The sequence below is a fragment of the Pholis gunnellus genome, assembly GCF_910591455.1.
Source record: "Pholis gunnellus genome assembly, chromosome: 13".
Taxonomy (NCBI): domain Eukaryota; kingdom Metazoa; phylum Chordata; class Actinopteri; order Perciformes; family Pholidae; genus Pholis; species Pholis gunnellus.
Window position 1 is genome coordinate 8,644,693 of NC_136540.1, and position 123,164 is coordinate 8,767,856.

At 41.5% G+C, this 123,164-nt stretch overlaps 9 protein-coding genes across 14 annotated transcripts; 6 read left to right on the plus strand and 3 right to left on the minus strand.

Annotated features, from left to right (window-relative positions):
• Positions 1-252: 252 nt before the first annotated feature.
• dclk1a (doublecortin-like kinase 1a) lies at positions 253-41,143 on the plus strand (the record flags this gene model as incomplete). Of its 2 annotated transcripts, none has more annotated exons than XM_079171144.1 (16): positions 253-613; positions 1,422-1,771; positions 15,649-15,760; positions 19,798-19,905; positions 26,833-26,927; positions 34,654-34,735; positions 35,593-35,765; positions 36,346-36,465; positions 38,045-38,191; positions 38,868-39,001; positions 39,147-39,224; positions 39,398-39,494; positions 39,588-39,668; positions 39,768-39,881; positions 40,090-40,163; positions 41,086-41,143. In XM_079171144.1, 16 exons carry the CDS (start codon positions 253-255, stop codon positions 41,141-41,143), a joined length of 2,184 nt encoding a protein of 727 aa, XP_079027270.1. The 2 variants fall into 2 exon arrangements, with proteins under 2 accessions (XP_079027270.1, XP_079027271.1); XM_079171145.1 differs by having other exon boundaries at positions 15,649-15,748.
• Positions 41,144-45,489: 4,346 nt separating this feature from the next.
• On the plus strand, positions 45,490-48,195 carry rfxap (regulatory factor X-associated protein). The gene is made up of 3 exons (XM_079171511.1): positions 45,490-46,139; positions 46,367-46,477; positions 46,908-48,195. Exons 1-3 carry the CDS (start codon positions 45,711-45,713, stop codon positions 47,010-47,012), a joined length of 645 nt encoding a protein of 214 aa, XP_079027637.1. The 5' UTR covers positions 45,490-45,710; the 3' UTR covers positions 47,013-48,195.
• A 5-nt stretch (positions 48,196-48,200) lies between these two features.
• On the minus strand, positions 48,201-53,853 carry smad9 (SMAD family member 9). Its single transcript, XM_079171510.1, has 8 exons — positions 53,775-53,853; positions 51,507-52,011; positions 50,814-51,029; positions 50,294-50,551; positions 50,038-50,148; positions 49,526-49,747; positions 48,665-48,921; positions 48,201-48,371 (listed from the first exon to the last, which is right to left on the minus strand). Exons 2-8 carry the CDS (start codon positions 51,700-51,702, stop codon positions 48,228-48,230), a joined length of 1,404 nt encoding a protein of 467 aa, XP_079027636.1. The 5' UTR covers positions 51,703-52,011; positions 53,775-53,853; the 3' UTR covers positions 48,201-48,227.
• A 3,582-nt stretch (positions 53,854-57,435) lies between these two features.
• alg5 (ALG5 dolichyl-phosphate beta-glucosyltransferase) lies at positions 57,436-61,580 on the minus strand. Its single transcript, XM_079172373.1, has 10 exons — positions 61,419-61,580; positions 60,650-60,818; positions 60,211-60,257; positions 59,895-59,963; positions 59,683-59,775; positions 59,465-59,578; positions 59,317-59,376; positions 59,077-59,228; positions 58,227-58,312; positions 57,436-58,002 (listed from the first exon to the last, which is right to left on the minus strand). The coding sequence occupies exons 1-10, from the start codon at positions 61,479-61,481 to the stop codon at positions 57,887-57,889; spliced, it is 969 nt and encodes a 322-aa protein (XP_079028499.1). The 5' UTR covers positions 61,482-61,580; the 3' UTR covers positions 57,436-57,886.
• Positions 61,581-62,098: 518 nt separating this feature from the next.
• On the plus strand, positions 62,099-65,162 carry exosc8 (exosome component 8). The gene is made up of 11 exons (XM_079171986.1): positions 62,099-62,133; positions 62,583-62,619; positions 62,735-62,798; positions 62,899-62,972; positions 63,074-63,119; positions 63,218-63,323; positions 63,424-63,469; positions 63,555-63,651; positions 63,742-63,862; positions 63,951-64,057; positions 65,020-65,162. Exons 1-11 carry the CDS (start codon positions 62,117-62,119, stop codon positions 65,136-65,138), a joined length of 834 nt encoding a protein of 277 aa, XP_079028112.1. The 5' UTR covers positions 62,099-62,116; the 3' UTR covers positions 65,139-65,162.
• Positions 65,163-66,048: 886 nt separating this feature from the next.
• On the minus strand, positions 66,049-77,448 carry supt20 (SPT20 homolog, SAGA complex component). 5 transcript variants are annotated; one of them, XM_079171984.1, is made up of 24 exons: positions 77,349-77,448; positions 76,769-76,864; positions 76,565-76,600; positions 76,281-76,406; positions 75,606-75,732; positions 75,393-75,496; positions 75,042-75,158; positions 74,833-74,886; positions 74,514-74,653; positions 74,227-74,377; positions 73,655-73,711; positions 73,435-73,512; positions 72,618-72,712; positions 72,493-72,525; positions 72,266-72,377; positions 71,900-72,005; positions 71,077-71,232; positions 70,298-70,610; positions 70,098-70,213; positions 69,830-69,885; positions 69,238-69,348; positions 68,341-68,431; positions 67,505-67,593; positions 66,049-66,207 (listed from the first exon to the last, which is right to left on the minus strand). In XM_079171984.1, exons 2-24 carry the CDS (start codon positions 76,769-76,771, stop codon positions 66,058-66,060), a joined length of 2,421 nt encoding a protein of 806 aa, XP_079028110.1. In that variant the 5' UTR covers positions 76,772-76,864; positions 77,349-77,448; the 3' UTR covers positions 66,049-66,057. The 5 variants fall into 5 exon arrangements, with proteins under 5 accessions (XP_079028110.1, XP_079028108.1, XP_079028109.1 ...); XM_079171982.1 differs by having other exon boundaries at positions 70,098-70,210; positions 72,618-72,787; XM_079171983.1 differs by having other exon boundaries at positions 68,341-68,422; positions 72,618-72,787.
• Positions 77,449-103,479: 26,031 nt separating this feature from the next.
• LOC306705053 (UDP-glucuronosyltransferase 2C1-like) lies at positions 103,480-105,552 on the plus strand (the record flags this gene model as incomplete). Its single annotated transcript, XM_079171711.1, has 3 exons — positions 103,480-103,773; positions 103,877-104,590; positions 104,971-105,552. The coding sequence occupies 3 exons, from the start codon at positions 103,480-103,482 to the stop codon at positions 105,550-105,552; spliced, it is 1,590 nt and encodes a 529-aa protein (XP_079027837.1).
• A 5,170-nt stretch (positions 105,553-110,722) lies between these two features.
• On the plus strand, positions 110,723-112,798 carry LOC306705465 (UDP-glucuronosyltransferase 2C1-like; the record flags this gene model as incomplete). Its single annotated transcript, XM_079172230.1, has 3 exons — positions 110,723-111,016; positions 111,120-111,833; positions 112,214-112,798. The coding sequence occupies 3 exons, from the start codon at positions 110,723-110,725 to the stop codon at positions 112,796-112,798; spliced, it is 1,593 nt and encodes a 530-aa protein (XP_079028356.1).
• Positions 112,799-114,591: 1,793 nt separating this feature from the next.
• On the plus strand, positions 114,592-116,667 carry LOC306705464 (UDP-glucuronosyltransferase 2C1-like; the record flags this gene model as incomplete). The annotated part of the gene is made up of 3 exons (XM_079172229.1): positions 114,592-114,885; positions 114,989-115,702; positions 116,083-116,667. The coding sequence occupies 3 exons, from the start codon at positions 114,592-114,594 to the stop codon at positions 116,665-116,667; spliced, it is 1,593 nt and encodes a 530-aa protein (XP_079028355.1).
• Positions 116,668-123,164: the final 6,497 nt, after the last annotated feature.

A 123,164-nucleotide genomic window follows, 5' to 3' on the forward strand; every position in this document is an offset into this window, starting at 1 on the left:
TGTCCACTGCTCGGCTTAAGAGCACTTAATCTGTCATTAGGGGGTTATTTTCAGACAGTGCACCATTGACGGTCACCGGCTGGCTCCTTTACCAGCCGCCCGAACCTCTCCTCGGTTGGTTTTCTTCCTTGTTGGCGGCACCGCTTGTTATTGTTTACTTTGTTCGTTAGAGGAAAACTTTTCACCGCGGCCTGATCCTCCTGTTTGTCCCTGCCAGACAGTACGGCCGTACTTGTGAGCCTCGGCAACGCGATGGAGATGGAGCATTTCGACGAGCGGGACAAAGGTCAGCGACACGGACGGTCCAGTGCGAAGTTGAACGGCGTGCCGAGTCCAACACACAGCGCCCACTGCAGCCTGTACCGGACCCGGACCCTGAAGACTCTGACCACGGAGAAGCGAGCCAAGAAGGTGCGTTTCTACCGCAACGGAGACCGGTACTTCAACGGGATAGTATACGCCATCTCCATGGACAGGTTCCGGACCTTTGACGCCCTGTTGGCGGACCTGACCCGCTCTCTGTCCGACAACGTCAACCTGCCGCAAGGCGTCCGGACCATCTACACCCTGGATGGCTGCAAGAAGATCACCAGTATTGAGCAGCTGGTAGAAGGTGGGTAGCCTCAACGGCATTACAGCACACCTGGGGGACTACCCTTTAAATGTGCAGGTTCATCCGTTCCTCTCATGCACCTGGACTCGTGGCTTTATCAGCAGAGTAGTCCAATCTAAAATGTGTCGAAGCATCTCTTCCTCTAAAAGAACAAACACTGCCTTATCTGTCATCTGCCAAGTGGTCTTTCTTTACTCACCACCCTCTGGTATAGAATAAAAGTAACAAACCTAAGACTGTGGGAAATGTGAAGTGAGCAATGATTTACAGGTTTAAGGCTCACCAAGATCTTTATTGCCACTGCTCTATAATACTGGCTAAGCACACTTTAGATTATTATGAAGATTATAGGCCTATCACTGATTTGATGGCCATATGGTGATACTGACATAATGTTTTGGCTCAGATTATCTCTCTCCTGATCTGTTTTACTCTCTAAGAAGTGACATGGGAAGAACTACAAGTGGTTGACATCATCTTTGGCTGGTATGAAAATATATACAGGCCACTATTTAGCCTTTGGGAGGTATGAAGGAAATCAGGCAGCCAAATATCCTAAATCAGTATATTTAAAGTGTTCAATCTATTCATTAATGTATTATGCTGCTGGCTCCTAGAATAATAGAGCAGTTGCTTGATTACGAGATGTTACACAGAGCAATAGTAGCTAGCCTCTGTATGTGCCTTCTTCCTTTCTTTACCTTTCTTTCCTGTATTCTGTCATATTCTTCACAGCTCATCTCATTTCCTCCAATGTTTCTGTAAGTAACCCCTCCCTGCTTTCTTCTCCTCCCCTTTACCCCGACAGGTGACAGCTATGTGTGCAGCTCCATCGAAGCTTACAAAAAATTGGATTACACAAAAAACGTGAACCCCAACTGGTCTGTGAACGTCAAGGCTTCGGCTGCGTCCTCCCGCGGGCCTCCCTCCCTGGGCAGCGCCAAGGCCGGTGGCCCAGAGAGCCGCGAAATCAAGGAATTCATACGTCCAAAGCTTGTGACAGTGGTGCGGAGCGGAGTGAAGCCCCGCAAAGCTGTGAGGATCCTTCTGAACAAGAAGACGGCCCATTCCTACGAACAAGTCCTGACCGACATCACCGACGCCATCAAGCTTGACTCCGGAGTGGTGAAGAAGATCTACACACTGGAGGGCAAACTGGTGAGAAACAATCATCACCAAACAATCATCATCGTCAGCTATGAGTGAACTGAAGGTGTCACACAGCAAATAGAAATAGACCGGACACTGAGATAACAGTGAGTCTTTGCATGGCTGTTTTTGACATTGTTTTATGTGCATAGAAAGATTCAAAATCATAGCGACTCACAGCCGCACTTCTTTCATCAAGGTGGTGGTTTTGCATTGGTGTTTGCTAGAAGGGGGAAATACAGATCAACAGGCTGATAGGAGGATCACAATGGCTAAATATTTTATGACCACCACACTCTCATTTGTCTTTCGTGAGCCTGCTATGATAAGAGAACGTTTGTGTCCCCCTTCGCAGCCAGAGCTGTGACGAGAAAGAGTGACACATAGGCAGAAAGGGGTCGAAAGAAGGTAAAGATGAAAGAAATGTATGAATGGAGTCTGGGTTCTCAACTTACGCTGCAGCGAATGTGTGCCAGGGCTTTGCCTCCGAATCAGAGTCACGGCCCTCTCGATAGTCCGCCCACCATTTCAGCTCCCTCTCTCAGCTGCGGAGGGAGACGCTATAAAAAGAACACGCTTTAAAACAGGACTGTACACACATATGCATTGACCCATTCACGCATTCTCCACACACAACTAAAATCAATGTGGAAACAGTCAAATGAATGAAGTCAAACACACCACGTCTGTGCTGGCACACATCCATGTTTGTGTGTATTTGTCAAATAGGGCAAAGCACAGATAGTAAGACAGCGACTCTGCCAGCATGTCAGAGATTCTGGTTATATTTGTGACGTGTTTTAGGGCTCTCGTCTTTTCCTGTTTGCTGCCATGTCACCTTTCCCTCTCTCACGCCATCCCCCATCATCCTCGTTTATGTCTGTGTGCTCCAGTCTGTGCCTCTCTCTGTGTCATGTCGAAGCTCCAAGTTATTGAATGAAGCATTACAGAACCACTTTTCCCCTGGCAGCAGCATCAGAACGACACCATTATTTTGAAACAGATTGCGTTTGACGTTGAGGGCATCCTGCCATTTTGTGTTGCACAGTGGTAATCATCTCCTAAATGGCCAATTTGTGACTCATCCTCATGAATACGTTCTTTGCCCTATGGGTTTTTCATCCTTAATTGCCATTTAATACTCTGTGTTAGGATAAATCCCACTTCAAAACATTAATCTTCATGTGTTGGCACTGGCGTGTCGTCCTGTCTTTGAAGCCATGCGGTCTGTTTAATGATCCACTGTTAACCCAGTAGGAAGTCACTTCAGAGTTCCTGACCTGACCTGCTGTTAGATCCCAGCACCAGCCAATAAAATCCCAGAATCAGGCTTTCCTTGAGAAACCTGCTGTTGGGGATTAAACTCACGCTTTTGCACAATACCTGCTAACTCTGCGGTCGCCTTTGGTTCCGATTATCTTTGAGATTGCACAATAAACTCTGCTCTCACCCAGTTCACCCCTCTGCTAATAGAAGTAAGACTATTATAGTTATGCTATTTTTAGACACAATATTGATTGGACCTGTAGGCATGGTAACACGCTCACTGCCAAATTTGCTGGGTGGGGCTGAGTGAAAAACCAACTCCTTCTCATCTTTTTGTATGTACGCGTGCATGGGTTAATGCATGTGGGAGGGTTTGCGTTTGCGATTATGTTATTAAGAGAACAGAAAAGTGGAGAATTAAGGGACTGGAGTAGTTAATAGTAGTAGTTAATAGACTGGATCGGAGCACTTTGGGAGTGCCCATGTGTGTTTCGTGCATAAGAGGAAATCCTGGACAAGCCCTGAACAGCCTTCTGTTTCTGAAGAGGTGAAAGGTCTCCGAAAACACGATAGATAAGCAAAATTAAACTCCCTGTGAAATGTGGTTAATCCATGTTAACTTGAGCATTGCACAGAACGAGAGCGAGAGAATCAGTATAACAAAAAAACTCAATACAACCTTAATTACAAAAACTATGTCTATACATCTGAATGACAAAAAGCCTGACAATAACATATGTAGGAGTCAAGGCAGGAGGGATAGGATGACAAGTGTTAATGCCCCTTGAATATTGAATATGAGTGCGCTAAATGTAATTTACCCGAGTGCGCACCAGGATAAGGTTACTTTAAGGGTTAAGTAGGTGTGTGTCTGTCTGTGCACAGGTGCACGCATGTGTGCGTACATGTATTTTTGTGCGTGGGCTGCTGGCGTCAGCTGAGCTGTGTCAGTCATTGAGCCTACGGCAGAAGTAGGTTTCTCGGCCTGACTGCCAGTTACGTTGAGCCCCAGCAGAGCCACAGAGCCCGGAGAGAGAGAGCATCTGAGCATCTGAGCACCAGAGCTACGGCTCCTTGCTTTCATTAACCCCTGTAATGAGGCCAGAGACAGTGAGGCAGGATATGTATGTGCACATCCCCACAGCCATATTCTTCCTCTCTTTCTCTTTGTCTCCAATAGTTCTCAAGGATTGCGACAGCCTACGAGACATTTCATAACAAGCAGATCTGTCTGCTTGTTATGCCTTTTCCTTTATGTGGGTGTTTATTGTGTACACATCTGCACAGCTTTTCTATTCTATTGTCAATCACTGGGTTTCAATTTTAATACCAAAACATTACTGTTTGTGATACCTTGCTTTGAGGAGCGTGTTTCTGACAAATCCATCTTTTTCTTTTACAAAGGGACCCAAACTTCACAGACATTAAATGTTATCCAAACACAAGCAGCCTTACAACAACTTTGCCCAAATGAAATACAGAATATAATATTATGTCGTGTATATGAAAATGAGACTCCAAGTCTTATCATGCATTCAATTCCACCTTGCAGCACTTGATCATCGCTACGAACACATTTCAGTCAGGACCAAAAAAAATCCCCAGTTTATACGCCCATATGTTTGCTATAGAAAAAGGTTTTGATATTTGTCATCACTGTTAGAGCATCTCCTATCTGGCAATATCCTGGGAGAACTGCTAATGAGATGCGGATAGAGAGGAGACGACATATGACAAGCCGTGAACAAGTCTCTGTGAGCATCTGATACGCGCCCTATACTCTGCCCGCTTTCCCCGAGCTTACTCTACCGTGAGCGTTTTGGATATCGTGTTTCCATCTGTAATGTGACCGACTAAGTGAGGAAGTGTATATCAAGCCCCCCCCCCCCCCCCCCCCCCCACCGTTGATTCTGCCACTGTCTCAGGTCTCACTGTATATGATCGGTGATATTTCTTTGCTCAGTCCCCCCTCCTTTGAGGTTACCACAACCTCATCGTTTTCAGACAGCTCTTCACCTTGGCCGGTTTCTATGATGATTTCATCTAGTTGCTTAGGAACCGTCCGACCCGCTGTGATGTCATACAGTAGCATGGTGCGATGGTGTGGCGTGGATTGGTCCGACCAAGGAGAGGGACGACCCGTAAGTGGCTTAGAACGTGGACATTGCTGGCCTATTAATACATGTAAGCTCTGTTTACACAAACAAACACAGACATGCACACAGGCAGACAATGTCGGACCCCAGCTGACAGCCTTGAGTCTTGCAAGGCTCACGCACACTTAGGCACGGATAGTGACACACACACTGTCTTTAATGGACTCATCTAGATTTCTGCTCATGCATCACTAGCCGTTAACTGTAGGCGATTATCAACCAGTGCATGAAGCGATGCCACTTAGTCGTCTCTAAGGTTGGTTGCCTTCTGTTTTTGAGTATCTCATTAATGAGCCCCTTTGTATCTCAGTGGGTTTAGCAGTGGCAAGAGGTACCATTCCCACATTGACCACCCATGCCAAAAATACAGGGCTTACACAACACTTTCAATTGGTCCAAATGCCAAAAAATGTTTCCTGGTTAATACCATAGTGATATCTATATCGTCAGGGTTACCTTGTCAAACTTGTCCTGGGTGAAAAATCCAGAATTTATTCGGAGTATCCAGGACTTTGCTTTTGGAAAATAGACGTTACTGTTGTTTTTTGTGTTTTTGTAATTTGACAGAACTATTCAATTTAATGCAAATAAATCACCATTGCAATCAATGCTACAACGGTGGGACATACTGCTGTTATGCTAGCGGCGTGCCTTTAGGGATGACAATGTTGGTCTATCTGTCCAACCTGAGCACTGCAGAAGCTGTTAGTAGGTTGGTTCCTCAGTTGGTCAACCACTTAGGTTCAGACTCAAATATTTCAATAACTATTTCATGGATTGGCATTGAATTATGGACAGAATGAATCCCACAAACATTTGTGATCACCTGAATTTTCCTGTAGCGCCACCAGCATATTTACTTCTTTGGCTTTTAGTGAAATATTTCTAATAATAGTTAATACTCCTATCGGCCTCAGCTGCTTTTGTGTTCAGTGCTGTTTAGCAAATGGTGGCATTCTCACACAGTAAACTAAGTTGTTGAACATTCAACCCTCTTAACATCAGCACGTGAGTATTATCATTGTTAGCTTGTTACCATGCTGATGATAGCATTTAGCTCTAAGGCTCTATTAGGTTACAGCCTCACTGAGTAGCTTGCACGACTGTTGACGTGTATCCTTGTTATCTGGGGCATAATATCAGTGTGTGAAGTATGTTGACAGGAGTTTTGACACTTATCCTCTTGCCAAATGATTTACCTTTCTTTGGACTGTCACACCCCAAACTGGTGTTGATGAATCGACCTTGTTAGATCTGCTCTAAAGTGCTCTCTGCCGTTGCTTATGATGTTCCTCGCCATTCAACTTGATGAGATCCGTCCTTGAAGCAACATTCCTAAAGACTTAATACCCTTTTCCGACAAGCATTATTTTCTGTCCGTTCATTATATATGGCACCCATAATACCTTGGCATGTTTTCACACTAATTAAATGGTCCATGTTAAGTAGAGGCTTTGTGTAGGAGTAGAGTGTGGAAGAACCACTTGTTCACTATCTGCAGTGCAGCTCTCACTTCTCAAACTGCATTGTTGGCCTGTTCTCCTTGTTGGCAAGGCTTAAGAGCTTTTAATATCTTTTTATCTTCTTGTTTTCTCTGCAGCCTCCTTCTCTCTGAGCCTCCCATTTTCTTTTCATGTTCTCTCCGCCCGTTACTGTTTCTGCTTCTCTCTCCATCGGCATCATTATTTCTCCTCTTATGTAATGTTTACTTTTCCTCCTATTAACAGATTTTCACTCTTCACTTCCATCAGCCGTCCATACTTCCTCTGAACGTCTTTCTCTCACCTTCCTTTGATCCATTTTTCTATGCCTGTCTGTCTCTTGCTGTCAACATGCCATTGTGTTATGGCTATTTAGTTCTCATTTAATTAGCACACTCAGCATGCACCCCCAAATCCTAGAGCTGCAACATATGGCATCGTTCGCTCTCCCCCACTCTCTGTCTCTCCATCTCTCCTCCCCCCCCCTCTCTGTCTTCCACACGACCCTAGCTTTGTTTTTAATCCCCTTTTCATTTTTCTCAGTTTGTCTCACACTTTTTCCTAGTTTTGTTGCCCTCACCCCGTCGTCTTTTCTCCTAATTTGGACCGCATCCAGCTCTGCAGGGACTGTAGAGAGGGTGCTATGGCAACACCACTTGAAAACATTGCGTGTTATGTGAAGAGCAGGGATTGTGTTCTGCACATATTCCAAGCAATGTAGCTGTTTCTTCATCTTTATTTGTTGGATTGTGTGTTGATGATGTCACTTTTCCTTTCTGCAGAGGAGGATTGTGGGAAGCAAAGTCCATCTGCTCCTGCTGATCTGCTGAGTCACAGCTACTCAGCAGCAGCATGGTGTGTGTGTGTGTGTGTGTGTGTGTAGGGGGGAGTGTGTGAATGTGTGTCATGCACCTAGTATACCGTGCATTCGCTGCTATAAATTATATTTGCAGTGAATGACATTGATGATACATGGCTTGTAGAAATCTCACGATTAAAGTGTTGTTTTGGTGTGTAAACAGGACGTGTTGTTTCACATTGCTTTTCTCTCAGTCTGTCGGTCTGCCTCTGTTTCAGTCTGTCAGTTAGCTTGTGTGTCTCTGTTTACCAGCAGAGGGTGACTGTAGCAGATTGGAGGGCTGTCTGTAGTCAGAGGACCTGCTGCCAAATTAGGATCGATGGCAGACATTTCCAGCACTGGCAGACTGTTGAGAACCTAGTCACACCACAACTTCATCACACACACTGTCTGACTCATGCACTTCATGACTCACTCATTCTCTAATCTCTCTCAGCCGAATCTGCATTTGAAAGACTGTGTTCCAGCGCCGTGCTTTTAGTTGCTTAAAGAGCGGGACCCTAATATCTCGACCGTCAGAGCTTTTGTCTGATTGTGACTCGGGCAGGGAGGCACTTAGAAGGGTTGTATACATAGAACGAGTAATGCTCCTCCAAGCCAATTAGAAGGCAGAATTGTTTGCTAAGAAATACCTTAGAAGTTGGACACTCTTAAAATGTAATGTACTCTAATGTCCCACTTTGATACACTACATTGCAGAATTCTTGTATTTTACCATTTTAAAGTAAAGTGCATCTTATATATATATATATATATATATATATACACTAAACTATAAAAAACTAGCTACCTCAAAACTAAATTCTTACAGTAATAGCCAGTACTATATTTTTTGATGTATTTTGTTGTTTTCTGAGCTGCCATCAGAGCCTACTCACCACAGTCCACATCATTATTTTTTTCTTCTCGCCATGAATACCTATTTGTGTCTTTGTTAGTATCAATTCAAAGGTCAACTGACTTTAGTCTGCATGTTGGAATTTTTAAGGCTACCTTGTACTGTACTTACATTTTTCCCTTTTCAAATGTACAGTCAATGTACTGCATAATCAAAACTGTTTGATTTACAAACTACTTTACAAACAGGCTCATCATTTGAGTGATTAAATTCCCTCCTTCCTGTCTGTCAAACGTGAATATTTGTTGTTTTTATATATATCTTTAGGTCTTGGACTGTTGGTTAACCAAAACCAAACATCTGAAGGCTAATCAGCAGGATGTTGCCGCCCTAATTCTTATATTGAAGTCAATTAACTAAACTAAGAAACAAAGTCACTCACTCAACCACCTCCTGCTGACACCTCACTCAGTATTATGTATGTCTTCTTCTGTCAGTGCTCGCGCCATTAACCTGTGAACTTACAAGTTCAGCTCCTTAATCCAGCACACTCATAATATATCTGTATGCACACACAAGCTCACGCATGCACACTCATCCTTGAAAATGGATTAAAGCCAACAGACTGAAGGGGGGAGAGAGATCAATAAGGGGGCGATGAAAGACACCAGTGAAGGAATGAGGTTAGAGGAGAGAGAGACAGAGAGGGAGAGACAGAGAAACAGAGAGAGAGAGAGTTGGATAAAAGCAAGACAGCTAGACAAGACAAGAGAGATGGGAATAAGATGAGGATACCTTAAAAACACTGGAGGGAAAAGGCTGGGGAGAGGCAGGGAAGTTGAGGCTGATGTTGCATCCGATTTTTGTCCTTATTGGAACAGCGCTACATAATTCCTTTTCATGATTGGCTCCCTTCAGACACTGAGAGAAAAAAAGAAAGTTTGCTCTCACCCTGTGGAGAGCAGAAGCTGTTACATAAGTTGTTATGCAAGAGAGCATGCCAGTCTGCTGTGCTGGTTTGAGGTGAACGCAGTAACACCAGCATGCCAACTCGGTCGCTGCACAATCAGTTCAGCCTCATGTCACCGCTGCTCTCTTTACTTCTATTTGTATTTTTTTTTTTTTTTAGCTCTTCCTGACTTCCCTCGTTTCCCGGCCTTTCCTGTCGTTTTTCCTGTCAGTTGTCTCTGCGCAGTGCGCTGATTGACGCAGCGGGAGGTCATGCGGCGTGCGAATTGTCCCTCAGGGGTGCAGATGGTTTCATCCTTCCCTCTTGCCTCCTTCAGATTGATTTCTGTCTACCTCTTCTCTTGTCAGTCAGCATGGCTCTTTGCCTGCCTGTGACTCTGTGTCTCCCTTAGGCCTGAGAGGGGATTACTTAAATTCTCCCAGAGAAATAAGGAAATGCATTTTGTCAGTTTCATTTCAAGAGTGAGAATCTTCCTGCAGAGATATATGAATACGCTCTATATGTTCCTGACAGTGACAAAGGATTTGTTTGTGCTAAGTAACCCTACAGAGCCTCCCGGACCAGCTGACAGCATATTTGAAGTGCTGCACTGGGGTCAGATTGGACTATGGGCTCTATGGATGTCAGTGTACGTCTTTCCTCAAAAGCGGACATGTGCCATTCATTTTAATTATGCAATCATCACAATAATACAGTGCACACCAATATAATCATACTGTGAACGTGCAGTACTTCAATGACTTGTAAATGTTTTGACCTGTTTAAAACAAACAAAGCACTGCTCATTTCTAAAGGATGACTGCCATTTAAAGACAGTCATATTTAGCTTTTGCCACAACATAAAATGCCCTGTTCTTTGCAAATATATGTCAAACCCATGTAGTTATATTGATTATAGTCCCGCCCCTAGGCTACATACTGCACGCAACTCTGAAACACTGGTGGTGTCTGCTGCAGCCCCAACACAGTGGCATGTAAATATTAAAGTTTTCTCATATCTTTGCACCTTTTTAGTCCTTCACCTCAGATGCTCTGCATATTTGCAACAGCTTATTTTCCCTTTCTGTCCCCCTTTCTCTTGTATCAATACGGCCATCTGTTATTCTGTCCGTCTGCCTGTCTTCCCGTTCCCATCTGTCTGTCTCTTTCCGTGGTTGGTGTTTTCCGAGCAGCACGACGTGCCCTGCCGGCCAGCTGCAGTTGATTCAGCACCGCGGACAGCTCCTCTGAGCTTATCTCCACCGACAGAGTGCAGAAAACGGCTCGTCCCTCCAAAATGTGGTCTTTCTGTGGGCAGGATAATGTTGACCTCACCATGTCCTCTGTGTAACCACTGTGAATCTATTTTGGCACAGGAGATTAGCGGTTGAGTCTCCAATCTCCCTTTTTTCTTTTCTTTTTTTTCTGTCTCTCTAGTCTTCTGTTTATTTTAGTCTCAGAGAAATGCCTCTGCTTCTTATCAGTTAAACCAAGTTTAAAAAGAATAGTCGCACGCAAACACAGTTACATTAATCATCACTGAATTGTTTCAGTGTATTGTAGCCAGGGATGCAGTTAATGCTTTTTTCATTATCAATTCATATGAGTTTTTGATGAATGGATGAGTTGTTTAGTCTATAAAATGAGTGAAACGTGTTCCCAATACCAGTGGAAATGTCTTGTTTTATCCAACCAACAGTCCTTACTAAAATATCCTCAATCTAACACAGAGAAAAGTAGCAAATGCTCATATTTGAGAAGCTGGACCCAAGAAATATTTAGAATTATTCCTTGTGAATGACTTCAACCATTTTTTAAATTGTTGACGATTCATTTTTTGTTGATCAACTAACTAATCGATTCATCGTTTCAGCACTAGCTGTAACTTACTAACTAATTAAGGTAAACACACGCACGCGTGTGCCCCCACACAGTGGCTGTCTGAAACTCCCACTAAAAAGCGAGGAGCTGACAGATGAGACAGGTAGACAGAAATATTCAATCTAAATAAGCAGAGTGAGCAGAGTTGTCACTGATCATTGTTCCCAGCAGCTGATTCCCAGGAGCTGCTGGCGAGAACCAGACAAAATGCCTGAACACAAAAAGCTATGATCTTGCACCGTCGGGGGTGCTCAGTGTCTGTAGCTGAATAGTCATTTGTGTATGTCCGTACAAAATAACAGTTAGGATTGTGTATGGCCACGTGTTTGTGTGTTCTCACCAAAAGTGAGATGAGATAGTGTTCACCATACAGTATGTTCATTTTGTGTGTGTTTGTGTGTGTTTCTGAGCACCAAAACAAAAACTCTGCACAGCAGCTTCACCGCCATCAATCACACACCAAACTAAGAGCCGCTCAGATTTTATAGCATAGAACTGTCTATGCCTCTCTCTCTCTCTCTTCCTGTTTGATCCTCAATTTAAAGTCCAGGTGGTTAGTGTGTCTCGTGAGTCTACTCCATTATAACTTGTCCATCGCTCTGCTTTTCTGGTGGTACTGCAGTTGAATTTGTGTTGTGTTGAATGACACGTAAATCTCTCAACACCATGTGGTTATTTAACAGTGCCACCATGTGGCGGCAGTGATTGTCCACCTCAGTTTGCGATCCACCTTTGCACTAATGTTGTGCTAATGATATGACTTGCAGCACAGTATCTGCCCCAAATCAGCTGTTTAAAAAGATTATTATAAAAAGATTAAAGTATTTAATCTCAAAGAAACATAGAAAGAGAAGAAGAAACAACAAGGGACATTGAGAAAGACACTTCAGTAGGTGTTTGGTGATGCTCCACCAGGTGGCGTAGTGAGCGCATAAATGAGTTTGCTGAGAAGTAATCACACTGAACAATCATTTTGTTGTATAACATATTTTCAGGAGGAGATGGTGGTCATAAGAGGATACATCTCGCTGGTCATGAAGTAAAATATTTTTGTACAAACCTCTCTCTGTTGTAAAAGCTAAATAAGTAAAATAATAACCAGCTTAATAACAAATGCCCCTTTTGCCCTCCATGATACACTAGATAGTCAGTCATTGTGACAATAAGGGAAGATGATTGTTTGTCAGGCATGTGAGATGTGACACAATCTGTAAACCTGTCAAACTTCTGTCTTGCTCTTGCGGTCTTGATTCTGTAAATTGATTGTGGTTCCTTTTAATGTGGGCAAAAAGTGCTTTCTTAGAGCCCATTCCCTACGTTAATAAAGATGTGTGAGAGGGGATGGCAGAGTTATGAAATTGCCAATTTCCCCACTGCTCTGCTCTTTTCCCATCATCTTATTTTAGTCCCGTCTTTTCCTCAGTTTCTTTGTTTGTCTTTCCCTGTCCTTGTTTTAGCAGCGGTGGATGTTGTGTAACCGCGCTGGTTCTCTGTGAGAACGCAGCACCAGAGACATCAAAGCGGCTGGTTTTGTCATCAGGCTCAGAGAAGGGCTCTGAGCGGCAGTCAGGAATAGATCCCCTCCTCTGGTGCTCGTTTCCCTCTCTCTGTTTGTTTCCCCTCTAACTCCGGGGATTCGGCTAGTTGGTTTCATCGTTGACTGTTTTTGATGACCCCCCCCCTCTTTTCACCTTTACCAGCTCCATCTCCTCACCATCATTCATTGGTCCATCTGACTGCTCTTCTTCTTCCTCTGGACATACACTGCACGAGCATTTCAGTACAAACCAGGCCACGGGCCACTTGCATGTGTTTGTGTTTGTGTGTGGATTTATGTGAATGACACAGTTCTGCAGAGTATCGTGCACATAGTAGATCAAATATGAATGATGGAGCTCCATCACAGTGTGCCCGTTGTGCAGTCAGTGGCACGCACCAGCCATGCACCAATGCCTGGAGGGCGTTATCACCATGGCAACCATACTTTTTCACACCCCTCTCAATATACAGTATCTGTTTGTGTGATGCTCCATATTAGTTTACCCTCAGCTTAAAAGTGCTTTAGAAGCTGCCTTAAACAAAGACACTGTCCTCATCCTTCTGATTATATTCTGCATGTGTTCTCTCCTCCCTGTTCACCCGACATGGCCGGTGGGCTTCAGTTTCTATCTCGTGGTAAGCAGCTTCTAAGGACCTCATTTTGGGCGACCTCCTCTTGGTTGACTCCAGCAGCAGCAGCAGCAGCAGCCGAGGCCTGAGGACGTGGTCAGACTGACTCACAGCAGCATCCTGCTGTGAATAAAAGTCATGGGCCTTTCAAAAGACCACAAGCTTAAAATGGATGATTACACCCTTCCATTTAAACACATCGTATTTAAAACCAGTGTCCAACAGATAAAGTGAAAAAAAAACAACAGATACTATGCAACAGCAATCGATATAACATTGATATGAAAATGAAAATAATGTGAAAATACAGTAAAAGAAAACTAAATAAAACGGCACACTTGAAGTGTCCGTGGCTACCCATCAGTGCTGACACACTGGGGAAATGTTAACGGCACCAGCATCTGTATCACTGCCACCTTGTTAGGAAGTGGAGCCGCTCGCCCCTCAAATAAGCACCAGCACGCTGTCAGGGGATATCAGGGAACAAAGCAAGATGCACTCTGTTATGAGACTAGAGTAATATTGCTTCCACACACACACACACGTATCCATATGTGCCTGTGCAGAAACATATGTTGTCATGTGACGTGTGCTCAAATGTACGCAGACAGACACACAGACAAACACACGCACACACACACAAGCCTTGATTTGAAAAGTTAAATGAAATTGATCCCTTCTCCACAGAGAGTCTGTGTCTAAGATTAAACTTGTTTTTTGTGCCCCCGTCGGTCCATTTAGAGGCCGTGGGGGGTAAAGGAGTATGACTCCCATCTCCACACATGCACACACACACACACACACACACACACACACACACACACAGAACTGCCTCTGCGCTGTTTACTGGGTATTTCGTTGATGATGCTGTTATGTCAGCTGTGACTTTTTTTGGGCTGTTGATCTGTGGCTATTAGGAGTCTAAATGGATTCTTGGATGTTAATTGCCATGAAAATGCAATGAAGGTAGCTTTTTGTTTGTGTGTTAGCTCCAGGCGGTGCTAAACCTGCATGCAGCCTCAATTGTAATTGCTTCTAATAGGTTTTTGGTTGGAGATTTGTCATAGTACTATTGTCTTCCTTTAAATCCATTTCTGACTACCGTTGCCTATGGCGAAATATGATTTGGAATATTAATGGCTGGGGATTGAAATGTGATGGTAGCCTGTGGGGTGTAATTAAAGTTGTTTGAGAAAACCATGCAGAGTTTAGATCAGATATGGAATTAGCTGTTGAGTTAATCAAATAGAAAACAATGAAGAGCAGCGTGTTTCTTAGCCTATTTGTCATAATACACATCCTATTGCTGATTAAGGGTGAGTTTATAGATTCAAACAACATATGTCTTGTGTGGAAAGAATATTAAGAGCTTAGTTTGAAGATGTATGAATGATTGAATGAATCAGTGCCTGTCAGCTTGGCACTGTAGGTTTTGATATTAGCTTAAGAGTATGGAGTCTGTCAAAGAATGACAGTGACTCATGAAGACAGCGTTTTTCTTTCGTGTGAGTCAGCGCTGTACTTATTCAACAGTAATCTCTAAAATCTCCAATCTCTCTGCCTCATGCCCTTTCACTCATACCACTTTGTGTAGCTCACAAATGCTCCCTCCCTCCCTCCCTCCCTTGTCTTTTAGTTTCTTTTCTTTGTTACTCATTACCATTCATAAGATGCTCGTCCTCGGGGAACAGACCCCCCACTTGCTTGCTCTGGATGTCCGGTGCTGCAGCGAATCAGCAAATTAGTGAGTCAGCAAGGTCTCATTGTAGTCGCTGAAAGACTGATAAACTGCAGGAACAACACCGTGCTGGAGCTCAGGGACATGTGAGGCATGCACACAGATATTCACAGACTCACAAGAACAAGCATGCACAGACTCCTCTGGTGTTCCTTATCTGTGTCCTTGGACAACGTGCATGTCAAGGGAAAGTCAATTTTGCGAGCATGCTCAGAGCAGTGTGTTAGTGTGTGTCTCCTAGTATGCAGTGTATACTTGTGCAGAACATCAGTAGCTTTGAAGTAAGGAAGATAGATTCTAACTCAAGAATTGTCATTTATAAATCTGCCGACCAGCTGGGAAACTATTGCTGCATGAACCTCTTCTTTCCTTCAACAAAGTGAGCAGTTGAGGTGCCTTTGAACAAGACATTCAGCCCCTAAAAGCAGAACGATGCCACTGGAGGGAAAAAGAGCAAGTGTGCTCAATTGACTTGCATTATGACTTGGAATTACATTTATTTCTGAATAAAAAAATGATTGAACTCATCCGCGTGTCTTTGTTTCCCAGGTGTCATGTCTGCAAGACTTCTTTGGCGATGAGGACGTTTTTGTGGCGTGTGGACCGGAGAAGTTCCGCTACCAAGACGACTTGATGTTGGATGAGAGTGGTGAGGCTACTAGTAGGTGGTCTGACATTTCCATGCCGACATTTCACATCTGACTTCCATTTCTTCTTCCTGCCCCCCAGCTGTGTTTGCTTAATGTTGTTTTTCTTTTTGCATGCTGTTTTCTGGAGTTGAGCAATTGATCATTTATTGCGTTCACATTGTGATAAAATAGTTGACTTTTTGTGATACATTATTCTGTTGTTTCAATAATTCAAAAACAAATTAGAGAGTATTAGTTTCAAGAATATGGTTTTACCTTCTAGTTCAGTGCATTCGGCAACATTTTGATTATTAAAAGGTTGTCCATGCAGCTACACTTCTTCTATTTCCTGTTTCCAAGTTCAGACTATAATGTATTCATTAAGATGTTTGTGTGCAAGTTCTGTTTTTACAACCCTTATCAATCGAGAAACTTTATAACCCTACAACCCTTTTAATTTAGTATGATAGCAAATTGTACAACTGTATATGAAGGCCAAATCAATGTGCTACTTTCTGTTTATTAGCCAAAATATGAAAGATTTCAAATTCTTAAATGAAAACAAATCAAACTAAGATATAAAGTGAATACGATACACATTGCTATATGTATTTCCCTTATTTTGTGTGTATATTTTGTGTTATAATTAAATGAAAAACATTTTAATGCGACATGGAAACGTTACAATTTAAGACAATTCAGTTATTAAAGACAAAAGCATAATAAATATGTTTTTTTCCCTTTAGTTATAACACAGTCAATTAAATAAAAAGGAAATGCATGTAACAATGTGCACTAGTTTTTATTTTATTTCTATGTTTGTTGAATTTTTATTAAGTCAATTTGAATCTTCTATACTCTCCAAGGTGACTATCTTTTTTTCTGTCTCTCTGTTTATCCACATCCCTCACATCCTTTCAGTCTCACAGTATTCCTTGTCAACCTTTTACAGACACGTCTGTCTGGTTCAGGTGGCAGAGGTCTGTGTTGGCTGTCCAGTTTATTACGCTCTATTGTCTCTCTCCACTCCTCCTCTCCTCTCTTATCCTCTGCTGCACCTAAGCCATCGTCTAACCTCGTCGTTCCTCTTCCTCTTCTCTGCCAGTCTCCCCGCCGAGGTCTTCTGAGGATACGTTCTGTCCTCACTTTACCCATCTGTGTTTCTCTGTCTGTCTCCCCCTCCTCTGCGTCGCCGTCTGAATACTCCTGCCATTTAGTGCTCATTTGTATTCTCACCCTCTCATCTTGTTTCCTGTCTGCCACATGAGTTAGTGCGCTCTGGCTTTTGTTCAAAGGTTTATTCAATTCATTTGTTTCCCTTCTTTTTTTTTGTCATCCCTTCATCCGTTCAATAATATTCATCCCACCTGGGTCACCATCCTTCCCTTCTTTCCCCTTTATGTCTCTCTTTCTCATTTTTCCTCCCTCTCTTTCCCACTACTCTTTTTTTCCTTTGCAAAATATAATGGTTAGCTGCTTCCACCTTCTTCTCAGTACAGCAACCACGTCCTCTGTTTTCCCCGCTGTTTGTGTTTGTGTCTGCTTTGAAGGATATAAAGGCTATTTTCTTGAAAGTATACGTCTGCATTTCATGGCAGAATACTTCGTAATGGTTTGACAAGGTTGCATGGGCTCCACCAATTGTGGCTGGCATTCTGCTTTCTGCAGTGAGAGGAGACACCCTGTTTATCTTTCATGGCCTTCAGTTTTCCAAATATTACACAACTTATTTACTCCGTATTTGGCTTCAGGATACAAATTATACTTAAACTTACACCAAAGTAAATTTTAAGGCTCAAATTAGGCCGTGCAGTTTCTAAAACATTCTTTGTTCAAATCAGTAAAGCTACTACTTCAAATAGGGAGTTCAGGGGTTTCAAGATGTGGCGATTGAGCGACATCATCCAGGCTCAGACGTTTGTCAGCGGATGATTTAGATTTAAATCTGAATGGAAAAACGGAGATGTCTGGAAACAGATATACTAATCTACTTATTTTATTATTTTATTTTTATATTGCTTTATTTTATTAGTACAAAGAACATGAAAGCCTTAGGAAGCCTTGATTTAATCAAACTTGTCATTTTGGTGAAATGATCTTTTCTTAAACAGCATCAAATGTGTACATCAGAATCTGAATAAGCTAAATGCTGGTGTGAAACACACATTTTGGCCACGATCATCTTACTTAAAAAAATCCTGACAAAATAACTTTGGATTTATGACATTGATGACATTGTAAAGACTTATACTTCGTCAATTCACTGGAAGTTAGTCTTGCATAGCCAAAGCTATCTCCACAGCACTGTCCCGCTGCTAAAGAAAGGTCTCACTCCGCACATTATCATTCTGGTATCGGAGAGAAAAATACTCTGGTATGTTTGTATTCCGTTAAACCAATCACAATCTTCTTGAGCGGTGCAAAGCCCGGGATGCAACGCCGGTGCTCTTGCAAAAAAGGAGAATGCACCGTGAGATAAGCATACAATGGCAGACTTATACCCACATTCTACCCGCCTAACGTATTGTTAGCAGGGGAGCACAATTGTGATTGGTTTAAAGAAATATAAACATACAAGAGCATGTTTTCCCAACAATACCAGAATGATGTGTGTGAAGCAAGACTTTTCTTTAGCGGTGAGACGGGTCAGCAGGTCACGTTGGAGATAGGTTTGGCTATGCAAGACTAACTTCCAGTGAATTGAGAAAGTAATGTAAGTCTTTACAATGGCATCAATGTAATAAAACCAAAACTAAGAGTACATCTTTAAGGATTTTTAAAGAAGTATCGATCATAGCCAGAATTTGTGTAGCGATGAGTTAAATGCAGAGGTTGAATTTCATGTATGTACCTGTATGTATATGACTGTCACCAAAAGCAAAGTCTAAAGCTTAACCCGAAGGTAAATGCTTATTTTCTAATTTATCTTGTGGGACACACACAGTGTATAAATAGATTTTTGTCTCCAGATTATCATTGATACAAAATGCACTCACACGCACGCGCACACACACACACCTACACACACACACCTACACACGCACACACAAACATACTGTCCCAGAAGACAAGAGAGCACATTTTGACACCTTCTCTTGCTCTGGGCGACAGAGAGCAAGAGGCAGAGCCCAGGAGGCTCGAGGCAGAGAAATAGTGAGATGGGGAAGTAGAGCGACAAACGCAGCAGACAGTGAGACAGTCGGAGTCAGAGCTGCAGACAACTTCGCCTCCTCTCAGCATCACTATATAATTATCGCCTCTGCCTCAGCTCTGGCACACTGTCATCATGTTAACACTCCGCATTGTACATTAATCACAGGGCCACAACAACTGCCACACAAGCAAATAACACACACCCAAGCTCTCATTCACACAGACACACACACACACACACACACACACGCACACAATTTCCCCTTCCCGCTGGTCTAAAATGGGAATGAGCTATAATGGGGCTGGGGTAATGTACAGGCGAGGAGCAAAGTTTTGGGGTTGAGGGAGGCAGGGAGGGTGTGTGTACATGGCTCATTGATCAGGATGTGTGTGTCTGTAAAATATCAGACCTCCGTGAGTCAGAGCTGTCACTCCTGAAACACCACAATAATTGCGTTTGGAAAGCGAGCCCAGCGAAGGTCAGAACTCATTTTTGCAGGGGACCTGAAGGTAAAACCAATTACAGCTGTGTTGGTACATTAGTGGTTTGGTGTTCTCTTGCATGACAAAAGGTCAAAACCAATCAGAAATATTTAAACAATAGTTGGTTAGAAATCCATAAAATGTGCATTTTCATTCAGACGGCAGTGACACGTGTTTCAATTGTTGTTTTATGAAAGTTTTTCATTTAAGTCTGAGTCAAAACACAATGTTATGTCACAGTGCATCATTTTGTTTGTGCCAACAGCAAGCACAGCAGTTTTCTCTTCCTTCACTTGTCGCAGTTCAGTCTCTACCTTGTTTGGATTTTAGATTTAAACTCTAAAGATCCAGAATTTGTACGCTTTTCCAAAACGTATAGGCTTTTTTTGAGTCGATGAATAACACCTGTCACTCCTCTCTTTGTGCTTTTTAGAGTGTCGTATGATGAAGTCGGTGAACTATGGAAAGATGACTGCCTCTCTGAGCCGAGGCTCCCCCAGGACTGTCATCCAATCACAACGCAGCAAGTCCCCTGCATCCAGTAAGTTACTTTCTTCATCTTGTCTCCTCTTTCTCTCAAGGAACCCATTTGTTAATGGAATTTGGCATGGTGTCATTGTCCTTTAGGTAACCTTGCATCGTTGTGTGTGCGTGCATGAGGAGGAGTGTGTCCAGTCTCCCAGACCTGATGGACACAGTTGGAAGTTGTTTGTATACTTCCTCATGTGATTGCTTAGTATTTTCTAGCTTATTACTTAATCAACGTCGCAGCAAATGAAAACAGTATGAGTAAATACTGCAATGATATCACAGCTCTGCGGAGTGTCTGGCTGTGTTTACTGCGCGTGTGTGTGTGTGTGTGTGTGTGTGTGTGTGTGTGCGTGTGCTGTGTCTTCTGAATATGAATTCAAATGAAAATGATTTATCAAGGGAGTGGAGAAAAAGGCAAACACGGATGAGAGAGGTAAAAAAAAAGGGGGAGTTAAGATGAGAAGGGAAATAGAGTGAAAGGGGTTGGTGACTCAATCCTGCAGCTCCGCACAAGCTGTTCTTCACCTGCCAAACTAATGAAATGTAATAACACGGTGAGAGCTTGCACTGCTACCTGCCACATTGTTTGTGCGTGATAATGATGCTTTTATGAATGGCTCAAAAAAGCAACAGCAGAGCACAAAAACGGACCCAAATGAAACAGCATTGATTCTAACAATTGTATCTAGCTCGTGTGTGTGTGTGTGTGTGTGTGTGTGTGTGTGTGTGTGTGTGTGTGTGTGTGTGTGTGTGTGTGGCTCAAAGCTGGTGAGGACTTGGTGATTTTCCTGATTGCAAAGCTTGAGCTTTGGCTGTGTGTAAAACACCTAGTTATGCAAAGCACACTTGACTTTTCATCCTTCCTGCTATTATTTTGGGATTTGAGTGCACAGAGACCTTTTTTGGGGGGTTGGGGATGATTCGATTGGGTGATGCAACATACAGAAACTCCCTGAGAGGAAGTCATTCGACCTGCTGCTGCAGCTCACAAGCATGCACGGACACACACCATGCAGCATTGCAGAATGGAAACCAACAGTTGTTTATATGTTTTGTGTCGAGCTGTGGAGGAAAAGGTGAGGGGAGGAGATCATCAACAGCTGGGGTGAACAGAGAAAGTTCTGCATGGGGATGGCTTGAAAACTTTGGGGAAAAGGTTATGAGAGTGAGTCATACGCTATCTGATCTTGTTGGCTGGAACAAGTCTGGAATGAAGGTGTATACTGATGTGTGTGTGTGTGTGTGTGTGCGCGTGTGTGTGTGAGAGAGACACAGACAGACAGACGAAGAGAGAGATAGAGAGAGAGAGGGAGAGAGAGGGATAAAGAGAGGGATAGAGAGAGACAGAGAGAGGGATAAAGAGAGGGATAGAGAGAGAGAAATGGAGAAAGAGAGAGAGATAGAGAGAGGGATAGAGACAGATATATATATATAGAGAGAGAGAAGAAGAGACTGAGGAGGAAACAAAAGACTGACTCGTCTTGGTTGCCATGGAAACATAGCACAGTAGGATCATGTAGCTACAGACACAATAGTCTGTCACAGCCATATATGGTCGTGGCTTCCTGTGAAATAGCCTGCAGTGGAGAACGGAGCCGACTGACGCTCGATCCTAGCTGGTCCCTGAGTCAGACCGTCCCGACGTTATAGCTTCTGAGAAACGTTGCCCTTCTGGCGCCGCTTCCGCCACTTAACATCATCAGATGTTCCCAGATTGCTGTTGACTGTTGTTTACTGTATTCATCCCCTGACACATCATCCCGTATGTGTCGAGGTCACAGTGGAGCGACCGGAGGAAGTGAGAGATAATTGATTGATCTGCTGTTTGACCCTGATCGACACTGCCTGCTTTTATACTCTAATGTTCACAGTCAATATCATTTTAGGAGTTGTTGTTTATTCCACCTTAAAAACACACCATGCCCACTTCCCTTTAGGACAATTTATCCGGTGCTAATAGTCAACAACAGCTGATACTGTGTGCTGTATGGCTCTTAGAGGTGCCCATTCTGTTATTCCATATGTTCACAAGAAGGCCTCACTAGAGTCCTGTCTCACCACTGAAAAGACAGAAACGGGTAAGATATGAGAAAGACATGTCTGTTCATACAGATGAGAGAAATAACACAAAATGCATAGATCCACTGTGTTACGGTTGTATTCTGATTTGGTGTTTAACTTTACATTTAGACTTATTTGCTATTTATTATCACACAAAACTGTCATCTGCCAGAACTGTTGTTGGCATTTTCTTTGACTTGTGACTTAATATTAATTGAATTCATCAAAAAAGATCATCAATAGATTAATCGGTAATAAAACAGATTTTGTTGATGTCCTCTAGCTAAAACCTTGATGATCAAAGTTGAAATCCCCGAGAGGAAATGACAACTCTTAAGGTTGTCTAATGCACTTTACAGCACACTAACAACAGGTTAATCTTTTGCAGACAAGATAGATATTAACTTTAATTGATGACACTCCAATCTAATCTCCAGCTAAAACAGTTCAGTCTGGCTGGCATCGCTGTGTTCATTGTATTCAATATAATAATAATGATGTAGGGCATTAAGCCCATTATCTCTACAGAATAATGCACTTAGCTGAAAGATAATTAATTAATCAAAATGTGATCACTGCTTCTGTCAGTTATCTAACTTCAGCTACACTCAAAACCTTTTTATCTGAGATTTTGGCAACGAAATTAAAAGTCGGACGCCAGACAAGAAAGCTCTGTCTATTTATTGATTTTGATAGGATTTTGTTATTTCACAATAAAAAAACGCCATTCGTTTTAAAAGTTGCTGCAGGTATTCAGGTGTTTAAAAAAGAAAACAGCCTCGAAGTCCCACATGCAATTTCCATTCAGCTATATAATCACATTCTTTATCACATCTAATAATCTGGGTCGAAGGAGGCACTCAGAGAAGATGTGGAGCGAGAGAGATGAAGTTAAAGAGCATGTAACATAACACATGTGCTGTCAAACACCACCTGGTGTCCTTCTGCGTGTCTGGCTGCTCCTCGTGTTGTGTGTGTTTGAAGCTTTGACCGCGACACCACTGAGGAGCAGAAGAGTGTGTGCGGGACAGACGGACGGACAGACAGACAGTCACATACTCATAGGAACACACAAAGAAGACAGACAGAGGATCTTATACTGTAAAATTAGATGTAAAATAATGATGTATACAGTGCTTATAAAAGGTATTCACCCCCTCGCAAGTTAAATATATTATGTTTTCTCAGGTTTGTGTGTGTACGTGGGCAGGTTGCTGTGTGTCAGCCTGACATTGTCATCACTCGAGCTTCATTCTGCGATGATCTCACAACCTCGGCTGAGTGCCTATGCAGACCCGAAATAATGTGAGAAAACAATTTGCGCTCATACATACTTTCTCTCCCTGTATCGCCATCTGTCTCTGGCTCTGCTCTGATGCTTCATGTCAGCTCAAATTAACAGAGAAGTGCAGATGGTGTCAGCAAGATTCACTTCTGATACTTCGGGGTCTCACCTTTTTCCCTTTCTGTCACGAGCAACTCCGCATGACGGCTGAGACTCGGTGGGGAAGTGTGCAGGGCGGCCGAACCCACACATCAATCCAGAGTATCTCCAGGGGACCAGCTGCTGCTAGCTGTGACACTCTGAACTGCAATCCCATGATGGCTGCAGCCTTCACCCCCACTCATGTTCTGATCAGCACACACACAAATGTACTTTCTGGAAACAGATAAGCGTAACAAATAACCAACTAACAGGCTGCAAGAGAGACAAATTCTGGTATTGATATTTGCACTAAAGGCGAGATAATGACTTGCCTCCAGGCAGCTTTGTGTTTATGAAACATTGTAAAAAAGAAACAATCTCAGTACTTTCAGCCGTCATAAATGTGCGATGTTTGACTGTGTTTGGCCTATCTCATAGAAACAATTGCCCCTGTCAAGAGGCTAATTTCTCAGACTGTCTCGGGACAGCGATTATCGAGCGTGCACAAACTTCTATCTGTTATCATGTGTTAAGAACCACATGTGTTCGTCACTATGTCACATTTTTACAGGATGTGTATGATGAGGTGTGGTTCTTAAAATAATTGTGTGATAACATACACCTGTGATAAGGAGCACGATGATGATGATGATGATTCATTTATTGGGGTTATTATGTGTTAATTAAGATGGAAAAGAAGAAAAAATACCAGCTCATTTCTTTGGCATAAAAAAAAAATAGACCTCCTGTTTGGTCGCTAGTGGCCTAATTTAGCTGCATATCGATGTAATATATTCCACAAACAGTTTGAGGCCTTTTCTCTTCTTTTTTGAAATTCACTTCACAATATGAAGCCTATGTATCCTCCAGCACATCGCACAGCTGGAGGGCTGACATGAGGTCTGTTTCCATATTCATTGCAAGCACAGCTTCCTTGTGAAGCTTTATGCAGCCATACACGGCAGGTGGTAAAGAAGCCAAAATGGCTGCATTGCATTCTTGTCAAATTGTTGTAGTTTTGACTGTTGATCTAGAAATTAATCTAGAAAAAAAAGCATTACATTGGGGACAATTATATGTCCAACTGGCTCGACCACTGCAGCCTACAGCTCCTTCAAACTATTGATCGATCTTTTCTGAAGCATGTAGGCCACTGATGTTTCAGATGGTCTTTCTGCATTTAACCTTCAAGCTGCTTTGCTAAACTCTACGTCTTGGCCAGATAACTGCAGGGAAAGGAAAAGCCCCGAATTAAAGAGCCTGTCCCTCTATTGCTATTTCAGTTCAAATAGCGGCATTTGTTTCTTGAGGATGTTTCTTTGGGGAAGGAACAACAGAGCCTTCAGAATCCATGACCTTATCCCTCTCCACCATCCCTGTCTTCTTGATCGACTCTCTCTATAAAACAGTAGCATCTTCTCTCTTTCTGCACCAAACTCTCCGTCTACCAACACACATCTCAATGCATTTCTGTCCTCATGGTGGTAGAAAATCTAAAATATCTAAATCATAGATGCTATTTCTTTCTTTCTTTCTCTCCCTCTCTCTCTCTCTCTCTCTCTCTCTCTCTCTCTCCTCGCTCTCCGTCTCGCTCTCTCTCTGTCCCCGGTGCGCGTCAGAGTTTGCGCAAGCAGCCTCTTCGCCTCCCCGTGTAGTGATCAGCTCTGCTCCGTCTTTCCCATTCACCAGTTTACTATCACACTCGGACGAAGCGCGCGCAGAGGTGCTGTTCTTCTTGTCTTAACCCCCCTCTTGGATTATCACTGTGTTTTTCATCATGCTGGAAGTGGAAGGTAGGAACCGAAAACACCGTATTTCCATCGTTTTTTATTTTTTTTTACCGTAAACGGCGTCCTGACAGCGTGGACTTCATGTGTTCCTTCTCGGATCGTATGTCGTTATATGCTTTGTAGATGTATGTTTTCTCCACGGATGTGACTTTGGCTATCATTGACTTTTGTAGTAGCCTTTGAGGTTAATGCCTAGATGTCTTTAATCGTTAACACTAACCGTTGTGTAACCGGGAGGACCGTCTGTCCGTGTGCGTAACGCTGATGCTGAATTTCATCAATGAAGATGTCCAGGAATTGTTTGGGCAATAGCAGGTTTCTTTATTTCATTTGTCATGGCCCCGTTTAGAAATACACGAACAGCCTCCTAATGCAGTGGCAGCCGGTGCTATTTTGTGCTATCGGACTGCTGAGGGCTGTATCTCCTTTGTCTTGAATAATTCAGAAAGTTCTTTGATCTCGGCAGGGAATAAACATTATACAGTGCAGGTTGGACCACTTGTCCCCCGTAGGTTTCACTGCTGCATCAAGACGGATGGTCTCTGAAAATGTTATGTGGTGGGGACGGAAAATGAAATAGTGTTCGCCTCGAAAATGGCAGTAAATGATGAGAATATCTGAAAATAAATACAATGGATACGGTGATTTCTTTTTTTAACTCTACAGTGGATCTTTTTTTATTGAGATTTATTTTCTCTTAATACTATGGAGGAGTTGCATTATTTGCCCCACCTTAGTGAAATACCTTTCACCACCCAAGAAGTCACATCATGCATTTAACAAGTTGAAGTTCAATCATTCAGACCATCAAAGCTGATTTTCAGATCTCTTGTTAGGAGCTTTCCCCACACAAAAACCCCCCAAAACAAATACATTACATATACCTTCAGTTGGCCCCACTCTGTAGTTTCTGTTACCATTTTGTATTCTTCAATTACTGCAGTTTCATTGGCCCATATGTCAGTTAGGACAACCTTGAGTTGACTTGAGGTAAAGCAGTGTATTTTCGCAGAGAGACAATAATCCAGGTTTTCAGTTAGACCAAAAACCGGCTCATGTCCTGTGTGCAAGTTAATGATGCTGTTAGGCTTTTTTGGGAATTTGGCTTGTGCATGACCACACACTGGATTCGGGTGCAGCGTTGATTAATCTAATGTTCTTCATTAATGAGGTGATGCCGCTGGGTTGTTGTGCTGTGCTGCAGCTGGACAAATTAGACCAAGCTGAGGTCAGAAGTGTAAAGAATAAAGGATCTGGTTAAAAATGAGGACAGCCTGGTGTTGTGTGTTGACTTCCAGCCAAATCACTTGAAGCCTGGGACATGCTGTAATTATTCAAAGCACATATGTTTAAGGTTCAGGTTTAAGTGGCTTGTTTCAGGCAGATTTGGAGAAACAGGAACTGTATTCTGGCTGAAGTGGAAAAAAAAAGAGCAGTGTGGACTTCAGTGCTCTTTTCTCTCTTACTCCCCCTCTTCCTCCTCCACCTCATTCATGTGAATGGGGAGATGCTGAGGGTGGAAGTGTGGGCTGCTGCTAGACACTCAGAAATATAACTGTACTACATAACATGCATTCACATTAAAAGGATCACCTATTTCAATATGTCTCACCCATCTCACGCATCCTGCTCCATTTTCTCTCTCGTTTTCTCCTTCCAGTGAACGGGACGCCGGCCAGTCAGCTGTCCACTCCTCATTCGGAAAAATCTCCCAGCCCGTCTCCGACCAGCCCAGGCAGCCTCAGCCAACACCAGGTAAGACAAGCATACACACACACACACACACACAAGCAGTCACTCATAACATTTAGTGACATTAAATCTATAACACATTCCCTCTATGTTCTCAGGAAAAGGACAAATCTGTGACTGAGCATAGGCCGACTACATCTTAGAGTCGCTAGAAATACGAAGAAACCACAACATCCCAACATCTTTAGTGTCTCAGAAAGGGGGTTTGGCGTTGACCTTTGACCTCACACAGTGGTGCTCTGGGATTCCAAGAATGGCAGACTCATGTTAGGTTTCTCTAATGTTACAACTTTTATCCAGTGTTAATAGATTTTCAAGGGCAATTCCTAATTTTACGGTGATTTTCTGTCACGTTCCCACAAATGATGACCCATAGCCATGACCATTCCTCGTGGAGAACTCTATTTGCCTTTGGTAGCTAAACAATGATGGATGCTATCACTGACTTTTAGAGGTCTGTCAGTCAGTAAATTGTGCAATATCTGATCTAAAAAGGAGACTGATTGTTGGCTTTGTGAGCGGCCAGCTACAATCTTCACGTCTGTTTTTAATCTGAGAAAAATTGGTTTGCATTAGCCACCAAGCAAAAGAGAGAAAAAAAGACCCAATCAGTACCAACTGCTGATCTAGGATACATTTTTTTTCAAGTCCTGTCATTTTGTACAAGTCCTTTTGTGAAAACAATTTAGAAACACATTTTATACTAGTAAATCCGATTATTTCAGCCATCTTTTTATCATGTATTCTGTCATTGACCTGGGTCTAAAACAAATCCTTGTTAAAACATCTAATAATCATAATGTGTTTGCTCTAGCTAACAGGGGAGAAGGAGGATGTGAGATGCAAACACACAATGTACACTGTAAAGCTGGTAGTCACTATAGAGAGAATACTGCTGTGCAGAGAGGGAGCATGCAACTCAAACGGAAAAACCTTGAATCCCAACATTCCAATGGTTCACGTGCAGGGTGTGTGTGTGTGCGTGTGTTCAAGATCAAAGTATTTGTTAATCCAGTCTGTGACAGTGACGATGGTGAGCTTTTAATATCAGCTTCAAATCCTAATCACTCCCTGTTTTCTTGCAGCAGCTCTTTTAATTTGCAGGAACTCTAAGCCTGCTGCTGATTTAAGTTCCTTCTCCCGCTTACACAAACACTCGCACGCTCGGTTCACCTCACCCTCTTACATTCACATACAGACACAGCGCTGTATGTGAACCTGTCGCGTATTCATTTGGGCTACAGGATGCACGTGTCTTGTGTTTTCTCAACCATATACTTTGCAGCAGGGGTGCAGCTATGATTTATTGAGCTATTATTTAGCTATTTATTGGAGCTGGGACAAACCTTTTTTTAGGGAACAAAAGGCACGAATGTTGTTGGGAGTCAATATCTTTTTAATAGGACACAGAATATTGAGTGGTATATTTCTGTACGTAAATGAGTGTGTGTAGGCTAAAATCAGCATAGCATAAAGAATTAATCTCTTGGGCTCAGTAGCTTCTGTCTCGTGCTACATTTGCCAGGAAGAATGAATGAATGGTGGAGAGTCTGGCCCATCGGTGATGAGGTTACATTGATGTCATATGAAGGTCAGCCAGGGACAGATCAGGGACACATCAGATTTGGGTTGTAGCTACTGAGAACAGAACAAGGTGCACTGGAACTTCCACAGTCTTCTGTTTAATAGAAATGGGTCACCGTAGATTCCAGCGCTGAAAGGGAGATAAATTGGCAAGTGCACACATTTATGAACACTCTCTTTCTTTCTGTCTACTTCTCTCTGAATGGAGACATTTACAGCACCCAGTTTCTGCTGCTCTGTTATTACCTTATTTAACTCGGGGTTAGAGAGGTGAAGGAGGGCTAACCAGATGTAATGAGAAAAAGGAAACAAAATATTGCCCCATCCTCTCCACATTGAAGCACACTACATGTCCTTTTGCTTCTGTCCACTTTTCTCATCAGCCGTCACAAATTAGCCATGTAGCGCAATCCTGACCTCAGTGATACTGCCGTTCAATTCTAGTTTTATAGTTTCACAAGCGTGTATTTCTCAACGAGAGATTATTTGGGTCTTTGTACTTGCTGATACTCTGTGCTAAGCCTGCAATGGCTTGGCTGGAAGGAAGGGAGGAAGACTCGCAGCCCATTATCTCTCCTCCCCACACTGCAGCTTCACACTCTTCAGCTATATGGTGTAATTCTCTCTTGCCACTGCTTACTTTTTCTATCCGCCCTGTTAGAGATTCAGTTTCTGTGCCTTCTCTCCCAAACAGTTTCTAATTTCTATCTGTCACCGATTGTCACTTCCCCCCCAGCCACCCAGCTCTGCAACCCCCCCCCCCCCCTCTCATTTCCCCATATGAAAGGGTATTAACTTCACAGGGAGAAATAATATTCCATCATTTCCCTTGTAGATTAAGTCTAAGCTTCTTGGGGAAGTAGGCGCCAAGTTTCTGACACTATATTTGCACAGTTCCTCTCCCTCTATGTCACCTCTGTGTAAACAGGCATCAATCGTCACAAATATTGAATACACATACCCAAATCCTTTTATTGTTGTGCTAACAAAGGCTAGGAAGTACCTTTCTCACCATAACACCTAAAATGCATAACTCAATCTGACCGAACCATGACTCAGAAATGACCCCTTTCCTTCAAATACAACTTGAATTTTTAACATTCGGGTTCTTCAAACAACATTTGGGGCTCAAAAATGACTCAAATATTTTTGAAATGTCAGCCTACAACGCATTGAAAGCTACCATGAATCCATTTCCTCAGCAGCCACAGAGCCTCAGTGACCTACTATGAGTATAGCATTTGAATAGTTCACCTCGCTGGACCCTGCATTTAAACACTTAGAGGCACTCTGCTGCCTGATGTAGGTTGCTCGCACAGCTCAGGCCATCCTAACCCATTTCCCCGGGCAGAATACACAGACATTGCATTGCACTGTGGCTTTTCCATTTCCCTTGCACACATACAAGGGAAACACAAAATCACTTATACGCTCATGTATGCTTCAGGAAAAAACACTTTTGTACATGAAATCCCCATTTGTGCACAGGCAGTGGATAACAGTTTGATGCACATTTACACATGTTATGCGTTTTATACATTTGGTAAACGCTAGTGTGACCAATTTTAATGCATTTGCAACCGAAGCATGAAAGACCGGTCTGCATTCAGGATGCCGTCCATCTCCGGCTTCTCCCTTTGCTTCTTAGAGTCCTTTTAGGGCCACTTGCCTCACCATTTTCATATTGATTTTGCAGTAATATTTTAATTTAGACATACAGACACACACCCTGCATTTTGTTTACTGTCAATATCCGTTAAGCAGGTACAGATAAATCAAATGAGTTGCCGTGGTCACATCTCTTCCCTGTTGTCTGATTCCTCCATCAGATGTGAAAAACACAGACAGGGAAAGAAATCATAAAAAAAAAAAAGACAATACTCTGAGCACAGTGACCGACAGATTGAAAGCAGGACAAACAGACGGTCTGTGATGCCAATATAACAGCTGTGATACAGTCAGGTAGCTGTTTGTATTAGCGTATGAGAGAAAGAAAGTGATAATTATCAACCGTAGTATGTCACCTACATCCTCCTCTCACCGTTGAGTCATTCACTTCCATAATCCTTTGAATTGCATGCTCCATCTCTCATTATCGTCCATATTTTGTGTTGGGTGATTCATAATTAAATTATGTGTGAACGTGTGTGTGTGTGAGTGTGTGACAGAGAATGAGAGAGCAGACTGAAGGTGTGTTTTATGAAGTTGTTAATTATTGTCTCATCTCATCGTGTGTTGTTACTAAAGATTGTATTTGTTATTCGGTTGTATTATGTTTCTGATTTCCTGTCGTGTTGATGTCATTAGAAGGCTTGTCCAATTTCTGTTGCTACAGTGTATCTGCCAAAAAGACTGGCTGCAGCACATGAGGAAACTGTGGAAGATTTTGAAATCGCTGCAATTTTATAGCTTAAACATTGTTTCGTCAACATTTTATCCTATAAATTATTCACGAATAATTCAAATCTGGCTTTACATATCTTTAATCGGTAACATTGCTTTTTGCAGAGGACTTCAGGATCTTTTTTGCACTCCCATGTAAGATGTAAATGTGAAAATTGTCGGTGTGCTTCATCACAGGCAAATTATATTTGATAACCTCGTCCACATTTACACATTGTGATTTTGTCATGTAAGGCCGCCAACTCTTCTTGGCTCATTTGTTTCTGTTTGTACTTTATTTGCTCTTTCTTTAATGTATTAATTTCCATTTGTTGATGTCATCATTAAATTCATTGTCATTTCATTTTCACATTGTGTTTTTCTTCTCGTGCTCCTCGTGTGTGTTGATTAACAGTGATTATCATGTGTCTTGACATACAAAAACAAACAGAGATCATTTCCAGTAGATGTAGGATGATTATGATGATGAAGGTCGGTTCTCCTTTGTTAAACTCGTGTCTGTATTCAGCAGAGCAGAGAAGAGATTACAACACAAACTCAGTCCCAGTGGAGCATTCATCTCCCCTGTCTGTTCTGGATGGTTTTTTTCTGGCTTAGAGAGACCAAGTCTCCTGTTTTTTATTCCCCGTGAAGCATTTAATCACGTGTCTGTGATTCTGCAGGATTGCGGTCCGTGAGGATTGTGATTAGAAAACTTCTGTGTGTCCAACTGGCAGAGCAGAAAGACTGAATCCCCTAACGCCGGTGATCTCTTCAGATGAGAGTCAAATTGATTATGTTTCCTATCCGTCTAGACACCAAAATAAGAGCCAAGACATATTATCTCCTGTACCTTGTGTCCTTATGAGAGGTAGAGCGGGAACTTGGGACAAAACAAAGTACCCTATTTCTATCAAATCATATTAGACGTTTTTCCACCGACGCAAACAACAATAAATCCTGCTCCTGCTGGATATTGCGTGACAGTGAAAATGACAAGAAGTGCTGCTGTAGAGGAGGTTTGGCTCGCTCAGCCTGAGGCGCAGAGAGGAAGACAGCTTTAGGATTTGTGTTGTAATCAAATTCAAACAGGGTCATCGAGGATGAAGGTAGCATTACTCCTTAGTCGTTTTTTGTAAATGTTTGGTGCATTTTTAATGCTGAATTCTGCAGTTGACTGACTTCCTTTTAAATATTTCTGCTGTTTGACGTCTGAGATGATGCTCCATGTTTAAGGTCAATCATGGACATCCTGTTTAATTCACATTCATGCGCTGATCAGTATTCAGTCGCTGAGTGTTGCCCGTGCCGGTTTGAAGAGCAGTGGTTCCAGTCATGATGTAAAAGGTTCGTCAGTGTGTGTGTGTTTTTTTTTTGCTTTGTTTTTGTGGTGTGAGTCATAGCCGGAGCAAAAGTGAAGAGATGTCGAGCTAGGAATAGTGTGTGTTGTGTTGTGCAACAGGGAGAAAGCTGGAACAATAACAAGACAGTTCCTGCCATATATACATATATATATATATATATAATGATCAATATCAACCAGACCAGACTCCATACATCTTTCCCACAGCCTCTTCGTTTCCCCGTCTCTCTCTGCCTCACAGTCTCTTCTCACCCTGTCTGTCACTCCGTCTGTCTCGTAGTTTTTCACACAGGATGGAGAGACACAATGTTCATAGAAGGGCAAACCTACCTCCCAGACCGCAGACAGGAAATGGCCATATATAGCCTTCTGTCTCCACTCTGGAAGTCTCATAAGCTGCCTCTCTCTTCTCTGTGAGCAGTTTCCATAGCAACAGTATTTTGTTTCCCTCGGTGGCAGGAAGAGAGAGAGAGAGAGAGAGAGATAGGAGTTCAAAATGAGAAAGCGAGTAGAGGACAGGGCTGGATGCGGGATAAGGAGCACAAGAGAGGTAAATATTCGAGTCGGGATGAGAGAATACAGGAGCAGATGAAGGATGTTTTGTAGATAAAGCACAGGAGGGTCATTGGCTTTATGAGTATTAAGTGGGTTTCCTTGTTCCAGGACGAGTGCCCGAGCAAAAACAGCATTACATAAACCAAATCTAGCCTGACTCACAGCTACGTTCACCTGGGTGGCTTTCAGGTCACAGCAGTAGCGATGAGTAAACGAGCTGGCAGTTACTTGAGCTGAGATATAGGGCAGCTCGGCTTTGTGAATAGTTTTCAGTTCTAAGTCATAATGATGGACCGTCTCCTATTTCTGCCATGACAGCGAACTCTCCAGGCTGTATCACAGTCTGACTGGATAGCATAGATATAAGAGGGTATTTCTAGTTCTCAGCAAGCATTTTAATTGAATAAATGCTGATCTGCACTGTTGTTGAAAAAGCAGAAGCATGTTATCAGATTTAATTTGACACAGTTTGCCATGATAGCAAACATTGTTGATGCCAAATTTGGCACCCTTTTACATATCACCTTTTTCCTTGTTACTACTTTGTTCTAGGTTATTATTATTATAACAATAGGGAGCATCCATTAATTCAGCAACACTCTTTAGATCTCCTCTCTTCGAAGGATTTAGGACTGATTGATGTGTGAGTTATTGGGTATTCTTCACCACGAGAGAGCATCAGAAAAACTACACCTGCACTGAAATGAGAGATGAAAGTAAAATGCATCATCAGACAACATTATTCACCAAATAACTGCTAATGCACTGCTCTGTGATGCACATAGATTGGCTCAAACACCACCATTTACAGTGCAAACTGCACATGTTAATAATTCACATCGCTAAGCTTATATTTTAGAGGAATTACGATGCTGTCCAATTAAATCGCTGGCCAGGCCGCATGTGCCAGCTGCACCCGCAGGATTTATTCGAGCACTGGAAAGCTCCCAGACCACAAAGATTTTGCACATCTGTGTCCTCAGGACTGACTGTGAAGCCGGAGAGAGGAGACGAAGGAAAGTGAGAATTATCTTCATCTTCCAAGCGAAGCATTATCACATTCAAATGTAGTAAAACGATGTGAAGCCAAGTTTTGGAGTCGAGCAGAAGAGAAAGATGGACAGTAGAGGAGTGGAGGAAAGACAGGAATAAGAGAGGGGCAGATTCTCATTTACAGTCCCGACTAGATCCTCGCTCCCTGCCCTCGGTGCTTCCATGACAACCAGACAGAAGGTTACGAGGTGGAGGGCGTAATGAGATTTTGTCTTTAGATAAATGCAGACGCTGCATCTCTTTCCCCTTAATGACCTCCTAATCTCCAACCACATGAAAGGCAGTATTCATCCGCCTTTATTAATGTCATCAAAACCTTTTATTTGAGGTGTTATTGAAGGTATAGTGAGGAGTAAAAGAAAGGGACGATTAGGAATGACTTACAGTTCTGTGAATAGAGAGGAGCCTATTGGGATTCGATTGTCTGTCCACCGTGGACACACACGGGTTGTTTGCTGAATAAGTAACCGGTTTATATTCAGCTCAGTAGCTTAAGTAAATCTGTACACACAACACAGGGCAGCAGTATACAGCAGAAACAGACATGCAAACACAAAGACAGATTTAAGGATGTTCTCAGGATGTTCTCAGGATGAGACGAGTCACACAATGTCCTTTTGTCTGTTTTTGGACATAACTTACATTTTGTTTTGGCTGGGATTGTGGCAGAAGGAACTGTTTCATGCTGTTTTTGTTGCGTGCGGAGTGGATTACAAACTACTTTGTGTGATAATAAAGGTTTAAATAGTTGACATCCTGCTCTCTGTCTTCCCCCCCCCTCCCTCTCTGCAGGGGTCCCAGGGTTCTTCCACCTCTCTGTCTTCCTCTAAAGTGTCCAGCTCAGTGGACGACAGGGATGGACCTGTTACTGAAGGTGAGGAAAATGATCGCTACAAGAATACCCCATCTGTCCGTCAGTGGGAAAAGGCGATGTACTCGCAAATATCATGCATGTCTGAATCATTTTCATGACCTTTGATGCATCTCTGTCTCCCATCTCTGTGTTGTACATCCTGTTCTCACACTCCCCCCCCCCCCCCCCCCCCCCTAAACTCTGGGATACTACAAACAATGATGTTCTGGTAAATATTGCAAAGGTTATAACGAGAATTGTATTATTTTATGTTGAGTCACAGACCTCTAACATTTTCATCTTTGATTTAATGTACCTATAGAGGACCTTCTCAAATCTTATAAACCAATTCATTCATTCATATAACTGAACATTTACAGCATGTATTTGTAATTTGACTTTCCAGTTAGTTTCATGTTTTTTCTTTTTTTTCTTCTATTTGCCATTAAAGAGCTGTCTGCAGAGCGTAGCGTCACCGTGAGATTTAGAGCCCTCGTTGGCTGATTTATAACTGATAAAGGATCTACTGCATGTTTAAATCTAGTTTTGATATTCTATATATTTTCACGTATCTGTGTTATTTGTATTTATTTGTTCTATATCAGTCCCTTTACTTTTTTCTTTACTGTTTGATCCATTTATTAATGTATTAATAATCAGCAAATAAGTTTACTAATCCAACCTTTGTGTCCTGTTAAATATCAATTCATTCATTGTTATTAGCAGGTTATGCTGTAGCTTTTAACAAGGCTCTTATGTTCTCTCTAATTACCTATTATACCTGTGTGTGTGTGTATACAATGAATCTTTATCAGCTTGAAAAAAAGTGTAAGCTTGAGTCCCTCAGCCACTCTAAACCTCATTCTTCCTCTCTGCAGCTGAAGTTCTAGTCGATGAGGTTCCAGCTGTGCCGTCCTACATATCAGACCGCTACAAGGTGGGGCGCATGTTGGGCGATGGAAACTTTGCAGTCGTCCGAGAATGTGTGGAGCACTCCACAGGACGGGAGTACGCTCTGAAGATCATCAACAAGGGCAAATGCAGAGGCAAGGTAAACTATGACTGCAAAGGCCAAAGGGTCCTGTGCAAGGCTACCCCACCCAAGTAGGAATACTGTTGCTTGGCTTAAATGTTACTCATGTAGACAAAAAACATTGCTTGTATTCAAAACTGCTAAAATATACATACAAAAGTAGCTCTTTTGAAGATGACTCTAATTATTTAAGTTCAATAAAACTAAGAAAGAACTAAGTAAACGAAGAAAAACAACAGTTTGCAGTTCATCAGTGCACACAATGCAGGATTAATGTAACAGGAGATGGAATAGAAAGTACCTTCACCTACACCTTGACAGCAGATTAATCTTGATCTGTGTCACTTAAAGAGCAATAACCACCACCTGAGAATCCTGTTTTCACTGACCTCCAGCAGTTTACCTTTTCGCGTTGCTTCAGCAATGAAGAGTTGTACTCCAGTGTGTGTCAGCACTGTTAGGTGTGGTTAAAAGTGCAACAGAGCACATTTCTCAGCTCACCCATCACCCCTACAGAGGACCAGGTGTTAAGATCCACTTTAGTGTTTCAACAAATTTGTTTCACTTGGCTAAACTCAATTTCAATTCTTATTTCTAGGAGCACATGATCCAGAACGAGGTGGCCATCCTCCGCAGGGTCAAACATCCAAACATCGTCCTGCTCATAGAGGAGGTGGACACTTACAGCGAACTCTATCTGGTCATGGAGCTGGTCAAGGTGTGTGGCCATGTTTGGATACCGTGCTTACATGTTTATGTTTGTGCATCGTCTGCTCTGGTTATAGACAGGCTGGAATATTTGGCCATGCTAACGTAATGGATAGATGTATTATTAATACATGTTGGTGATCATTATCTCCAACTTGAGAGCGACAGAGAGGACCAGGGCGGCAGAAACAGCAGATCAATCTGCAACATTCAGCTGGTGAAGCAAATTACGAATTCCAAACAGCGACACTGTGGGATTGAGAGAATCGGTCTGTGGCCCGAACCGCTCATGTGTTCGCATTCTTTATTCTCTCTTGCTCTCTGAGTCAAGAAATGTTTGTGCATAATTCAGGAGCCAGGAGTGTAATCCATCTGTTCATGTTGTGGTGTAGAGTACTACAGAATATAGATGAGAGGCAATCTGTGGAAGAAGTGTGTGTGTACGTGTGAGCGTGTCCAAAGTAGGAGGATCGAGAGGAGGCTGTTGATGAATGAGGTGGAGAGAGTCTCTGCCAGAGTGGCAGGGACAGAGAGAGAGAGAGAGAGACAGATGGATGCATTGAAAGGGGAAGCAAAGGGTAAGAGCAACGAGAGAGGGAGAGAGATGGCTCAAAAATATAGCCAAAAGTATACACATAGTTTGCTGTTCTTTTGCCTGGTGCTGTTGATCAGTCCCCTAGTTTCAATTAAGGAAAAACTTTATATTTCAGACAATAATATGCTTCCAACTGTTTTTTCTGCAACATGACAAGGCCCATAAAGAAATGGTTTTTCGATATGTCATGGAAGAACTTAACTGGCTTGTACAGAGGCCTGACCTTGACCCCATCCGACACCTTTGGGATGCCACCAGTGAGCCGGGCTTCATCACCCAACACCCGCAGCTGACCTCATTAACGCCCTTTCAGCTGAATGGGGGAAAAAAAACTCCCAGCAGTCGGCCTCCAAAATCTTGTGGAAAAGCCTCCAAAGAAGAATGGAGGATGTTATAGCAGCATATTAATGTTTAAGCCTTTGGAAGTATAATGTCTTGAGTGTCAACATACTTTTGACCACACAGTGGGGGTAGAGAAGTGGTGATAAGGTGACAGCGCTCATGTTTAAATAATTGTCCCTATGCAGGCTGGATGCCCACAGTGTGTCTGAGTCTGTGCTGAAAAAGAGAGAGTTAGAGAGATTCAGCACTATTTTAAGCTTATGTTCCACTTAGTCCTCTCAGGGAGAGAGAGGGAGAGAGAGAGAGAGAGAGAGGGAGAGGGAGAGGGAGAGGTAACAGGAGGGGAAGATTCACACAAAGTGAAAAATATGTGGTAAGAACTGAGGAAAAAGCGAGGAGAGAGGAGAAGGTGAAATTACCAAGGTAAGGAATAAGGACACAGTTTACCCCTCTAGCTGCTAAGCAAATGAAAACGCTCGCTCAACTTTCTAGCCAAAAACTCCTCTCAGCAGAAAAAGATGAGCAACTGTGAAAAATTTGAAGTGAACCTGTCAGGTTCTGTGTGTGTGAAAACGCCAAACAGAGCTCCTGTGAGTTTGTTCCTAATACTGACAACCCGCCCGCCAATCATGATTTTTTTTTTTTTCTGCAGGGGGGAGATCTGTTCGATGCCATCACCTCTGCCAACAGGTACACTGAGAGAGACGCCAGCGGCATGCTCTACAATCTGGCCAACGCAATCAAATACCTCCACAGCCTCAACATTGTGCACAGAGACATCAAACCAGAAAACCTCCTGGTGAGTTCAGTTCGGAGTGGGTCTGCATGCGTTTTTACTGTGGACATGGTATATCTTGCCGCAGTATAGCCTCCCTCTTGTCTGAATGAACAGCGAAGTAATATCACTCACTCTGAACTCTCACAGAGGAGATAGATGACTCAGCCCTGCTGCCCTCACACCTCCCGCTCACTCCTTCTCCAGCTTTCTTTGCATGTGCATTCCGTCCCTCCTTCTCCCTTCTGTCGACCTCCTGGTTGTCTTCTCATCCTCTTCCCTCAAATGCTGTTCTTCATCCCCTCCTTTGCACCGTCTACCACCCAGAGTCCCATTTTACATGTGATGGTCGGGCCAGCCTTGTGGAAGGAGTTGTGAGCCATGAACCCGAAACTATTTTGTTTTGTTTTGTTTGTTAGTCAATCTTGAGTTAAACGACGCTGAAACGTCTGAGCGATATATATTATACCAGCTTCAAGGTTTGTTTGCAGTTAATTAAAAGGTGCTACTATAATTTTGGTCACCCCTTTATTGCATACACAGTACAATAAACCACTGCTTCAACAGTGTATTTGCTGATTGAAAGTCAAAGGAAGCGCCTACTTGTCTAAAGCCCCTCTGTGTAGGATTTGTAAATTTGTGACTTTGGTGCCCCCTAGCACCCTGTAACAGCAATGCAACCATTTTTTAATGTGCTCAGGTGTATGAGCATGCGGACGGCAGCAAAAGCCTGAAACTTGGAGACTTTGGTTTGGCGACTGTGGTGGACGGCCCCCTCTACACTGTCTGCGGGACCCCGACATATGTAGCACCTGAAATCATCTCAGAAACAGGGTAAGAGCATCAGGAGCAGAGGTGAAGATACAAGTGACGCACAGGCCACGGCCAATGTATGAGTCATGTCTTAATGCAGTTAGGCTGGAGGTTACAGCTTATCTTTGATATATCTTAGTCATGATATATCTTTGTCTTTGTGCAGGTATGGCCTTAAGGTGGACATCTGGGCAGCTGGAGTCATCACCTACATCCTGCTGTGTGGTTTCCCACCCTTTCGAGGGTAAGCTAAAAGCAAGCGCTACACCACCGAGTAAAAATGACTTTTTACTCTCATAATGTCACATTCAGAGTTGTATATGAGTTCCCCTAATGGCTTCTTTACTCCTGTGAACATTGTGGGTCAGAGAAGTATTTTATTCATGAAGGCACACGTGGAAATGTTTTGTTTTGCAGGAGCAGTGACGATCAGGAAGTGCTATTTGATCAGATACTAATGGGACAGCTAGAATTTCCCCTACCGTACTGGGACAACGTGTCAGAGACAGCCAAGGTGAATATCTATGTCAGTAAGGACGTCATCTGTTGTTTGTGTGTGTTGTGAACAAAACTGAATTGACTCACCCATGTGTGTTTGCTGCTGAAGGAGCTGATTCGATCCATGCTGGAGGTGGAGGTGGATCAGAGATACACGGCCCTCCAGGTGCTAGAGCACCCTTGGGTCACTGTAAGTACAGCGTTAATTGAGCTCACATCTATTGAGTCGCAATATCTTCCCATGAGCGCTGATTTTTTTTTTCCTCTCCTCTCGCCTTGCTTGATACAGGATGAGGGTCTATGTGAGAACGATCATCAGTTGTCAGTAGCAGGGAAGATAAAGAAGCACTTCAACACCAGTCCGAAGGGCAACGACACCACTGCAGGAGTGTCAGTCATTTCTGTAAGTCACTACAAATAAACCAACTGGTCCGACGTATCTAAAGTTGTTGTTGAATTGGTTTATACAGAGCTCTATAGTTTTCTGCAACTTATTTATTAATTAGTTTTTGTTCTGCCTCCAAAGACTTTCTGAGTGAAGTGTGTGTCTTGTTCTGTCTTCAAGTGAACTGCTGTTTGGATTGATTGTGCTGGTTTCTCTTTGTATTCAGTTGGATGACAGCTTTTCTATGCAGAGATCTGGGTCGTTGGATTTCTACCAGCATCCGGCCATGTACTGGATAAGGTACGCCAGGTTTCCATAGAGATTAAACCCGGTAGATGTTCACAACAAAACGAAGCAAAATAGTGTCTCTGGAATAGCTGCCTCCTTCTTCACTGTGTGAAGCTGACTGGCTGCTGATGTGCTGCCTTGACAGCTTCGCCCCTGCTCTGTGGTTTTTGTGCTTAGCTTTTTGCTCCTTCCCATTCATTCCCGCCTGTGTAAGCACATCCTTGTCGTCCGTCTTTTGCTAATGCCTCGTCCTCTGTGTTGCGTCACTGTATATCAGTGTCTCCTGGATTTCTGAGCGTGTCAATAAGGAAGTACAAGTTCCCCTTAAAATTACCTTTGTGGATGTGTCTCCTAAATCTCTCTGTTGAACATGTACAAAGTGATGTTAACCCTGTTCGCTTGCTTGTTCCCTGCCAATTTAAGTTCATTTTTTGATTGATGTCATGCTCCCCACCTGGCTGCCTCTAGAAATACCAGAGTTTGCTATTAAGGTCCCACTACCCAACTCCTGTTGTGTGACTTTATCTGCCATTGATTTATGGAGGACCTAGAAGTTCATGTTTCTAAAGGTTCATAGTTATAATTGTACTGGCTGATATCTACAGTACACAGACAAGATTAATTAATAACAAATGAATGCATAAATAAACACAACAATTTGATCTATTGATCTAGCTTAAGGTGCGCATCAAACATAATCTAAGAACTGGGATGTTGAATCAAAGCTTTTCATTTAGGTTTTGATTTATTATATTTTGTATTTTAATCAAATGTTTGCTTTTGTTTATCCCTCTTCTCACTGTCCAATTTAATATAAACGAATAACTTAAATAACATGTGCAAGGCTCTCCTGGTCCTCCATACTGGATTACTGTGTGACCAGATCCCAGCATCAGATATAATCATAATGTTCTCCTGTTCCTCCCTCATTCAGGCCACCCCTCTTGATAAGGAGGGGCAGGTTCTCAGACGAGGACGCCACCCGAATGTGAAGCCACTGCCTTTGCAGATGATGCTAACAGTGACGACAGTAACAACATCAACAACAAAAACACTACGGGCGGAGCCCCCCAGTTGCCTCCCTGGCCTGCCCATGGCCCCTCCCTCTCTGACCCCTGACACTTGCTCTGACCCTTCCCCGAACCTCAGCCTCCCATCTGACTCTGATGACATCTCCATCAGCGCTCAGCCAGTATCTTCTACTCCCCCATCTCGCCCTTCTAGAGAGGAGGCGGAGGGGAGGAGGAGGAGGAGGACGAAGAAGCAAGGAGGGAAAATCCTCATCCAGCTCCTCCCTCTATATGTAGGAGGAGGAGGATGAGGAGGAGGAGGAAGAGACGTCCGCCTCCCCACAGTCTCTTTTCTAAGGCTGGGGGTGAACAGGGGAAAACCGTGGAGGGAGGAACAAAAAATAAAAGAAAAAAACTCAGAGAACTTTTAGCTCCGCTGAATATATCTTTCCAACCTGGAGGAGTGATCGATCAAAGGGTGGATAGATGAAGAAGCGGGTTGAGAGGTTGAGAGAAAGGGGCAACAAGAAACAGAGACCATGAAGAAGAGGGAAACGGTGGAATGAGGCGAAATACTTTTTTATTTCTTTATTTTCAACGTTCTCTCATCTGAGCACATGTTGAAGAGCTCAAGGAGCGAGAAAGGGGCGACAGTATCGTTTACCCTTCTGTGATGATCCGGGCTCGACATGGAAACTTCCTTATGATGGAGCAGCTCTACAAGGCAATATGAGAATATGGACCAATGTTCATGTTTTATTGAACCTTATTTATTCATTATTTAGTTACTGCATTTTTTTATATGTATTTCCCTTTTTCATAAAGAATACTTCTTCGTTGGATTGTCCTGAGAGCTAGCAGGAACGGAAATAATGGAAAAGTGTGTAGAAGTAGAGCTCAGACATGTTGAAGTAGGCTAACGTAGGCTAATGTGGGGAATTGAGAGCTACAATGTGCAGAGGAGTGTTTTTCTTACAAATGTGTTGAAATACAGTGTTCAGATAAACGATCAAAGACAGAATTAGTGCTATAATTCTGTGCACCACACAGTATTGGCATTGCCTTCCTGTACTGTTGGATTGCAGTTTTACAGTTTACATTTTACAGAGACTGCTATTAAGACAATAATGGTGCATTTGATCTCTCCATATAATTGTGCTAACTGCTTCATACATGACATCTTGGTACACACAATTCAGCAGCATTTGGGTGCTTGTGTAGCAAACTCACATGTTGTCTTCATGCTCACAGTTTCACAATCATTCTGAATTGATATCATATTAATCTTGATATTTTGTAATGCTCATGTACACATATGAAGCCTGGTTTATGTATTTTTCATACTTAAACACTAAAGTCATATTTCATCCACATATTCCAGCAGTTAGGAAAGGTATCATTGTTGCAGCCATAGGTGTATGGGTTTGTATGGGTTTGGAGAATTGTTTTAGGTGGTAAATGAATACAATTAGTTCATTAGGGCCGCCTATTTGCACAAAGCACTGCAGTCTAGGTGCAGTCAAATTGAGAAAGACAGTTTAGATGCCAGAGAACCAGCAGCACTCATGGAGAGCAGTACAGTTAAAAGGACAGGAGATGATTAATTTCAGCTCTGTACAACCTCATTCATGACTTCATTTATTCAGATGAAAGCATGACAGACATACAGTAGCCTATTCTTCAATACAAAATGGTTCTGTGATGAAGTATTGTTTATATGTTATGTAAATAACATAATTTCATTTATTTTGATAGTTCACAATACAGTATATTTATTTACTAGTAAGGAGTTTATGAAAAATGTAAAAAAAAAAAAAAAACATTCATACATGTCTATCAGTCAGTCGAAGAAAATAATAACAATATAAATGAGTTGAAAAAGACCGTTTCAACCTGATGTCCCACTTGGATGGATGTACACAGACAAATCTAGAGAAGAAGAGACCAACACCTTTGCTTCTCGTCAAACACTCGGAATGATGTCACTTCCTTTGCAACAGCAACCGAAAAAGGGATTTCCAGTAATTGATGTGAGACAACGGACAGCAGAAGCCAGAGGAGTAAGAAGAGCGATTTCCTTTCGATTTTTAGGGATGATCTGCAAAGGTCAAACTTGTCTGTATTTATTCTTATCATAACACATACACAGTAATGTGCCACCATATTGACCAGATCAGTAGAATTTGTCTAGCTGTTGAAATCCACTTATTCCGGCACATGTGGTTTACCAAAGTGCTCTCACAGCTGCACTACAGTATTACAATCTGTTGCAATACCAATACTTGTACCTCTGTTCAACAATGGTGTATTAATAATAATAGTAATAATTAAAATCGGTTTCAAAAACAAATTCTCTGTGTTTTACTATGGTGTAATGTGTTTAGTTAGTTAGATTTTAAAACTTTAAAACAGACAGACAGTAGACAATTCATGTGGCAATGGACCACGAAAGGTCCCCAAATCTCTGAGTTAGCTGCAGACAGATTCAATGAATTGTAAATGTGCACTGTTTTAAAAAAGCGCATCCTCCCACTCAGGTTTTTTTTTGCTATTGTTAACAGTTATCTGCAGGGGTGGCACTTGACTAGAGGGGTACTTGATAGTTGTGAATCCTACAACAGTTGAAGCCAGAGACAATGGATCAAACATTTTCTGTACTTGACGGGGCAGGTGCTCAGCATACAGTGGGGATGATAGAGGCAACTTTCTCAGACCTGTTTATTTAATGGAAACTTATTATGACTTCTCAACGGTCGCATAAAAAACAGACATACAGTAAGGAAAGATTTCATATAAAACAATTAAAAGAGGGACAGGTAATATGCAAGTCACATGTGACTTTTAAAATATTCAAACAATATAAGTGTAACAGTCTATTGATCTGGATTGATATATTCTTTCAATGATCAACGATCGAATATCATCAATGCAAAGTGAAAACACTGCTTTATAAGTATACTCAGTTACTTTATTGTCTTCCTTTCAGAGTTGGCTGCTGGCAGTGTGATGATTCTGTAGAACAAATTTCACAATGTGCAACCTGCATTGTCCTAAATTGTCATAAAAAAATTCATAGTATAGCATGTTGAAAAACTCACAAAAAGGTCATAGTACAGTATGTCAAAAAAGTCCTCTGATGGCATGTTGAAAAATATAATGAAAAAAGTCATAGTAGTATAGCATGTCGGAAAAAGTTATGAAAAAAGTCATAGTATAGCTGTGAAAAGAAGTCAAAGACAAGTTATAGTCTAGAAGTCGAAAAAAAGGTATAAAAAAGTCACAGTAAATGGAGAAAAAATGTGATAAAATTCTCATAGTTATTATTTTTTTCAATGTATTCTTTCAATAGCTTTTGACATAGAATGCAATACATTTTTTTGGACGTAGTCTACGATGACTTTTTATGATGTTTTTACGACATTGTATTTTTTTACTTTTCATGACTTTTTTTCATACATATACTTTTTTTGACATACTTTATAACGTGTTGAAAAAAGTGATTCAGTCAAAGTATAGCCTGTCGAAAAAAATTCATAAACCGGTCATAGTATTAAACATAGAATGATATTTTATGTTATGATAAAACAAACAGTATAATGGTCATGATTATGTCATAGAAATGTCATAAAATGTCATGGTATACTATAGTGTGTCATAACAATGTATGACATTATGCTATAGTATAGTATGCCATAACGAAATCCTAAACATTGACATGAAAATCATATTAATGAATTTCATAAAAATTGACAAAGACATGTATTTGGATGCTATAGTGCTAAAGGTCCCAGTATAGAATGTTATAGATATGTCTAAAAAAATTAAATAAAAATGTAATAGTAAACGTATATGATATAAATATGTCATTCAAAGTGTGTGTAGTATGCCATAACAAAATCATAATAATATAAAAAAGTTATAAACAAGGTCATAGTATATTATAGCGAAATTTACAAATATACCAAATTGTTTATTTTCACAGACCAAATATCTCGCCCATGTCTATGATCTGACTTTTTATTAATCCTTTATATATAATTTATGCAACTGTGCTTTACTCTTATTTACTCTTTGTTTCCTTGTGTTCCCCGCGCATGAGGCCGGAGGAGGTAACAACCCTAGGTGTTTGCTCGGCAAGTAATTAAAACTAATCAATTTAATGATTCATGCAAATTTCACACTGTAGGTTTGTAAAAGACGTTATTACCACCAAAAAAATAGCATAACGGCGCATGCGTTGCGTGTTGGCCACTAGGGGTCGCTAAGTGTCAAATGGAGCCAATGCAGCGAAGAAGAAAATTATTGTAAACGAAAGCAGTGACATTTGAAACCAATGGAAGTTGAATGTTAGGCGACAAGAAGTCCTTCCGATTTAATTGAAGTATGTATTTATGACATACTGCATTCTCAAATCGGACAGTGTAGTAAACTGGGAGGGGGGGCAGCTGTGTGAGATAACTACGCGTTTTAACGTGAGCTGACTGCAGAGGTTTGATAGTTAGCTAGCTAGCTAGCTGCTGCTACAACTGTGCATTTGTCCGCCGCGATCATGAGTGAAGATGACAACTCAGCATCAGCAAACAAAGACAAAGACTCGACTCTGTTGTTCACTAAAGACGGGCAAAGGTACTACGTGAGTAAGAGCGGAGTAGTCGACAGCAGGAATGTGATAACGCCGCACGAACCGGACAACAACGTCTCCTCTTACGATATGGACGACCCGGACGAGGAGAGCGACGTTCTGGACACCTCGGATCCCAGGGACAGCGCCGCCAGCCCGGAGGAACTCAACGACGAGGAGACCTCGGAGGGCGACAACGCACCCAAACAGTGCACCTATGAGGGGTGCACGGAGACCACAACGCAGGTGGCGAAGCAGAGGAAGCCCTGGATGTGCAAGAAACACCGCAACAAGATGTACAAAGACAAGTACAAGAAGAAGAAGAGTGATCAGGCCATGTGCAGTGGAAAGATTGACGTAAGATTCAGATATAGATTCTTTCATTTAAACCCACCATCATGGTGTGATGGAGTGTGTCCATACAATCGCACAAAGTAGACTTTTATTACAAACCATCTCTACATCTAGATATTTTAGACAGGTGACTGAAGAAGAAATGAATTTGAGAGGTTTACTGAACATCAATACAAACAAAACTCTCCCAGTTAATTGCGTGTTTTGGTGTGTTTGCATGTGTCAATCAGGAAAACTCTGAGGAGCGGCCTGTGTCTGTGAACAAACAGCGTCTGGGTGCCATCGGTGACCGGCCAGCCAGACCCTCCCTGATCGAGCAGGTCCTCAACCAGAAGAGACTGGTAAGTCATTACTGCACACATTGACTGTCGTGCCATGATGAAACCACAGATGTCAGGGCCACCAAGAGCCTCCAGTGCATCTGCATTCCTTACCTTTTTCCCCTTTAATGTGTCATCTGTATGCATGTCCTCATTCTTACTGTTATATCTGTCTTATTTCTCGTAGTATGGGATCCTTAAATGTGTCCATGCTCAGCAGCAAGGCTAAATTGTAGAGCATGGCTGAACACATCATCCAAAATGACTTGCATGCATCTGCTTAGTATCTTAAGTGAACGGGTTTGAAAGCTATTGTGGGAGAAATCACTTTTTTAGTGTATGGAGACATTTTGGCACAAGGTGCTCTTCTTCCCTAAAGTAGGCTTTGCATCTAGAGAAATATCAGTTTTTGTGTTTTGCTCTGATTTTTGAATGTGTGCGTTTCCTTCAGTCACTGCTCAGAAGTCCCGAGGTGATCAGCTTCCTGCAGCAGCAGCAGCAGCTCCTTGCCACGCAGAGCCGCAGCCAAACACAGCAGCAGTTCCCGGGCTGTTGACGCCGGCCCGTCAGTGTTTTTGCACAGAGAGCACTGAAGAAACACTGGCCCGTCATGCGTAAATGGAGCGTCACCGTGTACTGTAAACATGACTTTCTCCAGCCAGACAGAAGAAAGAACAACATGGTAATCAAGAGACGTTTTAAAGGCATCGTGAGACTGGTGGACTAAACTAGGTGAACTGATCTAAATCCCCCAGAAGGCATGAATCTCTGGCCATGTCTGGTGCTATTTCTTTTCACTTTTACTTATGAATTTAGTTTTTAATTCCCATTCTTTGTGTTAGTCCCCTGTCTACATGTGACAATAATTGCGATCGTCTTGTCAAAGTTATTCAGATGTCGAAGCCTCAGTTTAACTGAATAATATTGTGAGCTCACTATGAGCCTCCTGTCTTTTCCATTGCTGGAAAAAAAGACCGTGGCCGTTTCTTTGTGTTTTTGAGTGTGTGTAATACTTTTCAGTCCGAGTTATTCACTTTGGTTTTGGCCTAATGTTGTCTCTTGAACATGGAACGTGTTGTTATATGTGACAATCAATTGTGTGATGCATGTTTGGAGCCCTGTTGGAGGCACTTTCAGGACTTGTTTTTTCCACACTAACTGTATACAAAAAGGAAAACAAATCGAGTTTGGTTGGATTAATATTGATCATGCTAGCTATGTTGTACTGTACGCTACTGTATGTTGATCCTGTGTCTTTAAGTTGAAGTGTATATTCTGCTGTGAATATGAGAGTAAAGTTATTAAGCTAATATTGAGAAATGTCTTCTTCTTAAAACAACTTTAATGGAACAAGTAAAAAGCAAATTCAGTCAAACAGTTAAAACATGGAAATAGAATACATACGACCGTAATAACATTTACAACACGTAATAACACTAGTATTTGAGTACCTTCAAATGTATCCTGTTTTTTCTTGTCTTGGAGTGCAGTTAATGTCCCAAAGACGGAGAGAGACAATAAATACCTTATCACAGTCTTGCTGAGATTAAGGAACACTTGATCATTTAACTACATGAGCTGTAAATTATATTTAATCACTCATGTGTTTCAGTTATGTGGCATGATGTGACAAAGCTGTGGGTAGCACAGATTTTTGTAATTTTGTTTGAGATGTCGAGAGAAGGCCCATAGGACAGAAAACCTGGACATAGTAGAACATACAGAATCTACGAGGACCAACAGCACACACACACACACACGTGTGTCCATGTTATGACACTGAAGAAATAGGGTTGTGGGGGGACCCCATCTGTGTGAGCACTTTGTCCAGCCACTGCAGGGGCCCGTGCAGATGTACCTCGATCCAGCAGGGGGTGCTGGTCACATCTTGACGGTGGTATTCTGCACCCCAGCCCTGATGAGAACACACAACAGTAAATCTCAGCTGCAGGTGTTGGCAGTTCAGTTGACTATTAAAATGAGTGGGTGACAAGTGTAATCCCACCACAGTAGGATGTGACACGCTCAACAGCACGTCAAGCCCAAAATAACAGCATATTAAGTTACGTTGAGAAACTTTAAGAGTGGATATTGAACTTTTCTTATTAAGCCATATAGGTATCAAGCAAAAGGATGATCACCAACTGCATTTCTCTGGCTACATGTCGCCTAATCCCAATTGTTTAATTCACCAAGAAAGCTCAGTACCTTAACAAAGCTCATGCGGATGGTACACATCTTAGTGAGCTCATAAACGACCTCAAAGCCGTGGTTAACCGACTGGGCGAGGAGCTGGGCAAACAGCTGGTTGTTGAAGATCTTGAGGCTGCAGCCGCTGGGGATCTTGCACACAGTGGTGGCGTGGAAGCCATGCTGGAAATTACAGTTGCGGCTCTGGACGAAGATACTGCTGTCGCTCAGACACTCTGCATACACCTCGCCGCCCACATAGTACAGGTGTAAACCTTGAGAGGAATGGAGGAGAAAATCGTGAAATAACGAGTTGAATGTTTAAAACTTTGCAAAAAAAGAAAAGCTCCTTTTACTGTGGTGCTAACACTTCTAATGTCAAAGCAGCTTTTATCCAGGAAAACATCAAAGATATATTCTATCACTTTGTTGTTTACAGACTGAAAATGTGGTTATGTAGAGCAAAACCACAATGGAATCTGCTTGTAAAGAAGGAATGTCTGAGTAGTGTCTGTGAGTTGGGGACCAACTGCCCTCGACCCTTTTTGTAACCCCTATCATTCAAAACCACAAAGTGCACTGTTTACTGGAACCTAGAGAAGCTTGGTGTCTCCCCCTCCAACAAAAGGCAGGCTCTGTAAAATCTTTCATCATGAGAAAAAAAAATGGGCTGAAAGATTCAGTACAAGGAGACAAGCTGAGTGCAAGCAATTGCTTACAAAAGACACGCACTCAGTGGACATCCATCAAACAACCTTCCCCTGAATTCTTGCTTTCACGCCATGCATGATGGGCACAGGCCATAGAACGTCCATTAAGAAATAATTCAAAAAGGTTGTTGTTCTGATATGAATTACCTGCATGAGTCGTCCAGCCTACCTTTGCCTATGTGCCTGCGTGTGTGTTCGATGGTGGAGTTGCGGTTGACATTGGATAGCAGGCCGAGGCAGAAGCGGTTCTTGTTGTTGGACGGGTCTGTGAAGCCGTCCACCAAGACGCTGCGGGATGACGCGTGGAAAGTCTCCCCCACCCGGTTGTTGAGCTCGTAGTAAGCCACTGAACACCAGTACTCTGGTTCCTCGTAGCATACAGGCCGTAAATCTAAACAGGAGCACAATGAAGGGTTGACTTAGAGGTGGGCATTGAGGATAAAATAGGCCATGGTACATTTCATGACAGATACTTTATCAGATGGATGCAAACAATTCTACACATTCCCTATAGTGGCAAAAGTACAACTGGAGATATTAATGCCTCAGTATAACTAGTATAACAACATCTCTGTCTGACACATATAAATCATCTCCTGGTATAGTGCTTGTTATTTATTAGCCGTAATTTATTAGCTTTTCTATTTTCTGCTTATCTCATCCTGTGTGAACTGAAGTTACCTCTGTGCGGAGAGGAAAACGTGAGTTTGAGGGTTTCTGTGGAGTTGCTGGACTTCACATCCTCTGGAGGGCTTGTCTCCATCATGCTGTATGGAGGTGGGGGAGTCTCTGCTGGAAGAGCACGTCACAAATTACAGGGACAGGATAAAAAGTAGTTGATGTGCACTCAGAGGTTGGGAGATTTGTCAGAAACCTGCTGGCATGACAGGTGTTTCTGTAACACTTGTAGTATCAGCTTGCTCGTTTTGGTTCCTACCTGTGATGTGATACGGACTGCCAGGCTCTGCAGAGCTGTTGGGGGAGTTGGGGTAACTCTGTGAGGTGGGAGACTGGATGAGGGAGGAAGTAGGGGAGGAGGAGAAGGAGGAGCAGGGCAGTGTGGGGAAGGAGTCTGGGTAGGTGGCGTTCTGGGGCATCAGAGGCTCGTTGTGCAGGGAGGCGTTCCTGAACTTCGCCAGTAAACTGTGTTGAGGGTTGAACTCGCTGTGGCGTGGGACCAGAACTGGGGGCAGCACTGGGAGGAGACAAGAGAAAGGAAAGAACAAGGTAGTGAGGGAGTGAACAGAGACAAAGGGGCCCAGAGCAAGACCAGATGCCGTTATGAAAGATCATATTACTGCAAATCCTTTTGGCCTGGGAACACTGTATCAGATCAATTGTCCTGTCTCTGTTTGGGAACCCACAAAAGAATTACTGTCATGATATAAAAAAAAAATCAACAATGACCGTATTATTTTACAGCAAACTCAGAAGCTGTTCTCTGATAATGTGTTTACCTGGAGTCTCCACGCGCCTGTAGTGGTAAGGGTTGACGCAGATGTCCTTCTGCTTGGAGCTGAAAGCAAACTCACAGCACTCCAAGGCCTTCAGCTCGTGGTGGGACTGCAGGTCAGGCCAGCGCCACACCCTGCAGTAGATGACATGGGGCAGTCCCTTCCTATGGGACACCTGCAGCCTCCCGTCCAGCGACCGAGGAATCGTCACACACTTGCCTGACGGAATCAAATGAAACAACATGGCCCTCAACACACCTAGAGTAAATCTGCAGATTGTGTTTAAACTTCTGTTTTGTTTAATCATTTATTCTCATGATGATAGCTCATAATAGTGTGAAACCTATGACCTCACGGGTATGAAACATCCTCTTTATTGACTGTAGTGGTACCCAACATCTTTACTTTATGACCCCTGAAGTAAAGCAGCAAAGCTGTTTCATTCAAATAATTCTTACAGGCCCAGAGAGGTACAACTATCACGTTTTTCACAAGACATCAGCAACACAATGGACATTAAAGTCCAAAAAATTACATTATTTTGTCTAGCAGAACTATGTTTTGTCTTCTTTCCTATTAATCATCTTATCGCCCCTCATGTTTATCTTGTGACCCCCCCCCTGGATGGGTTCTGACCTCCAGATTGGGATCTGCTGGTCTAGACCACAACTGGATGTTTGAGACTGTGATACTCACTGGGCTGACCAGGACAGCTGAGGGCTCTTTCCAGCTCCTCCATTGCCCCCTTCTTCTTCTTTAGTTTCTTCACTAGAGAGTCCACAGCCTTTTCCGCCCACTTCTCCTCCTCATCCCCTTGTTTCCAGCCGAGCAGGCGCTTCACCGCTGGGCTGGTGAAGGAGAATAGGGATGTAATGGATGCAGAGGAGTTCATTATGAGATGGGTAAATGGGTGGCGAGATGAGGTGATGGATGCCGTTAACGGGATAATAGTTCCCCCGAGGGCAGGAGTGAAGAGTCAAATAATAAGATGCCAGGACGGAGCAAAGGGTAAAAGAGGTATCGTGATGAGTCTGTGCAAACAGAGCAGCACCAGTGGAGGAATTCAACTTCCCGAGTGCAGCACACACTCTAAATCTCCTCTCTGTGTTGGCACAGAAGGGATCCGGCAGCTCTAGATTTGAAGCCTCCTGCAGGGAAAGTTATTCCTCACAGTCGGAAATCCAGGTCAAGTTTCAATCATCTGGCAAGAGAAGAGAGAGAGAGAGTATTAACTGCTAATTTAGCTGAAACAAATGCATGGTTGGAGAAATAGTTCAGTGGTTATGTAGAAAAGAGACCATGGTATTACATTATAAGGGGAATTTAGCACAGTGAAATCAAAGACTGAACACCACATGAGCACAACTTATTCAACAATCTGGGTATTAGAGGTGTACTTCCATGATAAGGAGGCTGGATCAGTAGGACAATGATACAGAGACAAATGGCTGTATCAAACTGATCTCCCACAACAACAAGGTTGTTATTTTTCTATGGAGAAAACGCATGCCATACCGTTTTAAAAAGAGCAGGGCAAGATGGCCAAGCTCATTTCTAGATTCACCAACAATGAGGAATGTCCTTTCTGGCCTCTGTTTCTATGATCATGCCACTGACGCCCAGGAGCCATACTGTCTGGCCAGAACACATCACAGGACAGGAGAGGGGGAGGGAGGAAGAGCTCTCCCTGTTTTTGTGTCTTTCTTTCTTTCTTTCTTCTATACCACCTACTTTTTAGCTGGACAGAAACAGAGAAAATATCTACTCTATTCCAATATATGTAGGTTACCTTTTGAGTCCCAAATAAACTCTTTAGAGCGCATCGCTCCAGCAGCCCCACCTTACTGATAAATCACTCAAACTTTCCCAAATATACAGTAAAGTATGCCTGTAAGTGCATGGTGGTGATCTACTTGTAGCAGAACGTCTTGTGGTATGGAGAAGGTTATCATGTTTGACACAAAGTATTTGTAGTAATGTCATAGATCATTTTTGCAAGTCAGATTATAACTGCTCGTTCTGCTCTTCATGCACGCCTGTTTGTTTATGCGCATCTAATGCAGATTAGGAAAAAAAACACTCTGCAAAGCGTTTATAAACGGTAAACTAAAAACTCTTTTAACCACAGTTTTTGGCTTGGACGCATGATTATTCTAAAATACACAACAGAACCTCGTTAGAGTTTCTGAGACTTTGTGGCTTTCCAATAAGATGGATCTCAAAATACACAAAGGTAATAAGAAATGTGAAACAGCATTATGTGACCAAAAACTGATTTCCCTCAGGAGAAAAACAAAACAAGACAGCTGGGGTTTACAATGACAGCAAAAGCGCACGAGCTCAATGCGGCATCAGTCTGCCGCTGGTGCTTTATGGAGCCTGGCGTCACTCAGTCTGCAGGCTCAGATAGGCTAATTACCTAATGCTTTATCACCAGGACACCCCTTCCCTAAAAAGTAAACACGCCAGTTTCCCTTTACTACGACTACATTGAGTCATTTTTGCTGCGAATAAAACAATCCAGGATCTTCACTTACCTATTATAAACGCACACCTTGACGGTAAACTACAACACGTGATCAGCAACCAAAATCATCCTCGTTTGATAACATGTCATACATTCAACCAGTCAGTTAAGTACCAAAGAGAACAGAAACACTTGAATATTCTTAAATGTGTGCTCAAAATAGTAGCCTAGAGCTATCTATTGATTATCGATTTATTCTCAGGTATACCATTAGCCTATATTTGTTTAACCCCAGTTCTGTCAATATAGGAAAATAATATATAAATTAGTACAACATTGAATGCACAAAAAGTTGTGAGTCAGTACCCGTGAGCTTATTATTACGAGTATTTCACAACAAGCATCTTACATTTTCAATTCACCAACAAATCCACCAGAACAGATATAAAACAGCAAATTGCTAGTTCTGGAAATATATAAGGTGTTTATTTACTCACCTCTGTTGTGATGACAAGTGCACCACAGACAGACGTGTGCGTGGGGAGAGCCAGTCTGTAGTAAGTCGCGCCAGCACACTGGATCAGCGAAGGTGTGTGTCTGTTTGTTTGCGCGCGCGCGCGCGTGTGTGTGTGAGCGTGTATACGCGTGTGTGTTGACTTTGAAGTGTCAAGTCAGTCACAATACAAATTTCATCCAGTTGAACATTTCAAAATAAAAGCGTTGTTGACTAAATGTCGCCTTTGTGTTGCAAGGTGTCAGAGGAAAACGAAAGTAGTAGGCCTAGAGATGCCTTAAATTATGTCATAAAAAAACAAAAAATGTGTTTGGTACCAGAGGAGATACTAAAACAGGTTAGAACACAAAAAAGAAAATTCAACAATTCAATCTGTGTAGACCTCCATTTATAGACCTCCATCAGATCCTAATAGACAAATGTTGTTGCATAAAGAAGTGCAAGATATGTTTTTCTTATTTTCATAGTAATTATAATTGCAATATTTTGCATAATCAGTTTGAATACGTACAGTATATATATATACATAAATTGATGAATGAATATTGATTCCTTGTTTAAAATTATTTTTACATTTGTGTTACTCCATTCACCATTGTGTGCTCCAGTGCTTATTGCTTCAACAAAGAAGAAAGTAAATTATTTTTTTTACTAGGAATCAATATTTATCCATTTTCTATACTTAGAATGAGTCAGTAAAACGCACATTTGATAAGCATATTTTTACTCTGTTTTAAAGAGCACCAATCGGGTCTAGGTTAGTTGAGATGAAACAATCAATGTTTCTATATTTTTATTTTGCAAATTAATACATAACTCACCACTTCCATTTATTTTCCAGAGGCAAACTCCAGATATCTCAGCCTAACAACGCTCGTGCAGGTCATCGCTCATAGTTCAACTACAAACTGAATTATCCGCTTTTATTGTGAACGTACAGCCACACTACTTTCCGGTATGTCCTGGCAGTCTGCGGCCGCCTTGATGCAGGTTTGAAGAGCCCGGAGCCTCCGCTCCTCCTGCAGCCCCGGTCGAGCGCCACACAGCCTCGGCGGCGTCAGCCTGGCTGGAACCGCAGCGCCTGCATGTAAGATCCCTCCGCCTTCCCCCTCCTGGAACTTTCACAGAATTTCAGGGATTTCAGATTCAGGCACCGCAGCTGCATGCACGTGCGCGTGTGCTCGTGGCCCCACCTGAGCCATCGGTCTCCCGGTCACTGGCTCTAGCGGAGGCCAGGGAATAAAACAATCACACCTGTTCCCCTTCAGACTAATTCTTATAAATGATATAGACATTCATTAAAAACAATTGCTACAATAGTCTATACGATACTGTTCTTTGTGTATCATACCTGAATCATTCTTAATGAAGACTCGATTTTTTAGTCTTTCATTCATGTTTGGTTATTTTCTTATAAAGTTATCGTTTAATAATAATAGGATGAAAGTAGGGGATCTCGGTGCAATGAAGATAGAAGTGAAGCATCCATTCCATGAGTTCTCTTTTGCCTTTAGATATCAGGTTGCCAATAGGTAGCCAAAAGATAGGTGCTGGGAGCCGTACTGGGATATAAGAACATATGCCATTAAATAACTATTGTGGCTATTACTGTCATGTGCACGCGCGCACATGCACAGACCGCACTTGCAGCTTAAAGTATAATGAGGGGTCAGCCGTGATGTGAAATCAAGCTTTTGTTCCCTCTTCATATAAGGGAAGTTGTTTTGTTATCTATTGTTAGGAGCCATATGAGGTCTTTCGCATTGCGGATGGATACGATCCTTTATTGGGAGTGCCGTGGCTAGTCCAGTTAATGACGCAAGCCCGGCTGGCGACAGCGAGTCTACAAGTTTGACATTTTCAGTTTACAGCAACTGCTGCGGAACGCAACAATACTCCCGGCACGAAGTGAAAGCACTCTGGGGATCCTGGCCAAAAAAACGTATGATTTTGATCAGGATAAAAACTCCCGTGTGTCACAAATAGGTGGTGGTCTATCAAAGCCAGGTATTTCCAAAAACTAGTCCGGGTCCTCAAGGAAGACGCGAGGAGGTTCTCAGGGCAGAGGAGCGCTCTAAACGTAGCACATAAGAAAACAACCCAGCAATAAATGTGCTCTCATGTATTTCTTTGGCTTCCAGTCTTTCAATTAATGGTCATCTATTAGGGACATCACATACAAGTTAAAGTGAAAACGTCTTCCCGCAGTGACTCGGGTAGATCAGTGAAATACCCCTTTCATGTAAATTGCGTCACCCTTTTCACTGAAGCGCTGCCTCCAGGCAGGAAACTGGAAAACAGCAGCCAGATTATGGTTCATTGGCTCTCTGTGTCTTGTCTGGTGGCAGCCAGACAGACAGACTAGCAGGCAGGGCACAAACAGGATGCGCTCCCCGGGGCCCCTGAGCGACATCCGCATCTTTGCGGAGCCATAGACCTCAGGCTTGCATAAGAAAACAGCACTATGAAGAACTTAATTTGCTCAGACCGCAAAAACGCTTGCTGGACGCTTTCCAAGATGTTCACATGAGGTTTAGGAGAAAGGCAAAGGCTGTGGTAATAAAAGGGTTTCCCCACGCTCTTTCCTGCCGAGGAAAGGTCAAACTCATGATGATGATGATGATGACCCCCCCAGCTAACTTCATCTGATGATTTTAGCTGTTAAATCTAATTTTATACCAATTAAGTCAGATCCTGCAGATTTCTTGAAATAATATTTAACTGATATGTTCCTGGGCCCAGTTCCTTCTGAAGGATGTCTGATCCCCAGTTTGGGAAATAGTGAGTGTTAAGATGGTGCTTCTGACACATTTTAAAGTTAGATATCAAGCACTTCGAGGAAGATGACATTAGCAGTGTGAGGCTTTGTGTGCGACTGTAGAGGCAGGATACCACATACCAGTTTTAAATGTTAAACACAGTGACGCGACTCATGAGCTCCATGAGAAATCACTGGTGCAGACTTACTATTTTTAAACAAACAAGTAACACTGGAAATAAGTCCTTACGCTTAAAGATTTAGAAAAATATATCAGATGGTCCAGAACCCTGCAGCTAGGCTTAGAACAAATGGAAAACATGTAGATCACACAGTACACTAGTTAAAGTGTATCTACTGGCTTCCTATCACCTTATGATTGATTCTCAAGTTTTCTAGCTGCTCCCAGATCAAAGGTGGCCCACTAGGTGCTCATGTTTTTACCGTTGGATCTCCCCGAATCTCAAAAGAGCCTCCCACAAAGTGTCAGTCAGAGAAGCCAAATCTGTGCTTTTTTTATATTGACATTAATTCTCTCTTTTCTTCCCATTAGAAATAATTTCCGTTTCAAAAAGTAATATGTAAAGTCTGTTTTTGTTTTTTTCCTGCTTGTAGTAGGGCTTCATCGATTACTGATTATGGTGACATTAAATGCATTTTGTTATCCGATTAACAGTAAAAAACAATTTTAATTTCACCCAAAGTAAGACCAAAGATGGCAGCACATTCTAACACACGAGAATATAGAATGCTCAAATGTTTGCAAGAAAAATAACTTTAACGATTGATCATTTATCAAAATAGTTGCAGAGCAAAAGTCAAATTTCTTCTGATTTGTTGCAGCTGTAGTTAGTAGGTTAATAACGATTAATAAATGATAAATCATTAACATTTTTATTTTGGTTCAAGACATACATACAGCCCATCAATCCACGGTCATGTTTCCTTAAAAATACAACCTCTCCCTTTTGAAAAATCTCATATAGTAACATTCATTCTACTCATCCCAATCATGACACACAGATCCTCCACATTTCACTACAAGGCTCTCTCACTTACAGCTGATTGGCCACAAAATAAACAGAGATGTGCATGTAACAACGGCCATCACAAGCCGAAATCCAATTTAAAAAAAAAAAAAAAAAAAAGGCAGGGCCCATGAAGAACTCACAACTGTGTCAACACTTCACACCCGATGACTTCTGGAGAGGGAAAAGATGATGTACTTTGTTCTTGATTACAGTGACTGACGGACACAGTTGTTCATCCCACCTCATCCAAAGGTTTGATGGCCCTATCATAGGCTGTCTCTGTGACACCAGGGCTTGTCTGATTGGCTAGTCAGTCTTCCGTGGTGACTGCAGTTTCCAGGCTCTGGTGAAGTAGCGCAGGCGAATGAAAATCAGGTCTCGTCCCATCTGCAGCCAGCTCCAAAACGGGACCAGCTTGGACCCTGGCAGGGGAAACGCAAAGGCACTTCAATAAATAATAAGCCAGGTTTGCTGACATTTACTGCTGATAGTCCAATAACTCCATCAGAAAAGACTTAATCACTTAGTAGTCTAAGTAGTTGTTGTATTAATTGAGTGAAGAAAAAGAAAAGCATCCAACAGAGATATTTATAGCAGGACAGCACAGTGTGAGGACACATGTCCACATATTCCATGAAAATCCTACCTTCTATTTCAGTCCAGTTGACCGCCACCTCTGCTATGGGGATTTTAAAACACTGGGCAATATACAGGAGCTCCACATCAAAAGCCCTGTGAGAACAAAAGAAGATGAAAGTGCACAACAGATTAAAATTCATGTTCAAACAATACGCAGCCTCTCTAATCACAAAAAAAAACAGCTATAATCATGACACGTTTGCAAGTGCCGACAGCTAATTATTATACCCATTATATATCTATCCATCTCTATATCTATCGGTACATTCTCGCCACGTGATTCCACGTTGGGATTTTAATACTAATAGCTGCTCATCTGACAGAGATCATGAAATACAGCGTTGTAACCAAACAATGCAATGATGCACACATCGTATTTAATTTGTGTCGCTTTGAATTGACGGCCCCGATGCAAGGACGTCTCATTTTGTTAAATGCCTGTTACCTCGACTCTTCTGTCCTCGCGCTTCCTCCTTCGCCTCCTCAACTCGCATCTACCACGGGAGGGACCAAGACGCGAGGAGAGGAGGCGAAGCGAGGAATCGAGGATGTACAAACTGGGCAGTGGGAAAGGCCCCTCTTCTCAGGGCTGTGTGTGTGTGTGTGTGTGTGTGTGTGTGTGTGTGTGTGTGTGTGTGTGTGTGTGTGTGTGTGTGTGTGTGGGCTTAATTGACACCTTCCTTCACTCTCCTGTTAGTTTGTTGCACCTCTTAGGGCGGGACAACTTACCCTATTGTTTTTAAAAAGATCCAGCACGAGCAGCTCAACTTACTCTTTTAACACAGATGCACATGACAGGCGCGATCGCATCACTACACTAAGTCGTTAAGTGTGCCTGGTGGAGTGTGAGTCCTTACCATCGCTCTACATGGAGAGAAGAGAAGGTCTTGAGCGCAGCCTCACGTGTGAAAAGCTTGAATCCGCACTGCGTGTCCTTGATCCCTCTCACGCAAAGGAACCACACCAGGAAGTGAAAGCCGTACATGAGGAATGTACGAAACACAGATCGCTGTAATCAGAGACACAACGGCGGTTATTTAATGGTTAGACGGACACAGTCTATCATACTACCAAAAAATGACAGACAGACAAGTAACCTGTGCTACTGAGTCGTCCTCCAGGTGAGCTCTGGAACCACAGGAAATTGCCATGTTCTCCTAAATGTATAGACAGATCTTTTTAGGATGGCCACACACTAACCACCTCACAAAACAAACAAACAAACTGAACAGCGCCACAACACACCGGTTTAGGGTTGAGGGCATTAAGTCCAGCCTCCACTTTCTCAATGTCAGAAAACTTTGTGGCTCCGTCAGCATCTGCCATCAGAATGACTTTCCCTCTGGAGCTCAGAGTTCCCTTTAAGAGAAACAACACGACACAGTAGAATCAACACAAATATATACGATCCATACTTTTGTGCTGCATTCAGACGTATTGTAGCCGAGTATCTACAGTCTCACCATGCGCACAGCTCCTCCTTTCCCCCTGTTCTTCACCAGTGTCAGGATCCGCACTTTATCCGCACCGTACTTCCTACTGTAGCGCAACGCAACCTGGCAGGACGGCAAAACAGCAAAAACAAAATCTCTTATCAGTATCTCTTTGAAATGTCTGGCTCAGCGAAACACTAAACACTCTTAGTAACAAAGTAACAACGTTTTAAAATGATCACCTCTGTGGTTTTGTCTTTGCTGCCATCGTCAACCACGATGACCTCATAGGTAAAAGAGGGCTGCTGTTTCTGCAGTAAGGAAATAACATGAGGGATGTATATTTTACAACATGTTATGTTAAATGCTGCCACCTAGTGGTCACTTTGAGAATAACTGATCCGACCGTCAGAGCTTTCTTTCAGGGGATGATAAAACTGCATCTGCCTTTCATTTTATCATCAATTGAAACATTTTAGACCCAAACTTATCCTTCACAATAAAGAAGTGATGATAACGATTTATTTGATCACTGCCCTCATGAGGCTGAGCACTTACCTGTCTGTTTTCCAAGTATTCTGTAGCTTCATCCAACATCACCGGCACTGTAATGAAACACATTCACACGCATATTAGCGCCTATAACCTACTGCAGGTGTGCAGTGACATAGAGTCTGAGAGAATGGGATTATGGGATACAAACTGCACCCATTTAACTGAATGCTTGTCAATTGCTGGTGCATCATTCAACGTAGCGTAAACTGTGCACTCATTGGCTTTAAGATAGAGGAATTCTAAAGCAGCAATCAGATATACGGTCCTTAAAACACAGACTTGTAATGTGCCCCATCCTGTACATTCTTTATGTATCCTGTCAATATGCATTGTGATGCAGTTACATAGCCATTTCCCAACTGGGTTAACATGTCTTTTTTGCAGTCTGCTCGGACTTCATTCAAGTAAAACCGATGGGACATCAACAGACAAAGTCTCTCACTTCGAAGTTCCTCGTTGTAGGCCGGGATCACCACCGAGAGCTCCCTGGAATGGGGATCATGCAGGCTGGGGAAAAGCTCCTTCTCTCCTGTCACGGTGAGGAAGTGTTTCTCCTTCTCGTGGCGTGTCAGGTTCACCATCTCGGCAGTGACGTGTGCTATAACGAGCAACTGAAAAGGGAGAAAATGGCACTCTTGTTACTCTTGCTGTCAGGTAGTCAAGGAGTTTTTAAACAAAACTGTCAAGACATTTTTAACATAATTGACGGGAACTGTGTAACTGTATTTTATACTTTAGAACATGTACTATTCGTATAATGTGTAATACCTTCAATAACTAAACCTGAATGTCATCATTTAAACTAAAGACTGTATTGTAGCAGAGACACAGCAGTCTAATGAACTTCTAGAGTTGTTATCCTGTTTCCTGTGTTACACCTGCTTTTTGTTATATTCTATTTACAGTCTGTTTTCTTAATATTTTAGAATTGTGATGCTGTAGCACAAAACAAATCAAACGACTGTCTGTTTTCATTATTCATTATTGCAGGGTTCACATTTTAGAGGACTAACGTTACTCTTGTTGCTGCTTTGGAGCATTTAGGACATGATTTCCTCGAGATTCATGTTAACAACTGTTGTGTTTACAATCAAACGCAGAAAGAAAAGTAGGGATCATAAAATTAGAGGAAGGTACTGGAGAATGAATACATTGCTTCAGGAATTATTATGGAAAAATCACACAGAGAATAATATATCATAACTACTTACCACAATAAAACATAGAGCTGCCAATGCTACCAAGGCTTGAACTATTTCACAGAGGAAATCCATTATTCCATAAGTTAGCCTGCACCAACTGACATACCCCAAATATACAAGCTTTATGGTGTAATCACTCTGTAAGAGTGCTTCTATTTTCCACTTCCAATCAAAACTGAACACAGCGGCGACACGGAAGTAGCAGGAATGTCTCGATACACATCATCAGTTTGAGGCAAGAGAGCACCGAGCAGCGCTACGGTAGCCTGCAGCGGCCACACTGCCACCCAGTGGACAGGAGGGGGAACGACTGACATAACTCGATTACTAGTACGCAACTAATTGTAGGTAGTCTCTCATTGTTGTGGTTATAGAAAATTCACATTTCAGTAAGTTATGAAAAAACATCAAACACATTATTTGTGACTGATATCAAGCACAATTAACATGATAAAGATTGTAAAACAGTATTGGAAATTAACCAGAATAAAATGTTATTTAGGTATATATTGGATCATTATTTATTGTTTTTTTGTTTATTATATGCTCATAGGGGAGAATAATTTTGTATACAATTGTGTTAATTTTGAAACCAACATAAAAGAGCCTGTCTGTGGTAAAATATATTTAAAATCAAAATTGTATCGCCTGCGCGCTTCTGCCTGCCGGCTACCGTAGTACGCACCCACGTGGTTAATCAAAACATCATGGCGGCTGGTTTCAAGTAAGGCTGATAAACTCTAGCTATTACACCGAAAGTAACGCTATCTATATGTTAAATCTTCAGATAAGACATTATTCTCATCAGATCTGATCTTTGGCTGATTTTAGGGAAACGAGCACACTTCATTCAGACGTGTTAAAAGACGTGTGTTCTGTTCTGCTGATGAGCAATGCAGCTAATGTAGTAACAGTGAAAGCTACGTAAAGTTAAGTCTTACTGCTCAATAGTTAGCTAATAGCGTCACACGATAGAAACAATAACTAGCTTATGTAATGAGGCGTTTCTCGCTGCCCTGCTATTACTGATCTGATCACAGGAGTTTGCAACTGATATCCGTCATATATCAGCGGATCTGTCACAGCGGACACATGTATTCACACGTTTCTGTCTCTGTAAGCTAATATATACTCACCCCTTCCTCTCTTCCCTGTTCACTTGCGCACTCCCAGGGTTGCTGAGCCTCTGGAGTACCACCGGAGCTTTCTGGTCAGTGATTGAAACACTGTAGTTGACACAAGCTTGTTCTGCAGAGTGACTTGTTCAGATGTATTAATAATGTCAATGTCAGCAGTTATGTAACATTCAAATGCTCCCGTTTCAGAAAGAGAACTGTCGCCCTGATGGACGGGAGCTGTCCGAATTCAGAACCACAACACTAAACATAGGTGAGACACAGCGTTGATTGTTATCTACAGTATACATTATGTATTGTTATGTTTTCTGTCTACATACGGATGATTTTCTCTGTCTGACTTCTCTGTTCAGGGTCCATATCCACAGCAGATGGCTCAGCCCTGGTAAAGGTCGGAAACACCACAGTCATCTGTGGCATCAAAGCGGTAAAATGATCATGAACACAGCAGTTAAAAATGAATGAATCAATGAATCTGGACCAGGTGACCCAAATGTTCTCTGATTTCTTGTGTTCCTTCGTCCGCAGGAGCTGGCGAACCCAACGGTGGAGGCACCAGGTAAAGGTTACATAGGTGAGTACAGTACGATGGCGTTAACTGTTGATTTAAGGCAAGGTACACTAAAGGCGATCCAAGTAAATAAACAAACCAACACTGTCCATCCTTCTTAGTGCCCAACGTGGACCTGCCGCCGCTGTGTTCCTCTCGGTTTCGGCCCGGTCCACCGGGAGAGCAGGCACAGGCTGCCAGCCAGTTCATCGCTGATGTAATACAAAGGTATTTACACACACTTCAGTTTTCATGTCACAGCACCATCATGTGTCTGCCAACTCTCTAAATGTCTGCTTCTGCTTTTATTAACCCACATTTGTTGCAGCTCTGAGGTGATACAAACAGAGGAGTTGTGCATTGAACGAGGAAAGGTAAATCCATGCATGTGAAACTGGAGCTGTTGGACTGTGATCGTTGTGAAAAGTTGGGTCCTGATTCTGCTGACTCTGCTTGTAGCTCTGCTGGGTGCTCTACTGTGACCTGATGTGTCTCGACTACGACGGGAACGTGTTGGATGCTTGCATCGTTGCCCTGCTGGCTGCCCTGAAGAACAGTATGTGCTCTATACAAAAATTGGGTGTTTTGGAAGCTGCTTTTCATAGATTATATTCGTGTATTAACAGTCTACCTGCTCCCCCCACAGCACAACTCCCAGAGGTCACCATCAGCACCGAGACGAGTTCACCGGAGGTGAATTTAGAAAAGAGACGCGGGCTGCATATTCACAAACATCCAGTCGGCGCCTCTTTTTGTGTCTTTGATAAGTAAGTCAGTGGATTTGTTTGTCTAGCCAGATTAAAAACTCGACTGTGTGTTCATAACTTTTGTAACCCTGGCCTGCTCTCTGTGCAGCTCCATACTGATCGTAGACCCCACAGCTGAGGAGGAGAGTCTGTCGACCGCTCACCTCACTGTGGTGACAGATGATGAAGATCGTCTCTGCATTGTACATAAACCAGGTCAGAAACAGTCCGTAATGAGTCGCCGCGTCCTGTGGAGCTTCTACTCGGTGTGAATCAAATTTCTTATTGACTTCAGGAAGGGAAAAAACTCAGCAGGAACTCCCCATTGTTAAAAATGCAGAGCTGAAGAAGCTGATGTGCCCCACACAGTTTTGTGATAGAATACAAATGTCAAATTTTCTACAATTAGCCCAGTTTATCTTGTGATTTATTTTAAAATGTTATAGTATTTTAGAGTCAGAAATAGCAGCCAATACAGGTTCAAAAGTCTAAGTAAAGCTGCCTATATGTTCTCTTCTTTCAATAATCAGAATCACTTTAAAAGTAGAAATACATTCTAAAGTTTTATAGACTCCTATCACTGCCTCTTTCTTTTGCTGATTATTACTGTTTCTGTGGCTGAGTGGAGAGCAGGGCCGTCTTGCAATCAGAGGTTTGGCGGTTCAAACCCCGGCTCCGGCGCCACTGGTTGCATGTCGACGTGTCCTTGAGCAAGACACTTAACCCCAAAACAAATTGCTCCCGTAGCTGTGCCTACGGTATGATAGCATCTGAATTGTAAGTTGCTTTGGATAAAAGCGTCAGCTAAATGACTGTAATGTAATTTATATGAAACAAATTGTATATAAAGACCATACACCAAAGGTACCAGTATGGTCAAATATCATCTATCTATGAATTGTTTTTTCACTTGCACCTAAATCAATTTATTTGCAATTCATTTTAGTTTAGAGATTTTTAGTTATTAGCTGTTTTGTTGTTTCACAGTGATACAGCTCCAATGTGAAGTCCTCTCACTAGAAGAATGAGGCCTGCTCCCCCAGTTACAAACGTATAACTGACAAACAGGGCATCAATGATGCTCCTGCAGTACGAGACTGGAACTAATCATATAAACTGTACTATGAGGTTGAATGGAAGGAAAACATCTCTGCTCACAATCTTTCCCTCTGGCTCAGGTGGGACGTCCCTGTCGGGTGAGAAGCTTCAGGAGTGCATCAACAGAGCAACAGCGAGACAGAGAGAGATCCAGAAACTCATCGACAAAGTGATACACAGTGTGAAGACGGCACAATAAAGAGCCTCAGACAACGCTTTGTTTTTTATCTAAAAGCTGTATTTTCAACTGTCAATATATATTCTTTTTTTTTTTTTTAATAACAATAAAACTGCTGACAAAGACTGCTTAAAAAATTATTTCTCAGTGTACAGAAATGTCTCACATACACACTCAATTGATGTCTCATAAGAATACGCTCATGGCTCCTGAACTAATTAAAAGGAAATACCTTCTTTTTTTTTTTTTTTCAAAATGTGCTGTACAAAAGCAGATACACCGACTTGCATGTTTCATCTTGAGTCCTCGGTTGAGCCCTGTGCCTGGATGGCTAACAGAAGAAAGACTTCCAACAGACTGAGAGGTAGAGAGCTGCCCCCAGGCACTACTCCAAGATTAGATTTGCATTTTCACATGTAATGGTTATGTGGAGGATTTGGTGTCAAAAAAGAAAAAAGCTCACTGGGATCCGTGCTTAAAGGGCAGTTTCTACCGGTGTCGACCAAGCAGAGGCAGGAGAGTCGAGACACGCTCATGAGAAATCCTCTAAGAATGTGTATTCATAATCCTTTCAGCCCCCGTGGTGAAAAGTCTTCCTGAAGGGGCGATGTGTTATTGTGAAAGCCTGCCACCTACGAGAACCATCCTATTGTTTCATTTCAAAAAAATATCACTAAAGGTTCTTTTAAGTGTAGGGCTCCCTGGTCTTAAAACCACATCCCCTATGGTGGACACAGTTTTGGTTCTCCAAAACCTCTGACAACCATTACATACAAATTTGTCAGCTAGAAAAAGACACACAGAAAAGGACAAAAAAAGTCTTTTTTTTTTGTCTGCAGTCTCCACAGTGAGGCAGACAAAAGAGCACAGTATGGATCATTCATGTCCTTGTGTTGCTGGGGGAAGGTTGTTTTTGTTTGTTTAGTGTTATTTTAGTCTGTCATGACTTCGGGAGGGGCTGTGGCATGCTCCTCTTCCTCTTACTTCTTGGTTGGCTGGCGGTATGGTGCCGTGGCGCTCCCCCCTGAGGAGCTGCTGCTCCCATAGCCATTTGCTGCTGCTGCTGCATTTGGTGCTGCAAGAATTGCAACTGCACATGTGCAGAAAAAGATGGAAAAACAAAAAACATCAGGGGAGATTTCAGTATATTACTGCAAGCAGCATAATGCATGTTTCCTTCAGTGAATCTTAGGTATGTCCAAAAAAAAATAAAAATAAACACCATTCACTGGCAGACTCCCTCAAATGATGTCTTAGCTGATCAGCTGAATGCTTTGTGTCATAGAACTAGAACCATCCATCAGTGCCATGGGTTAGTGAAGCTGAACTAAAGCCTGCTACGACATACAAGAGTGTGCGGAGAAACACAGAAGAGTGGTTAATGGGATGCGGAGGGGAGGGAGAAGAAGAAAGAGATAAAGATTTGGGACAAGTTTGGGTGTGTTGGGGGGGGGGGGGGGGGGGTGAGGCGGGATACAGTCAAGCAGCACCAGTGGCGTTCAGGGCACACAAATGATTGCCTGTGGTCCTGGCGAAAACAGACATGCAGGTGGCAACCGTGCTTTCTGCTCGGAGTAAGTCAGCAACTTCAACTGGGCAGAGAAACAATCTTGAAACACCTCAACAATCATGCTCACAGTCTATCATCTCTATTCCTTCGGCATTTCAGCAGTACCCAACTGTACCCAGTGACAATATATCATATCCTGTCGCTAAAAGCTTTGTGAGAACATGCCTCCCAGTTCAACACGCTGTTAGTTGCTGCCATTGGAAGTGCCACAAGCTCTGGTGTGTGGGTTGCTGGGAGTACTGGGACTGCCGTGATCTTTGTCAAACAACATATTAACCAAACAGACAACACAAGATGGAGTGAATGGAGAACAGAAAAGTCTGGATGAAAATCAAACCTGGGGGGTGATGTCGTTTCACCTACAAATTGTCATTTATAGTAAAAATGAGAATATATTCTCAGTTTTTGAATAACATTTCTTATTGTATATAAAACTAAATTCAAGAAAATAGTAAATATTTAGAATAAATGTGCTTCTGTAAATCTTTCGTGTCTGGTTATACCAAATGTTTTCCATAAAATTCAGCTTCCAAGGAGCCATACTTGTATTTTATTCTGTGACATACAGTACACAGTGTGAAGTTCTTTTTAAAATCAAATTTCACACAGGTCTGAATAATGAACTTATGTATAAAGAAACAACAAGAAATGTTTGTCTTTTTTAGAAATTGGCCTAATTCCCTGACCGTTTATAATGTAGCACAACATATACCTGCCTGCTAAATAAAGGCACGGAGAGCTGGCTGATGAATCTAGTCGCAGTGCTCTTACATGGTATGTATGTGTGTGTATATAGATGTTAAAGTTGCTGTATTACTTGGATCTGTGGCTGGTGCTGCTGCTGAAGCCTTGGAGAAGGCAGCGGGGGCCCAGACCCGTCCAGCCCACAGCCCAACTGGGACAGCACTAAGGGGGGGGAGGAGGGAGAGAGGGAACCCCCAGAAGGAAGGATGTGGCAGCAAGAGGGAGAGAAGCAGGAGAAGGAATGGAGTAAAGTATGGAGTGAGAAAAACACACATACAGGCAAAATGGGATGAATTTGAGGGAGTGAAAGGGGGGGGGGGGGGGGTCGCAGTTTCAGTGATGCATAACCACACAATAAGGAGAGAGATGAGATGAAGGAAAGAGAAGATAAACAGAGGAAGCAGGGAAGCCAACAGCACAGGTAAAGGACCGTGTGCATGGACATTATTCAGTAGATTAAGGGCAAATAGCAGGAATGGGGTGAGACGGACAGATGTGAGTGAGGAGGGCAAGTTGAAAAGGAGAGGAAGGCAGTGCAGTAGAGAAAGAAGTAAAGGTGGGGGCAAAAAACAACAGAAGTAAAAAAAAAAAAAGAGAGAGAGAACGTAGCAGAGAAGAAGGGGAAGTTGAGTCTCTCCTGTCAGTTGTTACATGCTCCATTGACAGGAACAATGGCTAACTTCAGAAAAATGATCATGTTCAGTTACAGACTATGAGTCCTAATATACAGCAATGACAATCATGAACACATTAGAACATCTTATCTTATTAGTACTCGTTAGTGGCTTGATGTCAATTCTTTTTGAAACAGGTTAACGGACTGAACAAAGAGAAATGTTTGAGAGGACTTTGTCTGCTGTGAATGTGTATTTGGGTGTGTGTGTGTGTGTGTGTGTGTGTGGGTCGTACCTGCTGCCTGGGAAGACATGAAGCCTCCGACTCCCAGGTTGATGACCGCCGTTTGCTGGTTTCCTAAACTTTGATCTGACCCCTGGTCCCCCTGCAGAAGCAGGCAAAATCAAAAAGGGTAATGTGTAGAGTGCGTCGCCACAATGTTCCAACTAGTCAACTGTATTTTCTATTGAAATACTTAAAAGAAAGTTAATAAATCTAATGTTTTTTACATGTTCAAAGATGTCAACCCTTTTTCCTTCAAGAGCACAAGCATTGGTTTACAACTCTTTTAAAAGATGATTTTTCTCGTTCTCATCTGAAGTCCCAGTTCTGAGGTGGTTATGAGGTGTTTTGCCAGTGGCTACAGCTTCTGCTACAGCATTCTCTTGAACATGTCAGTATCACCTCAGTGGATTCTGGGCGTTTCTCCCATTATTCCTCGCAGATTTGTTCAACCTTGCTCGAGCACGATGAAGAGCGTCTCGACAGATGTCGTGAGGTCATTTCACAGATCTTCCATTGTGACCAGGTCTTGGCTTCAGCTCAAACTCTTGTTCTCAAGTTAATTATATTATTTTTCAATACACATCTGTGTCCTCTTGGACCATACATCCTTCCTTTGCCTTATTTTAGGAGTAGCTTACTGTTGGACTTCTGACTGACTTTGGTTCACAGTGGGCTTTGGGCTCTTTTTCCACTAAACAAGCTAGGTTGCTCAGTTTTGTTGTAAAATAAATAACTGTGCTTTGGTGAACTCCTTACACTCTGTGTTTTCTAACATGGATACTATAACTCTTAATAAACATTATTAAACTCTGATGTTTCATTTTCAGATTAACACACTTACTTTGGTTATTTTGACTGCGTGTGCGTAGGTGTGTGATTGCATGCGAACGTATTTGTGTGTCTCACCGTCTCCCCCTGCTGTTGAGGGCTGGAGGTGGCCGACTGACTCTGCTGTGGTGAGAACTGAGACAACTGCTGCTGCTGCAGAGAGTTAAAGATGAGAGGACCAGTGGGGATCTGCAGATGTATAACAAACACACACACACACACACACACACACACACACACACACACACACACACACACACACACACACACACACACACACACACACACACACACACACACACACACACACACACACACACACACACACAAATAGTGGAGGAGTAACAGACAGGGAGAGGAGGATGAAGGAAGGAGATGCAGAGAGGAGAGGCAGAGGGAAACGGGAGAATTAACAAAGCAATCAAACAACACAGGGTAACTACTAGACCATTACTAATATCAGAATATCAGAACAGCAACAACTTGCACCTCACTGCATGGCATATGCAGTGAGGTGCAGGAAAAGGAAGTGTGAGGAAGTTGAGCTGTGCAGTTGATTCACACACACACACACACATAGCTCATCACTATTCCAGGTGTGATAACAGAGGTGCAAATACCCAGTGCATGCTACTAGCAGCGCTACAGACTGACTGGAACACAATCATACCTGCAGCAGGTTCAGTGGTCTCAACCCAGCACTGTTGTTCAGGCTAAAATGATTCCCTGGAACACAAAGCAGAGTTACATTCAGCAGACTAAACACAAGTTTCCTTACTATATCAACTTATCTCTGGACTTTTTCATTAGACCTACTGGGCCTCTTTTACTGGACTTGAACATACATTAATATTCTATAGCACATTGTAAACCTCTTACTGGATTACTCTCTTTGAACTACTACGTCCAAGGCTCCAATAAGTACTGAAATCTCTTACCAGGCTGTGCTGTGGACTGCATGGTGGGCATCAGTCCTCCGGGTGGAAGGATTCCACTCAAGTTAAGGCCTGGACCCAGCATGGGATTGGAGCCACTCATCAAGGTCTGAGGACTGCTAAACAAACAGTACAGGATGGTCATGAAGAGTGACAGTGACCAGCAAGTGACAGAGAGGCATCAGAGACTATTTAATCCCTACCAAACGGAGCTGACCACGTTGATGAAATTGAGCCCCGCCGGGTTGGCCAAGACCTGCGGCGAGGTGGTACCCGTGGTGATGGACGTACCCATGGTGGGCAGGGGAATGGTCATGACGGGCAGCGGCTGGCTTAGAGCTAGTTGCTGCTGGGCGAAGGGCGTGAGGAGGGCGGACTGCGACTGGCTCTGAAGCATGGGAGGGTCTGACGGGGTCGGGGTCAACGAGAGAGGGGCGGAGAGGGAGTCGACGGGGTGCGGCGTCGAGCATGGCGTGTTGGTGGGTGTGGGGGTGGATGGCTTGGGGGTCCCCGATCCTAAAAAGGAGGGACAGTGGGTCAACAGACAAAACGATGCAGAAGACAAGAGAGGGGTACTTTCAGCCGGTGATAACTAATACATGACAAAATTATACAACAATTCTGGCAGTTCAGTGCTTGATTAGATGATACATTTTTCTGCAATCTTACAACAATAGCTACATGAAATAACAGTCAAAACTTCACCTCTTTATCTGGTTTGCTAAACAGCAGTTTTTTTGTCAGAATACATAATGCTGTTTTGCTTGTACCGATGCAATATTCGGTGTACTTGTCAGGTATCAGATACGTCCCTGTGGTTTTATAAGTTCCGTGCTCTTCCATATTTCTCAAGACCTGGAACCTTGTCACGGTCATTTTTCAAAAATAAATGTCCAGACTTGGAGGCTGGACAAGAGCTCATGCAAGACAATCCGGTACAATTTGTTCGCACAACAAGTTAGTTAGACTCAGCTATACTTACTCTGAGTGGAGCCCATGGGGGAGAGGGAGGCGGGTGACAGCAGGCCCACCTGGCTCAGCTCCATGGAGTGCTTCCTGTTCAGAGACTGGCTTTTGGCTGGAGGGGGCGTAGGACACTTGAGTAGACCACTGGTGGTTTGTGAACTATATAGATTACCTGAGAAAAAAGAAGAAAAAAAAAAAGAGTTGAAATATGTACGGCTCCCCTTTCAATATCACAAGCAGGGAGTATTGAATCGATCTGGATCCATCCCGGTTAGAAGGCAAACCTAAACCGAACCTGTCACATTGAATATCACTTCATAACCATATGACTGTTTAACTTCATATCCAATAACTTTATAGTCCCGTCTAAGTTGTTTTTTGGGCATTTGTGTTCCACACCAGACTGAAAAACAAAGTTTATTCAATATATAAGGTTTGCCAATAGACCTGACCCGTAACCTGACCTCAGTTTCACCCAGCGGCCTTAATGCTAGCCATGTAAGGAAAACTAAACTCTGTCTGGATAAAGGTAATCAGAGCATGATGTTTGATGCAGTCCAGAGATTTTGTTCTGACATTTACAGTTTGATTGCACCCCCCCCCCCAATCTGTCTTGTTTACTTTGCGTTGCGATTTTCTACAATCTCCAGAATTCCTTCCAGCTAACCCCACGAGAAAGGGAGTGAACATGGTTCATTCAAACTTCTTCACACAAGTGGGGCTATTCCCCCTTTTCCCCCTTCTTTGTGTGTCTGTTTTCTACCAGCCTGCTCTCAGGGATTATGCATGTAGCCGCCGCATGTTCGCTCATTCATCTTTGTCAAACATAGCAGGTGTACCTGAGGAGCTGTTGCCTGATCCAGAAGGCAGTTTGATGGGAGGGGGGCGGTGCTTCACTCCTTTTCCTAAAACAGACGTCTGGACTAGTGGAGAAACACCATCACCCTGCAGATGACATGTAAACCAGTTTGTCAGAGCGCTCATTAAATATACTTCAAAATGCAATTTTGCAAAAGTTCACGTACTGAGGGATTTGAATCCTTTCTTCTTTTTCGGCAAAACAAAATCAAATAAAGTAAGATCAAGCACCCCTGTAAGCTGAATCTGTTGAGGTGTCACTTATTTTCAAACTCTATTCAAAAGGAAATTCCGTAAATTTGGAGCAACCTCAAACGTTTCCTACATCAAAGCAAGGCAGGACTTACCTCATCTTTGCTAGGGGAGAGAGGCCCCTGTCCCACGCTGCCTGAGTTATGGGACATCTTGACCTCACACTTCACATCGCTCTCATACACGCCTTTGTACTGAGTAAGAAACCTATGAAACAGACATAACACATCATTTAAAAGCACGCTCTCCCATAAGCATATTCCTAAAAAGCAGATCATTTGACAGGATTAGCTTCTCAACAAAAGCAAACACGATGACTCACCGATCTGCATCTATCTTGGAGCCTATGAGGAAGCTGTGAACGACACAAAAAGAGACGAGGACCAGTGAATTCAGGCTGGCTTTTCAAATTCAGTCTACTGAGTTTGTATCACAGAGCGTCCTTACGGGGAATGTATGAGCTTTAGATCTGAGCTGTCCTCTTCGGCTTTTGGTTCTTTAGCACAGTAGATCTTCCCATACACCAGCGGGTCTCCCATCGACTGGAAGATAGACACCTTGGTCATCTGGGGTTGGCCCCCAACTTCACACTCAAATGTGTAGTCATCTACAACTTCCTGTGTCAAGAAAGTGGACACGGACAACTGAATGAAACAGATTTGCACGAGTCATAGAAAAGTTACTGGAAAGTGCTGTTAAAAAAAACTGAGCACATCAAAGATGCAAAAAGTAGTGCTGACTTGGTTTCCATGAACCTTTTTTGACTTTCTCTAATGACAATGTTTGAAGACAAAAAGAAGAGGAAGGAGCGAGAAGAGAAGCAGGAGATAACGCACGGGGAAAGACAACATGTTCAACATGTAGTCACAAACAAAGTAAAGCTCGCTTTAGCAACTGGCCTCGCACCAACTGTCTTAGGGCCCAGCACCCAGAAAACATTACCCGTGGAGTGGACTCACTGACTTACATGAGGGATGAAGAATGTTTATGCCCAGCACATTCACTGCAATTCTGTGGTCGTTTTATGGTTCATCAAAAATGAATCTGTTTAAGGTTGACCATTCGCATGGGAGCTATCTTTTCTGTGTTCACACCTTTCTCATTGTTAACACAAAATAAACACCATTTTGAGAAGAAAACAAATGCTGGGGGGACATTTTTCCCCTTTAAAGCATTACACACAGCTACTCTCTTATTAATAATAACAGCAAACAGCTAGCATTGTTCTGTACCCTCGGAGTGTTAATGCTGCTGTCACACTTACCTCAGCGGGCCAGATCACAGTAGTGGGCTGAGAGTCCTCCAACTGCAGCGATCTCTCCACCACAGCATACTTTTCCACCTAAAGCAACACACCGACCAATTCCATCTGGTTCGTTATGCCCGACATCATCACTGCCAAACTTTGAGTTGAGTGGGTTTTAAGTGGTGCTGGCGCAAGTGTTTAAGTGACCGTGTTTATAGAGGACCATTGGGCTACTTACATCAATTTCCTTCGGTACAGTTAGTTGGCAGTTGCTCTGCTTCCACATGTCAACACACTGCAGGTGATGACCGTCACAGAGAAAAAGAAAAAAAAGAGGTATGAGCACTATGACAGCATGCATTGACCTATGCTGGAGTAGGCTAACAGATTCTTCTCAACGGTAGTAAACAATAAGCCCGAAGAGAAAAGCGGCAGAACTGATGATGATCGCTATGAAATCAGACTGTTTTAACATGACTGAACACACATTTCCTCAAGTTTTATTTCAATGTGATTGGTGTCGTGATAGATAGACTGGCGGGTGGATGTTGAGGTAAACCATTTTCATCATGTGAGAGAAAATCAACCAAATCGTATATACAGCCTCTGTCAACTTCGTCTTATCTGCGTATGTACACCACACACACACACACACACACACACACACACACACACACACACACACACACACACACACACACACACACACACACACACACACACACACACACACACACACACACACACACACACACACACACACACACACACACACACGCTCGTTAAATCGTGGGCATGTTGACTACTTACGTTTCCGATCTTTGAGATCTTAAGGTCAGCGGCAGGAGCAGGTTTCCTCTCCTTCCTCCTCTGCAGGTAGTCGTAGAGTCGTAGCTGTGGTGGCAGATGGGAAAGCTCCTGCTGCCTGTTCAGTGCAGCTCGAGAGTGCCTCTTGAAACACCTACGATACAAATGAGGTGCACGTGTTAAAATGATCAAGGCTGTCGCTTCATTCACTGACTTGGTTCTTTTCATTTCCACGTCTTCAATTTCAAATTCTCAAAGTGAGCGGAGGAGCGTGTGAGCGTGTGAAGTACCGTTTCATGGAGCGAGTGTTCATTTTCTGTTTGTTGTAGAGCAGGCGGTTGGCTGTGCAGGTGACAGAGATGGAGGGGTCCAGGCACAGAGGTTCAGCTGTGGCCAAAATCAACTGACTCTCCAGCTGTAATTTGTCATCCTGAAGCAAAGAAAAACAAACAGAGGCTACAGAAAACACCTGTGCAATGCGCTGATGCCTATTACTATTCTGGTCAAGTACATGTTTATTAGCCAAGGCAAAGGGCAAATCAAAACAGTGAGGTGTCAGGTGAGGCAGGATATATTCTTCTGTTTCTCATTGAGATAGTGACACTTTACCTGCGTCCACTTGTGGTGGTCACTGGTCATGGCATGGACATCACAGATCAGAGTCTGCAGGGCAAAAACACAGAGACAAACAACTCAGCTTTCTACGTTAAAGGTCAATGGTAGGTTTCTTTCTCACTCATTCCAGGTCATAATCAAACAGTACTAGAGTATGTGTTTTACACTTTGTGAGAGGATTGCCATGTATTCTACTGGTTTACCTGCATGGTTGGCCGCAGCAGGATGTGTCTGCTCTGATAGGTGGGCATCTTGGTACTACCAGACTGCCTGTAGTCTCTCACCTCTACTATTACACAGCCACAATGGAAGATGTTCACCTGAGACAAATAGCACATGGCGGATGTCAACCAACAGATAATTGCAAAATAACTGAGAAACAAAGCAATAAGAAACTATTCTTCTAACATCTCTTTATACATTCAAGACATCAATATGAAACCTGTCTGAAGCTTTCGAGTATGCGTCACAATACCTGCATTACTACCTCACATTCAATGGTCAAATGATTTGTGCATATGTACATTTGTATGTGTGCATGAACACATACACACCTGCGATTTCTCCAACAGATCCACCAGAATAGGAGGCAACTCCTCCGCATCTAGGTACTCCAGGAGTTCTCCTTCTTCATATGGCAGACGGATGGTTTCAGAATCTAGAAAGCAACACAAAACCCGATTGTTACAGATGAGACGATTGTGGTACACGGACCAGAAAGACACGACTGGATGGACGTAGCTATTTGCTTCGTTGTCTTCTCTTACCAGATCCATTTTTGCCCCTGAGCATTAAAGAATAGCCTTCATTCCCAGGGTACAAGTTGACCACCAGACATGATACGGACTCCTGAGACACCAGCTTCTCCAGTAAATTCACATTTCTCCTCAAATTCTTCAGGAAAACAAAAAAAAACACGCATAAGAGAGAAATCCTCCGTAATAGCAATACAAATCTCAAGATGTTATAACCACGGCTCATCTATGTCAGAAAAGTACGTTATTGCATTTCATCCACATGATGCTGTTAAAACGTGACACACAAGGACTGAAAATTGTTGTGTTTTTCAGTAAATCATTAAACGGCAATAATGATGACTTTATATTCTTAATGTCGTTGTGCAGTATTCACAAGTTCTAATCAAACACCAATAGATCTGACAGCATTACTACTTAACAACCACTTAGTTCCCCCTTGCAGTTGTTAAGCAGTAAAAAACACAGGAGCTAACTTTGACACTCTATTCTGAGCCGTTTAGTTAAAAAAAACTATTCTTTCACGTTGATGTACTTGGATAATGCGTGCATGTTTAAAAATCATTATCAATACAGTTTAATGTCCTGAAAATGTCCCCACTCTTTCCCAAACAGATTGTCAGGAACAAGGTTTTAATGCCCATAACTACCTAGTCATAACCGAGAGTCAAGTTGCAGAACACAAACCTTTAACTCCGGCTCTTTCTCACATTCCTCGATGTACAGCTCATAGAGCTTCTGATACAAACTCTTCCTCCCGCCGGATGAAATTCTTCTTTTGGCTGGTCGCTGTCGAGCACTTTCAACAATGTACTGAAGAACAGATAACACACCGTATTAGTGGATGATGAGACAAGATGGTGCTTAACTAACATAGTGCATGTAAATGCGTACACAGGGATACATGGGAGTGCATGCTATTCATTTCTCTTCATACAAACACACAAGACTGAAATAACTTTTTTCTTTACCTCGGCTCGATCCAATGCATATTCCAAAACTTGTTGCTTTGGGGAATAAGAGCAAAGTGGAACAGATGAGTCACAATGGAAACTCCCTCGTTGGAGAACAAGCCCTGGTGAGGGTTTCTGGCTGAATGCTTTAACTGGTACCCTACGAAACACCACCGTGGATGTCCACTGCATATATGACACATAGGAAGAGATGAAACTCACCATTGTGGTCCACCGCCAGCTCCAATGCGAGTGAGGGTAGAGGATGCTGTCCTTTCTGCCCCACACTGTCACCTTCCTAAAGTGACCATTCACACCCTGCACAACAACACAGAAGGCTTAATGCACGCAGCACGGTCACACAAACGCAGATAACAAGATGAAGCAACACAGATACTCTCGGTGCGGTAATAGGACAGTGCAGAGCCAAATAGCCCGGATGGCACTCGATCAAATGCCAAAGATGACTGACAGACGAAACTGTTTAATCTCAGTTGTTTCATGCTTTGCGTGTACTTTAAATGCTCCAGCAGAGTGACTACATGCACAACATGTCTCCGAGTCGACGCATCTGTGCGGCTCAGGTTGTGGATCTGTGATGACTGTGAGCTCAGGCAACATAGTGGCTGAGTAGCAACAAGCTCGTTGATGCCTGACCGTTGGGGCTAACGCGGCTAACGTTAGCATGCTAGCTCGTTCCTGGTGTGCAAGCTGTAAGTTACCAGCTACGCTAACGACGTTACGTCGTCTGAGACACAAACCGACCAGGCGACGTCAATCTCAACGAACAGGATGGACTTGCCTTCTAGATTGCATAGCGGTCGACTGTAGCTCCAATGCAAGAAAACCAAATTAAGTTGAAATATCAGTGTCTTCATTGAAAAAAAGTCGGAGCAGCAGCCATTTTCTTCCAGTGTGACAACAACAGCTAAACTTCCGGTTTGTCCAGCGGTGGGCGGAGACACACTTAGCGCCTAATTTACAACTGATGTTTTTTTTGTTTTACATATCTTATAAATGGAGACAACTTTCTGCTCACCACCTCTGTGAGATACGTGCTGGCCTCTTTATTAGAGAGTGATTTCCATATGCTCTGGTATTCTGCAAAGCAACTGTTTGTAACTATTTCTGAATTGAAGCAGTGAGCCTTTATTAAAAAAACAAAACAAAAAGCTTAAAATGTACAGTGTGTCAAACGATTTATGGTAATGTCATACGTTTTGTCGGGAATGTGCATCATAAGGCACAAAATCAGCTAACATGAGAAGATTGACTCCTGTTTGAGGTTTCTCTCTTATAAAGAGCGTCTGTAGGCTTTTGAAAAAAAACAAAATTCCAGGATATTTATCACTGAACTGCACTTTGTGCTTATATGTTGCAAAATCCTAAAATAATCTATTTATCTGGGGACAGACTACTCCTGCATAGAAAATCTGTATTAATTGGAGAGAGAAGCAGGGGGAGAGTGGGGTTAAATGGGGCCCAGCAGTGTATTTATTGCCCGGGGCCATAGCAGAGTATTCTGGTCATGCTTGACCTTAACATAGTATAGCATAAAAGCAACCTGAAGTCAGAACATCAGGGAGCTTGCCTGAGGAAGATCAATGCACATGAATACCCAGCTATTTGAATGTCTTTAAAATGCAATGCACTCTTTTGCTCGATTGCCTTCAATGCTGTGAGAACATCAGAGGCTTTAATCAATACTTTCAGTTTTTGAAAGCAAGCAGCTTACAGTGCTCTTTATGTTGTTTCCCCTTGGGTCTGTTTCGAAGCGTATTAGACATAAACAGACTTCACAGGTAATTAATTGAGATTATGGCCTGGCTATTAGAATATAAAGAATGATCGATACACATATAATAGAGGCTAATTGGACTGCTGACCTTGAATTAAAGTAATCAAGGCAGCAGTATGGGTATTATTGAAGTATGTAACAGAGGAGGGAGCAGTGATGGCTATTGTTACAATGTGTTACTTTTTGTATTGTAGGCTAAGAATAGTTTTGTCGATCAAAAAGTGGCCAATGTGTCCATTTGAGTTTAATGCACAAGGTCAAAAATAAATGATTCTTGTTGTAGTTTGAAGTTTAGCCACATATAAATAAAGATAAAAACAATTATTTAAAACTATTGACTTATAACTTCAGCCCAAAGCATACAATGTAGGCTTCAGGTTGAAATCCCATAATTGTACAGTAGGGGGAAGAGCAGGATAGCAGATTCATTAGGCTGAATGAAACAGCGGAGCAGTCCAACAGCAGCAACATAAAGGACAACTGGATTCAGTGACTTAACATACTTTATCATTTACTCTCCCAATTTTAGAGTAATTTATACCTGCAATGTGTAAAACAGATATTTGCAGATGTTTTTGAGGACATTTTCTCTAAATTCTATGCTAAATGTGTGTAGAAAATATCCTGAGAGAAGAGAATGAATCAGATTTACAGGTTTAGATGACAGAAAAGTCAGTATACACTTTTCACCACTGTAATCTGTTGTACGTTTGCTATTTAACTACACAGGTTTTACAGAAAAGTTACATACAATGGTTGTAGCCATTATCAGTTTAAGCATCAGTGTCATCTTTTGTTTGTTCTTTCTGGCTGTCTTGAAAAGAGTTCTTTCAACATCAACATCTAAAAGGTATAAGGAGTTCCTTTATGAGGGCAGAAAGGTTCTGGGTGGGGCTCAGTTACTGTAGGATCAGTCCTCACCTGCTGCACACACACACACACACACACACACACACACACACACACACACACACACACACACACGCACCTTTTTTCCAAAAGCTAAAAGTCCACACACATGACAGGGCTTGCTTGGGGTCAGTCACATTAAAATAAATGTGAGCTTGTAAGAGCTTTTCTTCTGTGCAAATAGAACAGGATTTCATGTGGTCACGGCTTGTTTGAATCCACATGTTGCAAACCCTGTCAGAGTGTCGTTTCTAATGTATCCAGCAAATTAAAAGTGTTTTTTTTATTTTCTCAATAATGCATGTTTCTTTGTTGACTTAAATCTCAGAACTTGCTTTATTAAGTGAGTAATTGACCAGAAGTGAGTCATCACTGGTTTTAATCAGAGTTGATCACAGTGAAATCACTTGTTGGACAGTGATTTAAAGAAATCCCATAATTAAGTCGATGGGTGTCTGACTATTTATGTGTATAAATAAAGACAAAGAGTGAAGAAAAAGTCAGTTTCACGTTGGTCACTGAGCACTTAGCTGCTTTGTACTCTGACTGGTTTTCATTACTAAAGACCCAGGCTGTGGTGTTGAACTGACATATACATCCTCACAATCAGTCATTTTTTAAGTCCTCACCAGTGAAGAGTGTGCTTGTTTGGAACTTGGAACGAATAAGGATATAATACTGAACATCTGGAGAGTTGGAGATTGTATTAAAGAAAACCATTACGGAGAAAAGTATTGTAAGATGGCAGTCTTCCTGAAAAACACGTCTACATTCAAATATGTAGATAGATCTTCTGAATTTGAACTTGAACCATATGATAGTTGTTTGTGATAGTTTGTACAATAACTTGGGTCAAATAAATCTGCCAAATTGCCGGCACATGTATTATGAAGGCAATATTACAAGTGAGGTGGGGTCCATTTTGATAATGTTGATGACAATGAGGATTAAGACTCCAGACGCTCTGTGAAACTCTATCTCCTGTTGAGGGAAACACTTGGCAGGCTGTCAGGTGTACATCTTATTGGGCAGCTGTGGTTTGGGAGGTAGACCAGGCCATCTTCTTATCACAAGGTTGGCAGTTTGATCCTCAGCTCCACATGTCAAAGTGTCCTTGGGCGAGACACTGAACCCCAAATTGCTGCCGATGGTCAGACCAGCACCTTCACGTCTAATTGGTGGCTATATCAATGCAGCAATTTATATATTTTCTCTGTTGATTTATTGAATGTCATTACTTAACCACATTTAACATCCTCAAAGTGGAAAAATGAAAGCATCAATATGTATTAAAGCGCTGCAAGGCAATAAGTTGGCACTTTTTTCATACCGATGCTGCTGTGCTGACAAATTAACAATAACAGTTGAATAGTTACGAACCCTCAGCCTAATTCCTGCATTGCAGCCATAGGGAAACGATTTTAATAAGCTTCTCTAAATTAGAACCTGCAATCAATTATTCAGCTCATCCAAGGTTGAGGTGGCAAAGTGCCAGTTCTGATGACTGAGACATCTAAACAGTATTTTGATTGCAATGTAAACGGCTCTTGGTTTTCCTAAGTGCTTCCAGATTTGAAACTACAGGGGAACTGGATTTTAGTTTGTGTGGACATGTGTAGAGAGTGCAAAAAAACTGTGCAGTACTTAAGTTTTCATCGTTTTTTTATTCTTTTTAAATACCAAACATTGTCTGTGGGCATTATTTCAAACAGATGCTTTTGTGTTTTTAACATTTTGAAATAATTTGTGCTTTTATTTAAACAGTCATGCCCCCCCAACAAAATGATGCTCTGGATTTGGGCATTGGCTCATGCAGGTGACAGTGACGTTTGCAAGCTTGCTTGCACTCACTTTTACCCTTCATACCCATTTGTATATGTAATACAACAATATAAATCTATAATTCTAATATCTACTCTCATTATTTATCCATTTAATTGTTGCTCCTCCCATTATTGTCCTGGAGTGGCCACTGGAGAGGCTGAGAAGATGTTTTTTATACTTCTGCCAGGAGTTGCTTCTGGTGAGTCATATCACCTGTGAATCAAACATCTTTATAATAGAAAAAAAGCTAAAGTGTTTATAATATAATAGATTAGTAATGAGGAGCAAACCTGCAGTGAAAAAATTACTTTCCAAATTCCTGACATGTGGCAGGTTATTTAGCCTATAAGCTCTTGGAGGCTTTCACATCCAAAAAGTGTTGAGGCGTGATAAATTACTCAACTTAAAAAAAAACATCACAATGAGAGCCAAGTTGTTTTGTTTAGGGGACGGAGAGACTTTATCCAGATGCAGTCATTATTTTGCTGTGCCATGAGTTCTCACATTTTTTTCCAGTGCGGGATGAGTGAAACAAACACACACACACACACACACACACACACGCTGTGGAGAAAAGAAGGTGACAAAAATGAGATAAGGATTTGTCAGTGGATCATGTATCATGAACTTGCTTGTTCAGTGGGAATGGCAAAAACAAACTCTTTGCACAATGTTGCCACACAGTTGGAAGTATCTTATATTGGATCTACACCTCTTACTTCCTTTCACTCTTCAGTCCCTCCTTCACACCTGTCTCACCTTGATGGACATGAGACCTGGAAACTGTGGGAGAGACAAATTCTCCATCTCAGGCTGTTTTGTTTCTCGAGGGAAGAGATGAGGACTGCAGCTGCCATGATTTTCCAAGTCCTAAATGCTCAAAAGCACATAAAATAATTCCCTGGAGGATGTCATATTTCAAAGTATATGGAGCAAAAGTATAGGAACTAAGTGTTACACCACGTTTCTAACCGTTTTATGACAAAAATACCAAAATCTGCTCTTATCATAAATATCTAGAAGCATAGACATTGAAACAACTAAGATGTATAGCTCAGATAATTACAATTAATATTGAATTGCTAGTTTCTATTACTTTTGGGCATTAAACTATTTAAACAAATGGCATTACACCTCGTAAACACATGACACTAAACCCAACGATTCAGGTCTTGAAGATGAATCGCGTAGTTTGTTGTCACACAATTCACAAATTGTGTCTATATGAATGTGGGAAAAACAAACTACCTTGTGACGGGCACTATTCGCTAGTTTATAGGATCCAGTTGTTGTCCAGAGGGGATTATAGCTGCATATCCGGACTAAGCACACTATGAGCTTGTGACTGAGCTATTGTCCCAAACAATGAGCTATTCTGTCCTTTTGTATAGGATTACAGCGCTGAAGAAAAATCTCAGGATTTCAAAAGAGGAGAGGAGCAGAAAGACCCACAGAGAGTTGGCCAGTAGCTGCAGTGAGACAAATGTCTTTCTCTCTATGTATGTGGTTGAAACACAGACTTTATTTGGGGTTAGAAAAACAAAACAGCAGCACTTTTGTTTTAGTTCACCGTCAAACCTGATTTCACATTCATTATGAATTCTATCCAGATTTGGGAGTATGACTTAGATTGTAGATACAAGCAAAGTTGTTAAGACTGAGAGAAAGTTGGTTATAATTGTGTGATGAAACAGAGGGGAGGAAAGAATAGATTTTTTTCTCAAGACTGTCTTCAATTACAACAGATTTTCAGTTCAAAGGCCTCTGTTCCTGTGACATTCTCTGAAGACGTACAGAAATTAAGTCCGTTTTTCGTGTTTTTCTTCAGTGGCAGCTCTGCTCCTTTCTGTGCGGTCTAAGTTGACCTCATCCATCGCAAACAGGAGGCAGTGCTGAGAAAGAAGAGTCAGAGAGAAAATGTATCTGGTAATTTGTTCTAGTTCAGTCTTACACTTCCCCAAAGACTGATAACAATTCCAGACTTCTCGGTATTACATTTCCTCTGGGTAAAATCAGGATATCGGGGGGAACCATGTCACTATCAGGCTTTAGTCCCGCTGAGATCACAGCTGGCTCTGTCTTGTGATATGTATGTACTTGATGTCCCATTTGTTTGAATCTGAATCAGGGTAATGAAATACCTTGCAAGTTTGTGAAGTAGATAACAAAATTATGTTTTTGCCATGTTTTAACCGTCACACTATCTGAACTTTGCTCCAGATGGGCAAGAGCTAATTGTTTTACGGCCACTAGGGCGAAGAGATGATGTCATTTTGGTGCATTTGCTGAAACAGGTGATGGTGTTGTTTTTCAGGACTATCTCACTATTATTACAGTTTTGGCCTCCATCCATATGGAAGATGATACGGTTGTACTCACTTATTGCTGAGATGTGGGAACTCGCAAAAACACAAGCAGTTGGAAAATCCTTCGAGCCAGGTTAGGCGTATTTGCCTGTTTTCACTTCAGGCAAATTATATAGAACATAAGTTCCTTAAGTCCTTACTTTGGTGAGTAAAATGTCACTAGAACCGATAGTGACATTGGCCAAAATGAATAAAGTAAGACCCAAGTTGTACTAAACTGGAGCTATCCTTTCACACAATTATGTGAACACTTTATAAAGAGAAAGAAACTTGAATTTAATTAAGACCTGAAGCTCTGACAGCTGCCCCTCTAACAGTTTTGTAAAAGACTGTGTGTCTTCATTTCAATGATGTAACCTTTAATGGCAGTTGCATATACCAGAGTCAGCGGCTGCTCATGAGCCAAAACGGGGTGATTCACTTCCAGAGAAGCTCAGAGCTGCCGAGTGAGTAAGAGCAAATGTCAATGTTGGACATGATCCCTCCCGAAACAGCAAGAGGAACCAAGGGATATGTTGGGAAGGGGATAGGGCGAGAACAGAGTGAGCAATGGATAGAACTCTCCAAACCAACAAACACTGTTTGATTTCAGTGGGTTAGCGTGGTGTGGTTATTAGTCTTGGGTATATTTCCCCCGTGGAGCCATAAACAATAGTCTTTATTGATTTACTGTGTAATGAGGTCTGGCTTTAAAAAGCAGGCCTTTTTTCCAATCAAAAGAAATGCACAATTGTTTTATCATGCCACTTGCCAACCTGATGGTTTTATATTCTCATGGAGTTTATGAACTCTCTATAATCTGTGATTAGTGAGAAACTACAGGGAGTAAAGCACATCAGAACTATTATAAATATTCAAGGCCATGGTGTTACATAAAGAAAAGAAGGAACAGGAAACATATGGCGGAAACCTTCTCGCCTGCACCGCTGACAGCACTTCTACCTACGTCTTCCTGTTGTGCCAATTGTCAAATCAACAAGTTGAAATTGAGCTGTGCTAAGTAGACAGCTCTCCTCCCTCCATCTGTAAATGAGCCCACTGGAAGTGAGTAAACCTCCAGAGAGAAAGAACTGCCCACAAAGACATTTTCTGGAAATGACAGGATACAATTTTCCTCCACTCTCATTACGGCTGCTGACGCAAAACTGAGGCGTTGATTATCTTTGTCAGGATGGACACACATGAGCTGCACTTTACAGCCGCGGTCCAGCTCAGTTTTAACTGTCAGCATGTTGTCTGCAGACACATGGATGGATGTGTGAATGGACGACACAGTGAAGAGCAACATCTCACTATTTTTCTTTCTAACTGCGTGACCCACACTTTCTCTCCCTTTTCTCTCAGATAAGCAGCTGGACGGGTGTTTGGGTTGGAGCTGGGATTAACTGGCCTCTAACCTCGCTAGTAGCCCAGCAGTATATTGGAAACCCAATATACTGCTGGGGAACAGGGGAAATGTATGCATAAACATCCAGCGATGGTGGGAACACTTGCACACACTCACACACAAACATGAAAGCAAGGGTACACGTGATCTAAGCTGATGACTATAAAGAAGATGGATGGTGGGATGTGACTGACATGTTACTGCCACACCGCTTTGACCGCTGACATGTCACACACTAAGCTACAGACTGCATTTGACGGAATTAGTCGGTGAAGGGTGCATTTGATGACAGCAGCACAGCAAGTGGAGAATGAAGCAGCTTCTGGACATTTAGTTTTTCAGCAAACACAGCATACAACAAAGTGACATTGAAATTTATGTAAAGATGAGCACTAGCAGAATTGGTGCTCTCCAGAAAGTTGTTGTTGTTTTAACATTTAACTTTACTGAGACATGGTCATTTAAAAACTCTCCAAAACAAGAAAGCAAGAATCTAAGCAAGAGAAAAAAAGAAAAGAAAAAAAAAATGTGAAAGGGCCAATCCACTCCATTCAGTTACACTGGTGTAGGCATGGTATGATAATCCGACTCAACTGTGATTCAGTTATTGCTCAATCATTACTGTACTTTTTGAATTAATGAGAACATCCAAAAAATATGGCCCTTCTAGTCATTATAAAGGAAACACGCACATACAAGCAAAAACAGATGTGAACACAAACAGCAGCCGCTGCTTTGAAGTGTTGTTCCCATCTTGTCACCATAAAGTTTTTAAGAGCGCAAAGCTGATGCGTGCTTTTAATGACTTTCATTTACAGAATCATCTCAGTTTGTTTCGGCGTCATGGATACAAAAATAACACCAGCAGCGGGAAATTAAGGAAATGGAAGTGGTGAGTCTATAAGAGAAGAGCAAAAACTCTCCTGCTCATCATCACCTTTTTTATGGAGGGCTCAGGAGACGTTTTTGATATCCATAACCTCATTGTCAGGGCTGCTTCAATGGAAACAAATCAGTTCTTCCTAACATTAGTCTGATGAGTCATTTACAATGCATTCTGTGGAAGGCTGAGAGGAAATAAGGAGTGATAGATGTCAAAGAGTTCAGAGGAGACAAGTGGGGGTTAACGAATGATTTAGTTTGGTATTTGTTTGAAAAATTCACTCGAGGTTTAAAAATCATTAAACAGGACATTTATTCTTGCAAGAAGGAGACAGAGTTGATTCACATACAGAACATGCATCAAGGCTGCTCAGAGGTCTGTCTCTGAGTCTCTGATATTTATACTGCGGGTCACACACAAGTGCGCTGACAGAGTCATTTGCATATGTTCTGGACACTTACAGATAACACACTTTTGGACAATTCGTTCTGTTAAAGGGTCACATTATCCTAATCGGAAGACGTCATGGTTGCAATTCAACCTACGTATATACTGACGTGAACACAACAGATTTACTGTCTTCCCTGGATGCCCGGTCATAAGTAAACAAACAGATGAGATAAGCTTAGTTTTCCAATAAAAAAAGACAACTAAGACACTTAATGAAGAACACTTGCTGAGCGCATACGATTGCTTCATATGAGGACACAGACTTTATGGAACCAGTTGCTTAGATTACAGTGGCTAAACAAAAACATTATTTAAGTTTTTCCAACAGTATTAAAATAGGATGACAAACAATTTCAATGAATTAAACCACATCAGGTCAAGAACCAAAACTGACTTGAGCTGTGAGCCGTGATAACATTATATATCATATTATATATATAATAAATGTATCCTGAAGCGATTTTTGAAGCAAATGACAACCAATTGACAAAGAATGACGCTATAAAAGAAATACAAGTCCAGGCAAATCAGTTGTTCACCTTGGGGGAGGAAAATCAATCTTGTAGTTGTAGTCTGTTCTGGCAACAACAATATTTCAGCCTTCAAATCCCATAATTAAAAACGTGTTTTATAAATGGGTCTTAAAGGGTTCAGCATTGGTATGAAATGATGATGAATTGCAGCTAAACAGTCTTTGTCTTTGTCCTCACTACACATGGTAGACACTGTGTGAGCTGATTGCTGTGACTGTTGTTCTGTATATGACTCACCTTCGTTCTAATGCTTGGGCGGTACATCTCTTTGCGTGTTCCCTGCTCTTGCTGAGTCTTACGATGCTTTTACATCTATTGTGCCAGTAATTTATACTTTTATCTATTACTGTAAATGCTTATAAGGTGATGCTTCTAACTAAAATGGCACAATCACTGATTGTATCTCATCATGTGGGCAAACCTTAGACTTTGTGTCAACACATTGCAGCATTTCACACACATGAAAGCTGGAAACGGAGCCATGTGGGTTTTGATAGTGTATACATGTTTGTGTGTGTGTGTGTGTGTGTGTGTGTGTGTGTGAGTCAGAGAGAGAGAGAGAAACAGAGGTGGAGAGAAAGCCAGCAATCATTTCAGACAGGAATAGGCTGATGGGACAACATAGCATGAGGTCTTGGCCAAGGGAAACACACAGTGAGCCAGCAAGTGAACACACGTCCACTGTTTTCCAATGCAGTGACAAGTTTACTCCATTACCACTATATGTCCACTTTCCTACTGCAATTGTCTGAGCGGATTAACAAGACATTTGGGGCACACGCTTGTAGAACAACTGCCTTGAATTCAACAAATGGAAAGTGCTGTCATGTTGCTAAAATGGTACCGAGTGCAGGACAATTAGTCTCACGGAAGGTCCAGAAAACTCAGATATTCATTAGCACTTAAACTGCTTCAGGGTCAGATCTTTACGTGGAGGCTGTGGAGTTGCATATTCCATTTTGACTTTACATAGTAAAAGAAAAGCGATTTAGCTGAACAGCAGCCTGGCAGACATTGCAGATCGCCGTGCAGAACATGGGCCTTACATTTCTGCACAACTGTATCATGGCACAAATTGTTGAGTTGTGTTTTTCTAAAAGTCTTTCACAATTCAGTTCATACTGGCAAAAATGTTGTGAGGTCGGCCAAAACATACACACATACTAAAAGGCTCCATAGAGCTAAAGCAACTGATATTGGTTGGGCCTCCTGACTTCAGGCGTTCTGAGACTTATTTTAGTTTGTCGAAGTTTATGTTTTTGAACACTTGGCAGGAGAGAACTATTTACATTCTTTTGATTTAGTTGCCTATAGGTTGAAGAGTTGAAGCGTTTATTGAAATGGCCACTGAATTGTTAGCAGATGAAGGCTCGGTGAACTCTTTGATTAGGAAGGCTTCTGAGAATAAAATAAATCTAATTTGTTAAAAATGTATTAAATCTTTAGTGATTGTAGGCAAATTAACTCTCACACTTATTTTAGTTACACGAAAGTGATTACCTTACCCAAATTAGTATTGGTTGACTTCCACATTTGTATGAACTTTGTACTGTATGTGCCCTTTTCATGCGCCATCCTGAATGTGCCAGTTTTCATTGTTTGAGTAAAAAAAAGGTTCCACGGTAAATATGACTCACAGTTAACATCAACATTTAATATCCTGTTTCAGCATGTTGAATGAAGAAACTGCAACTCATTTTGTAACTTTGTCTCCCTCTTTTCTGCACCACAAAGTCATACGTGGTTTAGGAAAAATAGAATCTGCTAAAGTCAATGTAGAGCATTACATTCCTCGATTATTCACACAGTAACACCCAAATAACTTGACTATAGAGTGGGAAGTGAAGGTGTTTTTTACAAGACTTTATTCAACTCTAGTTCTATCAACTCGTGTGAATTTGTTCTTTTGTTTTTATAAAATGCGTTTAAAGTAAAATGCATTGGGATTGATATTAAAACAGTGATTGAGAGTATCACCACTGTCATAGCATCATTTTCAGTCACAGCAGGCTGCTGTTTTCAGCAAAATAGCCATCAAAACACACTGTACACTACCTACAGCCCACAGCAGCTAAAGAGCCACATATCTTACAGCTTAAAGTGAATATAGCATGACTACATGACTACATTAATATTATCATTAATGATAATGTTGCTGGATGTGCAAATAAGCAACTGTTTGCCAACCAGTCTGCCATATCAATTTACAGTACAAGCTATTATTGATATTGTCACGACACAGCTCAAAAGGCCGTAACATGAGGGAGACAAGACGAGTATAAAGTAATAAATAGACATTTATTTAAAGTACCACTAACTAAACTTAAACCAACAAACAAACAAACAGCCAGGTCCTCCACACAGGAGGCAGGGAGGAGAGGGGACCCAGCCAAAGAAGTGGGGCAGCCTTTATAGCGGGGACCAAACCAGGCTCAGGTGTCGCCCATCATTGGCCGATTAACATCCTGAAAGACAACCTGAGAGGAAACGGGACACAGACCGCTGGTGGAAGGGAAGGGTCGTCACAATATGTCAATATTGTGTTCACAACTTCACCACAGTGGCAGGTTTAAATTTGCACACATCAACTTTTGTTGTTGAAATTTTGCTGGATTTGTTTTGCACAAACCTCTGTACAATGACACAAGAACAATGGCTTCATTAGAACCCATTAAAGAAAATAAAACAAAATGTACATCTCATATAACAAGAACTAAAACTATAAAAAAAAAACAAAGAAGATTTGGTTAAAATACAGTTCCCAGAAAAGGAATGTATTCATGGCCAAACAAATGGTTTTTTTCTTTTTAATTTCCTTAGCAAACAAAATGTGCATGCATGGCAGTAGAGGCTGTGCTAAAAACGCATTGCTATACTTTCTCAATCCAAAGTCTAACATTTGTACATCACTGAGGCAACACAGAGGTAATTAGTGTTTGCGATTTGAAGGGAAAACTCTGGAGAATGATAAGCCTGGTTGGAACTTCAATGCCTGTCAAACATCCAGCTTGAGTTTCCTTCGTCTGTCAGCCACAGACATGTAGGTCAGGTGTCATTGTGAGACTGATCTATAGCTGCCTGCGGCTGCTGGAAGCATGGCCTTTCTTCCCACCCAAACTTCATAACTCCCTGCTCTGTGAAATCACTGCTTTGAACCGCAACTCATTAAAGTTATTGCTTTCATGTCTTGTCCAATAATACTGTTGACCTGCTGATTTACTGCTCTGATTGAGAATGTAAAGGAAGTTTAGGCAGCATTGTATTGAAATACAGTCACGGTGGTATACACATATATTATTATGGTATCTGGTTACCAAATATGACACATTTATTTAAAAAGGAAAAAAGCCAAATGTTACTCGAGTCGGTATTTGAGTCTAGATATTCTTTTTGAAATAAAGAGGATAATCCAACATTTAATCCCTCTATATGCCTTTGGTTTAGACTGTTTCATGTAAACGTTAACCTAATACCCTTAATCAATGTGAGACGAAATCTTGCTATAAATGAGAGTCAATGTCGGCAAAAGCACAGCTAATCATGGAACCACACGGTCAAAACCAGACTGAATCAAGTTTTCGTGAGCATAAATCAATTTAGTTTCATGGTTTGATAATATATTTGATGTCCCTGGCTGATAGCAATGTGGAAGCCAAATTGCCGGCATGTGTTTGGCATTGGTGTTGTTCTCTAACTCCTTTCATCCCAATAATGAATACTCCCTCAAAGAAAAGTGTCAAAATGATGGGATGACACTCATGCATGCAGGCATAACCCTTGGACACTTCCAGTTATTGATTGTCTGCTGTGGAAAGAGTACTTCATTATTTGGAAATTGAGTGATTTTACTGGTGTAAACAATGAATTACCTTATTCACTTGGGGGAAAGAAACTCAGGAACTGGAGAATGGAAAGAGCTTTCAGTGAGATCTCCTAGATTAAGATTGAATTTCAAGGGCAAATGAGCCGATTATAGCTTAACCTCTTATTCCAGTGATTCACATGTAGTTTGAATGACCTAATTATGTTGCTCTCTGCTTTTATTCAGGCATTGGCATCCTCCAGAGATGATGATAATAAAGACAATGTTGGTCAGCATGTAGCATGTAATCATGTTTGAGAAGGAAATGCTACACATTTACTCTTTAGTCAATTTACAGAATAAGGGTTTCCATTCAAACATAAATTCACATAGAATAAGTCAAAACAACATTAACATAGTTTATTAAGAATAAGCTCTCAATTAACAATGCTGAGGTATATTGATGACACAACAGCTGATCTGCGAATCCTTTTTGTACTCACTACACTTCCCAATAGCCTCTCATTTCTGTGATATGAGGTCTGTTTTTGTCATGTTTGCAAAAAACAAAGATTCTGTAGGGAAATCTTCCTCCATTGCTAAATGATCGAAGGTCAGTCTAGGGATGCACAGATCCAAATTGTTCTCTCCCAATAATGTTTCTGATCCCTGAACTCTAGGAATCGGAAAACTGATCTGACACCAGTGCTTTTTACACAACTTAAAAATGTGTCACTGACATTCATCAGCTTGTGATAATTAATGTTACTGATAGTGGAAACACTGAATTGTATAATGACAAGATATTTTATTTAACCTTATCATCCCATAATAATATAATCCCACTGAGATTTAAAATCCTCATGATGGCAGTAAAAATAAAAATGCCGATGGCGGACTAAAAAACTAACCAGCAAATTGCATCAATCAAAGAATTTTATATTCCATGTTAGGGAAAGTATTCAAGATGTGAATAGACTGAGGTGATGTGAACAAGATGACTGAGGAATGTCTTATGTATGTCTTTGTAAGTGATAGTGTCAAGAGGACGCAGCAGTCAGGGAATCTCAGTTGGCCTACTCTGCTCCGGTCTGGTTCTCAGGGGCTGACATGTTTTGCACCCATGTCTTGCATAACCTTGTAGAGTGCAATCCAGTGACAGTGAGTGACAGCAGGGATGCAAAAACCCTAATACACCCTGGAGGAACAAGAAAAAGAGACATCCAAAGCATTTTCTAATTTCAATTGAAACGCAGGATGTTTTGGCACTGTTTGTTGCATAAGTTTAGATTTTGTGGTGCTCCACTAATCCCCCCAAAGGACAGATTTGTCTTTTTTGGTTGCTCCCGACACAGAGATCAAGGTCAGATACAGATCAGTGCTGGAAAGCGCCACTTTCCTGACAGTTTGGCAACATGGAGGTCATTTGTCACAATGACTTGTAGGCTTCGCGAAGCCACAAGTCTGGTCAGCATAAATCCTTTAAAACAATGGAATAATGAATTCCTGCTGAGCTCAAGGCAGCACAGATTGATCAACTGGGAGCAAAATTCACAGTTGCGATAGGAATTTTTATTATGTGAAACACGACAAAGAAATTATAATTTGGCAAGAAAACCATTATTGACTTGAATACAGTGATGTGATTAATTTTCTCCAGAGCTCTGGTTTTGCAACTCCACAAGACTATGAGCTGAAGTCAGGGCTTTTACAATTAATAAACACAGTAAATCACTGCAGCTTCTTCCCCGATTGGCACTTAATTGTTTCTCACAATGGTTTATGTTGGTTTACAGTTTGAAAAAAAAGGCACACTGCAAAGTGCAGTCACTAAGACACCCCATGGTGCATGATGTTGCTGTTGTGGGGTGTCAAAATGAATTATAAGGAGTAATTATGATACTGCTGATAGTGCTGTTGATTGCCATCCAAATAATTAGACACAGCTTTGATTTGAAAAACACAAGCTACCACACACACACACACACACACACACACACACACACACACACACTTTTTTCACTTTGTCATTTGAACTCAATGATACCCCATTAACATTCCACCTCTTTCTCTCTGAGGTTTGCCAAACATGGATCTGCTCGGGTTTGTGTTTCAGAGGGGGCTGGCTCCGACATGAACGTAACCTGCAGGCGTCTGTGTGTGTTTAGTTTTATGACAGGGAACCTCTCTCTCTTTTTTAAAGTCACGCTTTGTGACAGAGGAGCAACAGAAAGCATCCTGACTGGAAACATTACAAACTGGCATGGAATGTGCACGGCTCAGGAGAGGAGGGCTCCACAGTGGGTGATTGCAATCAACCAAAACATCATTGGTAGCCATCTACCGGGCATCACTGATATTGGTGAGAAGATGTCCCTGCAAAAAGCCCAAAGGATACTAAAAGACAAAACCCAGCCCAGCAACAGCCTGTTCAACCTGCTGCTGTCTAGCAAGAGATACAGAAGTATCAGCTGCAGCAGCAGCAGACTTCCGAGCAGCTTCTTTCCTCAGGCTGTGAGACTCCTTGATTCATCCTCACCCTCCAAAATTTTATTTAGTTTGGGGGGTTTTTTTGTATGATTTTCTTGGACTACAAACTGCATTTTGTTGCACAACCCTGTTGTACAATGACAATAAATGAACCTTGTGACCTGTGGTTGACTTTGTACAGGGTGCTTATTCTATTACACATTGTAAGTTTCATAAGTTTCATAACAGCAATGGCATTTTGATTATAAAGGAAAAGCATAGGCATAGAAGGAGAAGAGAAAATCATAAAAATACAAGTTGTAAACTGATCAATTAAACAAAAATAGAAGAGTTGCTGTGTTAAGCGTGTGTGGATATGTGTCTCACATCTGTTTGCTTTGTGTGTGGCACACTACATCAAACAGGGAGAACAGGCTGTAGTAATGAGAAAGCTCTGTTTGCACAATAAATAAACCTTGGACCCCATATACACACTTTACCTCCGCTATCACGTAACCTCACTGGCTAAAAATGTCATCACTGTAGCCAAACACTGCCTGCAACAAAACCCAGTGTGACATGGATGGAGTATGATTTCTGGCATGTGCATATTTGCTCGTAAAGCTCATAAATGGGGTGTCATTTTCAGTGTTTGGTTGGTCAGTGCTAGTATGATGTCAGAGCTCACCGGGGACGGTATAAATGTTAGCGAGCATGAACGTACTGAATGAATTGTGGTTTATCAATATGTCATTTGGAAATGGGATGTCATCTAATGGTGTGTATCCATGCTGACATTCTTTTTCTTCTTAAGTTTCTTTCCACAAATAATTTCTTCATTATATTGGATAATCCCCAGACCTTGCTGTTGACAGTAGTTCCAATGAATACTGCCTATAATGACGTGCTGCCCTTTGTCCAAACCAAGACATGTTTCAATGCTGTGAGCACCGCAAAAGAATTCCATTAACCTCAGCTGTATTGGGTCGGCAACAGAAATTTCATCATCAGATAAGCAGATAAACTGAAATTGTCTACTTTGCTGGAGACCGACTGGGGTTAGTGAGACAATATTATATGCCTTTCTTTGTGGCTATAGTGAAACGACTCTTTTAACCCACATGTATACTCCCCCTACATGTTTGTAACAACATTGTTTTTAATGAATCACCTTGAGTCTGTATACAGTAATATTTTAAAACTGATTCAAAAGTTATTTGTGAGCACTGTTGAATCAGAGTCTTTGTGCATATTATACCTCACCATTTACACTAACAAATATGACCTTTCACTAAATCACTCGCAATGTCTTAAGCTAAACATGTGAGTAATTTGAAAGTCATCACTTCCCCTCAGAGGTAGGTTTGAAGTGGATATTCTTACCACAATAGGTTGTCTCAGCTTTGTATAACTGTGCTTTTAAACTGAATATTTAAATCAGTAAGGTGAGAGCTGAGAATATAACATCAGACCTGGCCACATGCTTTGGGTGTTCTCCAGATGTAAACTTATGGTTCCCCCTTCTGCTTCATCTTTCAAAATGAATGAGTAATGATGTTAACCGGGCCCAGCAGCTGAAGTCTGGTCTGGGCCAGTCTGTTCTGTCCTTGTGTGCTATGACCCGCTTGCCTTACATAACCATCGACAATTGTATCAAATGGGAGCCAATCTTAAAATGAATAACAGACTACATACAAACGAAGGCACGAGGAAGGTATCCAGCAATTGCCCAACAGATTCTCAAGAACGAAAAAAACAAACAAGAAAGTCTTCAAGGATATAAGCAGGGAGCCATCACAATGGAGTGTTTTTAATCAGATGTGATGCTTGGATGCTAGCCAATTTTAGAGGTTATTCACCAGAGTAGTGGTCCGCCCCACAAGCTACAATTGAAACCACAAGTTCTGTACCATGTGTTTTGCATATTGTTACGTCACTTGGAAGCTGGACCTTGTCTATGTGGCACGATGTGCAGTTTGACACTCGATTTCACATTGTCTGTTGAAGAAGGAAAGACATGTGAGAAACAAACGATACTGATCTAATTAAGAAGATTAATTGCATTTTTATCTAAATTAGTTACACAAGCTGCATTTAGGATTCATCAGCAAGCTCTGTCTGGATTGCATCAGGGTTGGGTGTTCTCAACCTGGGATGAAAAGTCACACTTTATAGTCAGTGAAAATTCGGTGAAATGAGGCGTCAAGGAGGCATCCTGATCAGATGCCCAAACCATCTCTGCTGGCTCCTTTCAGGAGCAGCGACTCTACTCCTAGCTCCTCACCCTATCTCTAAGGCTGAGCCCAGCTACTCCATGAAGGAAGCTCATCTTGAACAACGCCTGCATCACTGCTGATGCCAAACCGCCTGTTCATTTCAGCGCTCCATTTGACCATCACTCATGAACAAGATGTGTGCTAAAAGTTCCCGTTCACATCATCTGCAAATAGAAGAGATGTAATTCTGTGGTTCCCAAACTGGACACTCTCCTCCCCCCCCGACTATGCCTGGCCATGAAAATCACAAACAGGACAACTCTGACGGAGGCCACCACACACTGAAAACGTGTTTGACTTTGTGTTGAGCGTACGGACACAGATCTCGCTTTAGTTATACAAGGACCCAATTGCTCGTAGCAACTACCACGGTACTTTGCCTTCCCACAGTACCCCCACAGGACTCCCCGGGGGACACGGTAGTAAGCCTTCTCTAAGTCCACAAATCACAGACTGGATGGACAACCTTCCATAACCCCGCCAATGGCCCTGCAAGGTAAACAGCTTGTCCACTGTTCCACGGCCAGGATGGAATCCGCATTGCTCCTCCTGGATTTGAGGTTCAATCGGTCGGAGCCTCCTTACTGGCACCCTAGAATGAACTTGCCGTGGGAGGTAGATCAGTGTGATACCCCGATAATTGGAGCACACTCTCCGGTCCCCCTTTTTAAAAACAGAAACCACCACTTCGGTCTGTCACCTCCACGCGACACTAAAAAGGCATGTGAGCCAAGACTGCCCAAAAGTGTCCAGATCCTTCAGCATCTTAGGGTGAATCTCATTCACCATCTCTCTGCCACGAATATGGATGGGTCTTCCTCCGAGTCTTCAAACTCTACCTCCTCCACGGAGGACGTGTTGGTCGGGTTCAGGAGTTCCTTAAAATGCTCTTTCCACTACTCAAAAATGTTCCCAGTATTCCGCAACAGGAAAAAATAAGCTGTCACTGCTTCTAATAACACAGGGGTTTCCTGGTGATACAAATATGCCTGTCATCACAGCAGAGGTGTGTGTGTGTGTGTGTGTGTGTGTGTGTGTATGTATGCAGTGTGTTGAATAGTCGCCAGTTTTTGGATGTTGAGCGTGTGTGTCAGATGTTTCAAACTAACCTTCTGGAGACACCTAAAGTGCTGTCAATCTGTCGCTTTTATTGCAGCCCCAACACTGATGAGCGGGGATTAATTGGAAATTCCTTTCCTTTAAATCAATCAACAAAGCTGTCAAGTAGATGGGATGGTGGAAAAACAGAGAAGGAGGATGAGTCTCAAAAGACAGAACAAGGGGAGGGTTGTGCATTAGAGTTTGTGTGCATCTGTTCAATGACATCACTGGCAAGCCTGTTCGAATGTCGATGTCTGATTATTCTGCCTGCCGACAGGATCAAATTTCAGAAACATCAGATCAGAGGGATGTCATGCAAATGTTTCTGTCTGTTGACTTCTATTCAGACTGACTAACCACATAAACTGGCCTTAGTAATTTGATAGATGACTAGAAACCTCAATGAATTCACACAATAATGAAGCCCAGTGCATTAGAACAATGGGTCTGTTTTCTGTCTGACTCTCATTAATTTATTTGTGTTGTCAAAGACAAATGATAAATATCCACAAGTTGTTGAACGAAACAGCCAGAGGTTAACACAGGCTCAGAGAGCTTCTAGACTTGGTGTATGAGGATGAGAACTTTCACTTAGAGACCAGTGATTTGTTTTCAGCAAAATGACAGTTTGCTGCGAGGATAGGAACAACTCTGCTCCTTTTATAAGTAATGTTGATGACAGTTGTTTCAAGTTGAGTAAGAATACTTGAACTTGCTGTGGAGAAGATAAGGTGGCACTTCCTCAGTCTGGTCTGTGTCAAGGAAGAAGTCCAACTGGTCAATCCCAGCCCGTAAAACAGCGCTTCCGCTCTGGAAACAGATATTTAGCTCCATCCTTTGTCTGTAAGAATGAGAGTCTAAGCTGAACCTCAATGTCATAATTATTGTAAGTGATGGTCTTACACTACAGTATGTGTGCATATTTATGTGTGTGTGTGTTTGAATGTGAACTGGTTTACAGGAACGTCAATATTTAATATTTATTGTGGGTCACTTATGTAACAAGCTTTGTCTCCTGAGCTGTGTGTGTTGTGGGCCAAACAAACTCTGGGCCAAAAAAAAGCCGGCTGTATGAGATGCAACATGAACTTCGTTGACCATGAGGGAATGGAAGTAGACTTTTGGAATTGACCTTTCTTTGCTTTTCCTGAATGATGGTCACACATTGGACCATGTGTGGTTGAAGTAAACACTGGCATGAATGAATGCACCACTGCTTGCACACACACAGAGGAAAGGCAGGGAGGTGTGTAATACTTTATACAAGCTTTTTTTCTAACTGTTCTTTTTCTATTAAAACAAAGATCTTATCATGATATTGCAAAATCTTTTTTTCTTTTTCTACAATCGCAATGAACTTCCTTGACTTGTCATGCTGTTTTTAAAGCCAACACATGTGCTGATAAGACCAGGATAACATAAGCGAGATAATGTAGTCTCCGGGTTTGATTGATTGAGAAGTTGTGTGAATCCTGTATACAGTATATGGAGTAAATACAAACAAACATGTAAAAGAAGAATAAAAAAACTCCATTGGTTTCTGTTTCTGTAGTGTGGGAGGTTGTGTGGACTGTCTGGTAAATCATTTGAGAACGAATACATTGATATCTCTTTGTACATTTTATGTGTTATACTTCTCTTAGGAAGGAGTTGAGACTCCTTTTGAGTGGGAGACAGTTATTCGGCTGTAGTTTGGGGCTGGAAAGTTAAAAGGCATTGGACTGGAGTCCAGGTTATGATACTATACGGAAGACACTGGGTCTGGGAGGAATAGGTCTGAGTCTGGGCCCTGGGGGTGTAATTACAGCTTAAAGTGATCCTGAGTGGGATTTAAAGGTGGGCGAGTACAGAGCATAACGGTAGTGTAGTATATGTTTCTCAGACTGGCTCTGTGTTAAACTACTCAGCATCTGTCTACTATTTGGAGAGAGTCTTTGCTGGAACCTTATTATTACAAAATGTCTACATGCAAGCAGTACTGGGAGGATATGCTTTAAGCTAAATGCTAACATCAGCATGCAAACATGACAACAATGCCAATGCTAAGAGGCTAGTATTATCAGCAGGTATAATGTTTATATCATGTTCACCATCTTAGTATATCATGTTAACATGCTAACATTTGCTAAACAAAGGAAAGCTGAGGCTGATGGGAATGTCATTCGTTTTTCAAGTATTTGGTAATAAACCAAAGTATTCATTGTAATTTTGACCTGGTAGTGGTGCTAGATGAAAAGTCAGGGATTAACAAAGGGAATGTAATTCATCATGACGAGCGCTTGACTGTGCGTAGCAAATATTTTGCCACAATCTCATAGTGTGAAATGTTTCACTCAAAACCACAGATATCAACCTCATGGGGGCTTCTTTAAATGTACTTTAGTCATCCTAACTCTCCAGCTGTTCCAAGTCTCTCAGTCATTACTTACTCGAATTGACATATGTTGATAATCAATTAGTTTATTTAGATTTTTAAAACACCACAGTTTAAGACAGCCCATGCTGTGCAGCCTAGTGTGGTGGCGGTTTTGGTCTGTGTGTGGTGGTGGTGTCATGAGTTGATTTCTCCACTGCTTACATCACGCTATGACCTTAACCTTTACACTGTTTATGGATATTTACAAAAGACTCTCCAGTGTAAACATTAAGCCTTAGGAAGTTACAGAGATCTTTGAACTAGGTGTGACTGAACTATTCAATGCTCTGCACGAGGTCCTCATGCCTAAACACACAGGCCTGTTTCATGCAAAACACATTTCACCATGACTTTGGATTTTGTAAACTGACCTGATCCTCTGGTGCCTTCTTTCTCCCACACTTGATTTTTAGCCGGTTAATGGGTTATACAGATTCCCATGTAACAAAGTCTTATCGGGTGCAAGTATTGTTTGGACTGTGTCCTAAATGGTTGTTTGTGGAGTTATACATGTCTCTCTCTCTGTATGTTTTATACAGTAAACCTTCTTTCTTTAGACTGTAAGCACAGGAAATGGATATCAGTTATCCCTCTGCTCCTTTTTTTTATAAGAGTTCATGCCCTCTCACATACTCTGGGTTGAAGTCTGAACCGTCCAGAGTTTGTTATGTCATAGGAAACACATTCAAAGAGGTTATGCAGCACATTCAAATCCCATAAATAGACTATATTTATATTATATAAATAGACAATATTGGCATATGGTATAAGGGTAAGGAAAGATTCAAAAGAATCCTCAAGCAGTGGGGAAAGAAAACAAAACTGAATTCACAGCAATCAGTTGTGCAACAATCCACGTGGCTTACTGGTGTGTGCAATGCATAATGCAAAGTTAAGGGTTTGATCTTGTCTGACAGCTGGAGCGCTGCAGAGTTTCAAATTTGGCCTTTGGTATTTTCTAACAGTTAAGTGATTAAAGTGTTTCAATAAAGTGGAATTTAATCAGTAAGAGAACAAGTTATTCCCACGTGGAGTGATTCACGGCAGACATGCCCTTTCCCCTTCCTGTGTTACTCATTGTTAGCCAGCAAGTGTTGGCTACAGAGGTCAATGTTGTCTGTGAAGTGTATGGTACAAAGTAACACCTGCACAGATTACTTTTCTTTGAGTGGGCTTGTGAGGGCTGTTTGTCTGATCATTTTTCAAGTTTTTGGTACCTTACAATAAGCTTGTTGTTTTCTAAAAGTGAACGTTTGACTCGGAGACATTCTTTTTTTGCATACGAATGAGGGGTGAACGGACTGCTGCAAATAAAGATGTTAATCATCCATTCCACATTTACTATTTTATGCCGTTATCTTGTTACATATTTAAATAAGTGATGTATTTCTGTCTGCAAAGTAGGGCAAACACGGGATCTATGAAAACCAATATTTGTGATTACATACTGTTAAAATGCAAAACGAGGTCCATCCATCCACCATAAGTTTTAAAGATAAATGACTGTTTTATAGACTGTGGTAACTAATATGAACACTATTCTTTTATTGTTGCCATTAACACTCAAGGAAGAGATCCCCATCTTGTTTCCCCATTAGAAAGTTAACGACCCAAAGAACTACTGTCCAACTAGCTTCTTAGAAAAATAAAGAACCTGCTGGGTTACAAGAATCAGATATTGGAAATGAATGCATAAGAAATCCCTAATCAATCATCCCAATCATCATCACTATGTGTGTCACATGCACGTGTGCATTTAAAGCCCTCTCCAGAGAGCTGTCAGTTCTACATTGACGTTCTCCACGTCCAGAATGGAAGACAGATAGATCGTTACGGGTGGAAAAATAATCACCGTGTTCACACGTGCGTGCAACTTTGCATTTGTAAGCACACATGCAGAGGCCGGCAAGGGGTTGCTCGCTGACTCTTGTCGTAAAGATGGTGAAATAGAATGAAATCATAAACCTTGAGGTGTTTTTGATCTTTCCCAGATGATTGAACTGACATTGTGCAGAAAATAAAGTAACGGCTAATTGTTAATAGCTGCTAAACTTGACCTGGACCTTGTTGAGAATGGAGTGGATGTTATGCATTTGTAGATAATGCAAACTGCTTGAACATTCAGGTTTTTATCTTTTGATTTTTTTATATTTTCTGTGGATTTCTGCAACTGAAATACTTTTTAGACTCGTCAAATATACTGTACGTCTGAGGCAGTCTTCAGCGATACAAAAGCAACACAGTTATTGTTTTTAATAGTAACTTGATAGACTGTAGATGAGGCAGCAGGCTCCATTACTGTGTAGGGTCTTTATAAAAACAGTCCACAAGGTCACCCTGTCTACAGTTGTTTATATGAATGACGCTATGGTGAATTGCACCATGGGTGTGACAAGTTTGTTTTGACCCATCTTCAATAAATCTAGTTTTCATTTTTAATTTTGCAATTATTCAAGCATAACATGAAACAAATCATCAATCAAAAGATGCAATTGGTGCAAGTCTATTCATAGTGAATGTTGCATATCACAAGCATAGGTATGATCTTCGACAGAATACATTTGTGATTGCTATTTGACTTGAAATGGCAAAAAAGTATTGCATATTAAGGAGCAAACGTTTTTGCTGCACATCTCATTGTAAAACTGTTTAATTATTTCCATTTTCTACATTTTTTGTTTTTGTATACAGTGACAGGTGTCATTAAATCCCTGTGGTGAGCCTGGATGATGCTATGTTGTTTCATGATAAAACAGGCTTGTGTTATCTATAAAGGTGTAATTGAAATAAGTACCAAAAAAGCAGAGGACAAATTTAAAGGCAATTGTAAGGTGGAGCCTGTAATCAGCTTTATATTTTGAATCTGTCCTTTAATTCAAGATGTGTATAGGAAGCAAGAAAAATTAAAGGTCAGTTTGCTTGTGTGTATTTGTATGGGTGCATATGACGAACAAACTAAGTCCTCCACATGTAACTAAACCAAGGTTAGTCTCTGCTCCTGAAGAGAGGTTTTACTTTTTTCCTGAGACGCTATCCATCACTGAAACACTTTTGCAGTACTCTACGTTTCTTCCTTGAGCAGGTTGGCACATGAAAGAGAAAGTTCATCTGGGTGTATCTTGCAGTTGTATTTGTTTTTTAAGGCTTTCATCTGTCAGCTGCAGGATCCTGCCATAACGCACTGAGATCATCATCATCATTTCCACCCCCAAGGAAACAGCTCTATTTTAAACAAACACACACACACACAGAAGATGTCACCATAATGGGAGAGTGATTTGGCAAGTGTATACCTGCTCTCCCTCACTCTGAAAATGGAAAAAAGCAAACAGGGGAATGTGTGTCTGTTGAACAGAGGTGACGTTGAACGAGGATGAAGTGTTCATATTGAGCACTTTAAAGGGCCACTTTGTGGTTTTCCAATGGAGTTCCCTAAAATATATTTCCCCACTCATGATAACAGTCCATCCAGTGACGATTCATTTTTTTTAACATATTTACTTTGGTTTGTGGTCTTCAAAAGACAAAACCGATATTCAACCTAATTTTCTTCTGTTGTTCTTCAACATTTACGCCAGGATGAAGTGACTGAGGGGGCTTGTTAAAAATTACAAGGGGGCATTTTTTTATCATGAAAAGAAATCAATTGATTTAACCATGCAATAGCCTCATACGGCTAAACAACAACAACAACAGTATGCTACTTTTAATATATGCAAAGACTACACTTATTAATCAGAGTATCCACATATGAATGTAAAATTAGCAGAACGCTAAATGTTAGAAACTGCTCGAATATTTATTAACTTATGAATGATTCTCTGTCAAAATTAACAGGGGGAGGCATGTCGAAACAGCTATTTTAGTTTCTCTCTCTTTCTCTCTCTTTACAACCATGAATCAATATTGATCTCAAGGTACTGATATGAGAGCGCATGCCTGGGATCAACTGAATTCAGTTCTAAGACCTGTAACCTACATTCAACTGCCAGCCGTATTTGACACAAATTGTACGGAGCAAACCTCCAAGTTAAAAACTTGCAGAAAATAACTGCATGACTAACTGCTAAAAGCGTAATAGCTCATACATGAATCCAGGAAACCAATTTGTGTTTCTCCAGGTACTTATTTACATTTAAGATGATATGCATGGAACTCATGTAGATTAACATTACACAACCCACTCTCCTGATGCAAGCTCTCATGAAGGAGAAAAACACATCCACAAAACCAGACCACTACCACTACCAGCAGTTCAACAACATTACTAAAAGAAGTAATGAAACTATGATGACATGACGAAGAAGAAACCACCACTTTGTATGTTATCTGCAGAACATTCGTGGTCATTGCTTCACGTGGACACATGCCATATTCCAGTAAGTAACTCATTCACCTATGAGGATCGATCATCTCTGAGACTGGAGTTTGACCTCAAATATATAAGGAACCATTGGATGAACTGTCAGTCTGCAGGCAAGTAGCATTACTGATCCCACTCTTGAACATGGGTAAGTGCATTTCAGGAACATTATCAAGTTGTAGTTCGTATCATATACTTAAAAAAACAAAAACACCTGTAAATTCTCATTTGCTACACCAGAAGAAACTGTATCTTTTTACATACCTGACGAAAATCCATATTGTTTAGCACAATTCTTCGCTTGTTGAAACTGAAGAGGTTTCTCATGTTCATCTCTTTCTTACATTTTAGGAACCATGCCATTGCATTGTGTGTGTGGAATATTTGTATTCCTCAGTGTATGTCTGATTTCCTTCACACCACCTTGCGATGGAGGAAACATCCTGGTGTTCCCTGTGGACGGCAGCCACTGGATCAATATGAAGATCCTGCTGGAAGAACTTCATGCCAGAGGACACAACATCACTGTGATGAGGGCATCCAGCAGCTGGTACATCCCAGAAAAGTCTCCTCTCTACACATCCATTACCATGGAAATGAATGAAGGTTTTGAGGACTTTTTTGACGTGTACCTAAAGGAGAATATGAGGGTATGTCATTATGGCTTATGTATTTGGCCCCACGTGGGTCATCTAGTCATTCAAATATTAAGATTCTCGCTTTTTCACCACTTTAAAAATAAACATTTTTCAGGCGCAGAGAGAAGGGGCTTCAGCACTTACTTTCTTCAAACTCACCAAGGACTTCCTCTCTATGATCTCTATTGTTCATTCAATGTGGACTGATACCCTCACTCAAATCTTTGACAATGAACATATGGTCAAAAGCTTAATGGATGCCCAATATGATCTTGTTCTCACTGACCCAGCTATAGCACCAGGGATCATACTAGCCAAGTATCTCAAACTGCCCATGGTGCTCAATGTTCGCTGGATCCCCAGTGGAGAGGGCCACTTTGCGATAGCCCCCTCACCACTCTCTTATATCCCAGTGCCAGGATCAGGCTTAACGGACAAAATGAATTTCATCCAGAGGGTCAAGAACATATTTTTCCATGGCATTGTAGTGTTCCAGCAGAAATTCCTGGTGGGGCCGAGCTATGACGCCATCTGTGATAAATACATAGAGGGTGGATGTGACGTCATCTCGCTTCTTCAGGAAGCAGACATTTGGCTGTTCAGGTCAGATTTTGTGTTTGAATTCCCTCGGCCCACAATGCCAAATGTCATCTACATCGGAGGGTTCCAGTGCAAACCAGCTCAACCTCTGCCAGCAGACCTGGAGGAGTTTGTTCAGAGTGCTGGGGAGCACGGAGTCATCGTCATGACTCTGGGAACATTGGTGAACGCTTTGCCCAAAGAGGTTGCTGATGAAATCGCCAGTGTCTTTGCCAAAATGCCTCAGAAGGTAACACATGCTCATTAATTGACTTTTGCAATAGCATGGCATGTTAAAAAAACTGAAATTTAAAATTGCTACTTGTTTGATCTAGAGAGTCTTACAGATATTTAGGCAGCAATAAATCCATCATTAAATCCATTACATTAAAAGCAATATTCATCATGAAACAGACAGAGGCATTCATAAAAAACCTTTCCGCATGGAATTTGTCAAAAAAGGAAGTTATAGCCCCTGACAGATGTATAAATATAAAATAAATATATAATAAATGTAATAGACTTTGTAAATAAAGAACACAGGGTGCAGATATGTAAACATCATCATATTGCATATCTGCTGGTGTACAGGTATACAGTAAATTCTTAATGATTTCATTTTCTATTTAGGTGATATGGAGGCATAAAGGGGAGCGTCCCTCTACTTTGGGCAACAACACCCTGATAGTGGACTGGATGCCACAGAAGGACCTCCTGGGACACCCACAGACCAAAGTGTTTGTAGCTCATGGAGGAACCAACGGAGTCCAAGAAGCCATTTACTACGGGGTCCCTGTCCTCGGTATACCCTTGTTCTTCGACCAGTATGACAACCTTCTACGCCTGCAGGAGCGAGGGGCCGGAAAGATCATTCAGCTAGCTGATGTTAACGGCCACAGTTTTGAGGAAGGTATTCACGAAGTGCTCCATCATGACAGCTACAGACAGAACATGCAAAGATTGTCAAGTTTGCACAGAGATCAGCCGATGTCACCCATGGATCAGGCCATCTTCTGGGTGGAATATGTGATGCGCCACAAAGGGGCTCCTCATCTGCGAACAGAGGCCTATAAGATGCCCTGGTACTCATACTATTGTTTAGATGTACTGCTACTATTGCTGACTGCAGTGACAGTACTGCTGCTCTCTACTTTGGCTATTTTCAGGTTCCTGTGCTGCAGAGCTAGGACGACCAAAACCAAACAACACTGATTAAAACCCCTTGAACCCTAGGCCTATTTTGAGACCTCTGCTCGAAAATGTCATACCCAAACTCTAGAGCAGGGGTGGCCAACCAGTCAGAGACCAAGAGCCACATTCTTTACTGTGTTACTGCAAAGAGCCACATCATACACATGAGCACACATGAACATCACCCTATCCCTTCCTCACATACACACACACCTTTGCTCAGCCAGATTTATTGTAAAGGTCACACACCAACATGATAATGACAGAATTTGACTCCTAAGACCACAGGCCAGTCATTTTCAACAATGAACATTGTGTGCACTGTCTCACACAGACAAACTCTCAGTTCAACCAAGTCCACAAACAAAAATATAATAATTTACAATAGTGTTTTTCTTTTACTATGCATGTTACTTAGTGGGACTTCTAGCATTCCTTGCCTTGAACAATCCTCTTCAAATCTGGCTTGTATTCCGTTGTTGCCACTCGAAGCAATTCTTTCACATGGGTGTCAGTCAGAACAGATCGATGCTTTGATTTCACGTGTTTCAGGGTAGAAAACAGACTCGCAGACGTATGTTGACCCAAACATTGACAGCATCTTAACGCAGCCCGTTTGACATTGGGGTATTTTTTCATTGGCACACTTTTCCAGAACTCAATGGTCCCGTCCCTTAAAGCAGGTTTGAGTTGTTCCTCCTCACAAAGATCGATCATCTCCAACTCAGCCGCAGCCTCATCTGTGACTAGCGGGGCTTTCAAACAGTCCGTCTCGGCGTTAAATGGGTCGACGAGTAACGTAATCTGTGGCTGCACATGCGCGTTTGACGAAAATACCGTATTTAACTCAAGCGAAGCGAACACGCACATTAAAAACACACAAATACAAACTTCGATATGAACGTAAGAGCCGCATGAAACCGGGCAAAGAGCCGCATGCGGCTCGGGAGCCGCGGGTTGGCCACCCCTGCTCTAGAGAGTGTAAATCTCTAACTACAAGGTCTATTTGAATATTTTAAATGGCAAAATAACACAAATAAATTTGAGCTTTGTTAATATGTGTACATATCATTGTATATGTTACTGGTAAATGCTGAAACGAATGTTACACACAGCTCAAATTGAAAATGTTCAGGTTCGCCTTTTTGTTTTGTGCCTAAAAAGCACTTTTATTGATTTTAAATGATGCACAGGCAGGCCTAAACTCTCCCAAATCATATCACAACATGTCAGCAGTCCTTTGAAAAAAGAAATTGGCTTTGATAAAGTGAAGTATGCCTGAGAAATCAAGGTCAGCTGAGGTCAGCCAACGTCAATTCTGATTTTGGAAGTAGCACAAATAGCTGTTTTATTGGACTTTTATATACTTTATAACTTTATATTTCACTTCTTTTATCACTAATAGTGTTCAGTCTATCTAATACAGCAGTTTGGCATCATTTTGAGAGCTTTGGCTATATAAAAACCTGTAAAATATGGCTCATTTTCGTCAGAATATGAGTTTTACGTGATATATTTGAACCTCACACAGCCTGCGATCGGCCGATTTGCGCAATTCCTACAGATTTGAACCCGGCAGAGTCTGGGCAGTGTAGTAATTTGTTCTTTGAGTTGTTTGACCGCATTTTAAGTCAATAAAATAATCAAAAACCGTGATCCGCCCCCATGGCTCAAACCCATTGGCCCAGACTGAAATAGGTCAAATTCCTACCCTACGTTAGATTGAACCCAAAATGTCTTCAGGAAACAGTTCAGAGCCGTCACAGGATGTTGATAGAACAGTGGGACCCGGGGAAATATGCCTTTTTTTACATCAAAACAGCACAAAGGTAAGGAGTTTATGAAATATTAGCGGTGAAGCGGTGTGTTGTTCTGGTGCTTGTTTGCTCACAGCTCTGGGGTGGTTTCACTTAGATAAATAGTGAAGATATCTTTGGATTCAGTGTGTTATTGGCGTGTTTTCTGCTATTTCGGTTTTCCGTGTTAGCATTTAGCTTCTTCTTATTAACAACTACCGGAATGTGTGGTCGGCTCAGCCATGGCGAAACAAGAGTGATATTGTGGACATTCTTTTAGTTGTTTATTTGAGTTTGTGTAGAATTGTGTTTGGAGTGTGTACACTGGATTGCAGGATAGTGTTGAACAGAATCTCTTCGTTAATTTGGTATGAAGCATTAATAATATTTTTGTATGAAAAGTCCATTCTACGACATTTGGAACAGAGCCTCGTAACAGAACGGGAGACCTTTTGGGCGTTCTCGTGTGCAAGAGGAATGGCAACTTTTATTTATTTAAACTTAAGCTGTTACATAAAACATATGGCACGGCAGACTTTTGCATGACTAAGGTTTGTGCTTTAATGCCATTTGGATTGTTTACATTTAGCTATTAATCATTTTTGAAGTAGTTACTTCATGTGAATTATTTGACAGCTAATGATTAACAAAGTCTGGTAAACCTAATGTGTAGCAGGTTGCTGTCGGGTGTACAGGCTGTGTTTGTCTTCCTTTATATGGCTGGGGACAGAATAATCTACCAAAATAAAGGAAACACCTAGTAAAATAAGGAACACAAACTATAAACCCTGATGGGGAGCAGTTTCCTGAAATATCTGCTCAATGCCCCAGGGGCGCAAGTTAAACACTAGTTTACACAATGTGATTCCGAGCTATCATTATATTCGCATAAAGCATGCAATTTGTAATGGCAGAGGAGTTGATGGCATCTGTCAAGTTGTCATGTATTTGCCTCTGAAAACAATAATACATTCTCCAATAAGCTCAAGCAAAAGTAAAGTAATGAATGTCATCATGAGTGTGGACGTTTTTTACAACATATTTTATCTCTGGCTGTATGGGAGATCTTGGGACACTGCCAAGAATCAGTGTTTCCTCTATCAACAAACCATTAGATGATGGAATTTGTCATTTTCTGCAAGTCCTGTAGGGTTGCGTACTGAACTATGTACTTTTAATGGTACTGACTCAATTGTGTAGGTACTAATTAGTACAGATTTAGGTCAAATTAATTGGTGGCAAATTTCGGTGGCCTACCTGAGAGCACATCTGGGTGAGAGAGTATAGAGAGAAAGAGAGTCTGCAGCTTGTTAAAGTCATAGTGTGTCAGGGCAATGGTGAGCCGAAAGTGGTTGCAAGTGTGGTTACTTTTCACAACTTGGCCTTTTTTTGCAATATTTGTAATTTGAAATGCAAAGCTGTTGACCACTACACCCATCTTGGCATCCAACGAAAAAGATGACATGGGAATATTGGCCAGGGTATTGGTTTGCAGCACTCCTCCAGTTGATCCGCTTGTTGCGGGGGACTGTGGATAAGTGGCGAGCAGGGCCGTCCTTCAATCAGAGGAGCGGTGGTTCGATCCCCGGCTCCGCTAGTCACATGTCGATGTGTCCTTGAGCAAGACACTTAAAACCCAAATTTGCTCCTGTAGCTGTGCCTACTGTGTGATAAGATCTGAATTGTAAGTCGCTTTGGATAAAAGCGTCTGCTAAATGACTGTAATGTAATCCACAGCTAACCATAAACAATGCTAGAGCATTCTAAAGATATGTTGTGTATTTGGACAGATTTAGATTTCAGTTGTACAATACCCACAAATCATTTTTGATGGTCTACCTTCTGGTCAACATGTTTCTGTAATTTTACATCCACTGTTAAAAACAAGCATGGAGCCAGTGACTCACTGCCCAGACACTGATTATGATCCTTAAAGTTGCCATCCATTTTCAATGTAACAAAAGCCTGAAAGAGTTTTTGCTTGAAACCAATTCAGATGTGACAAAACTAAGAAAGTACAAATCCTAAACTTGTACAACAAGTGCCCACTGTATTCTAGACGTCAGAGCTGGCATTCTCTGCAAAGACTATTATACCTAATTGAGCAGTATGTGAATCATACTGTATTTCATCATCTATTCAGGAAGATTTGATAATGTTAAGAGACTCATGTGCTCGTTGAAGAGATAAAAAAGTTGAACATAATCTGTTATGTGTTACAAAAGACAATGCAGTTGTGTTCTTTCAGATGCCCAGGGAATATGATTGTCTGAGAAACAGCAAAGTGAATCTCAATATCAAGAACACATTTATCTCTACGAGATGCCAGAGGCTAATGTGTTTATGCAAAACTGCTAAGCAACAACAACAACAGTATGCTACTTTTAATATAATCAAAGACTACACTTATTAATCAGAGTATCAAAATATGAATGTAAAATTAGCAGAATGCTAAATGTTAGAAACTGCGAGAATATTTATGAACTTATGAATGATTCTCTGTCAAAATTAACAGGGGGAGGCATGTCGAAACAGCTATTTTAGTTTCTCTCTCTTTCTCTCTCTTTACAACCATGAATCAATATTGATCTCAAGGTACTGATATGAGAGCGCATGCCTGGGATCAACTGAATTCAGTTCTAAGACCTGTAACCTACATTCAACTGCCAGCCGTATTTGACACAAATTGTACGGAGCAAACCTCCAAGTTAAAAACTTGCAGAAAATAACTGCATGACTAACTGCTAAAAGCGTAATAGCTCATACATGAATCCAGGAAACCAATTTGTGTTTCTTCAGGTACTTATTTACTTTTAAGATGATTATGCATGGAACTCATGTGGATTAACATTACACAACCCACTCTCCTGATGCAAGCTCTCATGAAGGAGAAAAACACATCCACAAAACCAGACCACTACCACTACCAGCAGTTCAACAACATTACTAAAAGAAGTAATGAAACTATGATGACATGACGAAGAAGAAACCACCACTTTGTATGTTATCTGCAGAACATTCGTGGTCATTGCTTCACGTGAACACATGCCATATTCCAGTAAGTAACTCATTCACCTATGAGGACCGATCATCTCTGAGACTGGAGTTTGATCTCAAATATACAAAGAACCATTGGATGAACTGTCAGTCTGCAGGCAAGTAGCATTACTGATCCCACTCTTGAACATGGGTAAGTGCATTTCAGGAACATTATCAAGTTGTAGTTCGTATCATATACTTAAAAAAACAAAAACACCTGTAAATTCTCATTTGCTATAGAAGAAACTGTATCTTTTTACATACCTGACGAAAATCCATATTGTTTAGCACAATTCTTCGCTTGTTGAAACTGAAGAGGTTTCTCATGTTCATCTCTTTCTTACATTTTAGGAACCATGCCATTGCATTGTGTGTGTGGAATATTTGTATTCCTCAGTGTATGTCTGATTTCCTTCACACCACCTTGCGATGGAGGAAACATCCTGGTGTTCCCTGTGGACGGCAGCCACTGGATCAATATGAAGATCCTGCTGGAAGAACTTCATGCCAGGGGACACAGCATCACTGTGATGAGGGCATCCAGCAGCTGGTACATCCCAGAAAAGTCTCCTCTCTACACATCCATTACCATGGAAATTAATGAATGTTTAGAGGACTTTTTTGGCGTGTACCTAAAGGAGACTATGAGGGTATGTCATTATGGCTTATGTATTTGGTCCCACGTGGGTCATCTAGTCATTCAAATATTAAGATTCTCGCTTTTTCACCACTTTAAAAATAAACATTTTTCAGGCGCAGAGAGAAGGGGCTTCAGCACTTACTTTCTTCAAACTCACCAAGGACTTCCTCTCTATGATCTCTATTGCTCATTCAAAGTGGACTGATACCCTCACTCAAATCTTTGACAATGAACATATGATCAAAAGCTTAATGGATGCCCAATATGATCTTGTTCTCACTGACCCAGCTATAGCACCAGGGATCATACTAGCCAAGTATCTCAAACTGCCCATGGTGCTCAATGTTCGCTGGATCCCTAGTGGAGAGGGCCACTTTGCGATAGCCCCCTCACCACTCTCTTATATCCCAGTGCCAGGATCAGGCTTAACGGACAAAATGAATTTCATCCAGAGGGTCAAGAACATATTTTTCCATGGCATTGTAGTGTTCCAGCAGAAATTCCTGGTGGGGCCGAGCTATGACCCCATCTGTGATAAATACATAGAGGGTGGATGTGACGTCATCTCGCTTCTTCAGGAAGCAGACATTTGGCTGTTCAGGTCAAATTTTGTGTTTGAATTCCCTCGGCCCACAATGCCAAATGTCATCTACATCGGAGGGTTCCAGTGCAAACCAGCTCAACCTCTGCCAGCAGACCTGGAGGAGTTTTTTCAGAGTGCTGGGGAGCACGGAGTCATCGTCATGACTCTGGGAACATTGGTGAACGCTTTGCCCAAAGAGGTTGCTGATGAAATCGCCAGTGTCTTTGCCAAGATGCCTCAGAAGGTAACACATGCTCATTAATTGACTTTTGCAATAGCATGGCATGTTAAAAAAACTGAAATTTAAAATTGCTACTTGTTTGATCTAGAGAGTCTTACAGATATTTAGGCAGCAATAAAACCATCATTAAATCCATTACATTAAAAGCAAAATTAAACATGAAACAGACAGAGGCATTCATAAAAAACCTTTCCGCATGGAATTTGTCAAAAAAGGAAGTTATAGCCCCTGACAGACGTATAAATATAAAATAAATATATAATAAACGTAATAGACTTTGTAAATAAAGAACACAGGGTGCAGAAATGTAAACATCATCATATTGCATATCTGCTGGTGTACAGGTATAGAGTAAATTCCTAATGATTTCATTTTCTATTTAGGTGATATGGAGGCATAAAGGGGAGCGTCCCTCTACTTTGGGCAACAACACCCTGATAGTGAACTGGATGCCACAGAAGGACCTCCTGGGCCACCCACAGACCAAAGTGTTTGTAGCTCATGGAGGAACCAACGGAGTCCAAGAAGCCATTCACTACGGGGTCCCTGTCCTCGGTATACCCTTGTTCTTCGACCAGTATGACAACCTTCTACGCCTGCAGGAGCGAGGGGCCGGAAAGATCATTCAGCTAGCTGATGTTAACGGCCACAGTTTTGAGGAAGGTATTCACGAAGTGCTCCATCATGACAGCTACAGACAGAACATGCAAAGATTGTCAAGTTTGCACAGAGATCAGCCGATGTCACCCATGGATCAGGCCATCTTCTGGGTGGAATATGTGATGCGCCACAAAGGGGCTCCTCATCTGCGAACAGAGGCCTATAAGATGCCCTGGTACTCATACTATTGTTTAGATGTACTGCTACTATTGCTGACTGCAGTGACAGTACTGCTGCTCTCTACTTTGACTATTTTCAGGTTCCTGTGCTGCAGAGCTAGAAGGACGACCAAAACCAAACAACACTGATTAAGGTCAAATTGGTTTAGAAATATGCTACAATGTGTTCTCTAAAGTGTTTTGTTTAGACAAAACATATATCATACAGTGTCTAATTTGTATCTATTTATCATTTATGGAGTAAAATTATAATTTGTCATATGATTTAGCCATATTAAATATAGATAAATTTAAAGAGATGTATCTCCTCTACTGTTTCAGAACGAACTGTCAAATGTATTTAGGCAGATTAAGATTTCAATTGTAAAATACCCACAAATCATTTGTTATAGTCTGATTTTTGGAGAGTCATTTTGCAAGTGTATACCTGCTCTCTCTCAAACTGAAAAGGGAAAAAGCAAACAGAGGAACCTGTGCCTGTCGAACAGAAGTGACATTGACTGAGGTTCCACTTATCTGACAAAAAAGGGGCCACTGCGTGGTTTTCCAATGGAGTTCCCTCAATGGTATTTCCCCACTCACAATAACAGTCCATCCAGTGATGATTCATTTTGTTAAATATTTGTACTTTGGTCAGTGCTCTTTCCAACAGATAATGAAAAGCGTGGTTGTCAATCCAAAAAAGTTTAAGGCAACCAATATTCAACCACATTTTTTTCTGTTGTACTTTAACTTTTGTCTTCTTCAGGTCATAGATTAACGAAAAATAACGAAATTGTGGGTTTCATCCTCCTCCAGCTGACTTGCAAGCACTTATCATACATGGAGAAAGCCTTCATTTTTAGGAAAATAAATGATATGTAACATGTTGCTTCTTTATTAGTGTGTTTTTATTTATTCATTAGATACTTTTAATACAATCAAAGACTACACTTATTAATCAGAGTATCAAAATATGAATGTAAAATTAGCAGAACGCTAAATGTTAGAAACTGCTCGAATATTTATTAACTTATGAATGATTCTCTGTCAAAATTAACAGGGGGAGGCATGTCGAAACAGCTATTTTAGTTTCTCTCTCTTTCTCTCTCTTTACAACCATGAATCAATATTGATCTCAAGGTACTGATATGAGAGCGCATGCCTGGGATCAACTGAATTCAGTTCTAAGACCTGCAAACTACATTCAACTGCCAGCCGTATTTGACACAAATTGTACGGAGCAAACCTCCAAGTTAAAAACTTGCAGAAAATAACTGCATGACTAACTGCTAAAAGCGTAATAGCTCATACATGAATCCAGGAAACCAATTTGTGTTTCTCCAGGTACTTATTTACTTTTAAGATGATTATGCCTGGAACTCATGTGGATTAACATTACACAACCCACTCTCCTGATGCAAGCTCTCATGAAGGAGAAAAACACATCCACAAAACCAGACCACTACCACTACCAGCAGTTCAACAACATTACTAAAAGAAGTAATGAAACTATAATGACATGACGAAGAAGAAACCACCACTTTGTATGTTATCTGCAGAACATTCGTGGTCATTGCTTCACGTGAACACATGCCATATTCCAGTAAGTAACTCATTCACCTATGAGGACCGATCATCTCTGAGACTGGAGTTTGACCTCAAATATATAAGGAACCATTGGATGAACTGTCAGTCTGCAGGCAAGTAGCATTACTGATCCCACTCTTGAACATGGGTAAGTGCATTTCAGGAACATTATCAAGTTGTAGTTCGTATCATATACTTAAAAAAACAAAAACACCTGTAAATTCTCATTTGCTATAGAAGAAACTGTATCTTTTTACATACCTGACGAAAATCCATATTGTTTAGCACAATTCTTCGCTTGTTGAAACTGAAGAGGTTTCTCATGTTCATCTCTTTCTTACATTTTAGGAACCATGCCATTGCATTGTGTGTGTGGAATATTTGTATTCCTCAGTGTATGTCTGATTTCCTTCACACCACCTTGCGATGGAGGAAACATCCTGGTGTTCCCTGTGGACGGCAGCCACTGGATCAATATGAAGATCCTGCTGGAAGAACTTCATGCCAGGGGACACAACATCACTGTGATGAGGGCATCCAGCAGCTGGTACATCCCAGAAAAGTCTCCTCTCTACACATCCATTACCATGGAAATTAATGAATGTTTTGAGGACTTTTTTGGCATGTACCTAAAGGAGAATATGAGGGTATGTCATTATGGCTTATGTATTTGGTCCCACGTGGGTCATCTAGTCATTCAAATATTAAGATTCTCGCTTTTTCACCACTTTAAAAATAAACATTTTTCAGGCGCAGAGAGAAGGGGCTTCAGCACTTACTTTCTTCAAACTCACCAAGGACTTCCTCTCTATGATCTCTATTGTTCATTCAATGTGGACTGATACCCTCACTCAAATCTTTGACAATGAACATATGGTCAAAAGCTTAATGGATGCCCAATATGATCTTGTTCTCACTGACCCAGCTATAGCACCAGGGATCATACTAGCCAAGTATCTCAAACTGCCCATGGTGCTCAATGTTCGCTGGATCCCCAGTGGAGAGGGCCACTTTGCGATAGCCCCCTCACCACTCTCTTATATCCCAGTGCCAGGATCAGGCTTAACGGACAAAATGAATTTCATCCAGAGGGTCAAGAACATATTTTTCCATGGCATTGTAGTGTTCCAGCAGAAATTCCTGGTGGGGCCAAGCTATGACCCCATCTGTGATAAATACATAGAGGGTGGATGTGACGTCATCTCGCTTCTTCAGGAAGCAGACATTTGGCTGTTCAGGTCAGATTTTGTGTTTGAATTCCCTCGGCCCACAATGCCAAATGTCATCTACATCGGAGGTTTCCAGTGCAAACCAGCTCAACCTCTGCCAGCAGACCTGGAGGAGTTTGTTCAGAGTGCTGGGGAGCACGGAGTCATCGTCATGACTCTGGGAACATTCGTGAACGCTTTGCCCAAAGAGGTTGCTGATGAAATCGCCAGTGTCTTTGCCAAGATGCCTCAGAAGGTAACACATGCTCATTAATTGACTTTTGCAATAGCATGGCATGTTAAAAAAACTGAAATTTAAAATTGCTACTTGTTTGATCTAGAGAGTCTTACAGATATTTAGGCAGCAATAAAACCATCATTAAATCCATTACAATAAAAGCAAGATTAAACATGAAACAGACAGAGCCATTCATAAAAAACCTTTCCGCATGGAATTTGTCAAAAAAGGAAGTTATAGCCCGTGACAGACGTATAAATATAAAATAAATATATAATAAATGTAATAGACTTTGTAAATAAAGAACACAGGGTGCAGAAATGTAAACATCATCATATTGCATATCTGCTGGTGTACAGGTATACAGTAAATTCCTAATGATTTCATTTTCTATTTAGGTGATATGGAGGCATAAAGGGGAGCGTCCCTCTACTTTGGGCAACAACACCCTGATAGTGGACTGGATGCCACAGAAGGACCTCCTGGGCCACCCACAGACCAAAGTGTTTGTAGCTCATGGAGGAACCAACGGAGTCCAAGAAGCCATTTACCACGGGGTCCCTGTCCTCGGTATACCCTTGTTTTTCGACCAGTATGACAACCTTCTACGCCTGCAGGAGCGAGGGGCCGGAAAGATCATTCAGCTAGCTGATGTTAACGGCCACAGTTTTGAGGAAGGTATTCACGAAGTGCTCCATCATGACAGCTACAGACAGAACATGCAAAGATTGTCAAGTTTGCACAGAGATCAGCCGATGTCACCCATGGATCAGGCCATCTTCTGGGTGGAATATGTGATGCGCCACAAAGGGGCTCCTCATCTGCGAACAGAGGCCTATAAGATGCCCTGGTACTCATACTATTGTTTAGATGTACTGCTACTATTGCTGACTGCAGTGACAGTACTGCTGCTCTCTACTTTGGCTATTTTCAGGTTCCTGTGCTGCAGAGCTAGAAGGACGACCAAAACCAAACAACACTGATTAAGGTCAAATTGGTTTAGAAATATGCTACAATGTGTTCTCTAAAGTGTTTTGTTTAGACAAAACATATATCATACAGTGTCTAATTTGTATCTATTTATCATTTATGGAATAAAATTATAATTTTTCATATGATTTAGCCATATTAAATATAGATAAATTTAAAGAGATGTATCTCCTCTACTGTTTCAGAACGAACTGTCAAATGTATTTAGGCAGATTAAGATTTCAATTGTAAAATACCCACAAATCATTTGTTATAGTCTGATTTTTGGAGAGTCATTTTGCAAGTGTATACCTGCTCTCTCTCAAACTGAAAAGGGAAAAAGCAAACAGAGGAACCTGTGCCTGTCGAACAGAAGTGACATTGACTGAGGTTCCACTTATCTGACAAAAAAGGGGCCACTGCGTGGTTTTCCAATGGAGTTCCCTCAATGGTATTTCCCCACTCACAATAACAGTCCATCCAGTGATGATTCATTTTGTTAAATATTTGTACTTTGGTCAGTGCACTTTCCAACAGATAATGAAAAGCGTGGTTGTCAATCCAAAAAAGTTTAAGGCAACCAATATTCAACCACATTTTTTTCTGTTGTACTTTAACTTTTGTCTTCTTCAGGTCATAGATTAACGAAAAATAACGAAATTGTGGGTTTCATCCTCCTCCAGCTGACTTGCAAGCACTTATCATACATGGAGAAAGCCTTCATTTTTAGGAAAATAAATTATATGTAACATGTTGCTTCTTTATTAGTGTGTTGTGCCCTGTTATACAGGTGGCAAAGCCATTTCAGACTAATTCCATCACAACACTTTGACCTGCACTTTCACCCCAGAAATGTGGATGTTTAGACTGATGATATCTAGAAAAATCCTCATCGCCTCCAATACAATAAATCCAATAATCATTAGCATCAACGTGTAAGGAAATGTTTATTGGTGGAGAAACGGACTGCCAGATCGACGCCTACTCCACTTAATGTGGAGATTCATCGTGAAAATTTGGTTTCCAACAATCAAAGTGCTGAACATGCACCTGCTAATACAATTGTTTCATATAGAGAGTGATGGAGATATCCTAAACTATCAGAAACTACTTTTTAGCTTTGTGGTGGAGGTCACTTTGCTTGTGCTATGAGAGAAACTAAAAAAAGGATTGTCTAAATGACAGTAAGCTACTCTGTGTAGCTCTTACAGGCCACTCAACGTGACCGCAAGGATACTGACTAAAGTTGCTCCACCATGGCTGGAGGCAGTCTTACCAGAAATCATATCAGAGGAACAAACTAATTTCATAATCCATACATTTTAATCCTATTGCCTACTTGCCTTCTTATTTAAACATTTATTTTATTGTAATAAAATATTTGTCAGCCTTACAAGACATTTTAAATTATTTTACTTTATCTATTTAATTAAATGAGGCAGATTCAGCCAAAAGCTACCCATTCCTCTGCAGTTCCTGGACATAAAGACATTACACATTCAGTTAAAGAATAATCAATTGCCTAAATACACTCATTCACACAACTCACACAACTGGTTTCATAAAGAAAACGATAATGCAATTTGGCAATGCTGTATCAAGACAGAGAGTAAAACTAAAACATGAGCTGTAACTTGAAAGTGGAGGCGACCAAGTCGCTGAATAAACAAATTGCAGGTAAAAAAACTTCTCCTCATTCATTTGTCCATTTGCTCTTATAATCTGAGTGCTTCCTGGTTCCAAGCCATTTTCTCATACATCATGTGTGGGGCTGCAGAGACTCCTCACTGAAGCATGAGCCAGACATCTCTGGGTTTCCACTTGGTCATTATTCTGTCCAGAGCCCTGCTGAAAAATGAAAATGGCTTGTGCAGACTGTAACAAAAATAACCCTTCTGATACTTTAATGCCAACTTTTATTTATTTAAACTTAAGCTGTTACATAAAACATATGGCACGGCAGACTTTTGCATGACTAAGGTTTGTGCTTTAATGCTATTTGGATTGTTTACATTTAGCTATTAATCATTTTTGAAGTAGTTACTTCATGTGAATTATTTGACAGCTAATGATTAACAAAGTCTGGTAAACCTAATGTGTAGCAGGTTGCTGTCGGGTGTACAGGCTGTGTTTGTCTTCCTTTATATGAATGGGGACAGAATAAACTACCAAAATAAAGGAAACACCTGGTAAAATAAGGAACACAAACTATAAACCCTGATGGGGAGCAGTTTCCTTGAAATATCTGCTCAATGCCCCAGGGGCGCAAGTTAAACACTAGTTTACACAATGTGATTCCGAGCTATCATTATATTCGCATAAAGCATGCAATTTGTAATGGCAGAGGAGTTGATGGCATCTGTCAAGTTGTCATGTATTTGCCTCTGAAAACAATAATACATTCTCCAATAAGCTCAAGCAAAAGTAAAGTAATGAATGTCATCATGAGTGTGGATTTCAGATGTACAATACCCACACATCATTTTTGATAGTCTACCTTCTGGTTAACATGTTTCTGTAATTTTACATCCACTGTAAAAAAACAAGCATGGAGCCAGTGACTCACTGCCCAGACACTGATTATGATCCTTAATTAAAGTTGCCATCCATTTTCAATGTAACAAAAGCCTTAAAGAGTTTTTGCTTGAAACCAATTCAGATGTGTCAAAACTAAGAAAGTACAAATCCTAAACTTGTACAACAAGTGCCCACTGTATTCTAGACGTCAGAGCTGGCATTCTCTGCAAAGACTATTAGACCTAATTGAGCAGTATGTGAATCATACTGTATTTCATCATCTATTCTGGAAGATTTGATAATGTTAAAAGACTCATGTGCTCGTTGAAGAGATAAAAAAGTTGAACATAATCTGTTATGTGTTACACAAGACAATGCAGTTTTGTTCTTTCAGATGCCCAGGGAATATGATTGTCTGAGAAACAGCGAAGTGAATCTCAATATCAAGAACACATTTATCTCTACGATGCCAGAGGCTAATGTGTTTATGCAAACCTTGGCAATCAATTATGTCTTGCTTGCTATTCTTTGTATTTATATCAATCCGTATAAATGACATCATCTTCTAAAGTAAAATCAATGCCAGTGAGAAGATAAACCAAAAATGACTGGAAAATCCTATAATTTCTGAAAATAGACCATATTACAACAATTTCCCTTTCTTAAACCATCCAAAAACAGATGCCTTGAAGCAAGCAGTGGCTGGAAAGGAAAGGCTTCTTTGATAAAGCACAAGTGCATATGTTTTTGGTTATGAGATGAGGGAGGTTGTTCTGCTAAATCCAACTACTGTACAAGCTAAATGACTTATCATTCGGTGATATACTGCTTGAGACTCCTGAGCTTACTGATGACGGAAGCAAAGCTGTTGGCAATGTTCCAAGGTAGGAAGGCGAAGTGAGGTGATTTACGAACATTCAAAAGAAACACGGACGAAGAAAGAAACAGGATTTGTAGCATTGTATGACCAATGTTACTTTTGTGGATCAAATGAAAATGGGTCAAAGTTAATGTTATTTTATGAATTAGCATTCCATTACCAAGTCACAGTAGTTCACAAAAGTAATGCTCTATTGCATTGTGTCCCTCATTAACGATCTATTATTGACAGTCAGTGTCATATTTGTTTACAAATACGTAAACAATTGTTATAATAAAATACACCGTGATTCAAAGTTGTTGATTCAATACAATTGTTTTTGCTCAGATGGAGTTTCAATTTAACTCAGACAAGATGCAGTTAAGATATTGTAATTCTACATTAATTATAATTATTTTGACTTACAAAATGAATGTTTTATTGCCTTGTTGTTGACTGGGACAATACTTATGGTGTGTTTAAATCCACTATTTATCATTGCTGACACATTTTTTCTTTTCTATTTTCTCCTTCCTCTCAATTCAAGTGTATCTTTGCTTCAGTTGAAGCCTTTGGCCAGGATGAGTTAGTTAGTTTGGAAGTTGTAAATGTTAATGTTGTTGCTTGCTGCAGAGTCCATGCGTTGGCACACACTTTTTTAAGTTGCCAGAGTGATTCTAAGCTTAAGTTTGTAGTTTCTTTAGAAATTGATAATTATCTTTCCACTGTAACTTAACACCATTGCCACCCATTGTAACCAACATGAATTCAAACTGACCACAGCTGCTATTCTCTGCCAAGGAGGAAATTACAAACTTTTAACAGTCACATTTCAACCCTAAAGAGGAGTGAGTGTTTCATACACAACGGTCTTTGAAGTATCTATAAACCTCAAACAGTCCTTTGCATAAAAGGGCGAAAGAGTTACAATTAAAACTGAATGGAGAAATAAAACGGAAGAATTTATGCAATTCTTTCTAGAGTGTAAATGCTTAAATCACATTTTAATGACATCGTGAAACAAGCTAAACAGTTAAATCAAGTCTGTTTATATTTCAACAAAACTAATCTGAATCGGTCCAACAACATACTCAACTACAGCTGAACAGGCTCATGTGGAAATGCAATCGCTGAATGTCTTCAATGTGTTGTTGAAACTTTCAAGTTTCCTCTTTTCAAGTCAGATACAACAGTTCCAAACTTACGTACCACCATTGTTTTGCAAAAATGTGTTCTGGCAGATAAACTGCATTGTCTTCATTGTCTCAGAATAAATTGAATCATGGTCAAGGACAAAGCTGAAACTCAACATTTACTGCAATCCTACTCGTGTGAAAAATCACGTAGCTCTGATTAGCTGCTCACTGCACAACATACAATTTGTTCTCCACATTGATTTTGCCCCGAGGGACGCCTCGACTAGTCCAGACAAAAGGTCAGACACCTTAACATCTGCTGTAGGAACAGCCTATACACACAAACATAAAACAGGTGCTGCACATGTCTCTGTCTTGTCACTGGTTTTAGCAACTGTTACAGAGAGCACACAGCCTTCCTCTCTCTGTGTTTTATCTCTCCCTCCCTCATTCTGTTTTCTGTCTCTTTTTTGTGTCTTTCTTCCTCTCTGATTTTGCACCCCCTGTTTCCTTGGAAAATCCTTCTTGTTATCATGGTTAGTAATGGATGATGTCACTGTACATGTTTTGTGTTAGATGCCAGGCAAAGACGGACTGTGAATGCAGGGAAAGCAGATCCCTTCACATCATTAAATGCTGAACTTTGAATATGAATGTACGTTGGCAAAATCAAGACTAGACAACTGCCTAATCATAAAGGAATGACAAAGTTAAAGAATTGACAAAAACTATCCTGTTGTATTTTATTGTGTTAGAGAGAAAGTATTGCTACTGCACCTTTTTAAATTTACTGCAGCTGCAGTGGATATTCTGTAACTGGAAACAAGGAATTACAGCTGGTGTTTACCTTCATTTGCCTTGATTCTGGGCGGCATCAAACCTCTGATTTGAACTAAACCGACATGTTTATTTATTGACATCGCCGTAATTATCTGTACTGAAAACCATTTAGGATGTTAAGAGGCATCATTATTCATCTTGGCAGCCTGTTGCTTGCACTCTTAATTCGCTAAAAGAAATAAAACGAAAATAAAATGAATTTAATAAATTAGCTGCTACTACGCAAACACTACTTTTCAACTGGAATACGGCAAAATCCAGCAAGTGTTATTGAGTCAAAGCTTAAGTTTGTGTGAGTGAATTGTATAAAGCTATATTGCTCCATTCCTCTTCTCTTTTAGCAACACTGATGTAGTTCTGCACAATTTTCTCATCACTCAACACCACACACACACACACACACACACACACACACACACACACATAAAAAAGCCTCTTTGGCTTGTGACCCAAAGGGGATCTGCAAGGCGTGACATCAATTTCTCCACAGATGCACAGATCAGATGAATTGCTCTCTCTACGAAGGAACTACTAGCCAGAAGCACAAACGGATCCGCTGATCTGCACAGCAAATCCTGCTCTGCTTCAGCCGGGCGTTTGCACGTGTTGCTGTCTGTTGAGTCTTGAAAATCACAGTCATACTTCAGCTATGTGAAGTTTTCCCATATAGAGCCCATCATCCATTCCACTTGTAACACTGAAATATTATTGTGGAAAACATATTGTAATATCATGGCAATCATTGCAGAGGAAAGACAAAGGTAAAGGCAAAGATAGGCTCTAAAATATAAATAATGTACTGTATGTGGACATAACATGTCTGTGGGGATGTCATTATAATGATTATTTTATCATAAGATCACTTCGACCAGAGGTTGCTAAAGTCTGACATGTATCTGCTATGCAGGTATGATGTAGATTATTGATTAAAAATATACAATATGTCATAATATAGATAATATCTGCAGCACAATGGTTTACTAATGCACATCTATCTCTTTTTACATAGTTCGCTATAGAATACAAAATCCAAACATTGTCTGAGATCAGTGGAACTAGAGTTGGATTTAGAGTGGTTTAGAAATGTTTCTCACAGTACATCGATCATGAAGTGAATCCTCAGTGGCACTTTCCTCTTGTCTCTGCAGAGACTTCCGTC

What these genes read in the sequence shown, in the direction of transcription:
- rfxap (XM_079171511.1), top strand. Translation starts at nt 45,711, where the DNA reads ATGAGTGAAGATGACAACTCAGCATCAGCAAACAAAGACAAAGACTCG. An exon ending in TGTGCAGTGGAAAGATTGAC is followed by an intron (nt 46,140 to 46,366) that starts GTAAGATTCAGA and finishes TGTGTCAATCAG; the next exon opens with GAAAACTCTGAGGAGCGGCC. An exon ending in TCCTCAACCAGAAGAGACTG is followed by an intron (nt 46,478 to 46,907) that starts GTAAGTCATTAC and finishes CGTTTCCTTCAG; the next exon opens with TCACTGCTCAGAAGTCCCGA.
- smad9 (XM_079171510.1), bottom strand. Translation starts at nt 51,702, where the DNA reads ATGAACTCCTCTGCATCCATTACATCCCTATTCTCCTTCACCAGCCCA. An exon ending in GTTTTCCTCTCCGCACAGAG is followed by an intron (nt 49,748 to 50,037) that starts GTAACTTCAGTT and finishes GCTCCTGTTTAG; the next exon opens with ATTTACGGCCTGTATGCTAC. An exon ending in TCCGCATGAGCTTTGTTAAG is followed by an intron (nt 48,372 to 48,664) that starts GTACTGAGCTTT and finishes TGTTCTCATCAG; the next exon opens with GGCTGGGGTGCAGAATACCA.
- alg5 (XM_079172373.1), bottom strand. Translation starts at nt 61,481, where the DNA reads ATGGATTTCCTCTGTGAAATAGTTCAAGCCTTGGTAGCATTGGCAGCT. An exon ending in GCAAAGACAAAACCACAGAG is followed by an intron (nt 59,776 to 59,894) that starts GTGATCATTTTA and finishes CCGTCCTGCCAG; the next exon opens with GTTGCGTTGCGCTACAGTAG. An exon ending in AGGACGACTCAGTAGCACAG is followed by an intron (nt 59,229 to 59,316) that starts GTTACTTGTCTG and finishes CTCTGATTACAG; the next exon opens with CGATCTGTGTTTCGTACATT.
- exosc8 (XM_079171986.1), top strand. An exon ending in AACCACAACACTAAACATAG is followed by an intron (nt 62,799 to 62,898) that starts GTGAGACACAGC and finishes TTCTCTGTTCAG; the next exon opens with GGTCCATATCCACAGCAGAT. An exon ending in CTGCATTGTACATAAACCAG is followed by an intron (nt 64,058 to 65,019) that starts GTCAGAAACAGT and finishes CCTCTGGCTCAG; the next exon opens with GTGGGACGTCCCTGTCGGGT.
- supt20 (XM_079171981.1), bottom strand. An exon ending in ATCAGGCAACAGCTCCTCAG is followed by an intron (nt 71,233 to 71,899) that starts GTACACCTGCTA and finishes CTTTTTTCTCAG; the next exon opens with GTAATCTATATAGTTCACAA. An exon ending in GCAGTCCACAGCACAGCCTG is followed by an intron (nt 69,886 to 70,097) that starts GTAAGAGATTTC and finishes TTTGTGTTCCAG; the next exon opens with GGAATCATTTTAGCCTGAAC.